General features: G+C 42.4%; 3 protein-coding genes, 1 non-coding gene and 1 pseudogene across 9 annotated transcripts; 2 read left to right on the plus strand and 3 right to left on the minus strand.

Annotated features, from left to right (window-relative positions):
* Positions 1-224: 224 nt before the first annotated feature.
* Positions 225-42,896, minus strand: ALDH7A1 (aldehyde dehydrogenase 7 family member A1). Of its 4 annotated transcripts, XM_036309024.1 has the most exons (19): positions 42,668-42,896; positions 41,286-41,339; positions 40,609-40,674; positions 35,124-35,204; positions 34,401-34,524; positions 30,683-30,815; positions 28,332-28,376; positions 23,702-23,779; positions 21,672-21,769; positions 19,491-19,532; positions 17,569-17,663; positions 14,398-14,482; positions 12,676-12,782; positions 8,228-8,344; positions 7,050-7,147; positions 6,780-6,853; positions 3,852-3,927; positions 2,431-2,487; positions 225-482 (listed from the first exon to the last, which is right to left on the minus strand). In XM_036309024.1, exons 1-18 carry the CDS (start codon positions 42,857-42,859, stop codon positions 2,433-2,435), a joined length of 1,620 nt encoding a protein of 539 aa, XP_036164917.1. In that variant the 5' UTR covers positions 42,860-42,896; the 3' UTR covers positions 225-482; positions 2,431-2,432. The 4 variants fall into 4 exon arrangements, with proteins under 4 accessions (XP_036164917.1, XP_036164916.1, XP_036164918.1 ...); XM_036309023.1 differs by lacking the exon at positions 225-482 and having other exon boundaries at positions 2,318-2,487; XM_036309025.1 differs by lacking the exons at positions 225-482; positions 14,398-14,482; positions 17,569-17,663 and having other exon boundaries at positions 2,318-2,487.
* Positions 42,897-47,816: 4,920 nt separating this feature from the next.
* On the plus strand, positions 47,817-61,258 carry PHAX (phosphorylated adaptor for RNA export). 3 transcript variants are annotated; one of them, XM_036309568.1, is made up of 6 exons: positions 47,817-48,425; positions 50,867-51,480; positions 53,954-54,074; positions 55,818-55,901; positions 56,317-56,366; positions 60,234-60,465. In XM_036309568.1, the coding sequence occupies exons 1-6, from the start codon at positions 48,330-48,332 to the stop codon at positions 60,319-60,321; spliced, it is 1,053 nt and encodes a 350-aa protein (XP_036165461.1). In that variant the 5' UTR covers positions 47,817-48,329; the 3' UTR covers positions 60,322-60,465. The 3 variants fall into 3 exon arrangements, with proteins under 3 accessions (XP_036165461.1, XP_036165459.1, XP_036165458.1); XM_036309566.1 differs by lacking the exon at positions 56,317-56,366 and having other exon boundaries at positions 47,819-48,419; positions 60,234-61,258; XM_036309565.1 differs by lacking the exon at positions 56,317-56,366 and having other exon boundaries at positions 47,823-48,425; positions 60,234-61,258.
* On the minus strand, positions 53,569-53,666 carry LOC118657151 (annotated as a pseudogene).
* A 10,046-nt stretch (positions 61,259-71,304) lies between the features above and the next one.
* On the minus strand, positions 71,305-71,430 carry LOC118657202. Its single transcript, XR_004967926.1, has one exon. It is a non-coding gene; the product is annotated as a small nucleolar RNA SNORA32 (small nucleolar RNA).
* A 143-nt stretch (positions 71,431-71,573) lies between these two features.
* On the plus strand, positions 71,574-77,792 carry TEX43 (testis expressed 43). Its single transcript, XM_036309569.1, has 3 exons — positions 71,574-71,662; positions 72,217-72,325; positions 77,583-77,792. Exons 1-3 carry the CDS (start codon positions 71,574-71,576, stop codon positions 77,790-77,792), a joined length of 408 nt encoding a protein of 135 aa, XP_036165462.1.
* The last annotated feature ends 46,683 nt before the right edge of the window (positions 77,793-124,475 follow it).

Here is a 124,475-nt window from a genome sequence, read left to right on the forward strand (position 1 = left end):
GGGAACTGGCAGTAGGGCCACAGCACCAGATGCGGGCCGGGAGGGGCAGGAGAGCCAGCCAGGGCTCCAAGTAACTAGTAATCAGCAGTGCAGGATTCCTAGCAAAGCAAGCGCTTAAGATACATGGCTAGGAATAACACATACAAATACACAGTTTAACTTTTGTGGTTGAAGATACTAATGAGCAATTTTCATTCGTTAGGTCAAAGAACAAAGAGAACCAATTTAAAAGTAAAGTTTTTTTAATAAACATTATGACAAATGTCCTTGTTGTTGGTAGAAATATGTAGAAAAATTATAGATTAGTTTCAAAGAAAGTTTTCAGAATCAGTTTAACTTGACTTCTACATCTCAGATTAGAGCTGCCAGCCCCCCCCCGCCCCCCACCCTCCCAACCATGCATTGGATATTCATTATTCCACAGTGGACACAACTTCATGGCTTCGTAGATACACAGGAGGATGAAAAGTCTCCTTAAATACCTAATTAAAGAGAAATTATAATGTAAACATTTTTAATTAAAACAAACACTGATACTACTTTGGGTTTGGGACGCTTGTTTAGAAATATTATGCTGGGGGGAGGAAAAGAATATAGAAAATATTTTCATTAAATCTCAATTTCACAAAACAAAAATCATCTACTATTATATGGTTCCTAAAAATGTTTTAATAGTGCTTTACTTTCTTCAGACAGCCTTAGTCAGTAAATACGACAGAGCTAGGATACTTAACACTGACACAAGAAACCACAGCAAAGATCTTTAAAGTAAATGCCCACATTGCACAATTTTCTTAAGCAACCACTTGTATTAAAAAGTATAAATGTATCAATACGGAATAATCTATTTTAAACTTTAAAAATGGAAGGAAATTCGGCTTTTGGGAGGATCACCTTATGAGATATTAAAAAAGAAACCCTTGTTCAATAATGGGGGTAGACAAGTGTGCAGGTGTGTGCTGTGAGCGGGGGGGGGGGGGGGGGGGGGGGGGGAGTCTGGAAACGCAGGATTCCAAGTACCTGATTCATTTGCTTTTTTGTGTGATTTTAATTTTTATTCAGTTATACGTTGTCCTGATTTGAAGTGAAATATCTCTACAGGACTAGCTATGAAAAATAGCACTCTATCCTGTCGCCAGCCCCCACCCCCCACATGCCTTCCCTGAAGCAATGATTCTTTGGGAATTTACCTATTTTTATAAGCCCAAGTTGCTATCTCTTTCTTTTCTAATTTTAGGTATTACTGATTTTCCACTACTGAACATGAAGAACTATTTGCCTCTCTAACCTCCTCACCCCTAACTTCTTCCCACCAACATGTTCTCAAATGGCCTATCATCAGCATTTGGCTTGATTCATATTCAAAGCTGACAGCAACATACCTAGGTGAGCACTGGTCACACAGTAACTTTCCTTTCTGGATAAATTTACGACTGCTTATTTTTTTCCATTTGCTTCCTTCTCTGTCATAACCCCAACTCTGTGCCAGCTGTGAAAATGCATCAGGTCATCTACAAATGTCGTCCTCAAAGGCATCTGCCCAGTCCAATCTGGCAGGAGTGCAATGGAGCACAGACCCCAGGAAGACAACTGCAGGAGCCATTTGAGCTCCACGGGGGCCTGGACTGAACCCCAAGAACTCCTGGGCAGCTTCCCCCGAGAAGGAAGCGACTCTCGGCAAAGAGCAAGTGCACCCTGCTGAGTTCACTCAACATATGCTGCCACACACACGGTCATTCCCGAGAGCAGCCACAGAAGGGCACCCGCAGAAGCCTACCAGCTAATGAGGATGGCCTGAGGCTGCAGAAGAAATCCATATACACTCTCTATAGCATTCTGCACGGCAGGTGCCAGCTCCAGGGCAGGAGTGATAGCTACGTCCTCCCCACAAACCTCTCCTGTGGTGACACAAGCCACCGCGAAAAGAGAAGTCGCAATGATGATGAACACCTTAGTCATTCCACAGACGCTGTGCTATGGTCCCCATACATAAAGACACGCCCTCTTTCCATTGCAAGCCAGAAGAGGGCGATGCGAATCAAGACTCACCAGAATACTCTTTACCTGCTCAGATGTTCCTGCAGCTACCGAGAAGATTTATATTTTATATGTTCTGTTTTTCCAAATTCCTACACTGGCATGTACTATTTTTTCTAAATTATAATCATAAACTTTAAAAAATTAGTAACTACTAGTAACATAAAAATCCATTTTCCTGTCTTATACTAAATATGGCTATGCCATGACATTTTTTTTTTTTTTTAAATGAGTCTCTTGATTTAGTCAGGACCTCGGAGGCATAAAGGATTAGCCACTGTCATACTCAAAATGATGCATTTATTCAGGGAAAATCTTAATTTCTTTGTCTTCTTCAGAAGACAGAGCTGCAAGAAAACTTAGAAGACTTGAAGTAATGTCAACTTGAAGCACCTTTACTGAAACTTGATTCCTTGGGCCAGCGGAAGGTCCTTACTGTAGTTGATGGTACTAAGGAGGGGAAAAAAATGAACAAAATTAAATGAAGGAGAGCATGTACATAATATCGAATATTTTTATGCCTTTAAAAAATGTAGCAGATCTATATGTTAACAACGTGAAATGTCCAAATTGCAGGATGGTGAAGAAAATATCACAACAATCCTAGTATGAATCCAGTTTTATAAAAGAAAAAAAAAGGAGGAACACAAAAGTCTGGAAAAACACACAGCATACATGTTATTCATAGTTTTTAGAGCACAAGAATATGGGGACTGTAACAATCTTTTTCCTCTCTCTCAATAACGTGTACTGAATTCAATAATGTATTGAATTAGCAGGAAAAACACAGATATTCATTCACATTGTGATAAAAAGTAAGAACTATAATAATTTAGAAAATAAAAGCGTCCCTGTTAGTCAGTTATCTGGTAATCATCTCATTTCTCCTAAGAGGAAAAGAATCCCATTAAATGGGCTCCCAAAAGGCCACAGTTCAGTGTTTTCTGCTTTAGATCTCAAATGCACAAGAAAAGGAAAAAGAACGTAAGTGACTTCAAAGAACGGGAATCAGGCAAAGACTTAGCAAGCCGTAGCCAAAAGCACTTCAGAAATTCCCGACAGGCACAAAGCACTAAGGCCATGAGGAGCCGAGGCTGAGAAACCCACCTGAGGTTACAGAACTAGTGGGAAGCAGTCAATGGGATGAGGATGGGTGTCCTTGGTTCCCCACCCCATGTTCTTTCTACAACAGAACACCACAGGGGCCTGGCCCTACATACTGTTGTATTGCACTTGGGTAAAGCTATTTCTAACCATGGGGGCGGGGGGCTGGGGGAGGCAAGAACAGTGTACATTTAAAAGAAACAACTCCCGTCAAAATCTCCCAGAAGCCAGCTCCCTCACCAGCTACCCATGTGCTGGGGGATGAGCTAGTCCAACTTTCAAGGGTCATGCTCGCTACTCAAAGAACTGGGATCCCCCTGCTTGCTAGCCAGGCCCCCAAGCCCCTGCACACCTCCTCTCCTTCTGATTCTATAGGTAGCAAGGGTGGTAACTTCGCCCAAAGAGAAAACTAGAAAAGGACAGCTTCTTCTACTTTCTCCTGCTGGTGGGCACCTCCCCCAGTGTCCTGTTCCTATGCTGTCTCTGGATAGAAACTACCAACGAGATGGTTTCATAGTTGGCTGTTGGGCACTAGCTAAAGCTGGACAAGAAAGTAGAAAAATAATAGTACAAAATGGAGGGGAGAGCGTGGAACATTAGAAAAATAAAATTAAATGGAAATGCATAAAGCCAGAGCAGAAAGGAGAAGAGGGTAAATGCACGTTGCAATAGCTTTAAGCCCAAACCCGTCTTCCCGAAGCCTTTCTTACCAAGTAGATCTTCTCATGTACTGTTTCCAGGCGTCACTGCCGGACTCCCTGCCACCACCGGTGTGCTTTTCTCCCCCTGGAGGAACACAAAGGCAGCTCAATCTCATCTCCTGGGCTGTTTCTTTCTGTGTGGGCTCCTACCCACTGAGGAGAAGACACCAAAAGGAGACCAGAGCTACCTGACCAGTTCCTGGACATTTAGCCCAATTTCCTTTGCACACAAATGGATAAAAGACAGAGACCAAAATAAACATGAAAATCGGAGGGAAAAAAAATAAAAGGAATTAAGAGGAAACAGAAATGTGTCAGGAAGAAGGAAACCTTTTTAAAAAACTTTACCATTAGACTAAGGTGTTAAGAATAGAACCTCTGACAGTGGAAATGTTTTTATTTTCTCATTTATGATGATCTATGTGTAATTTTTTTATAATATACATAAACTGCTTTTATAATAAAATATTTTAAATGTTAAATTAATATCCTCAGGTTATAAGAAGATAATGAATCCATGGAAATAAGAATACTATTTAAAAGTGTGTCATCAAAGCACAAGAAATGTCTTGGTGTTGTTTTTAATAACAGCAGAGGAGAAAAAACTTAATAGAAGGATTAGGAGAAAAATTTGAGGAAATTTCCCATATAAAAAACAAAAAGACTAAAGGAGGGAAACGATAAAATCAGACAATCAATTTTATCAAGAGATAACATTTAAATAATAGGAGTTCCAGAAATTAAAATAGAGAAAAATCAAAGGGAAATTTTCAAAGAAACACTGCCAACGCAAAATCAGAACGGAAAACTGTAAGTCCCACCATCCAAGGACACACTGGCCCACTAACTGGCCCACAGATACTTTTACAACGATCTCTGTTGAGGCATGTTACTATGAAATTTCAGAACGTATTTTTTAAAACAGGGGAGAAAGATCAGAAATCAAAGTGGATTGGGCTTTCCAACTACAATACTAGCAACCAGAAGACAAACAGCTCCAAAACTCTGAGGAAAAATTAATTCAAAACTGAACTACGCAGAAAAAGCATAGCAGGTCTGCTTGCATCTGGGCCCATAGCTGCTGCACAGTCCCCTACACTGATAATAAAAGTTCCCTGAATGACGGAGGTGCCTCATTGGGCCCGCACTGTTTCTGTACAATCAATGTGGTTTATGTGCAACACCTGCCTTCCTCTGAGAGCCTGGAATTTGGGGGATGTGCCAGGCAGAAGGCGCCTCCGGGACCAGGCCCCAGCAGAAGGCTTGGGTGCGGAGTCTGTCATGAGCTTTCCTGGCAGACTACCTGTGTTGTCACAATCCCCTGCTGGGAGAAGTAAGCTCATCTCTTGTGACTCCACTGGAGAAGACTCTAGTACCGCCTTTCCTCTGGACCGCACCCCACACAACAGTGTCACATCGCTTATGGGGAAGAGAGGGATGAAGAAGTTAATCGAGCACAGCAGAGGGTCTAAAGCTGCGACAGAGTGCCGTGAAGCACACTACTTAGAAAAATTGTACATTAAGAGGTCAATTTATTGTTTTCTTTTAGTGAGGGTCTCAAAATGGTTGCCTCTGGGAAAGAAGGAGGGAGAGGAAGTGTGGGCAGAACTTCTTTTTCCATTCTAAAACTTTAAATTTTTTTAACATTACTGTGAGGGCTGAAATGAAGAAGAGTCCATAGGAGAGAGGAGGCATGGGCTGGACACAGGGATGAAAGGATTACAGAAGGACAGACAGATGCATTCAGGCCACTAAATAGTGGAGGGCAAGGGTGACGGGATGAAATGAAAGCAGGAAACTTTTGTCAAAGTCTTCACACTGAAAAGTAGTTATAGTTTTGTCTAAAATATAGGAAAGAATGCCCCGAATTATTTAAACTTTCACAAGGATTAATGAATGCTTGTTTTGCTTCTCTATATAATTAAAGGCAATCTGTTTTTACTATACTTTGGGTCATTTTTAATAAGTAAAACAATAAATGACTGTTGGAAAGATTTTTTAAATTATTACTATTACTAAGTTTAAGCACTGAGAACTCAAAGCATATAATGAGAAAATAGGTGAGGGGTGGTGGTGGTGGTGGGCTGGAGGTGGAAATAAATAAATAAATAAATGAGAAATCAGAAACAGGACTCCGTGAAAAGAAACAACTTAGTATTTCATCTAAGATGAAAAATAACATTTAACATTTACTATGCCCACTTTGCCAATACAAACCAGAATTTTTTGTGTGAAATTTTCTGTCTTTAAAGCAGGGGTCTTAATTTTGGGGGGGGTCTTAACTATCTCCCCAGAAAACAGATGCCACATCAGGGGTCCACACATCTCAGGCTGAGGGCCCTGCCCTAGCGTGACACTGCAGCTGAGAATAGAAGGCAGGGCCCTGGACAGTCACTCGGAATATGGAACGTGAGCTTTCTCAGGCATATTAGACCAGGTAAGATGATTATTTCAGTTTCTTGGTCAAACTTTTCTAAAAGCTACTACTCTTTTCTTTTACTGCCTGCTATGAACTGAATTGTATCCCCTCCCCGATGAACATGTTGAAGGCCCAGCCTCCAATCACTCAGATTGTAGCTGAGCTCAGTAAACAAATGAATAAAAGACTTAAGTAGGTAATTAAGGTTAAATGAAGTCATAAAGTTAGGGCCCGAAGTCAACAGGACTGGTGTCCGTATAAGAGGAAGAGTCACCAGAGGTGTGTGTACAGAAAAAAGGCCATGTGAGGACACAGGAGGAAGATGGCCTCAAGCCAGGAAGAGAGGCCTCAGGAGAAACCAAACCTGCCAACACCTTGATCTTGGACTCCAGCCTCCAGGACGGTGATCAAATTCATTTCTGCTGTTGAAGCCACCTGGTCTGTGGTATTTTGCTATGGCAGCCCTAGCAGGCCAAGACACCGCCCAACACGGAAAAGGAGACATGTGCTGCACATACCAAAGGCGCCTCCAATCTCAGCCCCGCTCGTCGGAATATTGACGTTCACGATGCCACAGTCTGATCCTTTCGGTCTGTGTGTATAAAGGCAGGCATGTTGAGAGCAACATACAGGAAAGTAAAAAATAAAACAAACAATCCAAACAAATTCTAAGACTTTCAGTGCCAAAGAATGGATTTTCAACTATGATGGTTTCATGTGTTTTTTTTCAAAGTCCATCACCACACAAATCAGACTTACAGAGGTTTTAAAAATAAACAAGGTTATACCCAAGCCAGCGGAAGATTCTGCCCAAATCCTTGGTAAAGATGCTACTTGAAAGTCCCTGTTTTACTTCATTATTCCAGGCAAAGACTTCATCTTCGTTCTGAAAGGACAAGTGTTCAAAGCTGTTAGATGACACAGGGTTCGGGTCAAAGTTACTGTGAGACTCATTTCATGAGGTGCACCAGTATAATTTTAGTGCAAAAAAGGAAACCAGAGTCACATGTCTATTTCTCTTACAGTGCCTTTGTAGGGTTTTCTCCCCAACTGTACTTTAGGGAACAAAATCTTTCCTCCAGGCTCCCAGTACATTCTTCCATTCAAGCTATTATACATGATATCTAATAGTTATTGAACTCTTACTAAGTGAAACACACTGACCACCACTTAGCATGCATTTAGTTAGTTATTCCTCACCCTCTGACACAGGTTTTCTATCATCCCCAATTTACAGATGAGGCAAAGGAGCCCCAAGAGGTTAAATTATTTGCTCGAGAGCTCATAGTCACACAAGCACACACTACAAAACATGAAATTTTACCCTCTAATCACCATATGTGAAACATGATAACACAATTTTAAGCAAGATGTTAGGAAATACAATCATGTGATTGCAATAAGGTGCGATTCTCCTTACTCCTCCACAGTCAATCATGGCACATTCAGACCTTGATTCAATCTCTAAATAGGATCTGGCAGGGCTGCAGCCTGTCTCACGCTGGGGAAGGAGACCCTGTAGTTCTCTTCATCTGCTATAACCGCCATAGCCTGTCCTCGGATACAGACTGCAACTGAAGATCTTTACGTTGCCCTCACTCTTCTCATTTCGTCAGCTGATATGTGGCTCTCAGTCTATCCCACTATCTAGTCCTTCTGCACAGAAGCCAGATTTTTGGCCCACTCTGCTCAGAATCAGGTGATACAGGAGATGAGGGCCACAATCTCCATAAATTGCAACAGCCTTGGTTTCCCTGGCAGCTTGCTTGACATGCTCTATAGCTTAAAGTGTTCACCCATCATATTTTACCCATAACTTTCAAATTTATACCTATCAGAAGGACTTTCTAAAACCTCCCTAAAAGCAAATCGAGTGAAATTTAATACACCTTCATTTTCTCCTGGCCTTCTAATGTTTGTTTCAACATTAGACTAGAGAGAAGAGAGCCAGAACCCATTTTTTTACCTTGAATTTAAAGACATAAAGAATCGGCGCAAAAGTCTCTGTGTGTGCAATGGATGCATTGTGGGCAAGACCCGTTACAATTGTCGGTTCCACATAATTTCCAGGGCGATCCATAACCTTCAGCAGAGAAAGGAAATAAAAACAATGAAAGCATTTTGTTTTCTAGTACTTGTGGTCAGGTATCTTTGCTGATAATTATGAGAAAAAAGCCAACACCATTTTAGGTGAATTGTTTCTGCACAGTAACTTCCCATCATGAATGAAAATTTTCTCTGCCTCCTATTGGCTCTAACTTGGTCAAAGATAAAAAGGAAAAAAGAGAAATCAAGGATAGAGAGCTGTGCCATGTGTCACAGCCAAGTAGCATTGAAAAAAGTTACAACTGATGATTTTAAAAATCACGTAACTTGCCCTAACCAGTTTGGCTCAGTGGATAGAGTGTCAGCCTGCAGACTGAAGGGTCCTGGGTTCGATTCCGGTCAAGGGCATGTACCTTGGTTGTGGGCACATCCCCAGTGGGGGGTGTGCAGGAGGCAGCTGATCGATGTTTCTAACTCTCTATCCCTCTCCCTTCCTCTCTGTAAAAAAATCAATAAAATATATTTTTTTAAAAATCATGTAACTTTAAAATAGGTAATTTATACCCACTGTGTTATAGCTACATTGTATCACCACCCCCAAATTCATATGTTGAAACCTTCACCCCCAGAGTGACTGAATCTGGAGACAGGGCCTTCATGGAGGTAAAGTTAAATGAGGTCACGTGGGTGGGGACCTAACCTCATGGACCTGATGTCCTTGTAAGAGGAAGAAGCCAGAGCCCTCCTCCCTTCATGCAGAGGGAAGGCTGTGTGAGGACACCTCGTGCCGGAACAGAGGCCTCACCAGAAACCAATCCTGCCAGCACTTTTAGACTTCCAGCCCCCAGAACTGCGAGAAAAATAAATGCCTGTTGTTTCACCCATCCAATCTATGATATTTTGTTATGGCAACCACAGCAAACTAATACACATTGTACAAAAATCAAAAGCTCCAGAAGGATATAGTGTAGACATTCCTAACTAACCTCCATGTAATCAGATTACTAATTCCTGTCCACTTAGTGATCACTTCTCCTTCCATACCCTACTGATGCCCACAGCAAGCTGCCCTATTAGGGGGTCAGCTCTCCGGTGTGCCTGTGTAATCCTGCATCAGCCTCTGAGCTTATGTTTACCAAGAGTCAGCTAGATGTACTCCCAATCCTGGGCATGGCAGCTGTTATCTGTTACTTTAATGCTACATTGTGTTGCATAACTTAAATAAATATTACACAAAGGAAAAGAGAGCTACTTCTATAAAACTTAAGTTAAATGTTTCAGAAAAAAACTCAACAAAAGTAACAAAAAATACATAATATTCATATACAAGCTGTCCAATGAGATGTGGGTGTGTCAATGGTAAGACAACTAGAGAGGAGTCTTCTCTCAGATAGCTTTGCAAGAGACTCATCTCAGTGGATATTAAAGAAAGTGAAACTAGGAAGAAAACCAAGATGGCGGCATAGGTAAACACCGGAGTTTGCTGCCTCGAACAACCACTTTACAAATACAACTAAAAGACAGAACGGACATCGCCCAGAACCACAGGAAGACTGGCTGAGGGGAAGTTCTTCAACTAGAAGGAAAGAGCACAGCATACGAGACTCAGAGGAGGCGCAGTGTGGAAAATACAAAGGTGCGGAGGTGCACGCGGAGTGGGCTGGTAGCTGAGGGCGCGGTTGGTGCTTTCAATCGGGAGGGAGTCTCAGATTCTGAGCTCCAGTTCTGGGCGAGTCTCTAGGGACCCAGACTCAAACGGGAGAAGCGGGACCGTCTGGCATCGGTCGGAACACGAGGGCAGCTTTCTCTCTGAGGTTTGCAGCGGTTGCTGGGACTCTGAGAGGCAGAGCATCTGCAGACGGGACTGAGAACCGCCATAACTGCTCTCTCCAGCCCACTCTGTTGATCCCGTGCGACCTGCCCTGCCCAAGCCCTGTGCAGAGCCATTTGCCAGATAGCCTCAGGCAAAGGCTAGATTAGCATCTTCCTAGAGGACAGAAGTTTTCCCACTGCAGACACAGCTGATTCTCACAGCCAGTTGGCCTGGAGGTCAAATCCCCCTAGTATTAACTACAATAATCAAGGCTTAACTACAGGAGGACTGCACACAAAGACCACTAGGGGGTGCATCAAGAAAGCATAAAAAATGCGGAGACAAAGAAACAGGACAAAACTGTCAATGGAGGATATTCAGTTCAGAACCACACTTTTAAGGTCTCTCAAGAACTGTCTAGAAGCCGCCGATAAAGTTATTGAGATCCTCAAGAAATCTAATGAGACCCTCGATGTTGTCATAAAGAACCAACTAGAAATTAAGCATACACGGACTGAAATAACGAATATTATACAGACTCCCAACAGCAGACCAGAGGACCACAAGAATCAAGGCAAAGATTTGAAATGCGAAGAAGCTAAAAACACCCAACCGGAAAAGCAAAATGAAAAAAGAATCCGAAAATACGAAGATAGTGTAAGGAGCCTCTGGGACAGCTTCAAGCGTACCAACATCAGAATTATAGGGGTGCCAGAAGATGAGAGAGAGCAAGATATTGAAAACCTATTTGAAGAAATAATGACAGAAAACTTCCCCCACCTGGTGAAAGAAATAGACTTACAAGTCCAGGAAGCGCAGAGAACCCCAAACAAAAGGAATCCAAAGAGGACCACACCAAGACACATCATAATTAAAATGCCAAGAGCAAAAGACAAAGAGAGAATCTTAAAAGCAGCAAGAGAAAGAAACTCAGTTACCTACAAGGGAATACCCATACGACTGTCAGGTGATTTCTCAACAGAAACTTTGTAGGCCAGAAGGGAGTGGCAAGAAATATTCAAAGTGATGAATGCCAAGAACCTACAACCAAGATTACTTTATCCAGCAAAGCTATCATTCAGAATTGAAGGTCAGATAAAGAGCTTCACAGATAAGGAAAAGCTAAAGGAGTTCATCACCACCAAACCAGGATTATATGAAATGCTGAAAGGTATCCTTTAAGAAGAGGAAGAAGAAGAAAAAGGTAAAGATACAAATTATGAACAACAAATATGCATCTATCAACAAGTGAATCTAAGAATCAAGTGAATAAATAATCTGATGAACAGAATGAACTGGTGATTATAATAGAATCAGGGACATAGAAAGGGAATGGACTGACTATTCTTGGGGGGGAATGGGGTGTGGGAGATGCGGGAAGAGACTGGACAAAAATTGTGCACCTAGGGATGAGGACAGTGCGGGGGTAAGGGCGGAGGGTGGGGTGGGAACTGGGTGGAGGGGAGCTATGGGGGGAAAAAAAGAGGAACAAATGTAATAATCTGAACAATAAAGATTTACTAAAAAAAAAAAAAAAAAAAAAGAAAGAAAAGAAAGTGAAACAAAAGTCCAGCCAGCATGGTTCAGTAGTTGAGCGTTGACCTATGAACTAGGAGGTCGAAGCTCGATTCCCGGTCAGGGCATATGCCTGGGTTGTGGGTTCAAACCCCAGTGTGGAGTGTGCGGAAGGGAGCTAATCAATGATTCTCTCACATCATTGATGTCTCTCTCTCTCCCCTTCTCCCTTCCTCTATGAAATCAATAAAAATATATTTTTAAAAAAGAAGATGAGCCCTATCGGTTTGGCTCAGTGGATAGAGCATCAGCCTGCGGACCAAAGAGTCCCAGGTTCTATTCCGGTCATGGGCACGTACCTTGGTTGCCGCCTCCTCCCCGGCCTGGGGCCCTGGTCAGGGCTCCTGCAGGAGGCAACCAATTGATGTGTTACTCTCACATCGATATTTCTCTCTGTCTCTCCCTCTCTCTCTTCCATTCTCTCTAAAAATCAATAGAAAAATATCCTTGGGTGAGGATTAACAAAAACATACAAACAAAAAATAAATAAATAAAGGTGATTAAATGTTTAAAAAGAAAATGAAACTAAACTGTAGATAATAAATTACTGGTATAGCTTATGCAAGGATGAAGACAAATGCCTACCACACATGAGAAAACTGCTTTGACTACATCTAAAGACTCAAATGTAGCTGTCTGGGTTAAATTAAAATGTTTTTGGTGTGTATTTTTTTGATTCCCGGTCTCACTTGACCTTTTAAAATAACCATTAAATACGGTTCTAATTACTCTAGTACAAAGTCTTCTACAGTATCATGAAGGTCTCCCTCCATACAAGTTCCTAGAGACTCAATTCAAAGGCAACCACAGCCCTGAGATTCTTGTGTGTCCTTCCAGAAATTCCCATGCAGTTCACGATATCATGGTTTAAAGCATGCATCCCCCCTTACAAAAAGGAGGAGAGAAGGAAGAGGGCAGTCGGGGACCTGTCACCCAGGGAGAGGTGGAAATCTCACTGCCGAGCTCCGGGCTGTCCTCACCTTGCCACCGTAGACCACGGTGCCTCCTTCTTTCTTGGCTGCCTCCACTGCTCCAAGAAACATGTTCACTGCCTGTTTGGTGTGGAGTGGCCCATAGAGAACGTTAGCTGGAGAGAAAAAGGAATGTTCTTCATTGTCCTTTAAATGGCAGTATTTTATTCTTATAACAGCTTTCCCAAGGAACCAATCCCTTCCTATGTCCTCTCGGTTTAGAACAGTATCTGCAACCTTTTTCTGTCAAGGGCTAGACAGTAAATATGTAATGCTTCAGATGACATATGTGGTCTCCATCACAACCACTCAATTGGCCACTGCAGTTGAAAGCAGCCACAGAAGATAGGTAAACGAGTAGGGTGGCCATGTCCTGACACACTTTCTTTACAGAAACAAGTGGCAGGCCAAAATGTGTGTATCAACCCCTGGTTTAGATCAACCAGTGTGCGCCTGTTCATTCATTGCAGGGTGACCACTCTCTAGGTCCTAGAGAGTGGTTCTCAACCTTCCTAATGCCGCGACCCTTTAATACAGTTCCTCATGTTGTGGTGACCCCCAACCATAAAATTATTTTCGTTGCTACTTCATAACTGTAACTTTGCTACTGTTATGAATCGTAATGTAAATATCTGATATGCTATATGTGTTTTCCGATGGTCGCGACCCACAGGTTGAGAACCGCTGCCTAGGAACTTCACAGGCTCAGCAATTGGTGTGCAGTTTACAGGGGAGAGCCTCATGCCACCCATGGACAGCTGCCAGAAAGCAGAGCGTTACAAGTGAACCCAGGAAAGAGGAAGCAGGAAGGTAGGTAGGCTCAGGAGGAGGTGGCCTTGTAGCAGGAAGCTAGTTGCGGGAAGATCTGGGTGAAGAGCTTTCCCAGCAGAGAGAACAGCAGGACAGCCTGGGACCCCAGCACTGAGAGGAGTCTGGAACACTGGAGCTCAGGAAGCCCAGGGCAGAGGTCAGGAGGTAGGAGCCCAGGACAGAGGTCAGGAGGCAGGAGCCTGGGGACAGAGGTCAGGAGGTAGGAGCCCAGGAGGGAGGTCGGGAGGCAGGAGCCCAGGGACAGAGGTCAGGAGGTAGGAGCCCAGGACAGAGGTCAGGAGGTAGGAGCCCAGGACAGAGGTCAGGAGGTAGGAGCCCAGGACAGAGGTCAGGAGGTAGGAGCATGGGCACAGAGGTCAGGAGGTAGAAGCCCAGGACAGACGTCGGGAGGTAGAAGCCCAGGACAGAGGTCGGGAGGCAGGAGGGCAGGGGTAGAGGTCGGGAGGTAAAGGGGGAGGCAGCATAGGTCGGATCACACAGATGGTGAGCCTGCTAAAGAAAGAGCAGGAAAAAATCTAGATTTTAGTCAAAGAGCAAAGAAAAGTCACTGGAATATTTAAAATAAGAGTGAATCATCTAATCTAAGTACATTTAAGAAAATCACTGTGGTCACTGTGGAAGGCAGAGGTAAAAGCAGGAAGTGTGTCTGGTGACTCCTGCAGCCTTCCCTGAGAGAGGACGGTGGTGGCTTAGAAGAGGGGAACAGGAGTGAAGAGAGAAGAGCTCATCACACCCATCCAGCTGCACAGTACGCCCCGGGGAACCCCCGAGCCCACACCAAGACTCTAGATCCGGACCTAGGAGCAGACGTGTCACCCTCAATGCCCTATAACCTGCTCTGTATGCCCCCAGTCCTCTCAGGAAAGGGAGTTCAGAAACACTTGTCAACCAGATACTCACAGTCCCATGGGTTCCCAACCCGGATCTGTGCATAGGCCTTTTTAAGTCTATTTACAACTTCATCATGGATGCTCTCATGCAAAAACTAAGTGAAAAAGAAATACGCAAGGGAATCGTCAAATAAATGTACAAATTTGTTAACAATGTACAGTTTTTCTCAATAGTGCTAATTTATAGTTCATAATAAATTTTGAGAAATTGTGACCTCTAAAACATATGCAAGTACAAGTATGTTTATTTTTGTAATTGTATAATTTCTAATTTTAATTGTTTACTACATGAAGATAATAATTTCCTCTAGGTGGCTGTTAGAACAAAACCATGAGACAAGTCTTGATCAGGTCTCTAGGGATCCATTTGACTAAGCTTTACAATCAATTATGCCTGTTTCTATTCTAGAGGGCTGGATAACTTAAGCAGCAGAAAACCTAAGTATACCTATCCCCCAACTATGCCTGCATGAGTCATGGAAAACACACACCACAGTGATCTGTCACCTGACCTCTGCTGCCGTGTAACCAGGTGCTCTCAGCCTCAGGCCAAGATCTCCAGAGTGAGGCCTTACTCAGGTGAGGACAAGCCTTGGACTCACTCTGGGTAGGACCATGAGCTCCATGCTATGTTCCCAGTGGTGGAGGTGAACTCGTCTAGCCATCCATTCTCTGAGTTGGTCTCCATATGGCAACCATATTGACATTATGAGTAGTACTTTAGTCTGTAGTACTGCAATAGATTTTTCTACATATCACTTAAATGTTCTATGGAAATCGATTTGGGCAATGACTAATAATAGCTTCTAACTTTTTAACACTAAATATAAAGCATGTCCTGGCTGGTGTGATTCAGTGGTTGAGCGTTGACCTATGAACCAGGAGTTCACATGTCAATTCTGGTCAGGGCACATGCCTGCGTTGTGGCCTCGATCCCCAGTAGAGGGCGTGCAGGAGGCAGCCAATCAGTGATTCTCTCTCATCATTGATGTTTCTCTCTCCCTCTCCCTTCCTCTCTGAAATCAATAAAAATGTGTGTGTGTGTGTATGTATGTGTGTATATATATATATACACACATACATACACACACATATGGCATGGCTATATATATTTGCTCTAAGACACAAAGGAAAAAAAAACTTGGCTGAATAGAGAAATGCTCCTTTTATGGCATTTCATAGTTTGTCACATTATTAAGATTACTAGAGGCCCAGTGCACAAAAGTCATGCACTGGTGGGGGGGGGGGCAGAGGGAGGGTCCCTCAGCCTGGCCTGCGCCCTCTCACAGTCCAGGACCCCTCGGGGGATGTCCACCTGCCGACTTAGGCCCGATCCCCCAGGGATAGGGCATCCTTCTTGCAGTCCGGGACCCCTCTTACTGCCCATCTGCAGCAAAGGTGAAAGAGGCTCCCGCCACCACTGCACTCACCAGCCATGAGCCCTGTGGGAGCACACTGACCACCAGGGAGCAGTGCCTGCATTGAGCATCTGCCCCCTGGTGGTCAGTGTGCATCATAGCGACCATTCCACTGTTCAGTCCATTTGCATATTAGGGTTTTATTATATAGGCTAACCATTTTTAAAGAACTCATTTTCTTCTCAGCATTACTGGAATAAATGTTTAAGTTTAATAAACTGTAAATGCTTTATGAATATTGTGTCTTAGATCTTTTTTGAGAATTTCAACTGAGTAATGTAAAAACAAGAAAAGGTGTTCTTTTGTTGTAAAATACAGGAAAAATGAATATGTTTTGGGAAAAGTAAAGACTTAAGTTTCTTTTTTTTTTTTTTTTTTTTTAATATATTTTATTGATTTTTTACAGAGAGGAAGGGAGAGAGATAGAGAGCCAGAAACATTAATGAGAGAGAAACATCGATCAGCTGCCTCCTGCACATCCCCCACTGGGGAAATGCCCGCAACCCAGGTACATGCCCTTGACCGGAATCGAACCTGGGACCCCTCAGTCCGCAGGCCGACGCTCTATCCACTGAGCCAAACCGGTCTCAGCAAGACTTAAGTTTCATATATCTTTTATTTTTGTTAATTTAGACTATATCAACCTTATGAAGAATTTGTTCAGACACACTGTGGGTGAGAGTAAAAACCCAAAATCAATTCTCTGTAATTCAACTGTAAACTGTTTTTTTAATTACAGGAGGAAAACTTAACACTAATGATTTAAAAATGACAAATGTAGCCAAATTTTGAGCCTAACCAAACTTATCTAGTTGTACACAGTTTTTTCATTACCAAGAGAGTCATGAAAATCAAGGATATATCTGACACAAAACTTGAAACCCAGCCCATCTGAGTTAATTAACATTAACCCTATTCATTAACCCTATTCATTAACCCTAGGGTTAATGAACATTAACCCTAGGGTTAATGAACATTAACCCTAGGGTTAATGAACATTAACCCTAGGGTTAATGAACATTAACCCTATTCATGCTGAAGCTAAACATCATCTCCTTATATGCACACTAGAGGCCCAGTGCATGAATTTGTGCATGGCTGGGGTCCGGCCGGCCTGCCCTGATTGTTGGCCAACCTGCCTGGCCCCTGATGGGGGGGGGGGGGGGGCAAGGGGGGCGGGAAGGGGGATGGTTGGGGGCAGGGCCAGCCAGGCGGAGGGGCTGCAGGCGGTTGAACTCCTGGTCAAACTCCCAGCTGAGGGGGCAATTTGCATATTAGCCTTTTATTATATAGAATATTAATGTCTTATTTATGTATGTATTTATTTATTTATAAAGAGAAAAAGCACATACATAGTCATTTGCTTTTCAATAAACCATGTCATATCAAGTCAAATCTAAGACTTGACTTATAAGACAAAAATTAAAATCTCTAAAATGCTTTTATAAGTAAAAGCCAAGGCTGTCTATCTTTTTGCTAACAATTTTAGAACTTGTCAAATATTAAGCTTGCTTTAGTCTCTAAGTGGCATTGGACTTTGTACATATTGTGCTGGATGTGGGACTGAAAACAGTCTCACCTCCCAGTCCAAGTCCAACCAGTTAGAGAGAAACCGCTTTTATCCTAGGCTGGAGGGTAAGACAGTCCCTGGCTGAGAAGAGAACAGGGCCACATTATTCGCCACCTAGCATGATGGGTAGGAAGTACTTCTACGACAATTTGAAGAGCAGGACAACCTCACATGCCTATACACACACACTCACCAGGCGCCTCGCAGTGGTGCACCTCTGGCCGGCTGTCCCCACGGCGGCAAAGAGAGCTGATGGAACCACTAAGCTGAGGTCTGCATCCTCAAAAGCTTAGAGAAGCACAAACACACACCCATTAGTGTTGTGAAGTAGGCAGACAAGGTACCTGCTAAAAAGATTACATGAGAATTGAGAGATGGCCCCATGGCCTTTATCCCAGGACAGATGTGCATGGAGTCTCTCGCTCCTCTGACTTCTTCACCTTTCGTGACTCCCAGTTCCTGATACAAAGCCTGCTCTGCAGCCTCCTTGAGGTCTCCTCTCTAAGACCACCATCCTTTTTGTCAGCTTTCCTTCTCTCCAGTCTCAACCCCGAGGCCCACCTTGATGCCATCTTCCCTGCGCCTGTGGAGAGCGGGGGAAGCTTTGGACCATCACCCTGCAGACTGGCTCGCTAGCATCTACCCCACCCTGCACCAGTCCAGGCCCCGAAATACTCGTGTTGCTCCTACAGAAGTGCGTCCAAATTTCTGAAAACCCTCACACTCTTCACTCCTTCTCTGGATTACCTCACCCCACTTAGTGACCACACGCAGAGGGCCCTTCCCAGCTTCCTCTGCTCTTCTGCAGGACCGCTGCAGTCATTCCAATTCCTCTGCTTCTGTGCGTTCCTTCCTCACCCTCAGGAGAAAAACTAGCCCAGTCTTTACAAAGTTAACCCTTCCCTTTATATGACTCGTAATTCCTTCCTTCTTACCCCTTAGAGAAACTTACAGACACGAATCCCTCTACATCTTCCATTGTCCCTTTTCCAAACTAACAGCATTCCCAGACTAGCATGATGGGTAAGAAGGGGGTTTGTGCAACCAAGCAGACCCCAGGTTCTTGTCCGTTTCCACCACTTTTTAGTTGTGTTATTTTACCTTTTTAAGCCTCAATTTCCTCAGCCATAAAATGGGATAATGTCTGGGGTACTAATGGGTGAAAGCAAGGAGGTAAGGAAAGAGCAGTATTGTGGGGTCTGGCTGCCAGGATATCAATGCTGGTTCCACCACCTCCTGGCCCGTCACTTGGGCACATACCATGCTCACTTTAAGCCTCAGAGTGTAACCTTCCAATGAGATAAATAATGGTATCTGCCTCATGGGGTTATTGTGGGGATTGAATGAAACAACGCATATGAAACCAGCTGAGCACCCAGTGCTCACTGAGTGCTAACTACATTTTTAAATGAACTCACTCTTTAAAACTACATTAGAAGTTCATCTTGAATAAACCCATTGCCATCTACTTTTAAAATTTCTGGCATACACCACAAATGTGCAAGCATTTAAACACGATGGTGATGGCAATGTACAAATTAGCAAGTGTGCTTTTTATCACAAAACCCATGCTTTTATTGTCTCAACCTACTGATGGTCATTATATTATCCAGTTACACTAGTAGACTATTTCCTTTTGTGCCAAGTAATTGACAAACAGACTTACGCAATGACCAAGTCTACAGGTGAGTGATTAAAATGCCTTAAGGGAGTGTTCCTTCTCAGTTATAAAAGCACCAAATATTCCACAAAAGACAAACTAATGTTTTTGAAATCTAATGAAAGTCACATAAGAGTTACTTTTTCTAGAGACACACGTGGCCAGTTTTCAGAAGATGGGAGAAGGGAAAACAAGGAACAATGCCACATTAGGAAGTCTTGCACACACGTTCTAAGCCCAGATTACGTTTTCCAAACACGAACACCCTTCCTTCCTAATTACCTCTGCCTTCAAACCATGTGTCCTGTCTCATAAGTAAAGTTCCTGAAGATGTGAGTCAGGCCTTAGGCACGTACAAAAACAGACCAGACGAGCTCCTACAAGTGCTATATACTCAGGACAACTATCGAAGATATTCTTAATGGAAAACAAACAAAAACAGGGAGCAGCCTTACCGATAATGGCATTATTTCCTCCAAGCTCTAACAAGCTTCTCCCTAAAAACATATAAACACACATTAATGCCTATTTTAGTATTTCATGCACACTGACAGATGGCCTCAAATCATAATCTACCCCAGTTATGTTTTAATTTATTTTCTGATTTAAAACATAGCATGAACATTGAATCAATGAAATATTTCCTGATTTTAATAATTATACTGTGGTTATATGACACAATGTACTTGTTGCTCAGGAAATACACTGAAATACTTAGTGGTAAAGGAACACAGGTTTTCAACTCTTTTCAAATGGTTCAAAATAACATGCAACCACAATATATGTGTGTGCATATGTGCGAGTGTGCATTTGTGTGTGTGTATGTGTGTGTGTGCTACTGGAGAAAGAGAAAATGATAACACAAATGGGGCAAAAATGTAAGCAATTGGTAATCTGGTTAAGGCTATATAGAAATTACTGTGTGTCTTACAATTTTTCTCTAAGTTTGACGTTATATCCAAAAAAAACCAGTTAGTGTTAATGGTGCAGCCACTATGGAAAACTATATGGCAATGTCCCAAGAAATTAAAGACAGTATTACCATATGAATGATCTAGCAATTTAACGGCTGGGTACAGGGCCAAAAGAAGTAAAAGCAGGGACTCAAACAGACATTTGTACCCCATGTTCACAGCAGCATTATTCACAACAGCTAAATGGTGGAAGCAACCCAAGTGTCCACTAAAGGATGACTGGCTAAAAATCCTATCTAATAAAAGGGTAATATGCAAATTAACCATCACTCCGTCACAAAGATGGTGGTTCCCATAGCCACAAGATGGTGGCGCCCAGTCCTCTCAGCCCTGCCAGAGTCCCCCAGTTCTGGGGGGGCGGCCACTGAGAGCAGGCAGCACGAGCGGCCTGGCAGAACGCTTGCTTTGTTGCCATGGCAACGAGGCAAGCATTCTACCCCGGCCTCGGAGGGCCTCTGGGCAGCGGGCACAGAGTAGCAGGGGTGTGGAGAGGGGGACATGCTTGCATCATTGCCCTGGTGACAAGGCAAGTGTTCTGTGGTCCAGAGGCCACAGAGAGCCTCTGGGCAGCAGGCACGGAGCGGCCAGGCCCCACAGAGAGCTACTGGTGCATGGGTTTGTGCACAGGGCTACTAGTGTGTATATATATAAAATGAAATAGTATTCAACCTTAAAAAGAATGAAAATTCTACAACATGGATGAACCTTAAAGACATTATGTTAAATGACTTGCGCCAGTCACAGAAGGACAAATATTGTGATTCTGGTTATATGAGCTTCCTAAAAGAGTCAAGTCCACAGAGACAGAAAGTAGAATAGTAGTTGCCAAGGGGTCGGGGGGAGGCAGAAATGGAGAGTTAGTTTTAATGGATACAGAGTGTCCATTGGGAAGACAAAAAAAAAAGTTCTGGAAATGGATATTGGTGATGGTTATACAACAATGTAAATATACTTAATGCCATAGAACTGCACACTTAAAAATAGTTAAAATGGTAAATTTTTATACATCTTATCACAATAAAAAGGTTTAACAATTATGTGCTCATTGTAGAAAATTATTTTTTAAAAGGAACAAAATGTATCAAGCAGGCAAAAAGCTATGGCCCATAGGTCACCATGAAATCTGTCCTTATACTTTGGTATAGTGCCTTCCAATCTTTTTCCTGTGCGTTTACATTTAGTTGAGATCAAACTATCTAATTAACTTTGCTTTATTTTCTGATTAATATCTCATTACTTCTCCTTAAATTATTAGCTGTTAAAAAAAAAACAAACAAAAAAAACAGCCCTAACCGGTTTGGCTCAGTGGGCAGAGCGTCAGCCTGTGGACTCAAGGGTCCCAGGTTTGATTCCGGTCAAGGGCATGTACCTTGGTTGCGGGCACATCCCCAGTAGGGGGCGTGCAGGAGGCGGCTGATCGATGTTTCTCTCTCATCGATGTTTCTAACTCTCTATCCCTCTCCCTTCCTCTCTGTAAAAAATCAATAAAATATATTTAAAAAAAATAAAATAAAATAACTGTACCCTTTCTTTTATTTGGACATTCAGATAAACATGGCTGGTATCTCCATGGAAAGGGTCAAGAAAAACAAAACAAAAAACTTTTCAATTTCACATCCATACCTCTGTGGGAATCAAAATCATTAGAAAGCCAACACTTACCAAACCTCTCCTGCACCATCAGGGCCACTTGTTTGCCCACCTGAGTGCTCCCGGTGAAGGACAGCAGGTTCACTCGCTCATCCTTGGCCATCGCTGTGCTGCAGAACAGACAGGTCACTCAGAGAAACCCAGCAATGGCACCACCTAGTGGTACCAGCCAGAAAACCCTGACATGGGCTCTTGGAAAGGCAGTCTAAGTTACAGGAGAGCAAGGGAAGGTCTTCATGAAAATGAACTATATTTTCACAAGTAGAACCATGTAATACAATGGGCTAACGCTAACCTCTTCTGAGCTCTCTATAAACAGAAATCAATTTGAGGACATTGCTAAGAATGATAGTCCTGCCCCAACTGGTTTGGCTCAGTGGATAGAGCGTCAGCCTGCGGACAAAAGGTCCCAGGTTCAATTCCGGTGAAGGGCATGTACCTTGGTTGTGGGCACATCCCCAGTAGGAGGTGTGCAGGAGACAGCTGATCGATGTTTCTCTCTCATCGATGTTTCTAACTCTCTATCCCTCTCCCTTCCTCTCTGTAAAAAACTAATAAAATATATATTAAAAAAAAAAAAGAATGATAGTCCTCTCTGTCCTAAATGGGTGACTGACAACGTGACCTTAGCATTTCCTTGATGAGATTCCCAGTTATTTTACAGACTCTTAAACTACTAATTCTTCAAGAATTAAAAAGCTAGACTGTAGGAAATATCCTAAGTATCCCTTGTGGAAGATGATTTATAAAGGCTATGCTAGGAGTTCCAGTTGCTTCTAAGGAACGTAGACCAGACACTTTAGATTTGCTCAGTTTGGTGCTTCAAAGGGCTTGGTGTGGGCCAACCAGGCAGTCACAGTATCAGTCCAATATAGAGCATGAACAGCTTGGTGAATGTAGCCATATAGAACTCCCCAGATTCAGCCCAGCAAACACAGGCACGGATATCCAAAGCAGCAGTTCCGTAATGCACACCTACACACTAATGCAATTCTTTGAGCTACTCTAAGGCCAAAGGCAAGGATACCCAGAAGATTCAGAACAAATTGGTCAAAGGATATTATACTCATGTTTAAAGACAATAATTCACTATGCATACTAGTATATTTCACTTATTTAATAAAAGGAGTACTTATTGCTCATTTTTGAGATAGCCCAGTAAGTTGAGTAGTGTGGAGGTAAAAATAGAGGGAGACTAACATTTGAACTACACCAATAAGACCCCTATGAAACCTCACCTAGTCAAAGTCTAAGCTGATAACAACAACCTCATTCATCATGCTTCTGAGCAATTATATAGTCAGTTCCAGCTTAAAAAGAGGCTGTGACATTATGCTAAGAGAATAAGCCAGACACACAAAGGCCTCATGTTGCATGATTTGATTTTATGAAATGTCTCAAGTCGGCAAATCCATGGAAACAGAAAGTAGTTTAGTCATTGCTAAGGGGAGGATAGGAAATGACTGCTAATAGTTACAGGGTTTCTTTTGCCCGCTCCCCCCCCCCCACCCCAAATGTTTTGGAATAAGGTAATGGTGATGGTTGTACAACACTGTGAATACTCTAAAAAACCTGAATAAATTTAAATAAAGAAGCTGTATTCACAAGGTTCCCCATTTTGGCTGGCTGAAGAACGCAGACCAATAGACTAGGTTCTTGGGCTGGGGGTTGGGGGGGTGGGGATGGGGGAGTGGCAGTGAGACACCAGACTCCAATTCCCCAGCTCTGCTCTATAAGCACGCACCTTTATAAATCAAGTGTCAGCAGGCCACGGACTGCACACCATTACAGCAGCTTGTTATTGTAGGAGATAAACACCTTATAATAGTAGCTCCGGGCAATTAAAAAGGCAATATCTTACTCATCCTCCAACAGAGGCTATGCACTAATAAAGGCAGAGCCCAGTGAGGTCCATAATGATAATGATTCCAAAAAGCCATGCTCACTCCAGCTGCACTGCGCTTAGTTCTTCTAGGACAGATGGTTCTAGTCGATTAGCCTGGGGTCCTTAACAGAAAGACATTCTGCACATATTGACTTACCCAATATCTGCTCCACCACAAGTCAAGGAACAAATCGCGCCAGGCAGCTTGTTGTCCTCCAGAACCTTGGCTATTATCCTAGAAAGGAAGAGCAATTACTGCTAAGGGAGCAATTTCATTCTGAGGGTTTTTAAAAACTCCATCCACCTAACTCTCTCATCCTCCCCTCAAACATCCAGGCCTGGATTTCTCTTCACATAACAGAAATGAGGTTTTCAAACACTTAAAAGTAGAACTCTTTTTTCCCTCCCTAAGGGAATCTTAAAAAGAATTTAAACAAACACACACACAGCCCAGCCAGTGTTGCTCAGTGGTTGAGAGGTGACCCATGCAACAGGAGGTCACTGGTTCAATTCCAGGTCAGGGCACTTGTCCAGGTTTTGGGCTTGATCCCCAGTAAGGGGCGTGCAGGAGGCAGCCGGTCAATGTTCTCTCATTTATGTTTCTATCGTTCTATCCCTCTCCCATTCTCTCTCTCTAAAAAAGCAATTAAAACATTTTTTTTTTTAAAAACCTGAAAAATAAATAAAAGGTATAAAGCATTGGTCAGGTAGCTCAAGTAATCATTGTTTTCAAGTATTTTCTGCCAAGCTATGGGGACATCTATGATTCAAGATGGTTAACTGAACACAGGGCATTTTTTGTTTTTGTTTTTTTGGTCTGTTGCTACAAATCCATTAAAATGATGGTAAAGGAATTTTAAAAAGAAATAAAACCTAGAAAGACAAAGAAGTGAAAGGGCATCCCCATCAGCAAATGAGAAGGTTCAACACATCGCTGCAAAGCAGAGCCAGTGTCCCCCAACCCTAGAGTAGGTCGTGAGGAGATACAGCTGAGGGAGCTGGCCCTGCCTACAAAACCCTGAAGTCCAGGACTACTGCAGGCTGCCTTCACAGCAAACCTTTCATAGTCAGGACATACCAGCACTTCCAGGTTAAAGCACTGCGAACAGCACAGCTTTTCCCGTCTCCCACAACTTACACTGTAATCGTTAAAATACCCACAGCTCAATGCCGATCCAATCTTACTTTGAATTATAAAAATGGCCTGAGTCATTCCGTTTTCTCTGAAACAGGGCTCTTCGTTTTGAGCTTCCTGAGGAGCATGGGCCTCAGTAGAGCCAACGTTCTTCTCATCAATCATCCCAACTGCTGGCCACTTTCTAACTGGTTTAGTTTAGATTTCAAAGAAGGTCCAAATCCTATACCCATTTCCGTAAAAGATTCCATTGCGAACGTAAGTAAATACTCCAATTGTCCCCCCAAAAGATGTCGTTTATAAACAAGAATCATATGATTTCACTCACATGTGTGATATAAAAGAATGAATAAAACAACAAACTTATAGACACAGACAACAGAAGGGTGGGTACCAGAGCGGGAGAGGGGAGGGGAGAATGAAGAGATAAAGAGGGGGTCAAATTTATGGTGAAAGGAGACTAGATTTTGGGTGGTGAACACACAATGCAATATACAGATGACGTATTATAGAATTGTGCACTTGAAACTTATATAATGTTATTAAACAATGTCACCCCAATAAACTTAATAAAAAATATTATTTACAGTGATTTTCTTTTTTCCATCCAACAAGGATCACACACTACAGCTGTCATGTCTGAGACGAGGTGTCCAATTGTACAATTCTTTCCACGGACTTAGGGTGTACATCCTGTCTGCACAAGGAAACTGGCTGTCCTTGAAGGGGAATGATTTTGCTTTGTGCCCATGGCTACAGGTTAACAAAATCCTTTCCCCCTAATGCATGAGAATCTAACCTTAGGTTAACTGTCTAGTTTTGTCACCCAGGTTCCCTGATAAATGTCAGAGTGTCAACCACTCTACCTACACAGACAACATGGCTTACGGTAAAAATGACCCCTGTCTGGCCAACTGCGTCTGGACTACAATAACCTTCTGAGAACGATAAATAGGGACCTCATACTTTTTGGCCTTCCCTGAGTGCAGTGACTCTTGTAACTGTACGTCCCTTATGGGCAGCTGAAAGCTCTGTCAATAGAATTGGTACAAGGTAGTCTGGCTCCTATAGGGCATTAGGGTATAAGTCAGGGCAACCCCCACTTCTGTCCATCTAGTTCTCATCTCCTTACCCCTGTGCAAACTGCTACAAAGACGCCAAACGAAGAGAAGTACCTAATGCTATCCTCCTGGCAAATCCTTCTAAATAGGGGTATGATCTGTGGCCTATGTTCATCTTATGAATCTGAATGTTTAAGTGAATTTAAGATCTATTAGATATGGCAGCACCTTGCTGAATTTAGCATCACCTTACTCATTGTCTTCCATTGCAAAATAAGATATTCTCAATTACTTAAAAAATCAGCTGTGTTCCTATGTGAGCATTTCCAACCCTTCGAAATGTTTAAAGCATATAGTAATTATAAAGCAGCTCAAAGCAACAACTTAGAACATTTAAAACTAACATCAAAACTGACAGTATTTTGCCCTGACCCATCTGGCTCAGTGGATAGAGCGTCGGCCTGCAGACTGAAGGGTCCCAGGTTCGATTCCAGTCAAGGGCATGTACCTTGGTTGCGGGCACATCCCCATGGGGGGTGTGCCGGAGGCAGCTGATCGATGTTTCTCTCTCATCGCTATTTCTAACTCTCTATCCCTCTCCCTTCCTCTCTGTAAAATGTCAATAAAATATATATTTTTTAAAAAACTGACAGTATTTTAAAAACAAAACAAAACAACCCGACAGTATTTTAAACCAGTTGCTTAAATTGGCAAGCCAGTTCTAAGTTTTCAATTTTGAAAAAAATTGCCTGGGGAATCTCATCATTTTTGTGTTTTGTATATCAGAGTAATAAGTAATATTTCATTCAAACACCCCTACCTTGAAGGATATATTTTGCTCAATATCACACATTCCTTTCAAGTAAATACTATTGTCTCTTTTTTTTTTAATTCTTTTTTTTATTATTTTCTCTTTTTCAGCTCACTTTTCAATTCCTAAACCAGTATCCCATAAATCAGTGGTTCTCAATCTTCCTAATGCCACGACCCTTTAATACAGTTCCTCATGTTGTGGTGACCCCCAATTTCATTGTTACAAATTGAACATAATTAAAGCATAGTGATTAATCACAAAAACAATATGTAATTATATATGTGTTTTCTGATGGTCTTGGGTGACCCCTGTGAAAGGGTCGTTTGACCCCCAAAGGGATCACAACCCACAGGTTGAGAACCACTGCCATAAATGATCTTCTAATATTGAGGACCCTCTTATATATAGACTCCACCACAAGCTCTCTACAACCATTCTTAAATTAGAGAATGCAAACCATGAGCATGATACCATTGCAATTATCCTACTTATTAATAACAGGAAAGGAGTAAAGGGAAGGCCAAATATTATAGGCATATCACTGGGCAGCTTCACCAGGAAGCTACAGCTTTACACTCCCCATGGAGACACCAGTCTATTCCCTGCAGATGACTGGGGGAAAAGACGGGACAGAGAGGAAATAGATGCATGCCCAGTAAAGTTGGGGTGATGAACTGGGGACAACGTCGGAGGGTACCTGACTGTCAGTCACACCTGGGAACAGGTTAATGGCCAGAATGGGCATGGCCACTGCAAGCACACAAAGATTTGAGATATTTAATTCCCTAAACAAAGGAGTTCACTCTCCTGGTTGATTCCTGCTTCCTGGGCTCTCACTCCTGCTTCTTGGCATTCTCCCGTGGCCCACCGCCATGTGGACCCCCACACACAATGGACTAACAAACTAAACTAGCCTGATGCTGACTGGGCCCGGCTGCAACATGGAAGAGAAATTCTGACACTGGCTTTGCTTCTAGTTCTACTGAAACCTCAGTTACACTTCTATAACTGGACTAAGGGAAAAGGGGCTTTGGAAAGCCCATGATAAAATTCCATGCAAATAAAAATCACTCATCATCCCGTGCAAACCTCAGAAAATTCGTTTTCTCGAGATATCATAAGGACTCCACTCCCAGCACTCAGTGGGGAAGGGGATACCCCAATTTCCCCAACAAAATCAACCAAGCATAAAGGATGCTTCCTCACTCACATGGAAAGGTATGCTCTTGTATACGATCTCTGGATTCCAGAGTGACAAATTATTAACATTGATTTTATGACACAATCAGTTGTGAAGTTTTCAAATATGAGTAAATAAAACAATTTTTAGTCAAAAGAGAAAATACATTTTACATAGTGTGAGAAGAATCCCTGGAATAATACTTCTTTCTGCTTTGCTAACAGTCTATTAAACAAAAGCAATAAAAGAATTAGCTGGGTAGGAAACAAAACCACTAACATGTTGAATAGTTTAAAAATAGAGCCCCAAAACTGCAAGAAAATTTCCTCTGTGCTGGAGTTGCTTCTCTTTTGCAAGTGACAATAATGTTCATAAGAGTTCGATTTCAACACTTAAATCTGTATCGGCCACGTTTCTACCAAGTTAAAGGGTGTGGCTCTGAGAGAGCTCTGTAAGCTGCAAAACAACATAAAGTGTTATTACAGTCAAATCCCACCTGAAATATGAGACTGTTAAATCACATTAAAATTCAGTGCCTGTCAGTCACCCTTTTGAGATTTCTCCACACCCAGGAAAAAGAAAGCCACACATACTCACTTTGTGACAGCCACACTAATGAGGGAAGTTGTTGGAGCTCCTTTCCTTTACAGGGTAAAAAAAAAAAAAAAGGCCATTTAATTTGGTGGAAATCATAAAGACCTTTTATTATCAAGCAGAAGCAAGTCTTTTTAGACAACTGAGCCTTTTTCATAACTGAAATAGGAACCTGTCCTTCAGCGTGGTGTTTCTGGGACCTAGCAGACTACAAAACTTTCATAAATATAAAAATGACAAAAAGCAATTTTTAACCTGCTTGCTGCACTGCTCATAGGAACTGTTGCATTAATATCTGCCAATCATGGGAACTGAGTGAAGCGGAAATCAACATGATTTATGTTGGAAGGCTTGTGAGCTGCCAGAAAGCACAGGTCCCTTTGGCAACACGGTGCCAAATGATTAATCCTCCCACCTAAGCATTGCTTTGTAGACAGTCTTTGAGTACAGTCAACTGACTACATTTAGATCAGCCTATAACTAGCGGTAAGATGCAAAACAGGCAAGGACAAATCTAGTTCTTCCACTGAACAGGAAAGCTGAAATCAGTGTTTTGTCATCTATAAGATGCTGACATTTTCTCACTTCACTTGTACTATCAAATAGTTCATAAAATGTAAAATTTAATGCATCAATGGGAACAGTGGCCAAGGGCTTCAGAATAACTTAGAAATTCACTATCAAATTCTTATTGAAGAAAAGAGAGTCAAACTTTAAAAAGAATGTTGTGACTTATCGAAAGTTCCTTTTTTTTCCTCCTAGTTATTTATTTAGTTTTCTGTTTGGGGAATATAGCACAATAAAGATTATTTAACTGGTCTTTGTTTCTGGCATAGAGCTTTCAAATACCTTGGGCCACTGAGCAGTGTGTTAGAGCACCAGCCCTCGGACCAAAGAGTCCCGGGTTTGATTCCCAGTCAAGGGCCACACCTGGGTTGCAGGTTCCAAGATGCAAGTTCCATCCTGGCCCTGGTCAGGACACAGTGTGGGAGGCAACCAAGCGGTGTCTCTCTCGTATTGATGCTTCTCTCTCCCTCCCTCCCTTCCACTCTCTTTAAAAATCAAAGGAAAAAATAGCCTCAGGTGAAGATTACCAAAACAAACCCACCTTGGGATTCTGAGTGACAAAAGTGTGTTTGTTATGCTAACAAGGTGACTTGTGTCTACTAGATAGCTTCAAGATGGGGGCTGGTTGCTGGTCACCAGAAAGACCAACCACAGGAAAGAGAAATCAAGATTGAGTTCAATCACGTCCAATGATTCCATCAATAAAAGCTCACCAAAGCTCAGTGGAGACTCCTGATTGGGAGGGTGCCATACCACCTGGGTGAGGGCCTGGAGGCTCTGCGTCTGGGACACTGTCTGGGACACTTCTAGACCTTTCCCTATGTGTATCCTTTATAAAAAAGCTGCCCTAACTGGTTTGGTCAGTGGATAGAGCCTCGGCCTGCAGACTGAAGGGCCCCTGGTTCGATTCCGGTCAAGGGCATGTACCTTGTTTTTGGGCACATCCCTGGTCGGGGGTGTGCAGGAGGCAGCTGATCGATGTTTCTCTCTCATCGATGTTTCTGGGTCTCTATCCCTCTCCCTTCCTCTCTGTAAAAAATCAATTTAAAAAAAAGAAGCTATAATCATTGAGTACTGCAGTTTCTTGTGCCCCCTGGGTCATTCTAATGAATTATTGAAGCTGAGAGTTCATGGGAACCCCCAAATTTACAGATGGCTGGTCAGAACTGCAGATGTCCTGGGGACCTGGGGTACTTGCAGCTTGCATCTGAAGTGGAGCCAGTCTTGTGGAAGTCTGAGCCCTTATACATGAGGGCCCTGACACTAAACACAGGAAGTCAGTGTCAGAATTTAATTACAGTACCCTCCTTGAGATGGAAACAACTGGACGGACAACGCTATGCCAAAAAAAGTAGTCAGTCAAAAACAAAATTTCACCAATGGTAAAATACATAATAATTCAAAGTCGGCATTTCACAACTAGCCAATATGACTTAATATGTTAACAGAAAGAGTAAAACCCTAGCCCATGTGCCTCCGTTGGTTGGGGATCATCCCATGCACCAAAAGGTTGCTGGTTCAACTCCTTCAGGGTACAAGAACAGGTTGCAGGCTCAATCTCCACTAGGGGGCATGCAGGAGGCACGCAATGGATGTTTTGCTCACACCGATGTTTCTCTCTCCCTCTCCCTACCTTTCTCTCTAAAAATCAATAAAAATCTCAACAACAAAAAAAGAAAGATTAGAGTAGTAGAACAGATTTCAATACATTTAAAATACTTTTGCTAGTTCCTAACAATGGCTACTTTTATCATCTATCACTGGAAAAGAAAGTGAGCAGGTCTTACCATAGGCACACATTCCCACAGATCATTGCGATGGCGTTGTTCCAGCCATACACCGCCACAGGGAAGTTGAACGCAGTGATGATTCCAACCAGGCCTACAGGATTCCACTGCTCAATGAGTGCATGGCCAGGTCCTGAGGACAGGGGGAGGTGAGAGGCATGCTGAAGCGTGTTCCTTTAATGCATGTCAAGTTAATCAGCCTGCTAGCTTTCATTTTCAGAACAAAGGCGCACAGGACCCAGTGGGGATGCCAGATGCCCTGTCGTGGATCACTTTGCATAGCTGCGGGACACTGGTTCGTTAATTAACACACTACAGAAGCTGTTATGACACCAACCTTAATGACAGACACAATGTCTCTGATCCTTATAGGAACTCTGGTCATTTTCATCAAGGGCAACCGAAGCAGTGAAGCAAGGAGTGATGGCTCACAAACCCGGGTCAAAACCAGACCAACCAGAAAGGCAGAGCTCCCAGCCAGCATCTTTCTGGCCACGGTCACACAGCTAGCTAGGCACAGGGAAGCCGCCATTGCTGCACCCACAGACCCCCTTTGGTCTAGGCATCCTAAACTCCCTTCAGATGATGTGCTGGCTCTGTCTCCTTCTGGCAGGACCTGCCTCCTCCACCTCTGCCCTCCCCTCCTCTTCCTCCTCCCCAGGGAGGCCAGTGCAGCTTAAAACCCTTTGGTGTCTGGGTCACTACCGTAGCTGCCCATCTGAAGTGCATCTCCCTCAGGAACACTCTCTTCCCACTTCCGCTCCACCACCCCAGTCCCCCTCATACTGTGCCTCCAGCTGTGCTAAAGCCATACAGTTCCCCAAATAGGACACATTCTCCCATCCCAAGCTTTCATTTTTTTATTATTATTTTGTTGTTGTTAATCCTCACTCGAGGATATTTTTCCATTGATTTTTAGGGAGAGTGGAAGAGAGAGGGAAAGACAGAGAGAAACATTAATGTGAGAGAAGCACATTGATTGGTTGCCTCCTGCACGTGCCCCACCTAGGGCCGGGGCCAGGGAAGAGCCTGCAACCAAGATACAGTGCCCTTGACCAGAATCGAACCAGAGACCCTCTGGTCTGCAGGCCCAGGCCAATGCTCTATCCACTGAGCCAAACCGGCTAGGACACTAAGCTTTCACTTATTTAAAATGCCTATTTTAAATGTCTGCCTCGCTGCCCTGAAATCTAAACTTCAATTGCTTTTCTGGGAGGCCCTGGATTTACTTTCTCTGGCTAGCTTAGGGACTCATTATCCTACTCTCCACCCATCACAGTACTTACCATGTTCTATTATACCAGGGGTGGGCAAACTTTTTGACTCAAGGGCCACAATGGGTTCTTAAACTGGACCGGAGGGTCGGAACAAAAGCATGGATGGAGTGTTTGTGTGAACTAATATAAATTCAAAGTAAACATCATTACATAAAAGGGTACGGTCTTTTTTTTTTTAGTTTTATTCATTTCAAACGGGCCGGATCCGGCCCGCAGGCCATAGTTTGCCCACGGCTGTATTATACTTATCTCCCACTTGCCTCTCCTCTTAAATGTAAGGAATCTATAGGCTTATAAATTCCTTGAGGACAAGGACTATGCCTTATTTAGATCAAGTGTCACCTATTAGATCATCTAGCAACTGGTAGACATGCAATAAACATTAATTGCATTAATGAGGTCAAAGTTACCCCAAGACCATGCATAGATTAATATTATGTTCTTTAAAATATATATATTTTCTGCCCTAACTGGTTTGGCTCAGTGGATAGAGCGTCAGCCTGTGGACTGAAGGGTCCCAGATTTGATTCCAGTCAAGGGCATGTACCTTGGTTGTGGGCTAATCCCAAGTAGAAGGTGTGCAGGAGGCAGCTGATCAATGTTCTCTCTCATCGATGTTTCTAACTCTCTATCCCTCTCCCTTCCTCTCTGTAAAAAAATCAATAAAATATATTTAAAATATATATATTTTTTTTTCTTTTCAGGTCATAAATGTATCATAATTACCATACATGGAAATTTTGAAAACTAGAAAGATGACTATAACCACTGTCACCACTCTGGCAGACTTCCAGCCCTTTTATCTTCAATGCAGCCACACAGAATCATGTTTGCTCTATCAAAGCTGCAAGAATGACAAATCACATAAGCCCTTATGCTCATCACGGAAACCTCCCAGAGTATAAGGCTGGTCCTTGCAACACAGTGTGACAGCAGAAGCCAGAGAACATCCACCGCTTGGGAACTGGTTAAACAAATTACATATAGGATCTTTACAACAAGCACACAGCCATAAAAAAAGGTGAAGGAAGCCGCTTAATGGCAGAATATGAAACAATGTCCAAGACCCATTAAGTAGAAAAAAATAGAGAATGGAATGTATAGTTTGCTAATGTCTGTGTTTCCAAAACACACATATTTGCCTATAAGTGAATAAAAGCTCTAAAAAGATATACAAGAAACCAGAAACTACTTCCATGGGGATACTATGGAGTACCCAGGGGAAATACTTTTCATCCTTTACTCCTTAATTTCTTCTTAATTTTGTGATATGAGTATATCATCTCTTCAAAAAATAATATAAAAATCATTTTAAAATAAGTAAATACAACCTTCCCATAAAAGTGTGGGGTTGGAGGCAGGCAATCTTCATAAACAGGATTTTTTTTTACCTGCTAACAGACTGCCAACATGAGCTCAACCTTTGCCTTATGGCATTTACAGGTCATTTTTAATGTTTCCTATTGATACCACAATGAACATCTTTGCACATAAGCCTTTGTCACATCCAAATTATTTACTCAAATCAGATTCTTGAAACTGGTATTAAATGTAAGGCTCTTTGGATTATTTCTAAATTGTTTTCCAGATGGATGGGCAATTCATGTTACCACGAGTCCCCATAAGAGTGTCTGCCAACCCACGGACTTGCCAACACTGAGTTTTATCTTAAAAAAAAAAAAAAAAAAAATAGCCCTAGCCGGTTTGGGTCAGTGGACAGAATGTTGGCCTGAGGACTGAAGGGTCCCAGGTTCGATTCTGGTCAAGGGCATGATGGGGTTGCAGAGTTGTACATGTATGGGTTGCAGGCTCGATCCCCAGTAGGAGTCATGCAGGAGGCAGCCAATCAATGATTTTCTCTCATCAGTGATGTTTCTATCTCTCTGTTTCCTTCTCACTTCCCCTCTGAAATCAATAAAAAAAATATATATTAAAATTAATTAATTAATTAATTTCATTAAATAGCCCGGCTGGCGTGGCTTGATGGTTGAGCATCGATCTATGAACCACAAGTCACAGTTCAATTCCTGGTCAGGGAACATGCCTCGATTGTAGGCTCAGTCCCCAGTGGGGGGTGTGCAGGAGGCAGCCAATCAATGATTCCCTCTCATCATTGATGTGTCTCTCTCTCTCTCTCTCTCTCTCTTTCTCTCTCTCTCTCTCTCTCTCCCTTCCTCTCTGAAATCAATAAAAATATATTTAAAAAATAAATAAATGAAAATAAATTTTTCTGTAATACTCTTAATAATAAAATAAATTTTCCAAGTGTCTTACTCTGATGTTTCCATCTGTTTCAATTTACATTTCTGACTATAAAAAGACATTTTCATTCATTTATATGCCACTTACAAGTCCTCTTTTGCAAACTGATCACAGCCAAGGCATTTTTGGAGCTCTCTGTAACAGAACACGGAACTCTTAGCCTATTCTTCACTGCTTACTCTCAGAAGGCAGGATGGGTCCCCCGATCATCCGTGATAGGCCAACGGCATAGTCACATATATCCACGTACTCCTGAACTTCTCCCACACCTTCCACTAAGATCTTCCCCATCTCCAAAGACACCTAAAAATGCAAAAAGCCAAGCTACATTTCCCAGCAGAATTCATGTTTTAAACATTAAAATGATCATAGGGGGAGATGCAAAACATATTTTGTGTCTCCTTTGTGAAGGCAATAAACTTTAGAAAATCTGTTCTTATTTTTCTGAAGAATTTTAAAACTCAAGAATAGTCTTCACTTTTTCCTGTCTTGTTCATCTTTCCTGTAGAGAAAAGACTCTTGAAATGTATACATTGCTTTTCATAAAAATCACAATCTTAGAAAAACCAAAAAAGAAAAAAAAATCACAATCTTGCCCTGGCCACTGTGGCTCAGTTGGCTGGGCATCATCCTGGGCATCGGAAGGTTGCCAGGTCAATTCACGGGCAGGGCACATGCCTGGGTTGTGGGCTCAATCCTGGTGGGGGTGTGCAGGAGGCAGCCAAATGTTTTGCTCTCACATTGATGTTTCTCTCTCTCAAATCAATAAAAACATATCCTCGGGTGAGGATAAAAAAAAGAAAACAAAAAAACCTTAAAATAAAATCAATCTTACATAGAGAAATGTATGATAGTCTTATTTATCTTCAAAGGATTATATTTTTACTACAGAAATACTTTACCAAGCTTCCTAGTACTTGAATCTTCTCCCGCAAGGCATCACCAATCTGTCTCACTACTTCTCCTCGCTTTGGAGCAGGAATCTAAGAAAAAAATGGAATTTTAGTGTCTGATTCAAAGTATAAATTCTAAGTCCCAGCCAGGTAGTTCAGTGGTCAAGGGGTCATGCCAATATGCCAAGGTTGTGGGTTTGATCCCCAGTCAGGAAATATTACTGTGGGCTTAATCCACAGTATGGGGCATGCAGGAGGCAGTCAACCAATGTTCCTCTCTCTCTCTCTCTCTCTCTCTCTCTCTCTCTCTCTCTCCCTAAAATCAATAAATACGTATTTTAAAATATATAAAAAGAAAGTAGAATGCAAAGGCGAAAAGATAAGAAAAAATATGGTGGTTTTGGAAAATTGTAAGGAGTTCAAAGAGGCAGAAGAGAAATGCAGGGGCCACACGGCAAAGGGCCACGTATAGGATTCAAAAACAGTGAGGCAATTACCAGAGGGCTTTAAATAGTGGTGGGGAAAGGAGGGCGGTGGATCACAGTACATTTTAAAATATCACTCTAATTGTAATATAGAAAATGGATCAGAGGGAAACAAGGATCGGATAGGAAGACCATTAGGCCAGACCAGAGGTGGTGGCTGCCTGGACTACAAAAATGGCAGCAGAGAGAAATGTAATTTAAGATGTTCAAGACTTGAGGTTGGCCAGTGTGACTCAGTGGTTGAGCACTAACCCATGTACTAGAAGGTCACCGGTTGATTCCTGATCAGGGCACATGCCCAGGTTGCCAGCTCAATCCCCAGCGGGGGGCGTGCAGGAGGCAGCCAATGGATGTTTCTCTCTTATCAATGTTTCCATCTTTCTCTCCCTCTCCTTTCTTCTCGCTGAAATCAATAAAAACACATTTTTTAAAAAAGATGTTCAAGACTTGATAATTTAAAATTGATTCTCAACCCTGACTATTCATAGGAAGGGAGAGAAAGAGAAACATTGATGTGAGTGCAAAACATCCATCAGCTACCTACTTACTGCACATTCCCTATCCCCACCAGGGATGGAGCCCACTGGGAATCGAACTGGCAACCTCTTGGTGTACACACGACACACAACCAACTCACCCACGCTGGTCATAGCTAGATCCCAGTTTAGGCCACTCAAATCTGACATCTTTGTTGTTGTTGTTATTATTCCTCACCCAAGGATATTTTTTCCATTGATTTTTTTAGAGAGAGTAGGAGGGAGGAGAGGGAGGGGGAGAGAGAGAAACATCAATGTGAGAGACAGGCATCAATTGGTTGCCTCCCGCATGTGCCCTGACCTGGGCTGGGGATCAAACCTGCAATCCAAGGAAGTGCCCTTGACCGGGAATTGAACCCACAACACTATAACCACAGACATGCCAGCCAGGGCTGGCATTCCCCCCCCCCAGCTCCCCAGATGATTTGCACAAAAAGCAAGAGTTGGGAACCTCAGGATTAGGTTTGGGAAAGTGAAGGCGGGGGGGGGGGGGGGGGGTTGTGGGAGAAAGCCACATCTCCAGTTCTCCAGTGGGAGTTTGATCAGGCCTTGCCTAACCGGGCATCAATACTCTCAGACCCTCCTGAGGTGGCAGCAAGACTCCTCGTCCACTTCACCCATGAAGTCACATTAAGAATTAGGAGGGAAGTATTAGCTGAGCCTTTGAGGAATTACTACAATGACACCCATGATAAAGACTGCCAGGTATCTGGTACTCCTTCATTCCGCTAAAGATGGCCGTTAACAGTTCCTGCCCTGAAGGGAGGGAAGAGGCTCTGGCTTATCCTCACCGGAGATGGAGAGGACACACGAGGGCGCAGAGGGGCAGAAACAGGCGAGCTGAACCCGGCTCATGAAAGAAAGCAGCGTCTGGAACCAGCCAGGTTCTCTGCGGCAAGTTCCAGTTCAGAGGAAGAAATCAGTTCTTACAACTAGTCTTCCGCATTTTTATACTTTGTTCCTTTTCCCTTCGAGGGAAATGTTTCCTTTGAAAAATTCCCGGCTTAACTTAAATGAACTAAACGATACAGTAGTTTGTCCTCACACAGGCAAGGCCAACAGATGGGAGGCGCAGTTAGGAAAGTCTCTCTCATCCCTAAACTTTGAACTCAATTGCTTAACACGAATTCCAGCAAGTGGATCCCCAACTGACTCTACCATCACCCAGAAAAGCAACCTGTTCCCGCTTGGCAGCCCCCATTCTCCTGGGAAGTCTGAGAAGTCTGAGGAAGGGTGTACGGCGCAGAGTCCGGCACTGCTGAGTAAGAGCAGACTACCAAACGAGGCCCTGGCAGGGAAAACGCCAACCAGGTACAGCCCAGAACTAACATCACACGGCAGCTGCCACCCTAGGGCAAAGAGGGTGTGCAGGCCGGTTCAGGAGAAAAGACCCCGATGCCGGGCAGGGCCTGCAGGAGGCAGCCGGTCGATGTTGATGTTTTCCTCTCTCTCCCTCTCCCTTCCTCTCTAAAAAAATCAATGAAAACATATTTTAAAAAAAGAAAAGATCCTGAATTCACACTAACTCTTTTCTCAAACACGATTGTATTTGCCCTGGGTAAACACACACACATAATAGATGTTTCTGGTCAAATGTTTCACTGGCAATCAAAATAGTGAATACAAGGGTGAAATCCTAATATAAATTGCCGGGGTCCAACCCCGGCAGGTCCAGGGGTCCCCAAAGGTGTGGACGGAGTCGGCGAAGAAGGAAGGACACGGAGACAGCGTTCAGTTGATCAGCAGCCTAGCCAGGATCTCCAGCCAAGTTCTGGTCTGGATCTCCAGCGAAGTTCTGCTTTGGATCTCCAGCCAGGTTCTGTGTCCATGTTCCCTCACTAGGTTCTCCAGCCAGGTTCTGTCCAGGTTCTCCAGCCAGGTTCAGTCACCAGGTTCTAGTCAGGTTCTCTTGCCAATTTCTGTAGTCAGGTTCAGTCCAGGATCTTTTGCCATGTTCTCTCGCTAGGTTCTGTCTCTAGGTTCTGAGGCCAGTTTCTGTCCAGGAACTTTTGCCATGTTCTCTCCAGCGAAGTTCTTCTGTCTCTAGAGAACGTTCTGTGTAGGGTCTGTGCCTAGGTTCTGTCTCTCTTGGTTCCGTATTCTAAGTTCTGAGTCTTGCTGTCTTGTTACAACTGTATTTATACCAGTTGATTCAATCCTATCAATCTCTATTACAAAGGTTAGGGCGTTTCTTATCTCCATTCCAGGGAGTAAAGATTATGTAGCTTAAGCATGATTGTTCATAGTTAAAGTGATTAATTACCCACCTGGCACTTAGTTGAGGGGATTTATTCCCTCCCTAACTTCAGGGGAAAATCCCTACCTGGGGAAACAACCTTTCTCAGAGACCTTGGTTAAAACACATAGTGCCAAGAAGGTGAGCAAACATATTAAGAACAGTATGCCATATATGCCAGGTCCCTTGAAACAGCAAGCATGGACCGGCTCCCGGCAATAAATGATGAACTTTATATATTTAATGATAATATCGGCTCACCAACTGTAAGAAATGTCTCACACTAATGCAACATGTTAATAAACTTGCGGAGCATGACGGGAGCGGGGGAGCTCCGCACTTTCTGTGCCACCCAGAACGTGCCCTTGGACAAGTGGATTACTTTGTGCTGAAGGCATTCAAGACCCAGCAGACTCAAGAAAAGTATTTGTATTGAGAAGGTAAATTTGATGATCATGTTTATTGCATCACCCAATTTTTTTTAAAGTGGGAGATATGCATTACTTTTATGATCAGAAAGAAAAGTTATGTTTAAAGCATAACAGTGAATGACACTGCTCTGGACACTATTCTCTACGCAGGTTGGGGAACTTTACTTAGCTACTGTTGACTTTTGGAAGTGGTATTTTCCTGCTCAGGCATATTTTTATTATGTATAATGGAACCCTCAGTCTAAGAATTAGTTAAATCAGCAGAAAAATGTTCCTCGATCTTTGCACATTAGAGGTCTCTCAGCAAACAACAAAGCTACATCCAACCCAGGTCCCCCCTGGAGAGCCTGCCCCTCCCCAAGGACACCCTCCGCCCCCCACTCCCCAGCAATCACTGATTCAGCGAAAACACTTAGCTCAACAGTTCCAGACCCGGCAGCACGTGCTTTTATCACTGGCAGGTAGAGGTTTGCCATGTGCCAGGCTCTCCTGTAAGCATTTTACATGATTAACTCATTTTACCTCCGTGATAACCCAGGAAGTGGGCAGACAGTCTCCCCTTTTTACATGACAAAGCACACTGAGGTGAATTTCCCCAGGGGTAGAGCTGGGTTAACCCCAGGATATTCCTCCAGCCACAGGCCTAGAATTTCTGGTGGCAGACCAAAAGGGATATTCAGGGTGAGGTGAGAGGATTAGGAAATCCAGGCTAACCCTGTTCTTTACTCTCCCCTCCTCCAGAGAACTGGCCCTCACCTAGTGACAGCTAAGCGGGGCCAAACTCCACTCTGTCCCTACATTTGCTCACATAACCCCTGGTGGACTCAGAGGTGGAGGAGGCAGAACCCACCTCAAAGCCTTTAGACTAGTGGTCCTCAACCTTCCTAATGCTGCGACCCTTTAATACAGTTCCTCATGCTGTGGTGACCCCCAATTTCATTGTTACAAATTGAACATAATTAAAGCATAGTGATTAATTACAAAAACAATATGTAATTATATATGTGTTTTCCGATGGTCTGAGGTGACCCCTGTGAAAGAGTCCTTCGACCGCCAAAGGGGTCGCGATCCACAGGTTGAGAACCGCTGCTTTAGACAGTTTAGGAACTCCAGCCCCTGCCCTTTGGAAGGGCAGCCACCACTGCCCTGTGAACCAGAAATGTGAATCTATTTCTGAGAAACTCCCCATTCACCTCCCAGAGAGCTGGTGGGGAGGGAGAAGAAGCAAATGGGTGTTTTTATTTTTTTAGAGAGAGGGGGGTAGAGAGAAACATTCATCAATCAGCTGCCTCCTGCACACCCCTTACTGGGGAAGCCTGGTTGTGGGCCCTGACCAGGAATCAAGCTGCAACCTTTCCGTGCACCGGAGAGGACCAACCAACTGAGCCACGTCACCAGGGCTATTAGTAAGAGTTTTAATCCATTTAAAATTACCCACTGATGCTCTCGCCTGTGTGGCTCAGTTGGTTGGAGTGTTGTACACCAAAAGGTGGCAGGTTCGATTCTTGATCAGGGCACATACCCAGGTTGCAGAGTCGATCCATGGCTGGAGTGTGTGTCAGAGGCAATCGATGGATGTTTCTCTATTTCTCTCTCTAAAAAGCAATAAAAATAAAAATAATTTTTTTAACTACCCATTGACACTGAAGACCCAATATGTAAAAGGCACTATTCTAAGACTATAGCAGAGATTATCACAGCTCCCAAAGGGCTCCCCTTTCAGCCAGGGGCACTGGCCTGCTCATCAGATGCTTCTTTACCTCATTGCACTACAGTAAGTAATCATGCCATGGCCTCCGTACTTACGTCGGCCCAGATTCTCCATGCTTCTCTTGCTTTCTTTACAGTTTCTTCATAGTCAGCCACACTAGCCTACATTAAGAATTAAGGAGGGGAGAAGAGGGTGTAACAAGAAAAAAAAAGAATTAGGTGGAGACAAAGGGAAAAGTGATGATCTCCTAAGAACACACAGACTATTTTGGAAAAGAATTGGAAATCTCTGGGTGGCCCTAAAATTTGTGGTTTGAAATTATTTTCATGGCCCATGCTTCCCAAAACTCGCTGGAACCCAATAAGTAAGACAGGTAGAATCTAGATGTGCTTTTTGTCTGTTAGCCGCATCTCAAACAACACCTGAGGAGTACTGGAATATCAGAACCTCGGGCTCCAACCCGATTTATGGGGACTTCGTTCTAGGAGTCCCAGGTGATTCAGAAGCTAGGGACCTCCTCTCTCCTAGTCCTCTTTATGGTTCACCTTTTCTAGGGCGCACACACCTCCACTGGGAAGAGTGGACAGTCTTAAATGTCAATGAAAAAGAAACATTGAATAAAAAAAATAAAAAAAATTTAAAAAAAAGAATCAATCAAAAAAAAAAAAGAAGAAGAAGAAACATTGTTCTTTGACTTTGTAATTTCCTATAGCTCTTGATCACTCCCAATAACTCCAAGTAGACAGTTTGCATGAAAAATAGAAGTACTCACCTGTCGGACTCTTGCTATTGGCTCATTGTTAGCAGGACAATAGGTCGTGATCACCTAAAAACAAAAAAATGGCAATCATATGTAGAAAATGTAAGCCCATCCAAATTAGGGGAACAGACCAAATGAGGGAAGAAAAAAAGGAGGAAGAAGAAAAAAGACGAAGATAAAATATCCAATCTCGGAACCTTAACTTCTGTTACAAATAAGCCACTCTACAAAGCTTTTCATTTTGACCTAAACATTTAGAACCACCTTTCTGCAAAACCCTCTCTTGCCATCTAAGTATTAGGTATATTAACAAAAATCTAAATGTAACCTGTTATTTCGTCCCTTTTTCCATTAATAGACCGAAATCAAGTTTTACGTATCTTCTCTCCCTTACGCTGCCCACCCTCTGGTCATGAGATAAAATAGCCAAAGCCAAACAACTACAGGTATGGCCTGTGTCCGCACAAACTGAAACGATCAACAGAAAGAAAGAAAATCATCAAGGCATAACTATTATTAAAAATTTTTCTTTTGAAAAGGCCTTCAGGAGGAACTAGATTATCCAAGAAGCCAATGACTAGATGCCATGGGAAAAACAAAAATAGGCAACTACCAATTGAGTGGGGTGTATTAAAACCACCCGAGTCTCCCACAACCACTAAAGGGAAGGCGTTTCCTCTAACAAAACACGTTCATTATATAACATGCACGCCGTCTGTGGCATGTTATATAATATTTTATTCCAAAAACTTTCTTCCCTAAGCGACTCTCAAAAGATCTAGGGTAGGCGATAAGTGCTTTGCCTTTCCATCATATCCTAGAGAACGTTTTATGGAGCGCTAACTGGACGCCAGGCACGGTGCTGGGCTCTGGAAACAAATGCGGGAAAACCAGGCCTGGGGGGGTGGGGGGTGGAAGGGGGAGACGAGGGTTTCAGGAAGTCCGAGCTTGCACACCCCACAGGGATTCAGAAAGAAGACAGTGCGACGCTGTATTGTAGAGCATTGCCCCTGGCGCAGATGTCACATCTCAGGAGCCACAGTCAAGCGCAAAATTAAGGTAACTTCCGCCGTTAAGGGTGGGGCGTTTCTCACTGCAGATGGCAGAACTCGGCCCTAAGGCTGTAAATATGCGTGAAAAGTCTAACCCCAACAGCCCCAACCAACCCCAACCAGCCCGAAAATGGCATGGAACCGACTCTCCACAGCGCACAAGGGCCTAACGTCTAGGGGTGTTTTAAGGCTCCCTGCTCGGAGAAACTTTTCCGGTGGAGCTCGAAACTTTCCACCCGTTCAACCGCCTTCAGCAGCAGCGGGGAGTCGGGCTGAGCAGAGCCCGCCGGCCTCCCGCGGCGGACCGAGCCTCGGCAGAGATTTCCCCGGGCGCCCGCGTACCTCGCCCCGGCCGCCCCAGCTTCCATTGTACACGCCCTCGTTCTCCTCGCGGAGCCCCAGCTCCTTCAGCCACGCGTACTGGGGCTGGTGGATGAGCAGAGTGGACATGAAGGCGGCCGGCCTGCTCCAAGGTCCCGAGAGCTTGCTCCGCCCGGCAAAGCGCACGCAGAGGTGGCCGGGGACGCGCCACATTCTGAGCCCGGGACGCGCCGCGCGCCCGCGGCCGGAGCTGAAATAGGGCCCCGCCCCCCGCCCGGGAGCGCCCATTGGGCAGGCCCGGCCCCACCCCGGGACCCGCCCTCCCGCCTCAAGGCCGGCCCCAGCCTGCACCCCGGGTTTAATTTGGGGCTGGAACAAAGCGGGGGACGCAGGGAGGACACGAGAGGGGGACTGCCATCTAGTGAAAGAGGCCGGAGGCCGCGAGCCCAGCGAGTTCTCCCCAGCAAAGTATCGGCTCTAACGCCCAGTAGATCAGAGCAAGGCTTCATCTCAGACTGCAGTGTGCGCGTCCTCACCGCGCCAGCATGTCCAGTGCACATTCCGAATGCGTGGGTCCGGGCCTGGGTCTGAGAATCAGCATTTCTAACCAGCTCCCCAGTGATGGTGGCGCTGCTGTTCTATGGAATAGCCTGAAGAGGAGTTGTTTGGGGCGTGTGTGTGTGTGTGTGTGTGTGTGTGTGTGTATTGGGGTTTTGTTTTGTTTTGGTGTAAGGAGGGAGAAAGTTGTTTGTTTTCACTGATTTGTTATATTACAAATTACAGTTTTCCTAATTAATGAAAAATGTTGAATTATGGTATTTCCTTCTGAATATTTACCTGAATATATTCTTGCTTTTGAAGAACAAAGACAGTTTTTTTGTTTGTTTGTTTTAAATATACATTTTATTGATTTTTTTACAGAGAGGGAGGGAGAGGGATACAGAGTTAGAAACATCGATGAGAGAGAAACATCAATCAGCTGCCTCCTGCACACTCCCCACTGGGGATGTGCCTGCAACCAAGGTACATGCCCTTGACTGGAATCGAACCCGGGACCCTTGAGTCCGCAGGCCAATGCTCTATCCACTGAGCAAAACCAGTTAGGGCAATTAATTCCCTTTTAATGTGCACAAATTTCGTGCACCGGGCTACTAGTGTGTGTGTGTGTGTGTGTGTGTGTGTGTGTGTGTATGTATATATAGCAGAGTTGCCCTAGCTAGTTTGGCTCAGTGGATGGAGCGTTGGCCTGTGGACTGAAGGGTCCCAGGTTCAATTCCGGTCAAGGGCACATGCCCAGGTTGTGGGCTTGATTCCTGGTGGGGGCCATGCAGGAGGCAGCCAATCAATGATTCTCTCTCATCATTGATGTTTCTATTTCTCTCTCCCTCTCCCTTACTTTCTGAAGTCAATAAAAAAATTTTTTTAAAAGTGGCAGAGTTTGCAAATGGTCAATTCTGCTTTTCAAATGACTTATCAAAGGCCTCAAAGGTAGTGATTAAAGCAAGGACTGGAATTACAGCATAGGTACAAATGACCTGTGCTTAGGATATCCTCAGTGAATGCTAGCCGGCTTCATTTTTCAAAGCTCGCTGGCCAGGAGGCAGAGAGATGTAATCTGAACATATACGCTTGCCCCAATGCCGCAGGAGATTGGAGAAATCATCACAATCCAGGATGCAATTTCACTATTGCAAACTGGGAACTTGATTTGTCACAGCATGCGTGAGTGACACTATTGTTCTGGGCAGACTGTTATTAATCCAGTTCATAAAAGATGATGCTACAACTAGAATGCTGGCGTATTATTTCATAGAAAAAATTATCTTCACAAAACCAACCATTCACATCCTCTGATGACTGCCTTCTCCTCCAGGATACAAACTACCTATCTGGTTGTTTAATGAGCCCAGAATCAGAAGAGTTGTCAATTGACAATAAATGATTTCAGCGAGGGTAATGGCATCAGGCTAAGGCAGTCTCCCTAGTGTGTGAATTACTTTATAGATTCAAAGCAATCCCAATCAAAATACCAGAATTGGTTAGCAGATTCTAAAGTTTAAATGGAACAGCCAAAACAATTTTGGGGGGGAAATAAAAAACAAATGTACATAATTTTAATAATTATTATAACAATTTTACAATTATTATAAAGCTCCAGTAATCAAGAAAGCTTCACATTGGATAAAGATCAATGGAACTGCCCTAGCCGGGTGCTCAGAGAGTGAGCCCATGGATTGAAGGGTGGCAGGGTCTTGGGTTCAATTCCAATCAAGGGCATGTGCCTTGGCTGCAGGCTTAGTCAGGGCATGTGTGGGAGGCAACCAATCGAAGTGTGTCTCTCTTTGTATTTCCCCCTCCCTTCTACTCTCACTAAAAATCAATGGGAAAAATATCCTCGGGTTAGGATCTACAAACAAATAAACAAACAAACAAAGATCAAATGTAAACTGATGGAGAACCCAGATATAGACATTGTGTATATAATCAATCTTCAGTGAAAGTATCAAGGAAAAACAACGGGAGAAATGAGTCTTTTCAATAAAAGGTGCTACAGTAACTGGATATTCACATGCAAAAAAAAAAAAAAAAAAAAGAACCTTGACTTTTACTTCACACAATATAATTAACTCAGAATGGACCATAGGTAAGAACTAAAACTTCTAGAGGAAAACACTGGACAAAATATTTCGGGGGTAGGAGGACTGTTCTTGCCTTATATGATATTTAGTTGCATCACATACCACATAGTAAAATGATAATTATAGCCTGAAATTTGACTGCTACATTACACCATACACAAACCCATTCCAAGGCAATTGCAATTCTTTGTGTGTGTTAATCCTCACCCGAGGATATTTTTCCATTGACCTTTTTTAGAGAGAGTGGAAGAGAGAGGAAGAGACAGGGAGAAACATGGAGGTGAGAGAAACACATCAATTGGTTGCCTCCTGCATGGGCCCTGAGGGCCCGGACCAAACGAGGTACGTCAGTGACCTTGACTGACCAGAATTGAACTTAGGACCCTTTGGTCTGCAGGCCTAGGCTCTATCCACTGAGCCAAATCGACGAGGGGATTGCAATTGTATGTAGGAAAGGTAAAACAATCAAGTTGTCTAAGAGTTAGGAGACCTGGAGTCAGGATTCAGCTCTTCTCTTTTGAAGAACCTCAAGGAATGTTGTATAAAACCCCGTATTTGAGGGGAAGGCCTTTCATTTGGTTTGAAATCTCTTTAAAGCCCCTCAGTCTATGTGGAAAACACCCTTTGATAAACACTCAGTTGCTCTCTCCCTCTGGAGGAACAAGGTCTGCCCTGACAATAGATAACACCCTTAGAGGTATGTGACTACGAGCATTTGAGGCCTTGGGGCCACAAGTGTTTATTAATACTCCTTTGTGTGTTCAGCAGCCATGTAGACGAGTGTCCACTGATTCCTGGATGAGATGAATGAGAACTACAGAAAGTCAAGGCCTCAAAGAAATGGTCCATCCCATGTTTTTCTGCATCACACCTCCTATTTACAGATCCTCATGAAAAGTGATGTGTGAAGCTGGAAGGTCTTATGGCCACAGGAGATGCTTGTGTGTTCCGGGCTGGCCTTGTAAGAAAAGGGGTTAGAAAGCTCAGGGCGTCTTTGAGGTCTTTACAATCCCCAGTTTGGGAACTCTTCCAAGTCAGGATTCCTGCACTCCCTCTGCAAGGCTGCACAGGTAGTGGACCCTTTGGGCCTGAAAGTTTGTATATTCTCAAATGTTTGATTTAAGGATCAGAAAGTTGCTTACTTTTTGTGGTTGTTTTTTGTTAATCTTCACTTGAGGATATTTTTTCCATGGATTTTTAGAGAGAGTGAAAGGGAGGGCAGAAAGGAGGGGGACCGTCTCTTCTTATAGAGGCCGATTTTGGCCAACATTTGGCAGTGAATGCATGTTTTATGCAAAAGAAGAATATATTAGTTGCTTTGAAGGAATTCTGGCATTGTATGTCCATTTTTGTAGAATTGTTACTGGACTTATACTTACTTACTAAATTCCAATCAGGTTTTGGTAAAATTAAATAAAACAAATTAAAAACAAACAAGCAAACTCAGCCCTAGCTGGTTTGGCTCAGTCACTAGAGCGCCAGCCTGCGGACTGAAAGGTCACGGGTTCCATGCCAGTCTAGGGCACATCCCCGGGTGTGGGCTCAATCCCAGGTAGGGGGTGTGCAGGAGGCAGGTGAGCAATCAGTGATTCTCTCTCATCATTGATATTTCTATCTCTCTCTCTCTCCCCCTTCCTCTCTGAAATAAAAAAAAAAAAATTTTAAAAAAGGAAAGATGTCAACATCATAAAAAAATTAAAAAACTCAGCTCTATTAAAAAAACTCCATAAAAATCATAGAATAGCTGTGTAATCTCTCTTCATTTCCCAAAATAAGAAATTGGACCAAGTGATTTCTAAAATTCCTTTGTCTTAAATTCACATTTCAAAAATCTACATTCATCTTTTTCATATAGTCTAGAAGTGTATCCTAAGGACATAATAAAACAAATTTGCAAAATATACGTGCTAGTTGCAAAATTGTCTATAGCCTAGATGTGCACTATCAGAGACTACATAATGGTGCCTCCATGCAATGGAATAGTAGGGCGTCATTAGAAGGGAACCAGATCTTTGTATTTTGCTGTAGAATGGTGTCCAGGATAAATTGCTACATTGTTTATTTTTTTAAAGCAAATTACACAATACTAAAAGGTACAAATAGTAAGATCCTCTTTGTATAAAAAATATTCAGTAACTATTTCTTGATCCTCTTTTCTATACAAGAAGTCACTGGGTGGCACACAGGGGAAACAACACTGAATAAAACAGACATTTCAGACAAAAAATAAAGAAATACACATCTGACTACTGATGTCACGAAGAAAAAAGGGGGTGAAGAGTGCTTTAGAGGTTCCTATTTTGGGGTGGTCGAAGAAGCCTCTCTCAGAAGATGGCATTCAATCAGAAACCTGAAAGAATGGTGTTTCAGGGTGTTGGGAGGGGTCTGTCTGGCAGCGGGAACAGCAACTGCAAAGGCCTAGAGCCTGGAAAGAACAAAGGGTGCCTGAGGAACGCGAGCAGCGCCACCGCGTCGGGGGAGCTGGGAGCTGGGAGCTGGGAGCTGGGAGCTGGGAGGAGGCGGTGAGGGGCAGAGGCGCGGGCCAGCCAGCGGCCCTGCTCGCCAAGCAGAGGACTCGGGTCTCATTGTGTGCAGGGAAGCCCCTGGGGGGTCCGAGGAGGCGGGGACCTCAGGCAATGGCTTCCCAGGAAGCTACATGTCGATTGCGCAGAAGCAAGAATGGGAGCCAGACGTCCTGCCGGGGCTTCAAGTGAGGGGTGAGGCCAAGGAGGAATCCCCGATGGCTGCTGCCCGCGCACAAACTTAGGCTGCACGGAAACCACGTCTGGAGGGAAAGGCGCCAAAGTGGCGGGGCAGCGGGGCACGCATTTTCCCGGAGCAGCGCCCGCGAGCAGTTTGCAGGGATCGCGCCCATCCGCCGGCCTCGGCCAGGCCTCCCGGCGAACCGCCCTTCCCCCCGCCCCTCCCCACCCCGGCGGCCGGGCGGGAGCAGCCCCTCGCGGGGGCGCCCGAGAGGCCGCCCGCCGGACCCGCCCGCCGCCGCCGGAAGTGCTCCCTCCACCGCCGCGCCGGGCCGCGGGAACATGGCGCTGGAAGCCGGCGACATGGAAGATGGGCAGCTTTCCGACTCGGATTCCGACATGACGATCGCGCCCTGCGAGAGGCCGCTGCAGGTGCCGGTGAGCGTGCAGGGCGGGCGGTGGTTCCGGGCCGGCGTCTCGCTGCGAGGAGGGAGCCGCGGGCGGCGGCCTCCGGAGGCCGTTTTTCCTCCGCTCTTCCTTCCCCAAACCTACCGAGTCCCCCACGTCAGCGCCGCCAGGACGTCCCGGCGGGACCCCGGCCCGAAAGCGCGTGGAGCTGGTCGCCCAGAGCAGACAGGGGATTGAGGATGGGCAATGGCGCTCATCACCTGCTCGGAGCCTGTCTTCCATAGCCCACCCCCCGGCTTTGTCATGCGGCACATGGCACTATTTTCGTGCTGGTCTCCGGGTTTTGTAAACGCGAGCTTGTCCTCCCCCCACACCCCGCTGAGCAACCAGCTCTGCGAGGGCTTTGGTGCCGGGGTGCCCGCTTGGAACCTTGGCGCCGGCACCGTGACCTGGGGCAGGTTATTAATGCACGTGTTGTTAATGCTGTTAATGCCTAATCAATGCGCGGGGCTGTGGACCGAGATCGGTAGCGGTGCGCACTGACGCCCTGGTGGTGAGGATTCAGCGGAGCTTACCACCTGAGAAATGTAATGTTAGCTCCATTATTTTTTTAAAAAAATATATTTGTATTGATTTCAGAGAGGAAGGAGGAGGGAGAGAGAGATAGAAACATCAATGATGAGAGAGAATCATTGATTGGCTGCCTCCTGCACGACCCCCACTGGGGATCGAGCGGGCCACCTGGGCATGTGCCCTTGACTGGAATCGAACCCGGGACCCTTCAGTCCACAGGGCGATGCTCTATCCACCGAGCCAAACCGGGTAGGGCTTTTAGCTCCATTATTATCTGAAGATGGGAGGGATTGCTCTGGCTGGTGTGTGGCTTGGGCTGCGGGCTCATCCCCGGTGGGGTTCGTGCAGGAGGCAGCCCGTGGAGGTTCCATTCTCACGTTTCTCTTTTATTTATAAATTAATAAATAAACACACACATATATCCCTCTTAAACTAAAAAAAATTAATAAAAATTTTAAAAAAGCTTTTTAAAAAAAGATAGGAAAATTGCCTAATTGGTTTAAGTCACCCCACCCCCATTTCAAGCACATAATAGTTAAACAAATACTTCTTTAGTGTTTAGTACAAAAAGCAAAGGTGATTCTTTTGCATTAAAATGACACCGAGGTATTTTGTTTTTCAGTGTCTTTCAGGTTGTTTTACAGATTGACGGATGACTTGGCAAATTTAACGCCATGGGCCCTGCATTTTTTTGTTGTTGTTAATCCTCACTGGAGGATATTTTTTTCCATTAATTTTTAGAGAGTGAAAGTGAGGAAGGTGGAGGTGGGGTGGGGAGAGAAAGAGAAACATCAATATGTGGGTTGCCTGTATGTGCCCCAACCAGGGCGAGATTTGAACCTGCAACCCAGATAGGTGCCCTTGAGGGAGATGGTACTGTGACCCTGCGGTGTGCAGGCCAACACTTGTAACTATTGAGCCACAGTGGCCAGGGCAGGGCTCTGCATTTTTTATTTCGATATATTTCATTGATTTCAGAGAGAGGAAGGAAGAGGGGAGAGAGAGAGAGAAATAGAAACATCAGTGATGCAAGAGAATCATTAATCGGCTGCCTCCTGGGCAACCCCTACTGGGGATTGAGCCTGCAACCTGGACGCGTGCCCTGATTGGGAATCCAACAGTAATTGCCTGGTTCATAGGTGAATGTTCAACCACTGAGCCGCACTGGGTGGGCTTAAAAGTAATATGTCCTGGACTCCTACCCATAGTTTACTATCTAATCTAAAAGGAGTATAGTCACAAAACTGTGGAAAGGAAGTTGAAGTGTTTAAATGAGTAAAAGGCATATTTGGGAAGCAAAAACCAAATTCTGGCCAAGCTGGTGTGGCTCAGTTGGTTGATCGAACTTCCATGCACAAGGAAGTCACTGGTTCAATTCCTGGACAGGGAACCTGCCTGGGTTTCAGGCTGGATCCCCAGTGGGGGGTGTGCAGAAGGCAGCCGGTGGATGTTTCTCATCAATGTTTCTGTCTCTCTCCCTCTCCCTCCTCTCTCTGAAATAAAAACAAACAAACAAAACATTAAAAAAAGAGTGAAAACAAATTCTGTTTTAACTACTAGTAACAATTAGTGTGTACATCATTTTCAAGCATTCTGACAAGAACTGAAAAGATTGCAAATCTTCTAAAGGTGAGAATGAAGGGCTTTGGTAATTTTTTAGAAGGAGGCCTTAGAACTAAGTTCTGCATTAGCTCTATAAAGAAGAACTTATGCCTTTAAAATTGGAAATTCCATACGGACCTTTAGAAAAGTAGGGACTGAATTGGTTTCTCATTTTTGAATATCCGTTCTGCTTCAAAATGGTCCAGCTGAATCCCTAAATAATTTTTTCTTTAAAGAGCACGTGGTGGGTGGAGTTGATGTGTTTTGTGGAATTGATTTATTTCCTTCTCTCCCAGAAAGCACTAGTTGGGGACAGTGCAGTGAGGCCCTTCCAGGGCACTGCAGCAGCCTATGCACCAGTGTCACATTATCGGACTGTTAAAGGTGTAGACTCAAGTGAAGAGAGTTTTTCTGATTCAGATGATGATACCTCTCTTTGGAAACGCAAGCGACAGAAGTGTTTCAACCCCCCTCCCAAACTAGAGCCTTTTGCATTCGGCCAGGGCAGCCAGAAGCCGCCTTTTGCTGGAGGGAAGAAGGTTAACAACATCTGGGGTGCTGTGCTGCAGGAGCAGAATCAAGATTCGGTGGCCAATGAACTTGGTATCTTGGAAATGGAAGGCACTATTGACAAAAGCAGACAATGCGAGGCCTACAATTATTTGCTTGCTAAGAAACTTAAGAGGGAGTCTCAAGAACAGACAACAGAATTAGACAAAGAGCTAGATGAATATATGCAAGATGGCAAGAAAACAGGCTCAAAGGAAGAGGAAAACGGGCAAGGTCATCTCAAACGGAAACGACCTGTCAAAGACCGACTAGGGGACAGACTGGAAATGAACTATAAAGGCCGGTATGAGATCACAGAGGAGGATTCTCAGGAGAGAGTGGCTGATGAAATTACTTTCAGGTGAGCATTTAACATTTTCATACAAATGAGCTCTTGACCAACTATCTTCCATTTATAGGAAATAAAATAGATTCCAAATACATTAGTGATACTGTTCCCTTTTAAGATTTTTTTTTAAATTTAAGGAACGAACTCTGGGCTATTTGGTTGTGTGAATATATTTGTATTTTATTAACTTTGGACAGATTGATAGAATAATTTTGCAAACTTTTATGAACTCATAAGCAACTCTTTCCATTTAGTGCTCAAGAGCTCTTTAGATAAAACAATTACCTTTTTAAATCATGTGGGAGGGAGTTTTGAGTGTTTTCAAGCATTCATGACTTGTTATATGAGTCAGGCATATTGTACATAGAGTAAAAATGTACCCATTTCAATGATGTGTTGATATTTTTGTAAATTTATCAGTTGTACAGCTCTCACCATAAACCACTTTCAAAACATTTCTATCACTCCAATAAGATCCCCCTCATATCCACACGCCCATTTAAATAAAGGTAACCCCTGTTCCCAGCTCCAGATAACTGCTAATCTACTTTCTGTAGTTATAAATTTGCATTTTATGGACATTTCATATTAATAGAATTATATAATGTGTGGGCTCTTGTGCCTGGCTTTTTACTTAGTGTAATGTTTTATTTATGACATACACACACACACACACACACATACACACACACATATCTGTATTGAATGGCTATTCCACCTTTTGGCTACTCTGAATAAGGTTATGAACTTTCACATTCAGGTCTTTGGACATGATTTTCATTTCTCTTGGATAAATTCCTCGGAGTAGAATTGCTTGATGTAAATTAACATTGCATGTATTTTTAACAAGTTCAAATTTTAACTTTTCATAAGTTCTAAATCACTAATGAACAGTGTCACAAATTTGAAAACAAATATGGTTCAAGAGTAATAGAGCTAGCAGGAAAACAAGCATTTACTTTCCGGGCAAGCCTGTCAATACTGGATTTTTAAACTACTGAGGAATTTGGAATTTGAGTGCTGGAAAGGAACTTAGATTTTGTAAACCAAAGTTTTCACTTTGTAGAATATGGAAACTGAAGCCCAGCAGTTGCGTGGCTTGCCCGAAGTCACACATTTTATGTGTCAGACCCGGAATTAAACGCTGGTCCCTTTTTCCTAGTCTAATGCTCTTTGCCTCCTATTGAGAAGAAACAGGAAGCCAGGCCTAGTCAGGGAACTGGTAGACTTCTGCAGTATTAATCCTCCTTCATCTCTAGAGTGTGGGCTCTGACATTACAAGTGTTACTTAGGCTCCTGGTGTTGTTTTCTTGTTTGTTTGTTTTAAATGTATTTTTATTGATTTCAGAGAGGGAGAGAGAGATAGAAACATCAATGATGAGAATCATTGATCGGCTGCCTCCTGCACGCCCTCTACTGGGGATTGAGTCCGTAACCTGGGCATATGCCCTTGACCAGAGTCGAACCCGGGACCCTTCAGTCCACAGTCCGACGCTCTATCCACTGAGCCATACCAGCTAGGGCATTCCTGGTGTTTTTAATTCTGAGTGGTAAAGTGAAAGTAATATTACCTCTTTCTTAAGGTTGTTGAGAGAATTAACTGAGATAATGCATATAAAGTTCTTAGGATTGGGCTTATCCTATAAGTCATCATTGAATATTAGTCGTACCTTTTGTTCTGAAGTGGGGAGTTTGTGAGGGGAAAATCCTATCCAGATATCTCTAAATAATTGAAAGCTTGCCCTAACCGGTTTTGCTCAGTGGGTAGAGCGTTGGCCTGAGGACTCAAGGGTCCCAGGTTCGATTCTGGTCAAGGGCATGTACCTGGCTTGTGGGCACATACCCAGTAGGGAGTGTGCAGGAGGCAGCTGATTGATGTTTCTAACTCTATCCGTCTCCATTCCTCTCTGTAAAAAATCAATAAAATATGCTAAAAACAAAACAATAATTGAAAGCTAGTGTATGTTATTTGTTTTGACAGGAGTGGACTGGTTTTATCTTTTGCTTTTAGGCTTGCATTCCCCTCAGTGTATGTGCACATTTACTTTTAAAATAAATTTGGGAGAGAGGAAGAGAGAGAGAGCGAAACATCAATGTGAAAAAAATAGGGAGCGCTTCACGAATTTGTGTGTCATCCTTGCGCAGAAGCCATGCTAATCTCTGTCTTCCCAATTTTAGTATATGTGCTGCTTAAGCAAGCCCTGTGCACATTTACTTTGAAATCCACCATAATCCAATAAAGCAAAGTGAAGAGGCCAGTTATGAGACTTAAGATGAAATCTTGAGGTTACTACTCCTTGGGTGACCCATGATAGGAATGTCTCCATGTCATCGATTTCAAAGTTAAATATTGAAGATTTTGAAAAACAAATGTTATTAGAATGCACTTAAATTCTAGTTGAGGACTGAACGAAACTAAGGTAGATTTCTTTAACTTTATACAACAAATAAAGAGGTTAATATTACTTTATTTGTTCCTTCTCAGGTTGCAGGAACCAAAGAAAGATCTGATAGCCCGAGTAGTGAGTATTATTGGGAACAAAAAGGCAATTGAACTTCTGATGGAAACTGCTGAAGTAGAACAGAATGGTGGCCTTTTTATAATGGTAAGACTAAGAGCTTCATTGTTTTCATTTTTAATTGTGCTTAATATGACTTTTTTACAAAATAAAATTGTCTGATTGTTGGATCATAAGTTATTGGTTTGAGGTTTAAAAAAACTTTGTTAACAATGAAAACTGAATAAAAAAGTAAGTATTGTCAGTTTTAATACTTAGAAAAAACATACGTAAATTGTAGCCTGTTAGTGTGCAGACAACATACAAACCCGGAAGCTCAAATTTTAAGAATATGGATTTTGGAATTAAGGGGTTCATTGTTTTGAGTTCGGGTCTGCAGCTTACTAGGTATGATATTTGGCTAAGTTGTTTGACTTCTCAGAGCCTCAGTGTCCTCAGCTGTGAAGTGGCGATGAATGTGAGGATTAAATGAGATGATACACATGAGGCGCTTATCACCATGCCCAGTACTTAGCAGTGGATGAACAGAAGTGTTATTTTTGGTTTAATTCATGCATTCTTCAAAATTGGTTCTTGGGGACAAAAGGAAAAAAACCTTGTTATGTAAAAAGCACATCGTATACCTGTGAGTATTAAAATTTCATGGGTGGTGGGGGTGAATAGGAAAGTGTCTAAAGGCTCCTTGCAGTGGGGGAAACAATAATGGAAAAAACAGCTGAGAAACACTTTACTGTTTCAGAATGGCAGCAAGAGCACTCCTGGCTGGGGCCAGATCCCAGGCAGCACCAGTTTATCCCATAGAATGATTTTGCAGATCTCACTTCACTCAGCTTTCACCTCCGGGTGAGAATGACGTTTGAATGGCTTCCTTCTTATTTACTCCTCGGAAATCTGAATAATAACATCACAAGAGAGTAAATCAATATTATGCTGTGGAAACCAATTAGAATTGATAGCACTGGCTGAGGAAACAGACTGTGAACATAGATTACTGAAGTAAAAACTAAAACAAATTATAATAGTCTGTACTGGCCCTTCTTTTGTGTCATTGTTAAAGTACTTTGATTTTCATTTAGTTGAGCACCAAGCTATAGGTTCATCAATAATTCTGTAGTAATGTAATAAAACTTTATATTCCAGCAAGCTAATGCAAATCTTGGGAAGATAGAAGTCCAAATTCACTTTCTTTTGATGCATTCTTTCCTTTTTATCACGGTGTGCCAGGCACTGTTTTAGACACAGGAAACTTATATTATAGTGGGGAGTGGAGGAAGACAGTCTATGAAGAGTAAATAGAATATCTTTAAGTATATTTGACGGTGATAAGTGCTCTGAGAAGAGAAAATGATCAAAGGTAGGTACAGAGAGGCAAGGAGGGTATTGCAGTTAAACTGGAGTGGTCAGGGTAGACCTCAGTATCGCCTTAGGCCAGCGGTTCTCAACCTGTGGGTCGCGACCCCTTTGGGGGTCAAACGACCCTTTCACGGGGGTCACCTAAGACCATCGGAAAACACATATATAATTACATACTGTTTTTGTGATTAATCACTATGCTTTAATTATGTTCAATTTGTAACAATGAAAATACATCCTGCAGATCAGATATTTACATTACGATTCATAACAGTAGCAAAATTACAGTTATGAAGTAGCAACGAAAATAACTTTATGTTTGGGGGTCACCACAACATGAGGAACTGTATTAAAGGGTCGCGGCATTAGGAAGGTTGAGAACCACTGCCTTAGGCACATCTCTGTTTACAAGATACTTTCGCCACTCATGAGAAGAGTCTATCTATAAAGTATATTTTTTTCTGTTTCTTTTTGTAGAACGGTAGTCGAAGAAGAACACCAGGTGGAGTTTTCCTGAATCTCCTGAAAAACACTCCTAGTATCAGTGAGGAACAAATTAAGGTAAAAATGATGATGTTCTTGACTTTTCAGATCCATAATAACTTGACTTCTATTCAGCCTCTAACTTAATTTTTTAAAAGATATATATATATATATATATATTTGATATCAGAGAGGAAGAGAAAGTTAGAAACATCAATGATGAGAGAGAATCACTGATTGGCTGCCTCCTGCACGCCCCCAATGGGATCAAGCACACAACCTGGGGCAGGTGCCCTGACCGGGAATCGAACAGTGATCTCCTGATTCATAGGTCGACACTCAACCACTGAGCCATGCCGGCTGGGTTCCTAACTTCATTTTCTACTAATCTTCATCACTTGCTTTGTCTTAAATTGACTAATTTTGTCCTAGTCTCATTTCAAGTGAAACCTGTGCCTTTTGTAAAGCTCCGCCTCTTTTTCTTCCCTTTCAGAGCCAACACCAAGATTTCTTTTATGGCATCTTTTCCTGGTTTCTTAGCACGTAATTATTTCCTACCCTCCTACAACTATTATTATTGAAGAATTTTAAACATGCAGAATAAATGAAAGAATAGGATGAATACCCATCTATCCTCCACCTAGAGTCACGGGTTGTTGATAGTCTAACAGTCTTACTTTACAATTTTTTGGTACCATTTGGAAATAAAATCATGACACTCATCCCTAATTACTTCAACAAGCCTCTCTCAATAATAAAGACAATATCCTACATAGGCATACCTAAGAAAAATAAAACAATTTCTTAGTTTCATCCAACTTCTAGATTACTCCTATATCCTGAATTATCCCAAGAATCTATTTTCAACTCTTTTCTCTCTCCAAAACAGGATCATGTCCAGATTTCCACATTCCATTTTTTTACATCTTTTGCTCTTTTTAGTCCCATATTTACCTCCATGATTTAGACCTTTTGAAGAGTCTTAAAGAATGTACATTCTGGTGATTGTCTCCTCATGGGTTTGTTTTGTTCATCCCTCTCTCCAACATTTCTTATAAACTAGAAGCTAGGCACTTCAGTATTCTTAATCATTTTTGTGTTACTAGAATGTCTTCTATGGGAATTTACAATGTGGGTGTTTCGTAGCTCAAAATTTGATATCTTTTGTTAATTAAGGAACATGATTTTCATTTAGCAGATATATTTGAATCTAACTTCTTACATTGGAAAAATGTGTGCACATGCAACACAGCTGCGCTGTATATGTATATATATATATATATATATGTATATATATATATGTATATATATACACATTTTATTGATTTCAGAGAGGAAGGGAGAGGGAGAGAGAGAGATAGATAGAAACATCAATGATGAGAGAATCATTGATCGGCTTCCTCCAGCACGTCACACCGTGGGGAACAAGCCCACAATCTGGGCACATTCCCTGATTGGGAATGAACAGTGACCTCCTGGTTCATAGGTCGACGCTCAACCACTGAGCCATGCCAGCCGAGCCAGGCCTGCTATATTTGGGAAGTGTTGTTGTCTCTTTATTACTACAGTGGGTAATAAAATAGGAATATGTTGTAGCCATACTAATTATAATGTCAACGATGAATAAATAGCTATTTTTCTTGAGCTGATGTGAGCATATTTTGCATGTTCCATGTTGTTTTTTTTCTTTAGGTTTTCTGCCTGTTCACTTCCGAGTCACTTTTTAAAGATCTGTTATTGAAATTACTGTTGTTGCACATTTGAAATCTCTAGTCAGTAACTGCTTTCTTCCTTATTGGAACAGTTATTTTGATAACATAAATTTGTAACAATGTAAATTTCCTTAGGAGTGGTAGAACAGTTTAAACCTTAATGTTCTCCCTACTCCCTCAATATAATCTCTGACAAATAATGTGTAGTTAGAAGGAAATTCTTGGGTATTCATTAGATAACAAAATGTTAATCTTTTCAGAGAAATAGCATGATGTGATGAATAGAATTCTCTAAGATTCAAAATCTAGGTTTTAATCTTAAATATGCCATTTAATGGTTATATGATTGAACAATTCTCCCTTTGCCTCCATTTTGTCATCTGTAAAGTGGGGACTTTAATATGTGCTCTGCTTATTTAATAAGGCTATGAAAGGATTAAATAAAATATCTAGAAAAGATTTCTGTACCTAAAACTTGGGGCAAACTTTCCAGAAACAAGAAAGAAGAAAATAGCATGTATTCATCCTTAGCTTGGTATTGGGCCAAATATTTATATCGCTTTATCTTTATCACAGGCTATCAAAGTGGGTGTTATCCTGTTATGCAAATGAAAAGTAATAAAAATGATATGCCTGGGATCACACAGACACTGACTGGCTTTAAACCTATGTTTTTTTTAAATCTATGTTTTCTCCAAATCACATGTCTTTGAAATAATTCTTTTAACTCATTGTAGAGAAGGGGATTTTAATGTTAGTTTTTAATGTTAAACTACCGGAAACATTGCATTATAATAACAAACAATAGAAATATTTAGAATATCCAATAACAGAGGATTGTCGACTTCTTTTTTATTTTATTTTTTGATTTCAGAGAGGAAGGGAGAAGGAGTGATAGAAACATCAATGATGAGAGAGAATGATTGATTGGCTGCCTCCTGCACGCCCCCCATTGGGGATCAAACCTGCAACCCGGGCATGTGCCTGGACTGGGAATCGAACCATGATCTCCTGGTTCGTAGGTTGACACTCAACTATTGAGCCACCTTGGCCAGGCTATGGGAACATTCTTAAAAGGATTTTGCTAGCCCTAGCTGGTTTGGCTTAGTGGATAGAGCGTTGGCCTTCGGACTGAAGGGTCCCGGGTTCGATTCTGGTCAAGGGCACATGCCTGGGTTGCGGGCTCGATCCCCAGTAGGGGCCGTGCAGGAGGCAGCTGATCAATGATTCTCTCTCATCATTGGTGTTTCTATCTCTCTCTCCCTCCTTCTTCCTCTCTGAAATCAATAAAAATATATATTTAAAATAAAAGGATTATGCTATAGCCTCTATTTTTGTGAAGCAATTTTAAGGAAATGAAAAAAGTACAATAATACTAAATTTTTTAAAGAGGCAAAATACAAATTTAGAAAGAAAAAGAGGCATGGGACAATAGATGGGTGTGTAAAACATCAAAATGTTACCAATGATTTGATCTATTGTAAGGGATTATAAATGTTTTGGCTTTTAAGATTTTTCTGTGTTTTTTCAAATTTTCTCTATGTGCACAGATTGAGTACCTTTGTTATTAGAGGAAAAAACCTGAAAGCAAATAGAATTTTATTGCAGGTAATTTCATATGCCATCCAGATGATGATGTTATAACTATTCTTTTAATCGCTATATTGCTGACAATCATAGTCTGCAAAACTTGGAAGCAGAACTAAACCGAGTGGGCTTGCTTTCCTTGTTTCCATTTGATTTTGTTTTGTATGTGACCTTGTACTTTTTTTTTAAACTTCTTTGAGAATTGGTGTTTGGTTTTTTTTCTTAACATATATTTTTTAAAATTATTTCAGAGAGGAAGGGAGAGAGAGGATAGAAACATCAATGATGAGAATCATTCTGCATGCCCCCCACTGGGAATCAAGCCAGCAACCCGGGCATGTGCCCTGACCAGGAATTGAAACGGTGATCTCCTGGTTCATAGGTCAATGCTCAACCATCGAGCCATACCAGCTGGGCTGTACTTTTAATTTTTGGTTTAGAAAATACAAAGTCAGGTGTACTGCTAAACATTCTACAATACGTACAATAGACTGCCACAACAAAGAATTATCCAGCTCAAAATTTCAGTAGTGTCAAGGTTGAGAAACTCTACCTGGAATGTGTTACAGTGCTGTGTTATTTTTGTGCTTTGTGATAAAAGTTTTTGACAAAGATTTACATTGTCACATGTGAATTACAGTCATGTTTTTTTAACAATGGAATTGTTCTTGCATTGTGTAGGTTACATTATCATACTTAGTGACACAATTCAGGAATGGCTCCGTTTCTTAGCATATGATTATGATGGTATTTCAAAGTAAATCTTTACTCCAAAGACTTCTGTTTTGTCATGTTGGATTATATTTCATTTAAATGTTAAACAACATGGTTTTCCTATAGTATGTTGCCATTTAGAAACCTTAAACTTTAGAGATGATGTGTTATGGTATAATACGCATGGGCCCTAGACCGAACACTAGGTTGAGTTTGAATCAGCTTCATCCTCTTCTTGCAGTCGGGACTTAATTTATCTTGGACTGTGTACAATTATGAGTCTAATAATAATAGCTCGTTTTTTTGTGAGAAATGGAGATAATGTAAAGGGTCTGCCTTGTAATAGCCTTTTAATACATGGTAGTTCTTATTTACTAAAGTTGTGCCTTTGTTATAGGACATTTTCTACATTGAAAATCAAAAGGAATATGAAAATAAAAAAGCTGCTAGGAAGAGGAGAACACAACTGCTGGGGAAGAAGATGAAGCAAGCTATTAAAAGTCTGAATTTTCAAGAAGATGATGATACATCACGAGAAACTTTTGCAAGTGACACGAATGAGGCCTTGGCCTCTCTCGATGAGTCACAGGAGGGACATGGAGAAACTAAGTTGGATGTAGAGGAAGATATTGAGGTTGATCATTCTCATGATTTAGACATTTTTTAGTACATTTGAGGAATAAACCCTCCTAAAATAATATTGTAATAAACCATTTCTACTGAATTGCTTTGTTTTACTTTGCACTGATTAACATGAATATCTGGAGAAAAAGATCTGTTTTTTTTGTTTTAAATGAAATTGAATATGGGCGGAGATGAATGAGATTGGTAGAAACTTTTGCATTTTCTCGTGTCTGACAACACACTTAAAGTATATAGCTGAGAATTTAATTTCTCGATCTGTTGCATGTGCTATGACTAGTTGATAATCAGTTTTGTCCAGGTCATTATAACATGCCATTCAAAAGTTTGTTTTCTTTTTCCTATTTATCTTTGCAGTGAATTATGACTGGTTTCAATACATTCCACTAAAAGATCCTACTAAGACATAAATTGTTAAACTATTTATTACAAATGCATCCAAATTTAGTATGTCTGTGTTTGAAGAACTCTTAGGCTATTTTAAGGATAGTGATTAAAATTCAATTATGTTTATTCTGATGGGCCTTCCCACTTGTTTGTCCAGAAGTAAATAAATAGCAGAAGCTTTTCAAAGATGTATTGATTCATAACTTAACTTTGGTTTGTTTGTCTTTTTTATTTTATTTTGTTTTTGACTTATTAACTTGGTCATACACTAAATACTGAATGTGATCCATACCTGTGTAATTATTTACTATGGATATTTAAAATGTTTTCAGTGGTGGCCTGCCTGTTTTACCTTATGTTAAGGAAGTATTAAAAATATCACATCTGCATGGCTTTTCCAAGTATTCATTTTTATGAAAAGAATAAACCTTCCAAAGGTAGGTTATTTAAGATGTTCCAAGAATTGATAGTTTATAAAATAGATTAAGCACAAATATCTAGGAAGTGATTACAAACTATTCTTTTTAGGCAATGTACTTAAACTTAGTCATTCCTGAAATAATGGTCATTGAAGTTGGATTTAAGAATCTAAGTGGGAAAAGAAAAGGAAAATGTTATTGGTTGCTTTTTATTCATAAAGAATGCAAAAATAAAATTAGTATTGGCAGTCCTTAATGAGATTCAAGTGACTATTCTTTTAAATATGTTTTTATAGTTGATAGTATTACAGATATCTCTTATTTTTCCTTCCTCCCAGCCCCTGTGACTTTATCTTAATCTCAAATATTCTTTCATAAAATTATTATAACCAAGGAAAGGAAAATACTTTAAATCGGTAACTGGATGTTGGCTCTGAGATTATTTCTTAGAGGTTATTTTAAAGGTACAGTACAGTTGGAAAGATAATTGACACTCAAATCTAAATCCCACATAGTCATATAAAGCTGATTTTTCTAGTGAAAGTTACGGTTTTTGAAGGGCATTAATGCCTGAAAGGTTACTTTATCTTCATTAAATGGATTGTTCACCGTCCTCGTTAATTTTCTTTAATAGTTTCTTTAATATTTGGAAACCACACAAATTTCTTGCTTGTATCACACCCTAATATATAGAAACCAATACTTTAATTTTTAAGGTTCCTAAAGTTTTGCCTATTATTCCCCTTAACCTTTCTGTGTATCCAGATCTAGGGATACTTGTCTAAACTTGCCAGATATGTATTCAGTTAACAATAAACCAGCCGGTATTTTGCACTAACATTTTTCCTACCAGCTGCCCAGTAGGGTTGACAATAATAACCCTCCCCTACTCTGTTCTAGTCATTTAGATGCTCATCCTCACTTGTAATCTTTCCTCATTAAAATGAGTTTTTGTAATCTAAAATACAGTGTAACTCAAATATTCGGGGATAAGATGGGTTGGATTGGTTTGGGTTTAAGCAAATTTGATTTACACTCTATGTCTAATTAATGGTTTAATGTAAATGGGACACAACCATGTGCAATATATAAAGAGGAAAACCAGCTAACGACAATATTATGAAGTGATTGTGAATAATAATTGTTTAGTCCAGTACATGTTCTAGTATGTCAGATTTGTAGTGTCTGCAAACAGTCACATTTTTAAATTGCTCATGATAAGAATGATATTTTACTCAAGAAGGGGCATAAATCCCACCTCCTGGGCTGGGCTCCATCACCCTATTTGGTCATTGGAGGGCAGGAGGTCAGGTGCGCAGAAGGGCAGCTCTGGTTAATGCCATCGCCACCTTGGTTGGGTACCTATGAGATCCTGGCATCCTGCCCCCAGAACAGTGGGACTTGGAGCCGAGGTGGCTGGGTTGTGATTATTGTGTGTGGGGGTGTGTGTGTGCTGCTGTTGCTAGGTGATCTAGGACAGGGAAACCTGTACGATTTTCAAGTAGAAAGACTTGGCACTTCCTGAAAACTTCACTTCTAAACCAACAGGAAATAACCAAATGTGCCTTTCAGCCCTACACAGAATCAACAGCACTGTGAAACCATCTACAACTCCAGCTTCCCCAGTAACAATCACCACCTTGAAACCCATAGCAACATCTAAAATGGCATCACCAGGCTCACAAATACGACTACCACCACTTTAAAGTCTATACCCAAAGTAACAAGTGTTTCACAAAACACATTCCAGATGTCAACATCCATAAGGACCACAACTCACAATAGTTTGGTGACATCTGTTTCTTCATCAGTAGCAATCATAGCAACTATAAATTCTAAAGAAAATAAAGGATCAAAATTTGATAGTGGTAGCTCTGTGGGTGGTAATGCATTAACACTGGGAATTTTTCTGTTCTTTACATTGGATGTAAAATGTATTCAAGAAGAGGATTCAGTATAGAACCAGTGGAAAGAGGAAAGACTTAGCCCTGGCTCAGTTTGTTGGAGCATCGTTCTGATGTGACAGGGTGGTAGCTTTGGTCTGGGTACTTGCAGAAATCAACCAATGAGTGCATGGATGAGTGAACAGAAAATTGATTTCTCTCTCTGACCCCTCCTCCCCCGTCTCTCAAGAAAAAAGAAAGATAAGAAGTATTGAGGTAAACCTATTAGTTTAAAGAAATGTTCTCTTTTAAAATAATGTAAGCCAGGCCCCAGCCCAAGCATGTCAAACTCAAAGGCTAACATGGGCCAAATAAATAAGGCATGTGGTCTGTGGGCTGCAAGTTTGACATGCTTGCAGCTGATTTGGCTCGGTGGATAGAGTGTTGGCCTGTGGACTGAGGGTCGTGGGTTCAATTCCTGTTAAGGGCACATGCCCAGGTTGCGGGCTTGATCCACAATAGGGGTCATGCAGGAGGCAGCTGATCAATGATTCTCTCTCACCATTGATGTTTCTATCTCTCCTTTCTCTTCCTCTCTGAAATCAATAAAAATACATTTAAAAATAAAATAGTGTAAGCAGGCCATACATATAATGTACAATCTATACTAATAAAAGGGTAATATGCTAATTAGACCAGATAGACTGGACATCTTTCGGATGTCCTTCCGGACAAAGCCACGGTGGTGGGGGATGAGGCAGAGGTGGTTAGGGGCAATCAGGCAGGCAGACAGAGCGGTTAGGGGTGATCAGGCCAGCAGGGGAGAGCAGTTAGGGATGATCAGGCCAGCAGGGGAGAGCAGTTAGGGACGATCAGGCCAGCAGGAGAGAGCAGTTAGGAGCAATCAGGTTGGCAGGGGAGAGCAGTTAGGGATGATCAGGCTGGCAGGGGAAAGCAGTTAGGGACGATCAGGCCCACAGGGGAGAGCAGTTAGGAGCCAGCAGTCCCAGATTTCAAGAGGGATGTCCGAGGGGTCCCAGATTGGAGAGGGTGCAGTCCAGGCTGAGGGTCCTCCCCTCCGTGCACAAATTTCGTGCACCGGGCCTCTAGTATATTATATAAATATGGAAAGACTCCTCATGATTACTAAAAGTAAAAAGTGTTTGGTTTGGTTTGGATTCCTAATGAACATTTGGAGCACACAGTCAATGCAATGATTATATTTGCTTTTAGAAAATACATAGTAAGACAAGTCCTGTCCCATTTTCTGGTGGCATTGGTCACATAGAGCCAGTAACTGGAAGACATCATCAGGGAAGGGCACGATGCTATCTGGGCCTTCAAATAAGGAGCTTGTCACAGCACTCAGAATGTTGATTGTCTTTACTGCTCTCACGAAGAACTTAGTGCCACTCAGGGCTGGAAATGTCCTCATTACTAATGCCACACAGTAGAAATGTCATGGCTCAACCAAGTCTTAAGTGTAATTTTAGCTTAAAGTGTCTCTTCAGAAAGCATCAATATTTTATGTTTTAAAGCTTAGTAATTAGTTTAGAAGCAAAATGCACCCCCCCCCCCCACACACACACACAGAGATCAAATAAAAGCAGTAACAATACAGGGCTTAGCACTGTAAACCATTGTACAGCCTGCATTTTTATTAATAACTTCTTTTGAGCTTTCAATAGTAGCTGATATAATTATATTTTTTCCTCTGTAATTTCAGCAAATTGCAATGTTTAACTGGATTTTTAAAGACGTAGTTGTTAGTATTAAATAAGATTATTTGCTACTGTGAGACAATCATCACCAATGGAAATTGCTTTATTTTATATTCAGCTACTTTTAGTGAATATCTGTATTTTTATTGATTTCAGAGGAGGGATAGGGAGAGAGAGATAGAAACATCAATGACGAAAATCTATGATTGGCTGCCTCCTGCACGCCCCGTACTGGGGCACAAGGCTGAAACCTGGGCATGTGCCCTGACCAGGAATCAAACCATGACCTCCTGGTTCATAGGTCAATTCTCAACCACTGAGCCACACTAGCCGGGCTTTATTGAATATTTTTAAGAGCTATAGAGCTACTTTCAATATCTAGAAATGTTTAATATCATGTAAACACACCTAACTCATGGGGCGATGGTTGTGGGATGCAGTGTGCAGATGTTATTAAGTTACACACTTAAACCTGTTTGGTTTTGTGAACCAATGTCACTCCAATAAATTAAATTTTAAAAATGGGGAAACATAGATTTAACAAAAGAAAACAGAAAACAGGATTCTGAAGACAGATGGTAGTGATAGTTGCAGAACAATGTGAAATATACCAAATGCCCCAAAACTGTACAACTAAAAATAGTTAAAATAGAAAATTTTATATTATATATATTTTACTACAATAAAACGTTTGAAAATGAAGACTAGAAAAAAAAAAAAAACACCACCCCTAACTTTTCTTTTTAAAATATATCTTTATTGATTTCAGAGAGAAAGGAAGAAGGAGAGATAGAAACAACCAATGATGAGAATGCCCCCCACTGGGACTGAGCCCACAACCCAGGCATGTGCCCTTGACCAGAATCGAACCTGGAACCCTTCAGTCCGCAGGCTGATGTGCTATCCACTGAGCAAAACCAGCCAGGGCCACCCCTAACTTTTTTAAAAAGCCCCTTATATAATTTCTAAAACAACATCTAGAACTCTATGTAGTCAGAACTAAATGCTAATGATCTGCTTCTCAACCAAAGGATTGTGGAGCTCCCCTGGAGCTACGAACCTACAGATGGAAATACTGCCTTTTCCTGCACTGTAGATTTACTCAAAGATTAGGGAGACAGCATTTTTATACTGGAACACCAATGTACTTCGGTATAAATTCTTACGAAGTTTTTTTAAAAGACATTTTTATTGATAGAGAGGAAGGGAGAGGGAGGGAGAAACATCGATGGCAGAGAGAAACATGGATTGGCTCCCTCCTGCATGCCCCCCACCTGGAGCCCGAAACCAGGGCATTCGCCTCCACAGGGAATCAAACTGGTGACCACTTTGCGCATGAGACGATGCGCAACCAACTGAGCCACACCAGCCAGGGCTCTTATTGGTTTTTTTTTTAATCTTCACTCAAGGATATTTTTTTCATTGCTTTTAGATAGAGTAGAAGGGAGGTGAAGGGGGAGACAGAGAGGGAGAGAAAAAGAAAAACATTGATGTGAGAGAAGCACATCAATTGGTTGCCCCCCACAGGCATCCTTACTGGGCTGGGGCTGGAGGCTGCAACCGAGGTGTGTGCCCTTGACCAGGAATCGAACCCTCGAACCTTTAGTGTGCAGGCTGATGCTCTAACTACTGAGCAAATCGGCCAGGGCTCTTATAAAGTTTTTAGATGGGAATTTTTATTTTTATTTATTTATTTATTTATTTATTTATTTATTTATTTATTTATTTATTTAATATATTTTATTGATTTTTTACAGAAAGGAAGGGAGAGAGATAGAGTCAGAAACATCGATGAGAGAGAAACATCGATCAGCTGCCTCCTGCACATCTCCCACTGAGGATGTGCCCGCAACCCAGGTACATGCCCTTGACCGGAATCGAACCCGGGACCCTTCAGTCCGCAGGCTCTATCCACTGAGCCAAACCGGTTTCGGTTTAGATGGGAATTTTTAACACAGGAAACATCCTGCTTCCTTATTGGGTATTCTTCAGACCACTCCCCTTCATTCTTTGCTGAAGATGAGGCAGTTTCACAACACTGTGTTAATGGAGAGAAAAAGCACAGTTGTAGGGACACCAATATTAGCCATCATATTTTGGAGTGTTTTCAGTTTTCCAGTTTATATTCTAGCACTCAAAACTTAAGTTTTGACAAAAATGGTATTTAGTCAGACTCAATACTAAGATAGCATTTTTATCTTAGATTAGCCAAAGTAAATCACACCGATATCTAATAGTCTAACCATGAGCTAAGATGTTCTAATGAAGCCTGACTGCTGTGGCTCAGTGGTTGAGCATGGACCTGTGAACCACGAGGTCACAGTTCGGTTCCCAGTTAGGGCATATGCCTGGGTTGCGGGTTCCATCTCTAGTAAGGGACGTACAGGAGGCAGCTGATCAATGATTCTCTCTCATCACTGATGTTTCTTTCTCTCTCTCTCTCTCTCTCTCTCTCCCCCTTCCTTTCTGAAATCAATTTAAAAAATTATTTTAAAGATGTTCTAATGAGCATGCAGCTACATTTTATAGGAATTAAATGTAATTAAATGTAATCGTGATCAGCTTTTGGTTTACAGAGAATATCATATATCAAGAATTTTTATATCAAGATCACTTCTGGAGCAACTAAGATGGCGGCATAGGTAAACACCGGGAAATTATTGCCTCACACAACAATTGAAAATTACCCCAAAGGACTGAGCAAACATCATCCAGAACAACAGGAAGGCTGGCTGAGTGTAAATTCTACAACTAGAAGGAAAGAAAAGCACGCTGAGAGCCAGAGGCGCTGCGGAGGTGAAGTGCAGAGGTACGGCGGCGCGCGCGTGAGGAAAGGGGGTGGCGCCTGAGGACGCGGCTGTCTTTTTGAATCACAAACTCCCGACGGCTCTGAACTCCGGTTCCGGGAAGTCTCTGGGGACCCAGGTCTCACACGGGGAGAAGCTGGTCTGTCCGGCAGCGAGCGAACTTGAGGGCGGCTTTCCCTCAGAGGTGCTTGCAGCCGTTACCGGAACACTGAGACGCGCGACTCCGGGCGGAGAATCGGCCATGGCCGCTTTCTCCGCCCTCTGACTCCCTGAGACCCCGCCCCACCCAGGCTGCCGCAGAGGCTTTTGCATGTGAATGTACCTAACTGCAGCCGAACCAGGCAGACCTGGAACTTCCAAGAGAAGGCCCAAGGCCCCGCAGCGGCTTGCATTGCTTCACAGCTGAGCCTCTTCGTGGCTCCTGCTGTGTGGCCTCAGGCAGAGGCTGAATTAGCACCTCCTTAGATCCAGGAGCCACTGTACCCAGTGGTCAGAGGGGGTCCATCCAGACTGCAACTCCTCAGATCCATAAGGGACGCACTCAGGGAGCAGACTCAGTGAGCACCAAAGCCCCACTGAAGCAAGTCTTGCCCCAGAAGGGTGTCTTCAGCACAGAAGTTCTCCCACTTTAGACACAGCTGATTCTCACAGCCAATTGGCCTGGAGGTCAATTCCTCCCAGTGATTCTACAACAACCAAGGCACCAAGAGTGCACCAAGAGTGTCCACCCCAGGTAACTGGGGAGGCTGAGCTACTGGGCCCTACAGGACACCTGGCGCACAGGGCCACTCTATCAACACAGGGAAGCTGCCAAAATGCGGAGACAAAGAAACAGGTCACAAATGGCAGAAATGGAGGAAAGCAAACGATTGGATATAGAGTTTAAGGCCACGGTTATAAGGTTTTTCAAGAATTTTATGGAAACCGCCGATAAATTTAATGAATCCCTCAATAAGTATAGGGAGACCATGGAGGACATGAAAAAGGACCAACTAGAAATTAAGCATACACTGACTGAAATAAAGAATAATTTACAGAGATCCAGCAGCAGAAAAGAGGATCCCAAGAATCAAGTCAAAGATTTGAAATACAAAGAAACAAAAAATACCCAACCGAAAAAGAAAAAAGAAAAGAGATTCCAAAAATATGAAGATAGTGTAAGGAACCTCTGGGACAACTTCAAGCGTACCAACATCAGAATTATAGGGGTACCAGAAGGAGAGAGAGGGCAAGATATTGAAAACCTTTTTGAAGAAATAATGACAGAAAACTTCCCCTACCTGGTGAAAGAAATGGACTTACAAGTCCAGGAAGCGCAGAGAACCCCAAACAAAAGGAATCCAAGGAGGACCACACCAAGACACATCATAATTAAAATGCCAAGAGCAAAAGATAAAGAGAGAATCTTAAAAGCAGCAAGAGAAAGACAGTCAGTTACCTACAAGGGAGCACCCATACGACTGTCAGCTGATTTCTCAACAGAAACCATGCAGGCCAGAAGAGACTGGCAAGAAATATTCAAAGTGATGAATAGCAAGAACCTGCAACCAAGATTACTTTATCCAGCAAAGCTATCATTCAGAATAGAAGGTCAGATAAAGAGCTTCACGGATAAGAAAAAGCTAAAGGAGTTCATCACCACCAAACCAGCATTATATGAAATGCTGAAAGGTATTCTTTAAGAAGAGGAAGAAGAAAAAGGAACTCTTACCATTTGCCACAGCATGGATGGAACTTGAGAGCGAATAAATACCACAGGATCTCACTCATTTGTGGAATATAATGAACAACATAAGCTGATGAACAAGGACTGATCCAGAGACGGAGAGGCATTGATTGGACTGTCGGGACTTGGAGGGAAGGTAGGGGAGGGTGGGGGTAAGGGGGAAAGATCAACCAAAGGACTTACATGCAAGCATATAGGCCTAACCAATGGACATGGACAACGAGGGGGTGAGGGCATGAGCGGGGGTGGGGGGGGGTGGGGGGTAGAGGGTAACGTGGGGACAAGGACACATATGTAATATCTTAATCAATAAAAAATATATTAAAAAAAAATCACTTCTACTCACTGTGCATTATGGCCAATTGATGTGATGAATATGGATGATGAAAATTTATCCAAAATATGGACATAACAGGATGTATGTGACACGCAGTGTAAAGGAAATATTATGAAACGTGTGTGTTTATATTAGTTTGAAAAAAGATGTAGACTGATAGGTAAGTTGTATGTTACTAACTTAGCCCTAACTGGTAAGTTGTATGTTACTAACTTAGCCCTAACTACTGCTTTCATAGCTCTGCAAAATATACTTAAAATACATTTTATAGTAATGTATAAATTTGTTGTTTTCTTGACATTTTAGCACTTCAAATCAGTCAGAACTTTGTAAATGGGCCTGAAATTTTCTTGAGAACTTGTTTCTTTAGTCCTTTAAAGATATAAAACCACTTTTTAAGTACTAAATGGCATTATATGCCTTTAAAGTTTCCTGTGCTTTGGGTTTGAAATAATTCAGTTATCTTTTCTCTGAATCCTATAAGTCATATAATTTATTAGTTTCCAGCTTCATTGACTGTAACATAGTAAGGCATTTGGGGTTATGTGCAAAAATTGAGGGAAACAGTGATTCCAATCAATATTTTGCTTTGGAGGGCATTTCCTAAGCATACATTTATCTTCCTAATTATGTTTACTTAAGCATATGTTCAATTTTGTTTGCATTCCTTGAGAATGTATTTACTTGGAGATAAAAGCAGTCCAGATGTACATCTAAATATTAGGCAGCCCTGGCTGGTGTGGCTCAGTTGGTTGGGGTATCATTCTGTGCACTGAAGGGTCAAAGGTTTGATTCCCAGGAGGGCGAGTATAGGAGGCAATTGATTGATGTTTTTCTCTCTCGATCCCTCCCCTTTTCTCTCTCTCTCAAGTCAATTAAATAAAACATATCCTCTGGTGAAGATTAAATATTAGGCAGAATCCAATCAATGATTTTAAAATTTCCTTGGATAATCCATAAAATGAATAATTCAAATATAGATAAATGAGAGTTGGCAGTATATTACAGTGATAATTTTGTATTTTTCAGAAAAACAAATTTAAAGCAAATTCATCTTACTTTTTTCCTTTTTATTGTAATGACCAGTTTTTGCCATTTCATTGTTACCAAGATCTATTTTTAGAATAAAATTTTTTTTCTCTAAGAAAAAAAAATGGGAGGGTTAAAAAAAAACAAAACCACAACCCACTGAAAATGGCTCCCAGATCTGCACTTTTTTTTAAAAAAGTTAATAAACTTTTATTTAAGGAATTTCACATGTTCTGAGTTCTTCCACTGCCTTAGTTCCTCCTGAGTTTGAGTCTTAATCATCTTATTTCCTTTTTTGCTCAATCCTGATGTCATTTCAGTCAGTCCAATATAATAGGAATAGAGATTATCATGATCACAAACTGTATGGTAACTGAGAAGGACTTGGCTATACAAAGGACATCAAGCCCCAGACATCTAAAATGGCCGTCATCAAATCGACTATTACAGAAATCTCCCATAGCTTGTGTCATATCTATAGTGGACTGTGACCTAGCAATGTAAATCTAGGTTAGTAAAATGTTCCCAAGTAGGCTGAATGCTATGCTACCAACACAGCAGAAAAAAACCTACTGGGGGAATGTTTTGTGGTCATGTCCACGGCAAGTGAGAAACTGCATTCTAAAAGCCTTGGTAATGACCACCAGATCGGCACTTTTAATCCACTGATAATGGGTTGCCATGAAGTTAGCAGAACATTGTTACATCTGAGGCTGTGATGTCATCATAGTTAGAGTAATGGTGTGGTGAGGTGCTAGATGAGAATTCCCATCACTACCAGCAGTGATGGCTTTAGGAAAAGACACTTGTACAGTATTACCTAAACTGGCCAACAACTGCTCTGATGAGAATTCAGATAAGTCTGCTGCTAAAAAGTAAGTACTTAAGGGTTTGGGAGTTTAGGTTGTTTGTTTGCTTGTTTCTTCAATCTGGGAACTATACAAATGAGGACAATAGTTTTGTACCCCCCCTGGCATCTACATGGAAAGCTTTATGTTCCAGAGGAAAGCAATGTGTGTGCAGGGAAAGAAAGTCTGACCTGAGTGTAGAGCATGTACTAAATTCAGAAGCTGAATTAGTGACTGCTTTTTGTGACTGGCTAGAGATTCCTTCAGGCAATGGGTAGGCCTGAGGTGAATCATGGTGCTCTGTTTTCTCCCTGGAAATCAGGTTAAAATGAACATGGTGAGCAAATTGTGAAGGATGTACAGATACTGGCCCTGACTCTTGATCTTGGTGATACTTAGGGATTTAATGGGCTGGTTATCTATCAGGTGAGCCTCAAAAAATGGCACAGCTCTCTGTCCTGCAGCTGCCTTCGTCCAAGCATCATGGACCAGGCACAACTGCCTCCATTCCCCAGAGTGATGCCAAAATGATTGTATTTAACTCACAAGATATCTTTTCTCCTCCCCTTCCCAATCTTCAGGTGTAGTGATATTCATTTGCCTCGGTTTTCATTAAAACAAGGGCTCATCCCAAGACGTTACGTTATGCCTTGGAAAGAAAGCATGAAATTCAGGAATGTGAATCTGAAGGTATTTTTCTATAAATATTTATAATAAAAAACCCTATGCTGTTTAATATAATGAATAGACATACTAATTATACAATAGCTATTTTAAAATTTATTTTGTATTTTTCCAGCTTTATCCTATCTAATAATAGACAAACATGGTAATTGACTGTACCTTCGCTACGCCGCCATTGGCTAATCAGTGTGATATGCAAATTAACTCTCAACAAAGATGGGGGCTAATTTGCATACTGCAGGCAGGGCAGGACAGCGCGAGCTGCCAGCGTGAGCCGCCAGTGCAAGCCGACAGCACGAGCCGCCATCCAGGCCCCCGTGTGCGACCCCAGAAGCCGCCTGCCTGCCGCCTGTGATCAGATCCGATTCCGGGCTGCAGGCCGGTCCCGGAAGCCCCAGAAGCCGCCTGATATGGCAGTAACACTATCAGTAAGCACTCTGAAAGTCAGTGGCATAAATGCACCAATTAAAAGACAGATTATGAGGGTGAATCAAAAACAAAACCCACTTTAAATATAAAGACACATATAGATTAAAAGTAAATGAATTAAGCTGCAGCCTGTTTTGCTCAGTGGGTAGAGCATTAGCCCGTGGACTGAAGGGTCCTAGGTTCGATTCCAGTCAAGGGCATATACCTCAGTTGCTGGCTTGATCCCCAGTCCCTATCAGAGCATGTGTAGGAGTCAACCAATCAATGTGTCTCTCCCTTTCCCTTCACTCTCTCTAAAATTCAATGGAAAAAATATCCCTGGGTGAAGATTAACAAAAACAAAGTAAATGGATTAAGTAACATTAAAGAGATTATAAGAAAAATATATTCCAAATTTTGTTAGTTGTATAATGGTTATGTTTAAATTATTAACACCTAAGAAATTGGGTGAAGGGTACATATAATATGCTGTAGTATTTTATAGTTTTTTTTACATGTATGAGATTATTTCAAATTAAAATATTAAAAAATTAAAAATTAATAAAATATTAATTGAAATGTATCTGCATTACATGAAAAATCTCCTAATTGCTTCTAGCATAATTTGTTAAATTATGCTAAAATTTACAAGGGTTCAATTAAAAAATATCTTAATTCTAAATGATATAATAGAAAATATATAATAGTGCAGTTATAAGCACTTATCTGAAAATACAAATTTAAAGAAGTGAATTTAAAGAAGGGATTAGCCAAAGAAAATATATGTACAACCCATGGACACAGACAACAGTATGGTGATGGCCAGAGAGAAGTGGGGGGCAAGACCTGGGAAGAGGGGGCAAAAGGGGGGAAATAGGGACATCCTATATAATAATAATAAAAGGCTAATATACACATTGACTCAATGACAGAATGGCCGGTTGCTATGATGCGCACTGGCCACCAGGGGGCAGACGCTCAATGCAAGAGCTGCCCCCTGGTGGTCAGTGCACTTTCATATGGGGAGTGCCACTCAGCCAGAAGTTGGCTCATGGCTGGCCAGCGCAGAGGTGGTGGCAGGAGCCTCTCCCACCTCCATGGCAGCACTAAGAATGTCCAACTAACGGTTTAGACTTAATCCCTTGGGGGCCTAAGCCTTTAGTCGGACATCCCCCGAGGGCTCCCTGGCTGCCAGAAGGATGTCTGACTGCAAGCTTAGGCCTGATCCCCTGGGGACTGTGCCTAAGTCAACAGGTGGACATCCCCCAAGGGGTCCTGGACTGCAAATGGGCGCAGGCCGGGCTGAGGGGACCCATCCCCCCTGCCCCAGTGCACAAATTTTGGTGCACTGGGCCTCTAGTCTATATAATAAAAGCCTAAGTGACTGTTAACGGCAGAACAACCAGAATGACCGGTCGCATGATGTGACCTGACCACCAGGGGGCAGATGCTCAACGCAGGAGCTTTCCCCTGGTGGTCAGTGTGCTCCCACAGGGGGAGTGCTGCTCAGCCAGAAGCCGGGCTCACGGCTGGTGAGCACAGCAGTGGTGGCGGGAGCCTCTCCCACCTCTGCGGCAGCACTAAGGAGCAGTGAGCAGGTGGGCAGTAAGGAGTTAGGGGTCCCAGACTGCAAGTGGATGTCTGCCTGCCGGCTTAGGCCTGCTCCCCGGGGGGAACGGGCCTAAGCCAGCAGGCGGATACCCCCTGAGGGGTCCCAGACTGCAAGAGGTTGCAGGCTGGGCTAAGGGACCCTCCCAATGCACAAATTTCATGCACTGGGCCTCTAGTTGAGAAATAATGGACAAATATAATTGTATATATTTAAAATGTACAATGTGAGGATTTGATATACACTGTGTAATGATCACCAAGATAATGTAATTAACACATCCATCCAGCACCTCACATAATTAACTCTTGTTTTGGTGAGAACGCTAAAGATCTACTCCCAGCATCTTTCCAGTACACAATGCCATGCTATTCACCATGGTCACCACGCTGAACATTGGGTCCTCAGAACTTATTCTTCTTACTACTGAAAGTTTGTCTCCTTCGACCTGTATCTCCTCATTTCTAAGCTCCTCCCAGGCCCTGGAAAACACTGTTCTATTCTCTGACAAAAGCGTTTGATGCACTCACACATAAACTTGCAAGCAAAAGTTTATATCAATATATTGTCAAATAGCCAATTACAATCCTAAAAGTAAATACACCAAAAGATTTCAGAACTCTCTGTCTACCCTTTTCCCCATACAGTGCCACTTGCAGTTGTTAAGAAGCTCATCAGAAATAGGGCCCATTAATATTAAAGCTACAGTACAGAGCATGTATTTTTAAAGTTGTGCTGCATATTTAGGTTGAGAGCTATGGGAACAGTTTGGCTAGATTTACAGATAAGACTTGTTACCCATTCCATGCTCCTATTCAGTCAGTAGTTTCAAAACATTTTCCAAATTCAGACTGACCATTCACTTGTGAAAAGGTAAGTTGTTTCTTTAAAGGAGAATAGAATATATTGTAATAATCAGACTACAAGAGGAGATTTCAAGTTAGGATTCCTAGAAAGAAATGTATATCACTAATTTGAAAATTTCTAATAGATAAGCAATTAATGTTGAAGAAGAATATACTTTGCTCAGATAGAGATGACATTACAAAAAAAAAAAAAAATAAGGACTATTATAGCCTGACAGGTGTGGCTCAATGGTTGAACATCAACCCATGAACCAAGAGGTTATGGGTTTGATTCCCAGTCAGGGCACATGATTGGCTTTTGGGCTCGATCCCCGGTGCAGGGTGTGCAGGAGGCAGCAATCAATGATTCTCTCTCAACACTGATGTTTCTATCTCTTCCTCTCCTTTCCTCTCTAAAATCAATAAAAATATATAAAAAATTTTTTTTAAAGTATTCGGAAAAAAAAGACTATTATGATATAAAAAATATATCCTAAAAATATGGCTAAATTACTTTCTTATAAAATACACAAATACAATGTAACACATAAAGTGACCATTTGCCCTGAAGTGATTATTGAATAAGTATTTTATGTGATATTTTGATAACAAAGATAAAACTAATGAAATAAAGACTCAAATAACAGCCCTTGGACAGTGTCTCAGTGGTTAGAGCATTGGCCCAGGCACCAAAGGGCTGAGGGTTCAATTGCCAGTCAAGGCTACAGACCTGGGTTGCAGGTTTGATCCCTACCCTGATCCAGGTGCATGTGAGAGGCAACCAATGGATGTGTCTCTCTCACATCTATGTTTCTCTCTCTCTCTTTCAAAATCAATGGAAAAAATATCCTCGGGTAAGGATTAACAACAACAAAAAGACTCAAATAACAGACTTACTAGTACATATCAAATTTACATGGTTATTAAGATTTTCTACTCTCTTGCCGAAGCTGGTTTGGCTCAGTGGATAGAGCGTCGGCCTGCGGACTGAGAGGTCCCAGGTTCGATTCCGGTCGGAGGCATGTACCTGGGTTGCGGGCACATCCCCAGTTGGGGCTGTGCAGGAGGCAGCTGATCGATGTTTCTCTCTCATCGATGTTTCTAACTCTCTATCTCTCTCCCTTCCTCTCTGTAAAAGATCAATAAAATATATTAAAAAAAAAAAAGATTTTCTACTCTCTTAATATTCATGTAATTTATTGGCTTATCAGGTCACATTTCCAATGTCCTTAATAGCTTTAGCATGGTGACAATATTAGTACTTATTTCATCTTTTTCATTTACTAGAATAGAAGTACGGGGTGTAAACTTTGAGTTGAAGTAAGTAATAAAGAACTGTTTTTTGTTTGTTTGTTTAAATATATTTTAATGATTTTTTACAGAGAGGAAGGGAGAGGGATAGAGAGTTAGAAACATCGATGAGAGAGAAACATCGATCAACTGCCTCCTGCACATCTCCCACTGGGTATGTGCCCGCAACCAAGGTACATGCCCTTGACCGGAATTGAACCCGGGACCCCTCAGTCTGCAGGCCGACGCTCTATCCACTGAGCCAAACCGGTCAGGGCTAAAGAACTGTTTTGAGTGCACTAAAGCATTTTTTATTCTTGAACTTATTATAACTCAACATAATTTCTTATAGCGATTTCACTTTTACAGTTTAGTTGACAATGTTCCTAACAATTTTAAAATATAACTAGTGCCTGGTGTACAGAACATCCCACCTTCCAGAGTAAAAGTGAAAGTCAAAAGAGAGTTAAATGGAGTGAGTGTGCATGGAGTCAGTGCCCGCTGTGCTTTCCCTCCCTCTACTCACTTTCACCATCTTTCCTGTGGGCGATGACATAACTAACAACATAGAGATGAAAACACAGCACAGCAGAGATGGGGCTGCATCTCAAGGCCAGGCCAGGGTGCTGTTCAGCCGTGTCGAAGAATCAGAAACTGATGTACACTTGACAGTACCCTCACGTAGCTGTTATTTATCCAGCCACCGTGCAGCAACATGCTTTCTATCTATTTAGTATCCTTAGTAGTTGGCAAAAGTTTTTTTCACTCACATATAATATTTCACTCACAACTCCAAGAATCTTTCATAATTTCTATTTTATATTTGAGAAAACCGAGACTCACAGGGGTGAGTGACTTGTACAGGTCATGTGAATAGGGACGTTAAAGTGCGACCGCGGACTCCAGGTCTCTCTCTAGTGTGCAGTGCACACGTCTTGCTGGTGCTCGGGGCACCGCGAGAGGGCACTGCTTTTGAAAAAGGGATGTTGCTCTGTCCACTAGACCGTCCTTCTCGACAGGGACAGTGAGAAAAACTATCAGGCAGCTTCCATCTTAATCCCATAAAGTGACGTTCGGGGTCACAGACGGCAGTTTTGTTTTTTTCTCTTAGCATGCAGAAATGTGTGGGATCTACGCTGGCCCCCTGGAAGACTCTCTGTTTCTGAATCACAGCGAAAGGCTTTGCCATGGGGAGGACCGCGGAGCTGTGTGGAAGAAAGGCCCTCCCGAGATAAAAATTACAGATATGCCTCTGCATTCACCTCTCTCCAGATACCAGAGCACGGTGATTTCCCATGGCTCCAGGAGGCGGCTGATTTGATGAAAGAATAAAGTGACAAAGTGTTTCGCCCTTTCATAAATGTTTAAGTCCATCATACATTTACAGTTCACCTACAGGTTCAGTTTAAAGGCTATAAGTCAGCTGCATACTTTATACATTATAAAAGCTTCAGGTCGGAAATAGGCTCAGAACATCTGAGATCAAGTGGGGGAGCAAGGAAAACTGTCTCGTCGAAATTCATTTCATACCAAATAGCTAAGAAACGAGACAGGCCAGTGAGCCAGGACAATTGCAATAGGAAAACTGGGTCAGACGGCTGAACAAACTGGCAGAAAAATTTACAGCACATATATGAGGTCACCTCCCTAGAGATAACATCTAGGCCTCAGGTGTGTTTCAGCTCCAGGCCCAGAAAAGCAGCAAAACTGGGTGGGCGATGCCAGGACCAGCCTCTTGCCCTGGAGCTGACCAATCAGTGGAGACCAGAGCCCTGAAAGAGCACATTTAGAAAACTGATGAATATTCTGCTGAAACCCTCCCCTGAGAATGCCCCTAAAATGAGAGAGAGAGAGAGAGAGAGAGAGAGAGAGAGAGAGAGAGAGAGAGAGAGAGAAAGAGAGAGAGAGAGAGAAGCCTCAAGACAAAGTACCCAGGGGGTTCTCTCCCTCTAGGGAGCACACCTGCACCATCCTCTTCACCTTCCCCTCCCCTTTCCCTCCCCCCTCTTCTTTCCTTATAGTGTGCATCTCCTAAACTCCAAGAGACCCCACAAGACTTGCAACCAGGGGAGCACTGGGTAGCAGTAGCTTGTCCCAGGCTAACCCCCTTGAACGTGTCTCCAAGGTTCCCTTTTTCTGACTTCCCAGTGAGCTAAGGCAGCCCCACCTGGGCCCTCTGTTGTTTCATTGTTTCACTGTCCCCAGCATTAATAAGTGTGCCCTCATGATCATCTGGACTCATGTTGTGAAACTTTTCTTGCACAAAGTCAAGAACCCACACACTACCAGCTGGCCCTAGGCAGACCTGGTCAGGGTCAGGCCCCCTGTTCAGTAACAGAAAAAGCAGACTGACCCAACCCTACCATCTAACATCAGCATGCTCCTCTACCTATCTGTCCTGCTCACTCCCCATCTTTATTATTCACCCTCTCCAATACTCAAAGTCAAGTGAAACAGACTGAAATAGAGCTGCAGGATGTGGAATTATTTTAGCTACTTTTCTGACTGCCCCAAAATGCTTCTTTCTGCCATAACCCCTACCCCCCAAGGCTCTGGACACTGGTAACTAATCAATATGGTAATTAGAAGTGTTTGGCAGACAACTCTATGATGCATAGTACAATTTTGGTGGAGATGTGCCTTCTGTATTGATTGAATGTAACCAAATCTCAATTTCTTTTTTTTTTTTTGGATTTGCAGCATGTGTATTCTCAAATAGAAATGCCAGTGCATAGAGAAAGGACCACTCAAACAGTGAAAGTATCTCCATGCTCCTCTGCCCTCACCAAATCTCAATTTCTTATAGCAAGTTGATTCACATGCTATAACAACATAAAAATGACCATATACAAAACAGTGTATCCCTGTGGAAGACAGGAATTGTTTCTCAAACTATTAAACATAAGGTAGTTAAACATTACCTTATGACCCAGCAATTCCACTTCTGGGTATATGCCCAAAATAACTGAAAGCAAGTACGTTAACAGATATTTGTACACCAATATTTGTTCATGCCAGCACATGCACAAATAGCCAAAAGGTGGAAACAATTCAAATGTGTAGAGAGCGCCTGGGAAGGCACATGAGCATTTCTTGTAATTATTGTCAGCTGAATCCAGTGGCGTTGGCAGAGCCACATCCCGGAAACTCACCTTGCCAGAGGCAGGTGTGTTGTCAGCTTGACCTTCAGCTCAGGCGCCAGGGGGTGGGTTTCCTTATCTAAATCCAGCCAAGCACCAGGAACAAACACAATTATCCGGGCTCACCTAGAAGTGACGATTACAAAGAAGCCACAATAATTCACATAATCTCCTTTGTCTTGGGCTTTAGTTAAACTTCCTGGTTTCTGCTGTATAAAATAAACGTGCTGTATCGGCTCTGGGTCCCTGTCTCTCCATCAGAGGACAGTGGTCCCACCCAATCCCAGCTTTCCCTACTGTATTTGTGTCTGTCTCTTTCATTTACTCAATCCCCCCGTTGCCCCTACTCAGGAACCGGACCGCTCTCTAGCCGCACTGGATTCGGAAAAGAGAAATATTTATACAAATGTCCATCAACTGATGAATAAATAAATAAATAAATGCAGTATATGCATGCAATGCAATATTCAGACATAAAATGTCTGATATATGTTACAACATGGAAGAATTTTATGCTAAGTGAATGAGCCAGACACAAAAGGACAAATATTGTATGACTTAGCTTATATGAGAGACCTAGAGTAGTCAAATTCCTAGAGAAAGAATGTACACTAGTAGTTACCACTGGCTGCAGGAGAGGGGGAAACGGGTAGTTATTGTTTAATGGGTACATAGTTGTAGTTTGACATGTTCTAGAGATAGATGGTTGGACAGTCACACAGGGTTAAAATAATGAATTTTATGTCATGTATAGTCCCACAATTAAAAAAAAAAACCTCACAAAAAATGTCCTAGGGGTCTAAGCTATGTTTCATCCACTCAAATGTTCATATCTAATAACACTAGGAAACTATTATAAAAAAGAGATGGACATCCACTGAACAACTTAAAGCTCAATAAATAAAATGTAGACAAAGTAAAAACTATTTATACACAGAATGTTAAAAATGATTAAAGAAGACTAATATAAATAAACTTTAACACTTCATTAAGTACACAGTCTCTATTTGGAGAATTGCAACATGAGATGGAAGGCAAGAAACTTTTATAGGATAAAGAATATGAAACAAGAAAGTACTTATTGAGCCCTGAGTTGGTTAGCCATTTGGGGCTTAACTGGCTGGACTGCATTTCTGGTCACCTGAAGCATTTACAGGGACATGAAAGTTATTGAAGTTTTGGTTTGCTGACAGGACACCCCAGGCAGGGGTGTCTCCATCTTGGGTCCAGAAATTTATTTCAACACTAGTGTCCTATTAGTGAAAGAGTGAAGGGAAAAGGGGACATATATTAAACCCAACAAGTTCTGGCCTTACAAACTCAGAGACCAACATAACCACATAGGATGAGTTGAACACAAAAATTCCTCACTGAAAGCAGGCCATAGCGAGTAGTCATATCCTAGGCCTGTCACTTCCCTGACAAAGGTCCGTCTTTACCCTCACTTACCCTGTCTTGTGTTCTTTGTGCACTGAGATAACATGCCTTTGAAATATCAGAGTAATCTTTTCCAGACCCCTCTAGCACCAGGACACAACATCTCATTGTCGCCTTGTTGCCTGCACATCATCTCTCTGTGCTGGAAATGTTAACCACCCTGTACCCACAATGGAAAAGAAGGATGTTTCTCTCCGTTTTGCTTTTTTTTTTAAAAAAAAAAATGTATTTTTATTGATTTCAGAGAGAAGGGAGAGGGAGAGATAGAAACATCAATGATGAGAGAGAATTATTGATTGGCTGCCTCCTGCACACCCCACACTAGGGATCTCGCCCCCAACCTGGGCATGTTCCCTGACCAGGCGTTGAACCGTGATCCCCTGTTCATAGGTTGATACTCAACTACTGAGACATGTTGGCTGGGCTAGTAAATCCTTTCAAATAAATATTTCCTCATTTGCTGTATGCACCCCGGACCATTTCCAGAGACTTTATATGGTTGTCCTTTCATGATTTCTGAGACAGGCCAGTAAGCCAGAAAAAGCAGAATAGGGAAACGGAGACAGAAGTTAAACTGCCATTTGTGGAGAACCAAGATGGCGGCATAGGTTAACGCCGGAGTTTGCTGCCTTGAACAACTACTTCAAAAGTGAAACTAAAAAACGGAATGGACATCACCCAGAACCACAGGAACGCTGGCTGAGTGGAAGTCCTACAACTAGGAGGAAAGAGAAACGCGTACGGACACTCAGAGGAGGCGCAGTGCTGAAGTCAAATTCTGAGGTGCGGAGTGCGCGAGCGGGCTGGCGGCGGAGGGCGCGGTTGGCGTTTTCAATCGGGAGGGAGTCGCAGACTCTGACCTCCAGATACAGGTGAGTCTTTAGGGACCCAGACTCAAACGGGAGAAGCGGGACTGTCTGGCTTCGGTCAGAGCGAGTGCAGCTTTCTCTCCGAGGTTTGCAGCGGGTGCTGGGACTCAGAGAGGCAGAGCCCCTGGGGACAGGACTGAGAGCCACCATAACTGCTCTCTCCGGCCCACCCTGTTGATCCTGTGCGACCCGCCCCGCCCAAGCCCTGCACAGAGGCATTTGCCGGATAGCCTCAGGCAAAGGCTAGATTAGCACCTCCCTAGGGGACAGAAGTTCTCTCACTGCAGACACAGCTGATTCTCATAGCCACTTGGCCTGGAGGTCAAACCCTCCCTGGTATTAGCTACAACAATCAAGGCTTAACTACAAGACTGCGCACAAAGACCACTAGGGGGTGCACCAAGAAAGCATAACAAAATGTGGAGACAAAGAAACAGGACAAAATTGTCAGTGGAAGATATAGAGTTCAGAACCACAGTTTTAAGGTCTCTCAAGAACTGTTTAGAAGCCGCCGATAAACTTAATGAGATCTACAAGAAAACTAATGAGACCCTCGATGTTATATTGGGGAACCAACTAGAAATTAAGCATACACGGACTGAAATAACGAATATTATACAGACTCCCGACAGCAGACCAGAGGAGCGCAAGAATCAAGTCAATGATTTGAAATGCGAGGAAGCAAAAAACACCCAACCAGAAAAGCAAAATGAAAAAAGAATCCAAAAATGCGAGGATAGTGTAAGGAGCCTCTGGGACAGCTTCAAGCGTACCAACATCAGAATTATAGGGGTGCCAGAAGATGAGAGAGAGCAAGATATTGAAAACCTATTTGAAGAAATAATGACAGAAAACTTCCCCCACCTGGTGAAAGAAATGGACTTACAGGTCCAAGAAGCGTGGAGAACCCCAAACAAAAGGAATCCAAAGAGGACCACACCAAGACACATCATAATTAAAATGCCAAGAGCAAAAGATAAAGAGAGAATCTCAAAAACAGCAAGAGAAAGAAACTCAGTTACCTACAAGGGAATACCCATACGACTGTCAGCTGATTTCTCAACAGAAACTTTGCAGGCCAGAAGGGAGTGGCAAGAAATATTCAAAGTGATGAATACCAAGAACCTACAACCAAGATTACTTTATCCAGCAAAGCTATCATTCAGAATTGAAGGTCAGATAAAGAGCTTCACAGATAAGGAAAAGCTAAAGGAGTTCATCACCACCAAACCAGGATTATATGAAATGCTGAAAGGTATCCTTTAAGAAGAGGAAGAGGAAGAAAAAGGTAAAGATACAAATTATGAACAACAAATATGCATCTATCAACAAGTGAATCTAAGAATCAAGTGAATAAATAATCTGATGAACAGAATGAACTGGTGATTATAATAGAATCAGGGACATAGAAAGGGAATGGACTGACTATTCTTGGGGGGGAAAGGGGTGTGGGAGATGCGGGAAGAGACTGGACAAAAATCGTGCACCTATGGATGAGGACAGTGGGTGGGGAGTGAGGGCGGAGGGTGGGGCTGGAACTGAGAGTAGGGGAGTTATGGGGGGGAAAAAAGAGGAACAAATGTAATAATCTGAACAATAAAGATTTAATTAAAAAAACAAACAAACCTGCCATTTGCAGCCATCTAGAAAACCTAGATGCCAAGCAGTTTGCAGCCGTCTACTAAATCTTATTTTCCCTAAATCAGGGACTTAAGAGTAAATGGCTTATACTACTCCTCCCCAACTAGAGGGTAAATAGCTTAAATCACCCTACTTAGAGACAGATAGCAGAAATCTAATTAACACTAGAAAGACTGAAACTTAGTGTATGCCTATATTGCCCAAAAGCAGTCAAAATGACTGCATTGTGAAAGAATAATATCGGAGCACTCTTATGTTCCTTAGCTTTTCCAATAACTCACTTCTATTCGACATTTCTTTCATGAATTTAGGGCGCAAAAGAAATAAAATAAACAACTTATTAGAACAAGTATCACTGCATAAAGATTCGAATAACAAGTACTAGTTTAGCTTATTGAGCAACTGCAACTTATCAAGTATTGACAACTTATCATGTACTTGTATGTTATCATGTGACGGTAATCGAAAAAAAATGAAAACTGTTATTTCAATACAGACCCGAACTGGTCATATAAGAAATTTACTCAATTCAATAATAAGAGTCATTTGATTATTTAAAATTTCCCAAGCAGTCAAAATGACTGCTTTGGGGCAATATAGGTATAACACATAGATATATACCGGAAATGAAGGAGGGGGGAGGTAACTACAATTATTAATAAACGCATTTATATGTTGTACAAAAAGTCACAAAATTCTAAGACATTGTGTCCTTATATACATAATTGTTTTCCTAATTGAAATTAAAAAGCAGTCAAAATGACTTCCTTGGGCAATCTAGTGTTAAAGCCATTTGTCAACCACACCCAAGGAGAGATGAAGAGAATAAACTCCATTTTGGCACATCAGCATAAAGCTGACAAATATTCTATCGATCCTCCCCTAAGACCTCCCCTAAATACCCAACCTTTAAGACCCCCTCAAAAAAGAGTGTACTCCAGGGACCCCTGCGCTGCTGCCCCCACTGCACCAGGGCCTGGGACAGCCCCAGCTGAGACCCCCGCCCCCCCCCCCGCCCCCGCCACCTGCCCAATCCTGGCCTGCACAGCTCCCCCCCCCCCCCGCCCCACCCCGCCCCAGGGCTCCACTGCCAGGTCAGATATTGCTGAGCGGGGATCCCCGGGGCCCGGTCCCCCAGCCAGGCCTGCAGCCCAGCATCATGGAGGACGACATCCTCATGGATCCCATCTGAAACCTCAACACCCAAAAAAGTTCCTTTTAACACATAAAAAAAAAAAAAGTGTGTGCTCACATCCCCCACCCCCTTCCTCTGCTACAGGCATGCATCTCCTAAACTCTAAGGCAGGGGTCCTCAAACTTTTTAAACAGGGGGCCAGTTCACTGTCCCTCAGACCGTTGGAGGGCCAGACTATAGTTTAAAAAAAAAACACTATGAACAAATTCCTATGCACACTGCACATATCTTATTTTGAAGTAAAAAAACAAAACGGGAACAAATACAATATTTGTATTTGCATGTGGCCCGCGGGCCGTAGTTTGAGGACCCCTGCTCTAAGGGACCCCATGAGGTTTGCAACCTGGGTTCAGTGGGCAGCAGCAGCATTTACCCAGTTTTATGGATGAAAAAGCATGTATATAAACCAGAAAACAACGTTAGAAGCCAGTGCATCAAAATACATACAATTTTATTTCTGGACAGTGGAGTTATGAATGATTCCTCCTTACATCCTTGCACCTTTATAAATTATCTTCCCAGAAGAATTGAACCGAACAATGTTTTCCTCATGAAAACATGTGGATATATTGTGCACATCAGTTGGGTTAACCCATTCACCCTTTTGTGAGCTCTGACACCCCGTCATAGCAATTATTCTGTCTGTCTACTTAATTTTCCCTAAGTCTCTGTGACCCCCAACTTCTTTCAGATAGTTGCTAATCTAATTTCAGTCTCCTACATGTAAACTCTTTTTGGCTTCTTCCTTTCAAAGCCCACCCCCTCCATCCACCAGGGGTTATTTGAGACTAAATTTCCTCACAAGAGAGCAGAATGTTGTGCTGCATTTTAACCCAGGTGGGTCAGTCCCAGTGACTGTGCAATCATTGGGATTTCCAAGGTAAAAAATGCCAATGGCTATGTTTTCTATGTATGCATGTATGATCAGATTTGAGCATTGCTAGTTAGTCTCCTGGCAGGTGGAGGGGCTAGTGAGAACAGAGATATGGGTGAACCCCACACAAAGGAGTCGGCAGAGAAAGTGAGCCGTGGCTGGAATGCACATTAACCGGGCCCTGGCAACCTGGGGACCAGTGTAAGGTATTAATTTAAATTTCTCTGGCTTGTGGATGATTTACCCTTAGAAGCCTGCTATCAGAAAGCAGCGTTTTCTTCGTTTAAAATGAAAAGGTCAGGACTTACTCAGTTTTATAGATGAAAAAGGATGTAAACAATGCTAGAAGCCAGTGCATCAAAATACATACAATTTTATTTCTGGACAGTAGAGTTATGAATGATTCCTATTTACATCCTTGCACCTTTATAAATTATCTACCTGTTTTATCCTTAGAAAAGAAGGGACGCCTTTGCCCCTGTACATGCTGCTCCCCGCATGTGGAACGCACTCCTCTCTCTGCTCTGCTTGTCGGAGTTCAGAGCCTATGCAGATGCCAACCCTTCTTGGAGCTTATTTCATATCCTAGTCTCTCCTTCACCAGTTCACTCCACCCTAACTTTTCCAAGTTGGTTCTCTGCTGAAGACTTCTGCTTCTTGACCAGAAGAGGTCTCTGTTGCATTGCTCAAGGAGAAAAAAAAAAAAAAACAAAACCTTTTTTTTTTTTTGGTAAAATGTTTTCTTTGACTGATCTTTGAAATCAATGAAATATTTTTTAAAAAAATATTCATTTTATTAATCACTACATTTCAAATGATTAAATTTTATGTTAATTGTGGGACCAAAATGTAAAGGATTCATAATCTTCCTTAATTCCCTTGACAACCTGTAGGAAAGGAATATTCTATATCTCTAATTCAGGGGTCCTCAAACTACGGCCCGCGGGCCACATGCAAATACAAATATTGTATTTGTTCCCATTTTGTTTTTTTACTTCAAAATAAGATATGTGCAGTGTGCATAGGAATTTGTTCATAGTTTTTTTTAAAACTATAGTCCGGCCCTCCAGCGGTCTGAGGGACAGTGAACTGGCCCCCTGTTTAAAAAGTTTGAGGACCCCTGCTCTAATTCCACTTATTTATTAGGGATGCTGGCAGCTTTATGCTATTGGGTGGTCTAAGGACATAATTTCAAAAATAATAAATTCATTTTGATGAAACTGCCCATGTTTAGGCACCATTATCTTCTGAATGAACTATTGCTGAGTAATATTTTACTTTCCAGGAGAGAAACCTTAGAAGAATGTGCGGCTGCCTATGATATAACTTTGCCTCTAGTATTGCCAGAGTTAATATTATATCAACATTGTCATTATAAAGATATAACTTCATTGTAAATGATTTGTCTGGATTAACAGCGAACTGTGGATTTAGCCAGAGGGGAAGAGAGGGCCATTTTTTTTTAACATTGGAGAAAACTTTAACTTTTTTTGTTAATCCTCATCCAAGGATATTTTTTCCCATTGGTTTTCAGAAAGAATGGAAGGGAGGGGGAGAGACAGAGATAGAGAAACACTGATATGAGAAACACATCCATTAGTTGCCTCCTACATGCCCTCCATCGGAGGGAAGACGCTCTATCCACTGAGCCTAACTGGTGAGGGCTATAGTATCTTTTTTAAAAAAAATTTGATTTTTAGAGAGAGAGGAATGGAGAGGGAAAGAGAGAAACATAGATGTGAGAACAAAACATCGATTGGCTGCCTCCTGCATGCCCCCCACAGGGGATCGGGTCCACAACCCCCGCATGTGCCCTGACTGGGAATAGAACTGGAAACTTCCCGGTGCCTGGGACGACGCCCAACCAACTGAGCCACACGGGCCAGGGTTGCTCATATACAGCATCTTAATAAAACAACGATAATTGTGTAGAGAATTGACAAGACAAATGAAAGAACTTCGAGTTTCTAGAGGTTGCAAATTGTAGGAAGGCAAATATATGGCAAAAGTAATGGTAGATAAAGGGTAGGTTAAGCCAGGTTTGTTTTACAGATTTCCCTGGGCTTAAAAGGGTCTCTGCTGTCTCTGGTGATGAATCCCTGTCCTCCCTGGTAGAGAGGGGGACATGGGGACACCCTTACATATTTATATCTCGCTTTCAGGCAAGTAGTGGGAAGGCAGAGAGGTTTTCCTCTATCTACTTCTTCTCAATTGCCTTCAGCTCAAAATAAGCCTTATGCCAAAGTGGCATATTTTGTGGGGGCATGCTTTGTTACCCTTCACTAGCAATTCATTTTAAAAATGGACAAAAGACAAACAGAAGGGAGCCCTCTCTGCTCTCTGGCAGCATGAGGAAAAAGTATGCCTCTTTATTCTCTCTATGGACTTCTTGTCATCTCTGGGCACATCTTGGGCAAACCTCTCTAACTCAACCTCTCTCTCTCTCTCTCTCTCTCTCTCTCTCTCTCTCTCTCTCTCTCTCTCACACACACACACACACACATACACACACGGTATTCAAAGGGCAAATAGTAATAATTCTCAGAGATGAAGCAGTTTACTTTATTAATTCTTTTCTTTTTCTTTTTCTCTAGAGATGAAGCAGTTTAAATCCAAAATAAGGGAGACAAACATTTTGTAAAGGCAAAAATAACTTCATAGATGACTCTTGCCCACAATAAAGTGATTTAGGCTCTCTAGACCTTTGCACCACCAAGAAAATTCTTTGAGATACTTTTCTTAACAAAACAATACAGAAAAGCCATCTACAACTAGTGTCTCCCACCAACAGCATAAAGAATTAACAGGGGATTGAAATCATGGTTTTTTCCCCCTAAAGATAATTAGAATGAGAAAAACATATTATCCTCTGTCCAATATAACTCTATGTGGAATCATTGAGATTTTAAAAATCTCTCTCTCTCTCTCTCATACACACACACACACACACACACACACACACACATTCTTTTCTTTCAATGCTTTTATATTTTGACACAATTTAAGACTCACAAGAAGTTGTAAAAATAGTACAGAGTGTTCCGATGTACTCTTTACCCACCTTTCCCAATGATAACATCTTAAACAACCATAGCAAATTGTCCCAGGAAAATGTTTTTGGCAAAACACTATTGATTCAGGAACAGAGGTATCAAATTTATTTGGATTTCATCACTTTTTACATGGACTCTTATATTGGTCTTTGGTGTATAGTTCTATGACATTTTATTACCAGTGTAGATTCAACAACGATCACCATCGTCAGCATGCAGAATATTCCATTACCACAAAGAAACCCAATTGTGTTCCCCCTTGATAATCACACCTTTCCTCTGGATCTACTACCACTGATCTGTTTCCCATCACTGTAATTTTGTCATTTCACAAATGTCACATTAAATAGAATCATAAAGCGATACCCTTTGAGACTGGCTTTTCTCACTAAGTGTAATGCCATTGCAATGCCTCCAGTTTGTTGCATGTCTCATTAGTTCATTCCTTTTTATCGCTGAATAATGTTTATTCAGTGGATGTACCACAATTTGGTTATCTATTCGCCAACAGAAGGGCATTTGGCTTGTGTGTTGGAAGGTCTCCAGGTTCAATAACTCACTAGCAGGACTCACAAGACTCAGTACACATAGTGTGGGGCAAAAGTAGGCTTATTCTTGTATTATTCTTACTTATTAATTATTACATTATTTTCAATATGAACAATTATAAACCTAATTTTTGCCCCGCTCTGCAGTCATACTCACGGCTATGATTTATTACAACAAAATGATGATACAGGCTAAGTCAGTAAAGGTGAAGTTCAGGGGACAGCTGGCACGAGTTTCCAAGAGTCCTCTCTCCGTGGAGTCAACAGGACATGCTTGACTTACTCAGCAATGAGTTGTGACCATTCTGTTCTAGTAAACTTGTTCGTCCTTTGGTCTTTCTGGCAATTAAGAGAATTCTTTGCACGGACAGCAAGGTCCATTGCCATCCTGGTATTGGAAGACAATGGGCATAGTTGCATTATAGTTTTCTTAAGCAATTGCCTGTGCATGTTATCCTAGGTCAGTGGTCGGCAAACTGCGGCTCGTGAGCCACATGCGACTCTTTGGCCCCTTGAGTGTGGCTCTTCCACAAAATACCGACTTCTGCGCATGGGCCACGAAGTTTCAATTGCACTGCACGTGCGCGCCTGCACGTGGTATTTTGTGGAAGAGCCACTCTCAAGGGACCAAAGAACCGCATGTGGCTCGTGAGCCGCAGTTTGCCGACCACTGTTGTAGTTGGTTACTAGGTAACCAGTCCTTGACTGATGCTACCGTTCAGAAGAGAGATAAGCTTGAGAAAATCAAAGGAGTCAGGTGAATTCCAAGAGGAGTTGAACGATGGTTAAGATTGAGCAGATGAGCCCTAACTTGTTTGGCTCAGTGGATAGAGCATCAGCCCATCGACTGAAGGGTCCTGGGTTCGATTCCGGTCAAGGGCACATGCCAGAGTTGCGGGCTCGATCCCCAGTGGGGGGCCTGTAGGAGGCAGATGATCAATAATTCTCTCTCATCACTGATGTTTCTCTCTCTCCCTCTCCCTTCCTCTCTAAAATCAATTAAAAAATGTACTTTTAAGATGTGAGCAGATGAGAACTGGGGAGGAAAGATAAAAAGAGGCAATGAGGAAAGGAAAAAAACACTGTTTACAGGATGATGTGACTATCCGGGACAGAACAGAAGTTTTCTGTTGGGAAATAAAGGAAGGCAATCTCAGAAAAGGGGGATCCAGTTTATAAAGAACTTTAAATCCCCAAACAAGAGATTGAAATAAATTATTACTATGTAGAGTTATGTTAATGATCAGAATAGTTTTGAGAAAAATTGATCTGGCAACAGTTCAAAGGATGGACTAGAAATTAAGAGATAGGCACCCTAGTTTGGAATTAAATCCAGGTGAGAAGTCCCAGGTTAGGATCGTAACTATGTGAACGGAGAAGAGGGGGCTCACATATTGGTGTGGATGAGGTCCACAAGACAGGACTGAGCCCACGGAGATGGGATCGACCTACATCGGGAAAGAGTTCAGTTGCATCTGGTAGTTACTTTAATAAATGAGGTCAGTAAGGCACTATTAGAGAAAACCATTGTAACCGCCAAGAAAAGTTAAATAACACATTCTACTAGAAAGATGATAATACAAAGGGAGAAAAAAAATCAATGTGTAGTGTAGGAAGTTGCAAGAGGTGCAGTGCTTTTGAGTGTGTGTGTGTGATGAAGTATTTTAAGAAAGCCACTTAGTGTAACTAATCAGTTTTCCTTTCCAAGATGGTCCATGAAGTATGGCCTAATTAAGAAGGAATAGATAAGGCCCCCAAGGTCAAGCTTGGACCTGCTTTGCTATCTTATAAAAATTCATGAAAGTAGTGGTATCTCAGATCTGTTATTTTCCTATCTAAGATCTGATACATTCGGAATGAGATATGAGCTGATGTGTGGGTGTATGTTTTTAATGAAAGCAGGAATAGCATTTCTAATCATGTCACTAACTCAGATTTTCTCAGTGCAAATCAAATTAACACTATAGCTCTCATTTCTCCAGTTATTAAAAGGAAGCAGTCCCCAGAGAGGGTTATTTACTTACTTAGAAAAAACTTTGAAGATAAGAAGTGCCATAAGGCCCTAGCTGGTCTAGCTCAACGGATAGAGCGTCGGCCTGTGGGCTCAAGGGTCCCAGGTTGGATTCCGGTCAAGGACACATGCCCAGGTTGTGGGCTTGATCTCCAGTCGGGGGCGTGCAGGAGGCAGCCAATCAATGATTCTCTCTCATCATGGATGTTTCTATCTCTCTCTCCCTCTTCCTTCCTCCCTGAAATTAATAAAAATATATTTTTTAAAAAAGAAGTGCCATAAGGAGGTGATGGGGTAAAACAGGGGTCCTCAAACTTTTTAAACAGGGGGTCAGTTCATTGTCCTTCAGACTGTTGGAGGGCCGGACTATAGTTTAAAAAAAACACTATGAACAAATTCCTATGCACACTGCACATATCTTATTTTGAAGTAAAAAAACAAAATGGGAACAAATACAATGTTTGTATTTGCATGTGGCCCATGGGTCGTAGTTTGAGGACCGCTGCGGTAAAAGCTGGCCATTGCCTAAGCCCTGTTGCATGTCACCACATTCTTTACACTAGCTTTTGTTCTGTCCTTCAAATACCCAAGGAGTCCCCATCTCATAACTACCCGGATGCTCTTCCTGGGAGTTTCACACAGCTGCCTCCCTCTTGTGGACGAATAAAGGGGTTCTACGGAAAGTAACCTCACAGGATGATGTGATCATAAATTCCTAACTGGGCAGGTCATGGTGGATAGTCACGCTCCAGGCATATGATTTTTTTTATTAAAGGGCTTATCTTTGTCTTAAGCAAGTCCTGTCCATTGTTTCTGTGCATCTAGGGCAGTGATGGTGAACCTATGACATGTGTGTCAGAGGTGACACGCGAACTCATTTTTTTTGGTTGATTTTTTTTTGTTAAATGGCATTTAAATATACAAAATAAATATCAAAAATATAAGTCTTTGTTTTACTATGGTTGCAAATATCAAAAAATTTCTATATGTGACACGGCACCAGAGTTAAGTTAGGGTTTTTCAAAATGCTGACACGCCGAGCTCAAAAGGTTCGCCATCACTGATCTAGGTTATCACACTTTGAAATGCCCCTATTCAGACCCCTCCTTCTGATATCATCAAAAGAGCTCCTGTAATCCAAACCCCTGGAGACCACTCTCAAGTTTAACTGTTTTGTAATCCAATCCCAGAATTGATTTTTCACATCTTCATGCAATCTTTCTTATGTTCCTTTCGTAATCTCAAATACATAAAGAAATTGTAAACTGTTATTCTCAAAAGCGTTATCTCAGTCTGTTGTGATCTTACTTCTAAATGTATCCTCTCTTTAGCTCAAATAAACATTTTTAAAATATATTTTTTATTAATTTCAGAGAGGAAGGGAGAGGGAGAGATAGAAACATCAATGATGAGAGAGAATCCCTGATTGGCTGCCTCCTGCACGCCCCCCACTGGGGATGGAGCCCAAAACTGGGCATGTGCCCTGACAGGGAATTGAACTATGACCTCCCAGTTCATAGATCGCTGTTTAACCACTGAGCCACACCAACTGGCTCAAATAAATTTTTATAAAAATTATCTACCAGTTTGGATGTTCTTTATGTCGACATTCTTGTTATTCAGTTTTTTAAATTGAATGTCATCTCTGGCTGTGAATTCATCTCCCAGATGCTGTTGGTGTTGGCTGCCCCTGGCTCAGGCCTTTGTTCTTTTATGGAGGATTGCCCTTGGCTGACCAGTCCTGGGGATAATGGCTGAAGTTCTGTCCTTCACCCAGGGGTGGGCCATGGACAAAGACTAAGTGATGAGGCCTCCTTGTTTTTGGGTGGGACACCCTCGGTGGTCAATTCACGACTCAGGGCTTCCCAACTTCATCCTTGCTGTCTCCTACTCTTTTCACTACCTCATAGGTTTCCCCTTAAGACCACTTAAGCAGGACTTCCCACTTCAGACTCCGCTCATAGGGAACAGCATCTAAAGCAGTGGTCCTCAACCTGTGGGTCGCGACCCCTTTGGCGGTCGAACGACCCTTTCACAGGGGTCGCCTAAGACCATCCTGCATATCAGATATTTGCATTACGATTCATAACAGTAGCAACATTACAGTTATGAAGTAGCAACCAAAATAATTTTATGGTTGGGTCACAACATGAGGAACTGTATTTAAAGGGCCAGAAGGTTGAGAACCACTGATCGAAAGCAATTGGTGACAAAAATGGTCCTCAGAAGCCGACTAGGTCTGGATTTTGGCATTGGGAAATTCATCCACTAGATGGCAATGAGAACCCTGTCATTGGTGGTGGGTAAAACAGTGTTAGTCCTGGACTTGCTGTATTGGTGCAGTGGCTAAGGTTTCCACCTGTAGTGAACTGGGGCAAAACATGGGCAGAAGAGGCTGCATTAAATTGCTCAGTGGCTCTGACAGTTAACCTGTATGAGGAAGCTTAGAACACAGGACCACTGGGGCTATATGACCCAAAGGTCCTAGGTCACTAGCTGTACCTGTGGTAAAGATGCTGTGTAAGTCAAGTCACTATGTTGTACACCCGAAAATAATATAATAGTGTATGTCAACTACACTTTCATTAAAAAGAGGTTTACATTCCAGAATTAAAAACTGAAGAAAAAAAAAGATGCTGAGTAAAATACTTGGGAAGCCCAAATATGAGCATTGTAGGGCGACTCCTAGGGTTCTTGGGCAAGGTCACGCCTTCTGCATTAAAGAACTATACACTTGGAAAAACAGCTTCTGGCACGCTATGTGACCTGGAAGAGATGATCTGACTGTGAGACATCAACTAATTATACAACCAGAGCTGCCCACCATGAGTGGGTTTGGTCAGACTTACCAAGTCAATCGATTGGAAACACCATCCTATCTAATAATAGACAAACAGGGTAATTGACCGTACCTTCGCTATGCCTCCCATTGGCTAATCAGCATGATATGAAAATTAACCGCCAACAAAGATGGCGTAGGCTCCAAGCGGCGGAGCGAAGACTGAAGGCGAGCCGGAGCTGCGAAGACAGAAGGTAGCTCCGGCCCGGGCTGCGAAGACGGAGGACGGAAGGCAGCTCTGGCCGGAGCGAAGGCCTGGGTCCTGGATGCCGGAGGAAAACCGGTGCCGGCAGCCAGGAGAAGGGAAGGCCTATTGCACGAATCTCTTCGTGCAACAGGCCTCTCGTCTATATATATAAAAGCCTAAGCGACTGGTTGACCAAATGACCGAACGACTGGTTGACTGGTCGCTATGACACTCAATGCTGGAGCTGCCCCCTGGTGGTCAGTGCACTCCCACAGCAGGAGCACTGCTCAGCTGACAGACAGGCGCTAGATGCCGGGTTCATGACTGGTGAGTGCAGCTGCGGTGGCATGAGCTTCTTTCGCCTCCGCAGCTGTGGTACTGAGCTGGAGCGGCAGAAGGTGCAGCGGGGCTGGGATGAGCAGGAGCAGTGTGGTGCCTGGCCCGGACTCGGGGTCCTCCCCGGCTGCCTCCCACTTCCCACACTACTACATCCCTCGGGGGATGTCAGATTGCCGGTTTCAGCCCGATCCCGGTGAGATCCCTCAGCCTGGCCTGTGGGGATTGGGCTGAAACTGGCAGTCTGACATACCCAGAGGGGTCCCAGATTGTGAGAGGGTGCAGGCCAGGCTGAGGGATCCCACTGGTGCACGAATCTGTGCACCAGGCCTCTAATTCCATCATAGGATGGAAACGGTTCTGAAACTCGGTCCAGCAGATCCCAAAAGCATAAGTAAGCTGTAGAAAAGAAGTAGTTCAGGATGACAGATCTCTCACTACCTGACATAAACACTTTTCCTTCAGCTCATAACTAGAGCTTCTTGAAGTTTCCTTAGGACCAACGGAAGAGGAGGCATGCTAACATGATTGAGAATAGACTGCTACTGCACTGCAGCCCACTTGGGCTGAGAGATGGTGTGGAAGCAAATCTCCACGAGGGTAGAGCTTCAGATGGTGCTCCTGGCTATCTACTTTGTGTGGGGAGAAAATACCCTCCTCTTCCCCCCGCCCCCCCCCCCCCCAAAAAAAAGGTAAGATATGAGTTTATGGGCAATCTGGAGGAGAAGCATGTGAGTAGAGGATCAATGGGAGTGGGCAAGAAGCACTGGTTAATGTCCACCAGAGAATATCTACTGCAGATGAGGTACTAACCACCCACGGGGCAGGGAGAGGCACCCAGCAAATGCCAGCTAGTGTCCATCCTCAGCCACAGCAGCCCTAGCACACGGACTATGAGCAGAGTAGCCATGGTGGCAGCGATGGGGGCTATGCATGAGTTCAACAGCATGGACTCCCTCTCCTCAGAGCTGACTAGCTATTGCTGCTGCTGCGTATCCCACCACCAGAGACAAAGAGCAACGCTGAGAGAACCAGCCAGCTTCTTGGTGGCAAAATGGCCACATCAGACCCTCATTCATGAAAAGAGCAACAATTTATCTGGGCATGGCTGTATTTATCATAACCGCAGGACCACCTGCAGCAGTCAGGGGTGTAGTTTGTTCCAGTAACCCTCCTCTGTCTAGCACCCAGAAACCGCACCAGCTGGAATTCTGCAACCAGATGGAGTGACATTAAACATGAGAAACCATCAGCTCTTAGTGGTACAAAGGGCAGACTGTAGCAGATGCTACTGGTGTCTTCCTACATCCCCTTTACGGGCTGATGTGCCAGTGTTAGCTGCCAACGGCTCACACCTGTGCTCTTCCTGAGACATTGGGATGACGGGGAGGCTAAAGCACTTCCCACCCCAGGGATAGCCTGGGGTCAGCGACTGACTGAGGCAGTTCAGGCCCAGCCCCTTGGTTCTGGGAAGGTTCCCCCAACATTTGTACTCCTTCCGTGGTGTAGAGGCAGCTGTCCAGCCACAACTACATTTCTCAGCCTCTCTTGCAACTGTATGGGACTGATTGAAGAGTTCTCACTGGACTGTCAGAGGAAGTGAGTTATATCACCTCTCAAGACCAAGGTTAAGAAGCCTGCTCAGGTACTGGAAATATTGAAGGAAACACTTTATAAAGCATACAATTGTCTACCCAGGGGTCCTCAAACTACAGCCCGCGGGCCAAATGCAAATACAAATATTGTATTTGTTCCTATTTTGTTGTTTTACTTCAAAATAAGATATGTGCAGTGTGCATAGGAATTTGTTCATAGTTTTTTTTTTTTTAAACTATAGTCCGGCCCTCCAACGGTCTGAGGGACAGTGAACTGGCCCCCTGTTTAAAAAGTTTGAGGACCCCTGGTCTAACCACTATGCTATATACCTGAAACTAATGTGAGATAATATTGAATAAAGCTATAATTGAAAAATAAAGTGTAGCCCTGACCAGTTTGGCTTGGTGAATAGAGCATCGGCCTGCGGACTGAAGGGTCCCAGGTTTGGTTCCGTTCAAGGGCATGTACCTTGGTTGTGGGCACATACCCAGTAGGGGGCATGCAGGAGGCGGCTGATCAATGTTTCTCATTGATGTTTCTAACTCTCTATCCCTCTCCCTTCTTCTCAGTAAAATCAATTATATATATATAATTGATTTTACATATATATATATGAAATAAAGTTTACATTAAAAAAAAAGAAAAAAGAAGCCTTCTCTACTTGTTCTTTCCCCATCCTCCTCCTGCATGTAGAGGACATGGAAACCTTAGGAGGGGAGGCCACCAGCTAACAGGAGCTTGGGTTCCTGAGTCACCCTGTGGAAGACTGCCATCATCAGGGACACTTGTATTGCTCAATGCGTGAGAAATAAACTTTTATTGTTTTTAGTCACTAAAGTTTGGGGGTTGTTTGGTCCCAGCAGCTGGCATTATTCTAATATACCAGAGGCCTGGTGTACGAAATTCGTGCACGGGTAGAGTTCCTAGGCCTGGTTGGCAATCAGGGCCAATCGGTGCCTTCCAGCTGCCAGACAGGGCCTCCCTTTCCTGGCTGCTGGCCGGAGCCTTCCTTTGTTCTACACCACCCCCTGGTGGTCAGTGCATGTCATAGCGAGTGATTGGTCTCCGGGTTGAACTCCCACGGGGACAATTTGTGTATATATATATATATATATATATATATATATACACACACACACACACACACACACACACACACATATATATATATTTTCTACCTGTGAACTTAATGGGATTTCTGATGCACTAGGAAATTGAACTAAATGCTTTCCAAGGTTCCTTCTGATACAGATTCTCTGGTGTGTTTCCTCTAAAAATGCTTGAATTGTTAATGTTATTGTATAAAAGGTTATACTCTTAAATAATATCACTTAATTAGCCCATAGTAACCATGGCAGAGTTCAAAACCATCGGATCCAGAGAACTGGATTCTAGCTCTGCCTCCTCCACCTGTTATAGAGTCTGGTAAAATATAACTTTTCTCTTAGCCTCAGTTTCACTAACTGTAAAATGGGAATAAAGGAAATGTGAGGGAGGACACTATGATCTTTGAGGTCCTTTCTATCTCTTGTATTTAGTGATTTTCTGTATTGTATTAAAATCAAATCTTTCAGCAATAGCTGTTAGGCTGGGAGGAGTGGGAGCACAGAACTTTTGTGCATTAAATATTGCACTAAATTTAATCTATAATAAACATTTTAATCACAGAGTATCTTTTATGACTGGGCTTCAAAATTTGGAGATGAGTCAAAGACACTAGGCTCTTTGCTTTCAGGTCTAAATATAGTCAAGTTGTGTCAAACAGCTCAACTACTCCATTCAGTTAAGGCAGTAATTGGTGATGATTTGTTTCAGAGGAGTGGGAAGTGGGGCCAAGTGAGTCCAGTGGGAGATGGCTGTTTGGCAATGCCAAGAAACACTCCAGGCACCTGGCCATGACCATGTCAGTCCATTCTCAGCCAGGGCTGAGAATGAATCTAACATTATGCTACAGGATGATTGAAGTTTGTTTTCAAACAAAGGCATGGCTATGTTCCAATGAAACGTTGTTTACTGGTTTCAGATTTTATTTTATTTTTAAAATCCTTACTCGAGGACATTTTTTCCATTGATTTTTTTAAAATCCTATTTCATATATATAATATATATATATAGTATATATACACACATATATATATACACACACATATATACACACACACATATATATACACACACATATATACACACACATATATACACACACACATATACACACACACATATATATACACACATATATATGTATGTTTTCAGTTCGCAGGCCGACGCTCTATCCACTGAGCCAAACCGGCCAGGGCTATATGTATGTTTTAAATTTTACAGAGGAAGGAATCGGGGGAGAGAGATTGAAACATCAATGATGAGAGAGAATCATTGATCCACTGCCTCCTGTAGGTCCCCCACTGGGGATAGAGTCTGCAACCTGCAACCCAGGCATGTGACCTCCTGGTTCACAGCTTGATGCACAACCACTGAACCACACCAGTTGGGCTTTTCCATTGATTTTTAGAGAGAGTGGAAGGGAGGGTGGGAGGGAGGGAGGAAGAAAGAGAGAAACATCAATGTGAGAGAGACATATCATTGGCTGCCCCCTGCAAGCACCTCGACCGGGGTGAACCTGCAATCCAGGTGTGTCCTTGGCCAAGAATCTAACCTGTGGCCCTTTGGTGTGTGGGGTGACACTCTAACTATTGAACAACACTGGCCGGGGTTTCATTGTTTTTAAGTTAACAAATCCAAATAAAGTCATTTAAAAGGTACAAAATGATTAAAAGAAAATTGCCACAAGCTACTACGGATAAATCCATTTCTCTGGTAGAGTCTCCTGACATTGTGTCTCTGAATCATATAGCTTTTCTCCTCCCTCTCTCTCTCTCTCTCTCTCTCTCTCTCTCTCTACCTCTCCCCCACCCCCCTACCCCCCCACCCCCCCACCCCCCGCCCCAGCAGAGCAATTAACTAATCTCTTGATGTTCATGTAAGAAGCTCAGGCCAGGTGTAGATAAGGAGAGTACTGCAATGTACCTGGGCCTTCTCTGGGCTGCCTCTGTCGTGCCCATTGCAGAACGTGCATGTTTTCACTGGGCTGACTGATGTTCCCCAGGTGAGGATGAAGAGCAGTCCTGGGAGGTTGCGGGAGGTGCTGGATTCCATGTTGGCTGGGGGATCACGCCTTCCTGAACAGCCATGCAAAGTTTAGTCAAATTCTGTAAGTCAGCTGCTGCTGGAGCAATGACATCCTGTAAAGCACGGCAAAGGGCGATGAAGGCAGCTGATCTCTTCAGCCCCTTTACCAAGCGTTTGGCTCCGTTCAGCTCCCCACAAACCTGGCTCCCTGGTGTTGGGCTGCTATTCCTTGTGCTCCTATTACTAGTATATATAAAATGTATTTATTAAAGTATAGTTGGCATAACAATATTATGATTGCTGGCGTTCTCTGCTGAGGATCTACTGAATAATCCCAGCTCTCCTGACATGCAAGTACATAGAACCACCGGAGGACATGTTGAAGGATCCAAGACCTGGTTCCATAAGGCGTCTAGGACATACTGTAAGGATGACCTGGAGTTAAAATCGCAGCACCACCTGCCTCCTCCTTTACCTTCCATAGCCGATCATTTGCCAATTTATGTTTATTCACCGTACACAGGGATTTCATGCCATCCCCTCCTAAGGCCACTGCCACTTTCTTCTGGCCCCAGTGCCTCTTCGACATGCTAGTAGACTAAGCATTTAAACTCATTCCCATCATATTAATTTCCGTTCAATTTTTCTCAGTGGTTTCCTATTGCATATACAATAAGTGTAACCTAACCCTGGCATCTCTGAAAACTAAGCTCAAACCTGCATTTTCCAGCCTTATTTTCCTAGTACCTACTTCATACATCCAACTCTAATATAACTACCTGGAATGGCGTAAGCTTTCTTGCATATGTGCCTTTTTCCGTACGAATGGGGTCTGGTTTTGTTTTACTTCACAACCTCCACTGCTTCAAGAGCAAAACCTTTCACACAGCTGGTTTTCAGTACACTTCTGCGGAACTGAATTAGAAAACGAAGTCCCTCTGGTGTAATTCAAAATCCATTCTATCCTAGTTGTATGATAGGCACTGTCCTAGGGTTAGGGATAAAAAAGTGAACACAGCAAGAGGAATAAATCCCTGTCCATGTGGAATGTGAATGGGTCCCACTGAGAAAAATGTTAGAGAAAAACACACACAAAAAAATCCAGAAAAAATACAAAGAATAAAATAAAGTTTACATATAATCCCAGCTTCCAGAGACAACCACTGTCATATTTTGTGTGCTATCCCTCCAGATTTTATCCTACATATTACAGAGCACATATACATGCCTTAAATCAGATGTATCAGGCAATTAAAATGTGACCCTTTTGCTGTAATGTTTGGAGTAAACTGAAGCATGGTGGTGACCATGCAAAAATAATGACTTTAGTTTATATTAAAAGAACATCTTGTGAATCTAAGAATTTACTGTCAGAATATTTTTTTTTCATAATTTACAAAAGCTATGAAGAGTTGATTTATTGACACTACTAACCCACCTAGATTTGAATCTCTAGGTTCAACTCATTGTCATGGACAAATAAGCCAGAGTTTAGCAATCTGTTGGCAAGACTGTAGCTTTAAAAATTCCGGGGCCTGATACATCACATAATTTTACACAGATACTGTGCTAGAAGTGTTTGATGATACCTTCCAAATTAACAAAATATGTCCTTGTGGAGCTCGCCTGTTTAGCTGGCCACATTAGTTACCCCTTTCATATGTCTCCCTGAAGTGCTCCTCCTCTTATTCTCTGGACAGATGGCCCCCTAAAGTACCTCAGTCAAGCAGGGTAACAAGCACAAAAATTATAACACAAAACAGGATCTTGTCTTCCACAGGAAATGCTACAAAATCCTATAGATGGGTGGGTATGCACAAAGCTCCTCGGGTGTACTGTGCTTAGAACACAGAATGAAAGAGGCCCATACTTGGGTAAAAGAGGTTACGAGGAGAACAGAAGCTGCTGTTCCTGTATTTCCAGTTAGTAAGGCAAGAACTTTCAGAGCTCACTGGCTATCCAACTACCTGAGGTTTTTGTGATAAATGCCAAGTGAATATGTCCGATTTCTCTGGGGCCTGATCTTTCTGCATGAAACTTCTGGATCACAAGACAGTTGTGAAGAATATACTGCTTAGTTTATTGAATGCCTGGTGTTAATTCAGACATTTGGAAGTTGTGTTAAATCTTAAAAGATGTAAAGTTTAGTCTAATCTAGTTGATCTATACAGTGATAGTTAACAGGGATAAAGCCCCTTTCTAAAGTGTGTTTTGGAAATCTTTTGGGGAACTTTTTATGCCTCACAACGATTGGAGAATGTGACTATCATTTACTAACCGGGGACCAGGAATGCTGCACCACCTGCAGTATACGGAAATGTTACACAACAAAGAATTGTCCTTGGTTTGCACAACTTTCCAGTGTTCCATCAGAATAAACCCACTCCAGATGTAAATCAGTGGTAATTTGGTAGATTTTAATTATGAAGGCTTTGTTGTTATTGTTTTTATAAGAAGTTGTGCACACACACACACACACACACACACACACACACACACACCCTGTAATTTAGGAGAGGATGGTATGGAGAGTAGAAACACAAATGGATTAAGAACACAGTCTTTGAATAATGTATTAACTCTGAGCTTCCTTCCTATGTGATGTATGATTATAGTTCTAAAAAAATTGGTAGTAAGTAAACTGAAAAGGGAGCTATTAGTACTGATGGAATAATTTCCCTTTTTAAAAACACTGTATTTTGTTATCACCAATGACACACGGTAGGCATCTCATTATGTCACTTGAAGTAGTGTTGAAACTGCATAATAGCATGAAAAGGTGTTTTGCAAACCTGTAGTTTTGTAAATCTGACAGCCCCGGTGAGGCATATTAACACTATTCACTCATTCATTTGTGGGATTATCATACTTCCTCATTTTTTTCTACTCAGGCAGTATGTCATCTTGGCACATTATCCCTAATTCATTTATATCTCTTTCTCTTATTATCTACAAATATAAATCACATTTGTTCTCCTGCTATTTCATTTTTGTTTTTCTTGTATGGAACATCTTCTGAGCCTCTTACTTTTCTTAAATCCAGTCCTATTGATTACAAATAGTTGTAAGGACCTGGCTACTTTGGCTCTTAGTGCTTCACTACTGCTCTAGGTGTGGTCCTGGGCCAGTAGCATCAGCTTCACCTGGGAGCTTGTTGGAAATGCAGAATCTCAGCCCCCTTCAGAACTACTGAGTCAAAATCTGCATTTTTTATAAGCTCCCCAAAGCTTTCATATGCACAATTAAAGTTTGAGAAGCACTGTGATTATGTAGCCATGTCCTATGGCTCTTATATTGACATTTAAAAAAATGTTTTTATTGAGACCAGCCATGTGACTCAGTGGTTGAGCATTGACCTATGAACCAGGAGGTCATGGTTTTTTTTTGTTTTTTTTTTTAAAAATATATTTTATTGATTTTTTACAGAGAGGAAGGGAGAGGGATAGAGAGTCAGAAACATCGATGAGAGAGAAACATCGATCAGCCGCCTCCTGCACATCCCCCACTGGGGATGTGCCCGCAACCCAGGTACATGCCCTTGACCGGAATTGAACCTGGGACCCTTCAGTGCGCAGGCCGACGCTCTATCCACTGAGCCAAACCGGTTTTGGCAGGAGGTCATGGTTTGACTCCCCGTCAGGGCACATGCCTGGGTTGAAGGCTCAGTCTCCAGTAGGGAATGTGCAGGAGGCAGCCAATCAATGATTCTCCCTCATCATTGATGTTTCTATCTCTCTCTCCCTTCTGTTCCTCTCTGAAATCAATAAAAATATATTAAAAACAAACAAAAAATGTTTTCACTGATTTCAGAGGGAAGAAGAGAGAGAGAAACATCGATGTGTGAGAGAAACATTGATTGGTTGCCTCCCACACACACCCCAACTGGGACCCAGCCTGCAACCTGAACATATGCCCTGACTGGGAATCAAACCAGTGACCTTTTGGTGCACGGGAGGATGCTCAACCAACTGAGCCACACTGGCTGGGCATATATTGAAATATTGAAAAATTACATAATTTATTATAGATTGTGTTATGGGCTGAACTACGTCTCCTCAAAATTTATATATTGAAGCCCTGATCCGCACTACCTCCTAATGCGACTGTATTTGGAGACAGGGCCTTTGCAGAGATGATTAAGTTAGATCGAGGCACTTAAGGGGGGACTTAATTCAATCCAACTGGGACCAAAACAGCATGGTACTGCCATAAAAACAGATACATCAATCAGTGAGAATAGAGAGCCCAGAAATAAACCCACACATATGTAGTCAGTTAATTTATGACAAGGAGCCAAGAATATAGAATGGGGAAAGGATAGTCTCTTCAATAAATGGTGTTGGGAAAACTGGACAGCCACATGCAAAAGAATGAAAGTGAACCCCTATCTTACACTATACACATAAATCAATTCCAAATGGATTAAAGACTTGAACATAAGACTTGAAACCATACAACTCCTAGAGGAAAACACAGGAGGTAAGTCCTTGACATTGGTCCTTATTAGTCTCTTCCCTTCTACCAGTTTAGAAATTATACATGCACTTTATTTTTTTCTCACTGGTAATGCCTAAAATTTAAATATTCATATTATTTGACAAAGTAAAAGACTGAGCTCTGGCTAGTGTGGCTCATTTGGTTGGGTGTCATCCCATGCACTGAAAGGTTGCAGGCTCGATCCCCGGTAGGGGGCATTGTTGATGTTTCTCTCTCTCCCTCCTCTCTAAAAATTAATTTAAAAAGTCTTTTAAAATTTTGTTCTTCTTCTAAACAATTCAAGAACCTCAGTATACGTTGACTTTGAGTGCACTACTCTCTCCATATATATTATTGTTGCCTACTATTTTACTTTGTACTTTTAAAAATATATTTTTATTTGAGTTCAGAGAGGGAGAGGGAGAGATAGAAACATTGATGAGAGAGAATCATTGATTGGCCGCCTCCTGCACACCCCCTACTGCGGATGGGGCCCACAATCCAGGCATGTGCCCTGACTCAAACTATGAATCAGGGAATCAAACTATGACCTCCTGGTTCATAGGTTGATGCTCGACCACTGAGCTACACTGGCCAGGCGGTCCCCTAGTATTTTAGTACATCCCTCTTGATCCAAGTGTTATACAGAAGAATTTGTTTTATTTACACATTTGGGTAGAAGGGCCTTTATTTTGTGAAAATGTTAATAAGTCTAGTTTTCTTGTATTGTGATTGAGAGCATGGCCTATATTATTCTACTGTTTGAAATTTGTCCGTTTGTGTGTGTGTGTGTGTACTAACATATGATTAATTTTGAATGGGCACTTGAAGGTATATTCTTCATTTTGAGGAAATACAACATGCCATGTGTCATTGAATCTAAGTCACAATTTCTTTGTTTTACATTTTCAAGTCCCTGATTGAGATTCAGCTTTCAAATTTGGTATCTTCTAGTTACTTTCGGCCTGATGCCAATCACAACGCCGTTGCTATTGCTGGGACACACACAAACTGGATCACAGCCATCTGTATCACTGACACTTCGGCGCAGTTATGTTCACATTGCTGGTTCTATACACGTTGGGTTTGATTTCCATGTTAAATTGGGTTGAAGGGTTACAGTATATTTTGGCATTTAAACTAAAAGTTACTGGTTTCACAGAGAGGCTTGGAAACAAAGCAGAAAGGAATAAATTTGATATTAGGAAAGAAAGCAAATATTATTGATGGCAGAATTACTATAATTCCACATTTTCTTACAAAAAATAACCAAAGATTTTACAGAGTCCTGAAACAACAATAACTACGAGTAGATGAATCTGTGTGACATTTTTCTTCCTAAGTGCAAGAGGATACCTATTTTACACCAAGCAAAACAACCAAATTTAGGAGAAATCAACAAATCCCTCAAAATAGATTAAATAAATTTCTTAACAAACAGAGGAGAGTGAGATTTCCTCATGCATTTTGCAGAGCTATAATTAAGGCATTGCCATAATTTATAGCATTTATCTTGTTATGCGTTTTACAACTGATAGTATCTTATTATATTCAATAACATGCAACATACTGACCAGCTCTACCTTATGTTATTTATGTGTCTATATCCTCACATCCTTTTTTAAGATTTACATGCTCTGTCTTGAACCCAGAGATACAAATTAAAATATTCTAATATAAGTGTATCTACTTTCTCTTGTATCTCCTATAATTTCTGCTCTTTGAATATTGCTACTATACTTTAAGTGAATATATATACATAACTGTTATATCATCATTGTAAATTATATCATTTAATATTATAAATCGTCCTACATGGTCTCACTTTATGTTGTTGTTTTTTTTTTGTCATTTTATGTGTTGTTTTTGTTTTGGGGTATGAATTCCTATCATCTGGATAGCAACTCCTGCTTTCCTTTTATTTGCATTTGTCTAGTTTACTTTTTTTTTTTTAATCCTCAACTGAGGATATACTTCTATTGATTTTTTTTTTTTTTTGAGAGAGAGAGAGAGAGAGAGGAAGGAAAAAAAACATTGATTGGTTACCCCTGCGAGACACCCCCTGACTGGGGATCGAACCCACAACCCAGGTTCAGGAATCAAACCTGAAACCCTTTGATTGGATGATGCTCCAACCAACTGAACCACCTGGCCAGGACTGCCTAGTTTACTGTTTTCCCATCCTTTGTGAGTTACTTTGTTCTAAGTGTGTTTCTTTGACATACTCTAAAGTTTGGGGTTTTGCTTGTAATGTAATCTGAAAATCTGTTTATTTTTAAAAGGTAAGTAAAGTACATTTTCATTTTTTGATGAGACAGAGATATTTGATTTTTTTCCTGTCATTTTCTATTTTTGTTTTTATAATTAATTTTTTTCCATTATGTAATTTTTTAATTTGCTTTTTTGGATAATTCTGATATTTGGAGAAGTTTGTGTGTTTTTCTGTGACCTTTATAAATTAAAATGGTTACTTTACAAAATATGTTTTTGCAAATCACCTATCTGATAAAGGAATTGTATCTGGAATATATAAAAGACTCTTACAATTCAGTAATAAAGAGACAAAAAAATCAATTTTAAAATGGATAAAGCATTTAAATAGACATTTTCTCAAAGAAGACACATGAATGGCTAATAAACACATGAAGAAATGCTCAACATTATTACTATTAGGGAAATGCAAATCAAATCCACAATGAGATGCTACTTTCTATTCCCTATGTTATGGACTGAATGTTTATATATCCTCCCAAATTCGTATGTTGAAGCCCCAACCTCCTATGTGACTGTCTTTGGAGATTGAGCCTTTACGGAAGTAACTGCAGTTAAAGGAGGTCATAAGGGCAGGACCCTAACTGGATAGGATTAGTATTTATAAGAAGAGAAGAGAGACCAGAGTGCTGTCTTCACACACACTGAGGTCATGTGAGCACATAACGAGGTGTTGCCCACCGACAAACCAGGAATAGAGTCCCACCAGGAACCAAATTGGCCGACACAGTCTCTGGAACTATAAGAAATCTTTCTGTTGCCAAAACCGGTTTGGCTCAGTGGATAGAGCGTCGGCCTGCGGACTGAGGGGTCCCAGGTTCGATTCCGGTCAAGGGCATATATCAGGGTTGCTGGCACATCCCCAGTGGGAGATGTGCAGGAGGCAGCTGATCGATGTTTCTCTCTCATCGATGTTTCTAACTCTCTATCTCTCTCTCTTCCTCTCTGTAAAAAATCAATAAAATATATTTAAAAAAAAGAACTTTAAAAAAAAAATTAAAAAAAAAAGAAATCTTTCTGTTACTTAAGCCATTCAGTCTATAATATAGGGTGCCCCCCCACTCCCCCAAATAAATACACAGCTGGTAACTCACTTAATTTTCACTCCTTTTCAGGTTTAACTGATTTGAAAAAATGGGTGAAACCAGACTAAGCTTTGAACAAAGAAAATTTATCCCAGCTCAGCTGGTGTGGCTCAGCAGTTGAGCCCCAACCCAGGAATCCTGGTCAGGGCACATGCCTGAGCTGTGGGCTCGATCCCCAGTGGGATATATGCAGGAGGCAGCTGATCCTCTCTCATTGCTGTTTCTATCTCTCTATACCTCTTCCTTCCTCTCTCTCTAAAAATCAATAAAAACATAAAAAAAAGGAGGAAAAGAGGACTATCTCCCAGTTGCCACCTTGCAGCTGAAAAAATAAAAGAAAAACCATTTATCCTAAAGTGCCACCAGGCTTTTTTTTTTTTTACAGGGATACATAAATGATAAAGTTTACGGTACAAAACCGGCAACAGTCAATGAATTGAAGGCACACAAATACCAAATGAAATGATTCTTGATGTTTGCAATTCCAATGCTTTGCATTATCAGCAGTGCCTGGACCAGAATGGTCATCAGTTTGAAAACACGAATTGACAAAAAAATTATTCATTTCTATAGATTCTTTTAAATTTTGAAATTGAATTGTATGGTAATAAACACTGATTTTATAATCATTCAAATTGTGTATACATTTTTGGGGGACACCCTACATTTGTTATGGCAACCCAAACTAATACACCTTTGAATAGCTATTATCAAAAAGACACACCATGAAAAGTGTTGTTGAAGATGTAGAAAAATTAAAACCATCATGTATTGTTGGTGGGCCTGTACAATGATGCAAATTATTTAGAAAACCGCTTTTTAGTTCCTTGAAATGTTAGACAATGACTTCCTGCAAGACCCAGTAACTCCAGTCTTAGGTATCTACTGAGAAGAAAGTGGAAAGCATATGTACACATAAAACTTGTACATGAACAAAGCAGTAGCCAAAATGTGGAAATAACCCAAATGTCCCTCAGCTGATGAATGGGTAAACAAATGTTGTATATCCAAAATAGAATATAATTCATCAATGAAAAGGAATGAAGTATGGGTACATGTTACAATGTGGAGAAACCTTGAAAGCATTATGTTAAGTGAATAAGCCAGACACAAAAGGACAAATATTGTATGATTCCACTTATATGAGATACCTAGAATAGTCAAATTCACAGAGAGAGAAAATAAAGCAGTGGTGACCATGGCTGCATGCAGGAAGCGGGTAAGAATGACTGCTGATGGGTATAGCCTTTTTGGAGTAACAAAGGTGTTCCAAAATTACTTTGTGGTGATGATGGCACAACTCTGTGGAACCACTGAGCTGTATACTTTAAGTGGGTGACCTTTATCATATGTAAATCATACCTCAATAAAACTTAAAAAACAAACAAAAATTTTTTTCCTAATAAAAAAACATGATTTAAAGTTCCATACATTTCAAACATGGAAAATACATGCAAATAATGTATAAAACTGAAGGGGCTACAATAATCTACACTAATAAAAGAGAAACATGGTAATTGGCGTATGACCGCTACCCTTTTCATTGGCTAATCAGCGAGATATGCAAATTAACTGTCAGCCAAGATGGCGGCCGGCAGCTAGGCAGCTTGAAACTAACATGAGGCTTGCTTGCCTCAGTGACGGAGGATCGTTGGAGGAAACCAAAGTTCCCCGCCTGCGGCTGCAGGCCTCTGAGCGGGCAGTTTAAGAAACATTGTAACAAATAGTGCTGGACTTCAGCCAGCAGATTCGCAACATTGTAAGCAAAGGCCAGAAACCTACTTTCAGCCACGGAGGCCTAAGAGCTGGAGCCAAGCCTCAAGGTAAAGCTGGCCCAGAATAAAAAAAAAAAAAAGAAAAAAGGAGCGGTTGGGAACTTCAGTCACTCCCAGCCTGAAAACAGCCCTCAGCCCCTCACCCAGACTGGCCAGGCACCCCAGTGGGGACTCCCACCCTGATCCAGGACACCCTTCAGGGCAAACCAGCCGGCCCCACCCATGTACCAGGCCTCTACCCTATATAGTAAAAGGGTAATATGCCTCCCGGCACCGGGATCAGCGTGACAGGGGGCAGCGCCCAAACCCCCTGATCGTCCTGCGGCTCTGTGTGTGACAGGGGGTGGGGCCCCAACCCCCTGAGCAGCCCTGCTCTGTGCCTGATAGGGGGGAACTTCCCAACCCCCCCCCCCCCCCACGGGCCCTGCTCTGTGTGTGATGGGGTAGAGCCATAACCTCCCCATCGGCCCTGCCCTGAGTGTGAGAGTGGTGGCACCCCAACCCCCTGATCGGCCCTGCTCTGTGGGTGATAGAGGGCGGTGCCCCAACCCTCTGATGGGCCCTGCTCTGTGTGTGATGGGGGCAGCGCCCCAACCCCCTGATTGGCCCTGCTCTGTGCGTGACAGGGGGTGGTGCCGCAACCTCCCCATCGACCGTGCCTTGAGTGTGACAGGGGACGGTGCCCCAACCCCCCAACTGGCCCTACCCTGAGCGTGACTGAGGGTGGTATCACAACCTCCCAATCTGCCCTGCTCTGTGCATGATGGGGCCGCGCCCCAACTCCCGAATCGGCCCTACCCTGAGTGTGACTGAGGGTGGCATCGCAACCTCCCGATCCGCCCTGCTCTGTGCATGACAGGGGGTGGCGCCCCAACTCCCCAATCAGCCCTTCTCTGAGCCCGACCAGGGGCTGCACCTAGGGATTGGGCCTGCCCTCTGCCACCCGGGAGCAGGCCCAAGCCAGCAGGTCGTTATCTCCCGAGGGGTCCCAGACTGCGAGAGGGCACAGGCCGGGCTGAGGGCCCCCCCTTCCCCCCGAGTGCACAAATTTTTGTGCACCGGGCCTCTAGTATCAGATATAATAGACTATAAAGAAAAAAACTTTACTAAGCATTTTTTTTTTTTGCATTACTAAGAAGGATCTCCACATATTAATAAAAGGCTCAATTCAGGATAAAATATACAAATTCTAAACTTCTTTGCATTTATTAACATTGAACCAAATACATAAAGCAAAATTTATTAGCACTATGAGGGTAAATGGGATAATCTGCTAACCAAGAAGGATTAATATATCTCTCTCAGTAAATGATCCTTTAGGCAGAAAAATCAGCAGGGGTATAAAGGATTTAAACAACACAATAAGTGCAATCCAGTGGGCATATAATCAGACACATTCTTTTCAAACCCATATGGAACATTCTCAGGATTTGTATATGAGCTAGGCCACAAAATACAATGTAAAACTGTCCAAAAAAGGCCACAATCATTTCCTGCAAAACATAAAAGTTATATCTCCATATTTTAAAAAATAATAAATTTCTAAATTAAATCCAAAGATGATTATTTGAAAAGAGCAAAAATTTGACTACTCTCAGCAAGATAGATCAAGGAAAAAAGATAGAAGACACAAATAAATAATATTATGAATGAAAAAGGGTAAATCAGGATAGATGCAGGAGAGATTAATATAAAGGAAAAATTTAAAAAATTCACAAAATATACAAATTTATATAAAATATGACAATACATCACATTAAGACAGAGTAGAAAAACCAAATAGTCTTATAACTACTAAATAAATTGTGTCAGTAGTTTAAAATCTTACCCTGCCATAAAAACAGCTTGCTCCAAATGATTTTACAAGCAAGTTTTACCAAAACTTCAGGTACCAGGTAATTGCAATCTTATTCTAGAACATAAAAAAAAATAAGCCCTTCCCAAATCATGTTAATAAGCCAGTATAATCTTGATACTAAAAGGAAGTATCAGAATAAGAAAATAGAATTTATCTTACTCATTAACATAACATAATAAAAATCCCAAGAAAACTATTTACAAATTGAATTTAGCAATATACACATAGCAAAGATAATACCTCATAATTGATTTGAGCTTACTCCAGAAGTGCAAGTTTGAGCCAACATGAGACAATGTATTGCGTTACTTTACCATATTGAAACATTTCAATATACATAGAAAATTTTTTCCAGATGTAGTTCCAGATGAAAGGTAAAACAATAAAGCTTTCAGAGAAAGACATAGGAGAATATCATCTTGATTTTGGAAGAGGGAAAGATTTCTTAAACAGGACATAACATGCACTAACCATAAAATAAAAAATTATAAAATAGACTATATTAATGCTTAAAACTTCTATTCATCAAAAGATACCATTAAAAGATGATGAAAGCAATTTACAGAGTAAGAGAAGATATTCATTATACATCCGTCTGGTAAGGAACTTGTATCTAGTGCGTGCTCTCCCTCCCAGGAGCATGCCAGCACACTTCCCTCCCCTCTCCTTCCCCCATGGGCATGCATCTCCTAAACTCCACGGGACCCCAGAGACTTGCCACCAGGGGAGCAATGGGCAGCGGTGGCTCATACTGGGCTAAGCCCCCCGAACTTATCTCAAGACCCCCTTTTCTCTGACTTCCAGAGAGCCAAAGCAGCCCCAACTAGATTCTCTCCTGTAGTTTCTTTTTTTTAAACCCTGGCACGTGTCCTGACCAGGAACTGAACCAGTAACCTTCCAGTGCACCAGACAACGCCCAACCAACTGATCCACAATGGCCAGGGCCAGTTGCTTCTTTTATCCTAAGCCCTTCCTTGCTGCACTGTCCCCAGCTTTAATAAACAAACTCTCAAAATAAAAATAAAATAATAAAGTAAGACAAAAGACAAAAGAAGTTGTATCTAAACAACAGTTTTCAACCAGTGTGCCACCAGGATTTTTAAAACATGCAATACCTGACTATTTAGTCGGGGCCACTAACCTCTTTTCCCTTAGATTGTCTAATACAAAAATAACAACAGCCAACACAATAGCCTTCCGATGTGAATGAATCAAAGTTATATCTATTTTTTTGTCAGATTGGCAGAATTTTAGTGATTAGTTTATGTGTGCCATGAGATGAACAAAGTTGAAGATCCCTGATCTAGAATATGTACTCCTACAAATCAATAAGAAAAGGAGAGGCAATCCTAACAGAAAAAGAGAGAAATGATTTAAACAGATCCTCAAAAGAGGATATCCAAATAGCCCATATGCATATGAAAAGATGTGTGACTGTATTAGTAGTCAGGGAATGCAGGTTAAAACTAGAGTGAGATACCATTATCTACCCACAAAAATGGCTAATATTAAAAGGCAGAAAAACAAGGATTGACTGACAAGGCTGTAGAGGACCTGGGATTCTCAGAAATTCCTGGTGAGAGTAACTTAGCTGACAATTTTGGAAAGCTTTTTGGCAATATCTATTAAATCTAGACATATGCATCTCCTCTACCAGAAATTTCACTAATAAGTATATAACCAACAAAATGTCTTAGATAAGTTACCAAAAGACATATACTAGAGTTTCCATGGCATCAGCACTATTCGTAATAGTCCCAAACTGGAAAGAATCCGAAAGCCTATCAACAAGAATGAAAAAAAAAACACAACTGTGATTTATTCACACAAAGAGCTATCGTACAGCACTTAAAAAAAAAAAAAAAAGAACTATTCATGTACTCATGTACCCTTTCTCAGGCTTTAATTAAGGGACTAAACCAAGACAGAGGAAGTTATAAGTTCTGAGAAAAACAAAGATCCAACCCAATAGAGAGACAAAAGGATTCTCCAGAAAATGAAGGGAGATCCCAGAGCAAGAGATCCCTGACCGGAGCCCATTGGGAAGCTCCAGGATGGACTTCTGAATACTTAATATCCGATCTGATTGAGAAGAAAATTTCAAGACTGGGGTAAAGCCTAGGGTTTACTATGGTCTGAATGTTTGTATCCTCCCAAAATTCCTATGCTGAATCCTAACCTCCAAAAGGTGATGGGATGATGGTATTGGTTGGTGGGGGCCTTGAAGGTGCTTAGGTTTTGAAGGTGGAGCCCTTATAAATGGGTTTAATGCCATTATAGAAAAGACCCCACAGAGCTTCCTAGCGCCTTCCGCCATGTGAGGACACAGTGAGAAGTCTGCACCCAGGATGATGGCCCTCACCTAACCATGCTGGCACCTGATCTCAGATTTCCAGTCTCCAAAATTGTGAGAAATAAATTTCTGTTGTTTATAAGCTTACCCAACCTGTGGCATTTTGTTACAGTAACCTGAATGGACCAAGATAGGGTTGAACTAGTAAGAAATATTATTCAGAGAAAAGTAAGCAAATAGGGGGAAAAGTAATTATTAAATCTAGGGTAGGAAAGCAGAGGTGGGGCAGGGAGGCATGCTGTACAGGAAAGGGAGCACGTTCACAGTATACCACCTGGCTCAGCAGTGCATAGTGTTATGTCGTCATAGTAATGAAATACAAACATCTGTCTAAGAACTCTTGCAACATAACTCTATTTGGAGATGAGGGATGAGGAATATGCCTCTGTGTGTGTGTGTGCGTGTGCGTGTGTGTGTGCGTGTGTGTGTGCGTGTGTGGAGAGAGAGACAGAGAAATAAAATTCATGTTAATCCCTCATCTCCCATAGTGTGAAATCAATAGATAATGCCTCAAATTAGAAATTTAAGAAGTAATATTATAAGCATATTATTTAGAGACATGGAGGTAAGTATCAAAAGAATGAGCAAAAATAGTTAAACACATTGCTTTGGAAATGGAGAATGGAAGTGGGAAAAACAGGATGGAAGTAATAATTACATTTGGCAACATGGGCCCACTGATGACCCTTGAAAAGAAAAATTTCCTTTTACTAACAGGAATTAAAATTAGATAGTGATAAGCATTAATAACACTTAGCCAACATTAATTTTCCCAAGAATCATACATAATTTTATCTTCATTTAAAAGGTTTTCTCTAATGTTCCTTATGTATAAATCCTAAAGGAACTACCCACGTACATACTTTTAGTTCATTATGAATTACAGGTTATCCATTGCCATTCTCTCTGAAGTCTTTTGGTTGTAGAAAACTCCAAAGGATAAATAATGTGTAATCTCCATCCCTTCCCCCTGACCCTGCACTCACTGAAATTCATTACTTGTATCTGAGGGCCTCTCCCAATGAGCTAGATATGAGTCATTCTTTGCTTTAGGGGATGGGTTCCATTATTGGCATGTCGAAGCTATACAGCCACCGCTTTAGGTGAAGACTAAAAAATTCAGAGACGCATTTATAGTTTCCCGCCCCCCTCTTCCCACCCACTCCATCTGACCTTCTGACCAAATTAAGATTCCAGTGCAGGAAAGGAGCGAATGAGGCAGAGGCCACACAGGAAGAAGTGGGTGGAGAAAGGCATCACTGTTCAGCTTGAACAAGGAGGCCCAGTGTCATGGGCAGGTCAGCTCCCAGAGGTGTCGTCTCTAGGTTCACTGTTCTGCTGTGTTACTGTGTTAATGATCCGTGTCTGGTCACTCTCCTTGCCCTCTGTGACACCCAGAGCAGTCAGCATACCCACACGGCTAGTCTGTCAGGAATGACAAGCCCCGTTCCCAACAGAGGCTTTGCTGTCTCCCAACACTGCAGCTCCCCGTGCTCAGCTGGGATTTCTGGGGCTTGACAGTCCTCACCTGAGCAAGGCTGGACCACAGGGAAGCAAGGGCCTTCTCCCACTGAGTGGGCTAGAGGGGGTGGGGAGTGGAGAGGAGAAACACAGCTTCCACTGTGTTCACAGTGAGGGCTGGGCCATCAGGAGGAGGCATTTACCTCTCTGCTCACATTTCAAAGAACATTGCTAACTCTGTGATCTCCACCTCTAGAAACTCCACCCAGGACCCCTGGACTCTGGGTAAGGTGGAGAGGAAGGCCCACCCAGGATATACCCTGTCTCTCCGCACGCCGGTGAGTGAGACATTTGCCTTTTTGCAGGATGACTACATTAATATCAACTGTTTCGATCCATTGTTCAGTATTTTTTCAGAGTTTTCAAATAAAACCTGTTGCTTTTTTTTTTTTAACTTTTAGAGAAATGAAATATTTCAAGTACGTAAACACCGAAGTTGGCCAAACATATTTCATACTCTTCCCTTTAAAGCACTGCATGTTGGATAAGGTTACGATCAGCTAGAGGCCAAATGTGATTCAAAATACATACAATTCCAAAGAATGATGAAGTATGAAGTAATTTGTTTTGAACTAATGAAGTAGCTTCAGCTGAATTATTTGGAAGATTTTAAAATGGCCTACATACGTTTCTAAAAAACCTAGAAACTCACATACTTGTAAGAACTTGACAGATCGCACTTCCTATGCCAGACAGTTATGCGGGCACCAGCGGTTCCAAGCATGTCATCTCAGCACTGACACTGCTTGTGTAACGTTGACTTCTGAGGTTTTCAATACTGGTCTCAGCTAAACTGAGACAGAAGGCAACAGTTTGGTGCTTTGAAAAAACCCTTTAAGGTTTCCTAAACATTGCTAACGCTTAATTCATTTTTAATCTTTTTTAAACCCTTAAAGACTAGAAAGTGAGTTATAATCATTCTTTTATGAAAACATATAACTTGTGACTGAAAATATTAGATTGGCTTGAATCGGGAGGCAAAGATTTAATAACATTGGACGGATTACTCCTTACGTGCATTTGAGTCTCACAAGAGCACAACTCTGCTTTTAGCAAAAGCAGAGTTTACCGATAGCTCATGTGAAATGATTTAGGGAACACAGCCAGCAGTTATATCAGTATACGCCCATTTTGAGATTTCCACAAAAAAAAAAAAAAAAGGAAAAGAAAAGGCTGCTAAGACCTTGGTCTACACTAATAGAAAAGCACATGTGACAGTTCCTCTCTTGCTACTCTAGAAAGATGACATTCAACTCTAGATGTCATGTTTTATTAAAAAAAAAAGACCCCCCCCCCCCCACACACACACACAAAAGAGACAACTGCAGAGTACTCATGGAAAGGAATCGGGAACATGAAGGGCCTGTGTGTTACACAAGGAGCAGTTGAACAAGCTAACCTGAGCATTTTTAGCTTTGAAACAGACGTCTCAGTTAGGCTGCCTTCCTTGAAAAATCTCAAGGGCATTTTGTGGCAGATTAGCCCGCAGTGCTTCAGAGCATAGAGCCCAGACTAAAAAGTAAACAGTACATGGAACAAATTTAGGCTTCACTTGCAAAATACCATTTTATTTATGCTTCCAAACACAGAATGAGGTGCTTCTGAAGAGTGAATCCCAGTCTCGAGCTCTGTGGGAGTAGCCTGGACAACTCCTGGCAAAGAGACTGAAATGGTGGGTGTGCCGCTAATGAGACAACCTTTAAATCATCTCCGATGACCAAGGTGGAGATTCCAGGACTTCAGAGCAACAGCATAAACGTTCGGTTCTCTTCAAAATGTGACCAAGGGATTCCATCTGACAATCTGGGTTGGGTGCAGGCAATGCCTCCCGCTTGCATGTATCCTCAGCTTGTCAATCGGTTCGATTTCTATCTCCTGCCTGCCCCCTCCGCCCAATATACTTAGGAGTCTCCCAAGGCAAGAGCTTCTTCATTGCAGGGGGCAGTCCTCCTTGCTAGTGTCTCACTGCTGGAGCCCACGCTCAGATGCCCACCTGCGCCCCCTCCACCCCCCCCCCCCCACTGGCACCGCAGGGAAAGCCACATCTAAAGACAGTTGCTCTAGGCAGGAAAGCGTGCTGCTGGGGCTGCAGCCAGCGGAGGCGGCTGAAACCTCGAGGCTGAAACCTGGATCCTCAGATTCTCCACTCACATGCTGCCGTCACATGCTATTGTCATCATGCCCAAAGCAATGTGGCCAAAACTGTGTCTCACTAACACAGACCCTTCTCCCAGTTCTGCCAGGTGTTTCAAAGGGAAGAAGGACCAATACCCATTCTGGTCCGTCACAGGGACTAGGCTCCCAATTGGACAGCCTTTGTAGACTCAGTCATACAGCCAGTCCCAGGGTGCAAGCTAAATTCTGGTCTAAATGTCCCCAAGGCTTACTGTCTTTACACCACACTGGGCTGCCAGGAGAGAGATACGCTCAGAAAATGAGGGAAAGCTTGATGCATCTTCATGAAGGCTGCCAGTGAAAAGGACAGGATTCCCATATCACATTACCGAACAAGATAGGAGAACCATAGCCACTCTGGCCCAAATGACTCTTTTTAAGTTTATTCTGGACTTATTACCCAACTGGGAAACTGCCACTCAGCGGTTAGGATTTGGGTTCTGGTGCTGGTCTTGTTAGGGGCAAGAAAGGAATATTGGGGACTGGCTATGGTTGTGGGAAATACTGATCATGCTCTGTTCACCATGACGGCGTTGTGCTGGGAGTTGTACACCCTCAGGACATGGGAGTCAACCTTGGAATGTGGTCCATTCTCATGGAAAGATTAACACCCTTGTTGCCCAAACAATGGAGTCCCACTGCAGCCTCCTACTTTCCCATGCCTATAGTCCAATTTCCCTGTATAATCTTTTTCTACCCTATATAAGCAGCTGGCTTATGGGGGGCGGCAGAGCAGATTTTTGTGGATGACCTGCTGCTCTCCCATACCGCCGGCAGTATTGAAATAAACAGTCCTTTTCTGAACCTCTGAGTGCTTGATGCATCCTCATGAAGGCTGCATGTACTAGTATGGTTTGTCGCTTCCCGCCGACCTGATTTCTGCCGTAACAGTCTGCCTGGGCCCCATCCCAGTCACACTGCTTCTCCCAGCCTCTGCTCCCTTGTCTTAGCATGGAGACTCTAATAGCATCTGCCTCATAGGGCACTTGTAAAAATTAAATGGACGGATCCATGTAAGAACAAGGTTTAGAAAATAGAATTCAATAAATTCTGCCAATAAGCCTCTTGAGAGATCCACGGTGCTGGGAATCCTATGTACAATCTGGGAATACCTGAACAGGCTTTGTGCTAGAACCCTGTATTAGTAATTTAGGGGGTAGTCTTCTATATTACTGAGTTAGCTCCTTTTTCTTTAAATTTAGAATGTTTATTTATTGGAGAGAGAGAGAGAGAGAGAGAGAGAGAGAGAGAGAGAGAGAGAGAGAGATATTGATTTGTTATTGAGCTTACTTATGCATTCAATTGGTTGATTCTCTTTTTTTAGGGTTTTGTTTTTTTTTCTTTATTGCTAAAATTTGGTTGATTCTTGTATGTGCCTGACCAGGGATCGAAACCCACAACCTTGGCATATCAGGATGATGCTCTAACCAACTGAGCTATCTGGCAGGACATCTAATTTTTCTTTATTAACATCTTTAGGATTGTTTTTTTTTCCATACTTATCTTCAGTATGTCCTCAAATATCCTTGTACCCATCATAAGGCTGCTGAAATCACAGGAAACACAGCTTGGAAAACTCTTTTGAATTTACTTGAACCATAGGTCACGCCCTGTCCCAGTTCTCCCCTCAAGTGTGCTCTGGGTACCCTGGAATTCCCTGCCCAAATTGCCTTGAGGAGCTCATTTCAAGACCTGATGGGCCTCTTTCCCCATCTATCCTCCCAAGACTGAGCCACATCACTGGTGTGCTTGCCCTTAGTACAAAGGGGTGGACAAGAGTGTGGCTGGAGCTTGGGCAGGAGTGGGAAGGTTAAGTGGATGGGCCTGAGGGCTGGACTGGCTCTTCCTGCCTCCCCACGCTGGGGTAGACAGTAAATTTGAGAATTCTGAATTGATAAATGGAGTTTCAGGTTGTTCTGAAGACAGTGATGCCTAAGTCTGAAAAACGCTGCTCTGAATACCCTTGCACACATGGAATCAGCATGTCTCCAAGTTCCCTTGCCTTTGCATTACCCCCCTTTCCACGATACAAAGAAAATAACGGTGTCTTGTTATTATCATAAAAAAACTGCAGGATGCCCAGCGCCCCCTTCCCCTGCAGTGTGGGAACACCTGGATGAAAGGTGGTGTTTAAATCCTCCCGAAGATCCCCTGTCATCTCAGTCTCCACTCCTCCCTGCTTACGTCCTCAGGCCACTTCCTGATCGTCCCTGTGTGCTCCTGTTTGCTCTCCATGAACACAAGCTCAATCTATACTTTACAGATTTTAACTGGAACTCTGGGGAAGCTAGAGTTTAATTACTTATAGAAAAAAAACAAACAAATTTGAGCTGCTCAGGCACTGCTAGCCCTCCAGTTCACTAACCATTCTGGGCCATAGAGAGCTTACTTTTCATCTCTTGCCAAAGGCTCCCAGTTGCTTCCAGGATACTGGGGTCCACCTCCTGATCCTGAGAGTTCTCCCCCACATCTTCTCTTGATTCCTAGGTTCAAGGGCTTCCACCTCTTGGCACTTCGAAGTCAAACATAAAAATTCCTATTTTAGCCCAGCCTGTGTGGCTCAGTGGTTGAGCATCAACCTATGAACCAGGAGGTCACGGTTTGATTCCCAGTCAGGAAACATGCCTGGGTTGTGGGCTCCATCCCCAGTAGGGGGCGTGCAGGAGGCAGCCAATCAATGATTCTCTCTCATCATTGATGGTTCTATCTCTCTCTCTCTCCCTCTGAAATTAATAAAAAATATATATAATAAAAAAAATTCCTTGGCCTTAGGTTTGGCTCTTAGGGGCTGCTAGGCTCAGCTCTTTGGGGCTAGGTTTGGCCATCTGGGATTAGGCTCAGCTCTTTGGGGCTAGGTTTGGCCATCTGGGATTAGGCTCAGCTCTTTGGGGCTAGGCTAGGCTCTTAGGGCTAGGTTGGTTCGGACCTTTGGGGCAATGCTTGGCTCTTTGGGCCCCGAAGAGTCGAGCCTACCTTTTACTCCTGTAACTAACTTATCAAGTGTAAAACTTTCCTTAATAGATCCTCTGGGGACCTAGGATCTGCCCTTAAACACTGGGCTGAGCCTGGACTAGGAAGGGCTCTTCAGGGACTAGCCTCGGGGTGTAGGTTTGGCTCTTAGAAAAAAAAAATCCCATTTTAATAATATTGTTAACTGTTATTATTATTTTTTAAATATATATTTTATTGATTTTTTACAGAGAGGAAGGGAGAGGGATAGAGAGTTAGAAACATCGATGAGAGAGAAACATCGATCAGCCGCCTCCTTCACATCTCCTACTGTGGATGTGCCCGCAACCCAGGTACATGCCCTTGACCGGAATCGAACCCGGGACCCTTCAGTCCGCAGGCCGACGCTCTACCCACCGAGCCAAACCGGTTTTGGCTAACTGTTATTATTTTTAAAATCCTCACCCAAGGACATACTTTTATTGATTTTAGAGAGAGAGGAAGGGAGAAGGATAGAGAGAGAGACATAGAGAGAGTGAAACATAGATGTGAGAGTGAATTTAGATCAATTGCCTCCCGCACTCACCCCAACCTGGGATCAAACCCGAAACCTGGGTATGTGCCGTGAATCAAACACACTACCTTTCAGCGTATGGGACAATGCTCCAACCAACTGAGCCACAATGGCAAAAGCAAAAATTCCCATTTTATATTCAGAAGCATTTAACTTACTTTTTTATTAACCTATCCCATTCAGACTAGCCCAGGACCTTATCTAAAAGTCATATTAATATATGGTACATGAAAGAGAGAGAGAGAGAGAGAGAGAGAGAGAGAGAGAGAGAAAGAGAGAGAGAGAGAGAAGGAGAAGGAGGAGGAGGAGGAAATAGAAGAAGGAAGAAGGGAGAAAGGGGAGGAGGAGGGAGGAGAAGAAGAAAAAGAAAATCTGCTTCCTACACAAAAGACAGATCGCCCTCTATTGTGGCCAGGTGCATGTTTTCTTTCCTTTACACACAAGTCTTTGTTCTCAGCTCTGATTATTTTCTTATGTCAAATTCCCAGAAGTAAACTGCTGAGACAAAAGCATGAACATTTTTTTGGCCTTTTAAAATATGTTAAGACATATTATCAAGTTCCCCTACTGTAGCTCCTTTGGCCTGGTTTGTGGTTATCTCTCCTTAACTTGATTCAGGCATTTTATTGGCCACTCAGTTTACCTTGGCCACACTGGAATTCACAGGTTTTGCTGAAATGAAAGTTGTTCCCTGCCACCTTCTCCCTAAAAAAAAATTCTAGAGATTCCTATGGTAGGTGATCATAGAGATCACCTTGTCTTATTGCCGGCACTAATGGGAATGATTAAAAAAAAACTGAGGGTGGCCAGATGGGAGAGGGATTGGGAACTGGGTGAAAAAGGTGAAGGGATTAAGAAGTACAAATTGGCCCTAACCGGTTTGGCTCAGTGGATAGAGCGTCAGCCTATGGACTCAAGGGTCCCAGGTTCGATTCCAGTCAAGGGCATGTACCTTGGTTGCGGGCACATCCCCAGTGGGGAGTGTGCAGGAGGCAGCTGATCGATGTTTCTCTCCCATGGATGGTTCTAACTCTCTATCCCTCTCCCTTCCTCTCTGTAAAAAAATCAATAAAATATATTTAAAAAAAAAAAAAGTACAAATTGGTAATTACAGAATAGTGATGAGGATGTAAAATCAGCATAAGAAAAATAGTCAGTAATCTATATATATAAAACCCTAAGTGACCGTTGCAACCAAATGGATGACCGAACAGGCTGCGTGGGGTGACCAGGCCGGCAGGGGGGGCAGTTGAGGGTGACCAGGCTGGCGGGGGAGGGGCAGTTGGGGGTGACCAGGCCAGCATGGGGGGCAATAAGAGGCGACCAGGCCGGCAGGGGAGGCAGTTAGGGGTGACCAGGCTGGCGGAGGTGGGGGGGCAGTTGGGGGCGACCAGGCCAGCAGGGGTGGCAGTTGGGGGTGACCAGGCCAGCAAGGGGGAAAGTTAGGGGCAATCAGGCAGGCAGGCAGGTGAGCAATTAGGAGCCAGTGGTCCCAGATTGTGAGAGGGATGTCCCGGATTGGAAAGGATGCAGGCTGGACTGAGGGGACCCCCCTCCCCACTGGGCCTCTAGTATTGTAATAACTATGGTGCCAGGTGAGTACTGGAATTATCAGGGGGATACTTTGTAAATTATATAAATGTGTGACCACTATGCTGTACACCTGAAAGTAATATAAAATAGTATTGAATGTCAACTGTAATTGAAAACAAAATCTATCAATATTTGGGAAAAATGGGAATGTTTTTGGTGTTCCACCATCAGATACTAACGTTAGCATTTGGTTTGAGATCTACGCTTTTAATATCAATTCCAAAAGATATTACTTTTGCACCAAATTCTTGGATCCAAACATCCCAAATACAATCTGGGTAATGTAAGGGAAGAAAAATTTGGAAGGCTCATGGACTCTCTGGTAAGGCTGAAGATACAAGAGTCAGAATCGTGAAATTGGGGGTTCCCTTGAAGTCTGAGGTTTTTGCTTGTTCCTTGGCTGAGAAGCACCCAATAATAAATCTCAGGGTTGCAAATATGACTTCATCTGGTCCCAGTACACATCCAATGGTTGAATTTTCACTGCAACGCTCCTACCAAGTGGTGGCCCACTGGTCTCCATCTAAATGCCAGTGATCTTCTTCGCCTTATTGCAAATATTCTTTGACTTCCTGTAGTATGTACTTGTCATTACTAGTTTTATCCCTTGGGACATCAGAACAAACTTCACACGTTCTGTTCCCTCTGCCTAGGATGCTTTCCCCCCACTTTATAAGACACAATGATACTGATCTTTAAAAATCAAATCGAATTTTATCTCTTCTAAAATAAAGAAAGAAAAAAAGGCTGGGAAGCCAGACTACAGCCAAAATTATACCCCCAGAAGAGTCAGGCTGAGATGTCCCTGCAGATTCTCAACATGGCATCGCTGCTGCCACCAGGCAGAGTTCTAATGCACCCCTGCTTCTTCGCATTGCCACTCCTGACTCGTAGTCCCAGGCCAGGGGCTCTGGCTGACCAGTTTGTGTTGGTGCATGTAGTGTGGCTTCCAGAGCCAGGGAAAGCACATGCCTGACTTTGACAGGGGGACCCCATGTCCCACCAAGATTAATACAAACTCCACACTTCACAACAGGCTGCTGCTGCTGGATAGCCAAAAATAGGAATGAAAATGTCTACCACCCATATTCTGATTTCATTAAAAATTTCCACCAGGAGCCAGTATTGATTACCTTTGCAGCATTTGAAACAACCATAGGATTTTTTGCTTCTGACCTATTATTATAGTAACTATATTTGTACATTTAGTTGGACTATCTTCCCATTTTTGGAATAAAACCCATTTGGTTGTGATATTGTATCTTTTACCATATAGCATGCTTCCATTTGCTAATATTTATGATTTTCATGGTTAATTTATAGGTGAGATTGGTGTGCATAACCTTTCCAGGATTTGATATTGATATTTTGATTCCATTATAAAATACTTTGGGCAATTTCTCTATGTTCTTTGGAGCAGTTTAAATACTCGTGCACACTTGTATATTATATAATAGATACTTCTAAGTGTGTTACATACATGAAACCATTTACTTTCTGCAACAACCCTATGAAATAAGTACCATTATTTCCATTTTACACAAGCAAAAATGGCAAAGTGGTTAAGTAACTTGCCCAAGGCCACAATATTTAATCAGCATCAGAAGGACAGGTTCTTTGAAGATTAGAAAGATTTTACCTGTGAAATATATCCAGGAATGATATTTATTTGGATAAGAAGCTCTTTAACAATTAAAAAAAAAATCCTAGAAGAGTGGTTCTCAAAGTGTGGTCTTCAGACCAACAGCACCAGCATCACTTGGGAAGAGACCTGACCGAATCAGAAACGCTGGTGTGATTCCCAGCGATCTGTTTTCACAAGCCCTATGGATGTTTCTGATGCCTGTTCAAGTTTAAGAACCACTGAGCCAGAAATATAACCATATTAGTCAAACATTCTATGGGACACAGGTGCACCAAGAGGTGAGGGCAGATTTGAAGTTCAGGGTTGAAATCTTCAGGAATGTCTTTTGGCTTTGTTTTCGTAGCTCTTCTTCCTTTGGGGAATTAGTTCTCTCCCACAGCAATGCAACTGTGTGACTTTGGTGGGGCGCTAAACCATGACCCTGCTTTATAGTGGGCACAGAACATTCCAGACGTTCCTCATATCCCATTTAACTGGCTTTGGTAGACAAAGGCATGCAACTCAAGTTTTCACCCTGCACTTTTACATTTAAAGTTGGAGGAGAAAGTGCTTTGCTTTTTGCACGGTGGAGGTGAGGGCAGGTGTTAGCTGGGGGACACTGTCTTGATAATTTCCCTGCCATGTGGGGAAGCCCACCTGCGTAGGAGAGAGCAGTTCCAGAACAGTGAAAAAACAAGGTTGAGAGCCCTGGCCCGGTAGCTCAGTTGGTTAGAACATCATCCTGATATGCCAAGGTTGTGGGTTCCATCCCCAGTTAGGGTACATACAAGAATCAAGCAATGAATGCATAAATAAATGGAATAGCAAGTCGATGTTTCTCTCTCTCTCCTTCCCATCCCTCCTCCCTTCCTCTCTCTAAAATCAATACATTAAA

The sequence above is a fragment of the Myotis myotis genome, unplaced genomic scaffold (genome assembly GCF_014108235.1).
Source record: "Myotis myotis isolate mMyoMyo1 unplaced genomic scaffold, mMyoMyo1.p scaffold_m19_p_5, whole genome shotgun sequence".
NCBI lineage: Eukaryota > Metazoa > Chordata > Mammalia > Chiroptera > Vespertilionidae > Myotis > Myotis myotis.

Bases quoted from the DNA above. Each gene is read 5' to 3' on its own strand.
- ALDH7A1 (XM_036309024.1), bottom strand. From the start codon at position 42,859: ATGTGGCGCGTCCCCGGCCACCTCTGCGTGCGCTTTGCCGGGCGGAGC. The intron at 21,770-23,701 runs GTAAGTCAATAT...TCTGTTCTGCAG, and splicing joins TGTGGTGGAGCAGATATTGG to CACAGCGATGGCCAAGGATG. The intron at 6,854-7,049 runs GTATAACCTTGT...TTATACACACAG, and splicing joins AGAATCTTCCGCTGGCTTGG to ACCGAAAGGATCAGACTGTG.
- TEX43 (XM_036309569.1), top strand. From the start codon at position 71,574: ATGGCTTTAGGAAAAGACACTTGTACAGTATTACCTAAACTGGCCAAC. The intron at 71,663-72,216 runs GTAAGTACTTAA...CCCAATCTTCAG, and splicing joins GATAAGTCTGCTGCTAAAAA to GTGTAGTGATATTCATTTGC. The intron at 72,326-77,582 runs GTATTTTTCTAT...TTTTTCTCTTAG, and splicing joins TCAGGAATGTGAATCTGAAG to CATGCAGAAATGTGTGGGAT.
- PHAX (XM_036309565.1), top strand. From the start codon at position 48,330: ATGGCGCTGGAAGCCGGCGACATGGAAGATGGGCAGCTTTCCGACTCG. The intron at 48,426-50,866 runs GTGAGCGTGCAG...CTTCTCTCCCAG, and splicing joins AGAGGCCGCTGCAGGTGCCG to AAAGCACTAGTTGGGGACAG. The intron at 51,481-53,953 runs GTGAGCATTTAA...GTTCCTTCTCAG, and splicing joins GCTGATGAAATTACTTTCAG to GTTGCAGGAACCAAAGAAAG.